The 144179-nt window shown below is 47.4% G+C and overlaps 1 protein-coding gene across 3 annotated transcripts; it reads left to right on the top strand.

Annotated features, from left to right (window-relative positions):
* The first annotated feature begins 25993 nt into the window (after positions 1-25993).
* OLFM1 (olfactomedin 1) lies at positions 25994-135515 on the top strand. Of its 3 annotated transcripts, XM_088453036.1 has the most exons (7): positions 25994-26060; positions 55600-55671; positions 103704-103853; positions 104867-105022; positions 111923-112142; positions 129691-129797; positions 133693-135515. In XM_088453036.1, the coding sequence occupies exons 2-7, from the start codon at positions 55609-55611 to the stop codon at positions 134365-134367; spliced, it is 1371 nt and encodes a 456-aa protein (XP_088309162.1). In that variant the 5' UTR covers positions 25994-26060; positions 55600-55608; the 3' UTR covers positions 134368-135515. The 3 variants fall into 3 exon arrangements, with proteins under 3 accessions (XP_088309162.1, XP_088309161.1, XP_088309160.1); XM_088453035.1 differs by lacking the exons at positions 25994-26060; positions 55600-55671 and adding an exon at positions 56826-57441; XM_088453034.1 differs by lacking the exons at positions 25994-26060; positions 55600-55671 and adding an exon at positions 100573-101317.
* Positions 135516-144179: the final 8664 nt, after the last annotated feature.

Raw genomic sequence — 144179 nt, 5'->3', positions numbered from 1 at the left:
TTCCAGGGCACACGATTTACAGGCTCTCCAGACGCGGTGTGCCTGTGTATCCTATTTGCCTGCAGGCCGTATATCTCCTGGGCTGGGCACTCCTATTAACATGCTTGTAAATTTCACCTTTCTAAATCATTCCAGCATTGCCTTTAAATGAATCTCTTCCTGTGCAATTGGATACAAGACATGGAGTTATTTTTCTAGATTGAAGCTGCCCCCCGCCATTCATCCCTACAGAGCAGGATCCGCCATCTAATTATCTCCTCCATGCTGTTCTAAGCTACGAGAAACCATACAGAGTATCACCTTGCAGGATTGAAGTTCAGCTGATGGTACAAGATAGAGCTAGGATGGATTATTAGAGGACACAGAGTCTGCTCCTGACTGAAGCCATTCTCCATCTGCAAAGGGATTTAAAGCAGCAGGAAAACATATTATGTGCAATAATTGTGTATGGAATAAAATTGAAGTGAAGTGTGAGGTTTTGATTCCGATCAGGTTTTCATCGCAGAGGCTAAAAGCTGCAAATCAGAGTGTTTATAGCGCTTCTCTCCAGGACAGCAGCTGCTCCAGAATAATCACAGTGATGAATGCAGCCTGTCCTTCAGGCACTATGCAAAAATACACCATTTTAATAATGTGTTCTAAATCAAGATACAGTAAAATAACACATTGACAGGCTATAGAGGAACAGTGCTGATATTTACTCCGGCATTTGGACAGTACATTTCTGATCAGGATACCTCAGGAGTTTCTGTGCTTCAGTGGGCGCTGCCATAGTTCTAGGAAAAGTCCATAATCTCGAAAATATCCAAACTGATTTTACACAAGACATCTGATCCATGTCAGGAGCAGGCAACTGGGAAAAGGGAACAGTCAGGAGCAGGCTCCCGGGAAAAGGGAACAGTCAGGAGCAGGCTCCCGGGAAAAGGGAACAGTCAGGAGCAGGCTCCCGGGAAAAGGGAATAACCCGGAGCAGGCACCCGGCAAAAGGGAATAACCCGGAGCAGGCACCCGGAAAAAGGGAATAACCCGGAGCAGGCACCCGGAAAAAGGGAATAACCCGGAGCAGGCACCCGGAAAAAGGGAACAGTCAGGAGCAGGCTCCCGGGAAAAGGGAACAGTCAGGAGCAGGCTCCCGGGAAAAGGGAACAGTCAGGAGCAGGCTCCCGGGAAAAGGGAACAGTCAGGAGCAGGCTCCCGGGAAAAGGGAACAGTCAGGAGCAGGCTCCCTGGAAACGGGAACAGTCGGGAGAAGGCCCCCAGGAAACGTGGGACAGTCGGGAGAAGGCCCCCAGGAAACGTGGGACAGTCGGGAGCCGCAGGGCAGGATTTAGGGCCACATAGGAGGTGTCAGCAGTGCTGTGTGGGTGTGGCTAATGTCATGTGGGCGTGTACCCCCCTTCTCTCATACACTATCAGTCCCAGGATCTCATTCAGAGCCGCTCGCAAAATGCGAGCGCTCTGAATGAGGGTGGCCACTTCCATGTTTTGAGCCGGCCTCCTGGTCACCCACAGCTTTAGCGAGCAGCCAGGTTGATGGTCGCGATGGTCAAGACCATCGGGGCTTGCGACGAGACCCTTGTGGTAGGGTCTCGTCTACCGCAAGCCCCAGTGAGCTTTTGGCTCTATTAGAGCTGGAAGCTCACCACTGACATCACGAGTGATGTCAGTGGGGCCGCCCACAAACGGTAGGCGTTCTGTCGGGAACGCCTCCGTTTGTGTGGCCACCCCCCCGCCCCGCCTACAAAATGGGGCAAGCTGTCGATCACCATCGACAGCCGCCCCTTTTATAGTGAGTCCCGGAGAGACTTTCTCTCTCGCTCCAGGGCTTGCACATGCGCAGGGCCTGAACATCGACCCGCTTGCGATCGGGTCTGAATGAGACCCCCCAATGTCTCCCTACATAAATATATAACAATAGAAAAACAAATGTAAAACTTGTGATTTATGGTGGTCTATGTGGCCAGCGAGACAGCTGGTCATCATTATGTGAGCCTGCCTAGACCCATTATAGTCCAGTACAGCAGTGTGTGCTAGGCTGGGGAGAGAGGCTGCAGCAGGTAAGGGGGGGTGGTGACTTCAACAAGCCCGGGCCGGAGTAATTAGCACCCAGTTCTTCCCCCCCCCTCTCTGCACCCATGGGAGGAGGCACTTAGGAAACGAGAATTGTTAGGAAGAGGTACCTGTGAAAATTCCGGATCAGGCACCTGGGAAAAGGTAACTGAAAAGCAGTTCTCATTGCTCCATCAGTCCTCATGCTTATTATTTATAAATTGTTAATTACATAACTCTGTACAGTTGAGGGCAATCTCTGCAGAAACACGGCCGGCATCCCAGACTTTTTGTGCATTCTCTTTTTCAGGTAGAAAATCACTGAATATTAATATCCAAAAGCCACACAGGAGAAACCATTTAAATGTCCTTTTAAATATTTATAGCTTTACTCCGGCTAAGGAAACTGGTTAAGAGGAAAAAAAAAAATAATGTATCAGCAGAGTATTTGTAAGGCAGCGACAGAGGATTCCTGTGCACTACACAGACATTACAGCTGCTAATGGGCGTCCTGCAGAAAATGAATAGGACCACGGGCCTCTTTACGGGAGCCACGTGGGACGGAGGACTGATATAGAAGTGTATTATGCCCCGCATCACCTCAGATGAAAGTGCTCTCTACCTCGTATTCCACTAATAGGACATACTCAAAAGCGACAAGTTACCCCGCTGTGACATAGGATTTATTGCGGCTACATCGACCCTTTCTAGTGCATCACGTTAGCCCGGCAATGGCACACGGAGAATAAAGCTTCTTTTTTTTTTTACTTTTTAGAAAAACATTTACATTTTCCATAATAGGGTACAAAAATAACAAGCAAGACAGAAAATGCAGAATATAACTAACAATGTACAGGGATTTTCAAGGGTTTTTTCTTTTTAATATTTTTAATAAATTCAAATTTAAAAAAAAAACATCATTAAAAAGGGACTGAAGCCCAAATGTCATTGTGTGTGTGAGCCAGCAAAGGAAACTCTCATATTTACTCGGTGCTCCATGCCGGTATAGCAAGTTTCTTTCAGAGATGCCGGCAACAGCTGACCAGATGGATATCTTCACTTAGGGCCTGATTCAGAGGTGCTCGCAAAAAGAGAGCGCTCGCTCTGAATCAGGGCAGGCGCTTGCTTTTTAAGTTGCGGCCTCTTGGCCGCTCGCATAGCTGTGGGTTACCACCCACAGCTTATGCGAGCGGCCACGATGATGGTTGCGATGGTGCTTGCGACGATACCCTTGTGGTAGGGTCTCGTGGCCGCAAGCCCCAGAGAGCTTTCAGCTCTAACAGAGCCAGAAGCTCTCTCACTGACATCGCTGGTGATGTCAGTGAGGCCGCCCACAAACGGCAGGCGTTTGCTTGGGAACGCCCCCGTTTGTGAAGCCACTCCCCGGCCACACCTACATAAGGGGTCGAGCCGTCGATCAACATCGACAGCCGCCCCTTTTGTAGTGAGTCCGGGAGCGAGCGCTTTTTGCGCTCGCTCCGGGGCTCGCGCGTGCACACTGGCCCACCATCAACCCGGTTGCGAGCACACTGCGCTTGCGACCGGGTCTGAATCAGGCCCTTATTCCTCTCCCTAGACTGATAGGTGATCCAGCTCTTCTCAGCCTCCCTGGGGTTGGTAGATAAAATTCTAGGACACCTGGAGTCAATGGAGTGTGTGTATATGGGTGCAGGGGTGTGCCATGCCCCATATATAGTTATACTGACCTCTCCACAGTCTCCAGAGTGATGTTCTGCAGCCCCAGGCAGGCGCTGCAGAGCAGCAAAAAATCACAGGAAAAATGGTGGTGGACATTTTCCCGTGAAATTGCGCATGCGCAGTACAGATGTCTCCGGGAATAGGGCGCGGCCGTCATTTTTACGGGAGACCCACGCATGTGCAGTAGTTCTGGCATCAAGCCAGAATCCAGTGCGTGGCCACAGAGGATAGGGCCCACACCTCTCTTAAAACGCCCCTGACTGGAGTGGTAACTTGACCACCTTAGTGCATACTTGCCAACTCTCCCTGATTGTCAGAGAGACTCCCTGAAATAGCAGCAATCTCCCCGACTCCCTGAAGAGTCCAGTAATCTCCCTGATTGCACCTTACCGACATTGTGTAGCCTTGTAGGTAGTTGGGAAAAAAAAAAGGAGATCAGAGATATATACAATCAAATGGTATAATCAGAGCCATTTCCCTGCATTAGCTATAAGGCACACTGATCCCTATGGCTACATGCATCTTCAAATAAGGTTTATTGTGGCCACTTATATGGAATCACACATAGGTGCCGCTTTCACAATATCCCTGAAATGGTTTTTCAAAAGTAGGCAAGTATGGCTTCATAGTCACATCATAATGGTCCCTAAGTCTCCCGTTATTTAACTGAACTCAATTATTTTCGCCCGCACCCCATAGACCCGAGCGCCTCACAGACAAGTCGGGAGTTGGGGTGCCCAAAGTAGGACATTTTAGGCAGGTTTGGCTGTTTTACACGGCTAAACGCTGTCTATTTGGGCAATAAAAACAATTGAATATCGCACCCTGATCTCCAGTCACTTTAGATGGGAGATAGACTGCGATAAAACTATAGAATTCTCCCCAAAGCGCATAAAATGAAAATAAACACAAACAAGAAAAAAAAAAAATTATATATACTGTATATATAAAAACTATTTTCGTCTTCTGTTCCATTAGCCATTTTGCCAATCACAAGCTTTTCCCCACATTGGCTTCCTGTTATTGGCTGGGGACAAAGGGAAGATCCGGTCTATGCCGTAGACGTTCAGCAGCGAGCAGTCGCGTCGACCACCTTAAATTAGAATTTATTATAAATGTAATGGGTGACACGCATTCGTCACTTGTGCGCCACTCACAGCAATCTGTGTTTGCGGGTTCTGGCGACATGGCTTCATGAAATGGAATGAAATTAGAACGGTCGCAGACAATGGGGCAGATCAGTCAGTGGGCGAAGAGACCTTTGTCGTTGAAAACATAAATTTTGCGGATGAAAACATTCTGGGAGTGGCTCCGATTTGCACGAAGCAGCGTCTGTCGGTGGTCGTCCCGTCTGTAATTTTATGCAAATGGACTGCAATCTCCGTACACGCTGTAATACTAATTAGTGCTTCCTTATACACCACCATTGGTCGCACCTTCAAAAATTGCGTCAGCCCTGGTGCAGGTGCAGTGTCCCCGCTAACCGCCGTCTGCTAACACAGATACGCCCACAAACTTCCACTGAACAGATCGTAATTTGCGTGTACTATTCGCCATCTCCCAGAAACGCCCACCACACTTCTCATACCATCTGTTCTGATCGCAATAGCAGCTTTGTGCGTACTCTCAGGGTAACGCCTGCGCCGTAGATTTTTAATACATATACAGTTGCAAATAATCCTCGCATCTTGTTATGAAGCGGATCTGTCCCAGATCGCAGAGAACAAAACCCCGCAATACTCAGAAAGTCTCGGTTGAGATATCAGAACTGCAATCCTATTAGAAACGGTTCTAATTTTATCATATGGACAGAGCGCAACTAATATATATATATATTTTGTCAGCTGTATGAATGATATATCGTCCAATGGTACAAGGCAGTTTTAAAATATGCCCAGCAAGATGTAATATGAGCAGGCTACTAGTAACATGTAATATATGCTCATGGCCCCTTGTTAGGTACGCCTGCTCATTAATGCAAATATCTAATCAGCCAATCGTGTGGCAGCAACTGAAAGCTAGAAGCGGAGGAGGTTAGAGGTAATGGGGACAAGACAAGAGGCTGGTGGAGGGAGGAGAGGGGAATGCGCACGTCATCCTCGGTGGTGGGGGAGAAGGCATGACTGTAGGGAAGGCCGGTGTGGGTGCTGGTGGTGGGTAAGGAGGCTGCTGAGGGGAGTGGAGGCCGTTGTGGATGGAATCGGTATGATTTTACCGCCAGACGCATGTCCGGCGGTTGGAATCCCGACACCAGCATCCCGGTAGCAGTGGAAATCCCGATCGTCCTCAGGTAAGTATTAGCCAACCTAATTCTACCCCCTAACCCTCCCTTAGGGGTGCCTAACCCTAACCTCCACCCCCCCCAGTACCCAACTCTAATCCCCCATCTAAGTGCCCAACCCTAACCCCCCCTTCCCCGCTGCCTAAACCTAACCTCTCGGGGGGGTGCCTAACCCTAAGTGCCCCCCGGGAACCCTAAACCTAACCCTCCTCCCCCCAGCGGCTATCTGCGCTCGGCGTCCCTCTGATCGGGATGCCGGGCGTTGGGCTCCCGGTGTATGTCTAATGACAGGCGTCGGCATATCGACGCTTGTCTTTAGACCCTTGCCGGGATATGACAGTTGGGAAGCCGACTGTCGGAATTAGGTCTGCCGGCTTCCCACCTGCATACCGTTGTGGATGGCTCTGGTTTGGTAGTAAAGTGGGGGGCAAAGCCAGAGAGGCAGGAGGGAGCTGAAGGTAGCTGGGGGGCAGCATGGGTTGCCAAATTGGGAGAAGACATTTGAATGTTATACAATGTTTCTTTCCCGGCTTTACTTCACTTGCTACATTTCAGAAGACACAATATAGATAGAGTCACTTCCCTACTAGCTGCAGAAGAGACTCTGGTGCCGCCGGTTAGGACTTGGAGAAGATACATTGGCTTCCTCAGAGTTATACTAATGTTAGCATTGGGACACGTTGCTAGAGGTCACCAGCAGCTCCCACAAATCACACACTCATGCACTCCTCACAGTCCTCAGACTAATAACAAGGTGTAAATCTGCTGGCCTGGAAATTACGGCATTTTATAACTGACCTTTATTTCATTTCAAAACATTTTATTAACAATAAAGTCGCAATGAATGAGGCAGTGACAAAATATAGAAGCAGAAAGCCAGCGGCTAGTGGCATAAGGAGGAAATACACACGAGGACTGCAGAGAGCGATGGAGTAAAGTGACGGCAAAAGACAGAGTATGTGTGTGCGTGCAGAGGGGGATGGCGGGGTAGCGCTGCGCATGCCACAAATATATATTCATGAGAAAGATGAGTGTCAGCCGCCGTACTGACCAGTGGGTCTATTCTCTAAAGGCCGCTACACATTATTAGACAATCTCTGGTGTGTACCGACCTCGTCAGTGACAGGACACGGCGGGGTGCCGGCATCGCCAAGAGCGTACACACTTGCCAATGCCAGGAGCGATGGATGGACAGTGTAGCCCCCTGCTGACGTTATCGTCCATCGGACCTGTATGCATTGTCACGTGGGAGTGCGCATAGTCAGCAACACAGCGAGTACACACTAGACCATGTGCCCGACATGTCACTCTGATCCGCCGGATTGGACGACATATTGTCTAGTGCAGAGGTTCCCAAACTCCGCCATTACAGTCCAGGTTTTAAGGATATCCCTGCTTGAGTCCGGATGGTTAAATGAAATTTACTGAAGCACTAATTAAGTCACCTGTGCTCAAGCATGGATATCCTTAAAACGTGAATTGTAATGATGGAGTTTGGGAACCTCTGGTCTAGTGTGTATCCGGCATTAGCCCTGGAGAGAGATAAAGTACCAGCCAATCAGCTCCTAACAGTCATTTTTCAAACACAGGGCCTGATTCAGACCCGCTCGTGAGCGCATAGCACTCGCAAGCAGGTCGATGGTGAGCCACTGCGTACCGCACGTGCCCCTGAGCGAGAGAGAAATCTCTCGCTCTGGGGCTCGCTATAAGACAGGGCGGCTGTCGATATTGATCAACAGCTCGCCCCGTTTTGTCGGCGGGGTGGCTGCACAAACGGAGGCGTTCCCGAAGGAACACCTGCCGTTTGTGGGCGGCCCTACTGACATCACTGGTGATGTCAGTAGTGGACTTCCGGCTCTATTAGAGCAGGAAGTCCACTCGGGCATGCAAGACCTGAGACCCTACCAATGGGTCAGCTCGCAATGCCGATGGTCGCGATAATCACGACCATCATCAGTCCGCACACACAGGCTGTGGGTGGACACCCACAACTGTGTGAGTGGCCTGGAGGCCGTTCAAATAAAAAAAATAGGGACGCCCTGATTCAGAGTGAGTGCACGCAAATAGCGTGCGCCTCTCAATCAGGCCCACAGCCTGTAACATGATATTTAGGACCTGATTGGTTGGTACTTTATCTCTCTCAAAGGCTTAGTTAACAGAACCCCAGTAGCGGTAACCATTACCTTAGCACTTTGCTGCAAATTAAAAAAGGACGTGTGCACAAACTAACAAACAACGTTATATAAAATGTGGTTTGGTTGTTTTTTTTGAAAAATGTAGCAATATATGAATTTATGTTAAAAGAAACAACAACAACAACAACATTACTACATAAACATAATATTTGTTCAAACAACACACAAAAAAAATATAGTTAAAGAGATAAACGGAAGCTACAGCCAGAAGGAAACGTTTGATGCCTTTTACAAAAATGACCCTTTTACAAATACAGTAGGGGTCTTGGTGTTTCCCAAATTAGCAATGAATATATAAGATACAGATGTGTCCTCACTTACTGGTTGTCCATACACCATATGGCGCAATACCACCACCGGGACTGATGCGCTCCGAGAGGACTACCATATTTTTCTTTCAATTTTGCATCTTAGTGGTATCGCAGACGCAGGAAAAGTCGCTCGTAGACGCAGGAAAAGTCGCTCACAGTGCACTAGAGACGCAGGGCTGCAACTTTAATGCAAGGGAATTAGTTTTACACACGTAGATGAAGCACAACAGAACCTGCTGTAGGGAATAGCAGCAGCATCGGGGGCTCTTCTTACACAGATTCACCCGTAGTCACACACAGATATGCAAATGTTACACACCAAGGGGGTCATTCAGACCCGCTCGCGAGCGCAGGACGCTCGCAAGTGGGTCGATGTTGCCCCACTGCGCATGCGCACGATGGAGGGAGCTCCGTTGTGCGCATGCGCGAGACCCGGATAGCGACGGGCTCTCCGTCGCTCCGGGTCTCGCACCAAAGGGGGCGTGTTGTCGATGTTTTGACAGCACGCCCCCTTTGGTGGGCGTGCCGGGGGGCGTGGCTGCCAGACGGAGGCGTTCCCATGGGAACGCCTACCGTCTGAAGCCGGCCCCACTGACATCACTAGTGATGTCAGTGGGAGTGATTTTGGCTCTGATAGAGCCAAAATCACTCCAGGGCTTGCGGCAGCGAGACCCTACCGCAGGGTCTCCGTCGCAAGCCCGATGGTCGCGATGGTCTTGACCATCGCGACCATCATCATGGATGCTCGCATAAGCTGTGGGTGGTCACCCACAGCTATGCGAGCGTCCAGGAGGACGCTCCATTTTCATGGAGGAGGGCCCTGATTCAGAGCGAGCTCTGGTCAGAGCGTTCGGCTCTGAATCAGGCCCCAAGTTCATCGATGTAAACTCGCAATGTAGTTTTGTCACTAGTATTTTAATTATGCAAATAAGATGCACACTTGGAGCGAAAAGGGCACTTTGGTGCACCCGAGTCGCCCAGGATCTGGCACACCGAGACAGGCTACTTGGTGAGACTGAAGCAGCAGTAAGCGTTTGTAGTGCCCAGGTTTGCTAACAAGCCAAGTCATTGGGCAGAGTCAGGCCCGAAGTTCCTGAGTCACAATAAAGTCATCATCTCTCAATATCCACAGCTACAGAGGCTGATGGGAGACAAAAAGGTGGCACGGAGCAGACATCACTCCCTTTCAGTTGGATCACCTACAGAACGAGGGAGACAGGAGAGATAGGAGGGTGAGGCCAGCTGTGGGAGAAGACCCTGTGTGAGACCCCCCCTCATTGAGCATTATCCTAGGGGTACGTCTATCAATTCCCTGATAGCGATAATATCGTTTGCCTCCTCCGACTGGGGCACAAGCACTGGAGTATGGGAGCTGTAGGGTGAATGCTATTTACTGCAGTGTTACTTGGCACAGGCCTAATGGACTCTAAGTGGCCAACGACTGACCCAACTTGGCCAGCGGCTTGAAATAGGCCTAGGTTATGCCAATACCCCCTATACATGAAGGGGTCACCGCCGGCAATATCTCCCACTGGTGAAAATATTTGCAGGAGATAAGTTTCCTCTATTTAACAAGCACCGTGACAGAACCCTTTCTCTGTTCGCCATCTCAGAGAGAGAATAAAGGCACATACGGTAGAATCACTAAGTTAACCCTTACAATTTCGGGTCAGTATACAAATCACCGTCATTGCAGCATGTTCTTACATAGGCCCCCGCGTGCAATGCCACTCAGGCGACGAAAACGCTAATAACCTATAAAAATAATGGCTGATCATGGCGCATTGTGACTTGATTTAACGTCTGACCTTGAAATGTTTGTTGTGCTAGTTAGTAGGTTTCCTGGTCCGGAAATCACATGTGGCAGACATCTTGTGAGAACAGATGGATAGGTAAATATAGACCCTCTACAACAATTATAGCACTTCCCACTCTCCGCACTGCGCACAGCGTGTCACCGTTATTCTGTCAGCAGCCGTGACGCTCACACCTATAATTATGCCCATTAGCATTACCTCTCATGTACAGAACATTTGGATGAGAACTGTACTTAAAAATCTTGGCAGCTAAAAAAGTCCTTTCAACATTTAACTAAAAAGATTGGAAGGAGTTCCGGGGATGCGAAAAGGGAACAGAGTGATCCCTCCAATGCCTCCTCGCTATCTCCCTGGCGGCTTTGCGTATGCGTGGCCCGAGGTCACTCATGTGTACCCGGGACGAAGGGGAGCAGGTAAGTAACGCAGCTAGAGAAGTAGCTGTGATACTAACTACGGGGACAAATGCTTTTTGGAGCAGTTGTCCCCCGGGCGGAGCAATGATGAATTGCTCCGGTGTCATGTTTCCCCCGCTGCGAGTATTCCTTGCAGTGAGTTCAATCCTCCAGCATCTGAGGCCATATGGCCTTCGATGATGAATAGGCCCCTAAGTCATACTTGCATGCTTTGCACACACACGGCTCATTACTGGGCCGGCTGCGTTCTCTTACTCCACTGCGCACTTCCTGCTGACACTGGCGGGATGAGTTGTGATGAGAACATACTTATCTACTCGCCCGCAACGTGCAGGAGACACCCACAATTTTTGGGGACTCCCAGAAGAATAGGTCACTCTTCCGCTTCTAAACGGGCAGGACAGGGAGCATAATGCCGCCAATCGTGGGTCTGTGAGGAGGGGTTTCAATTCAAGGCATTATGCTGCCAGGGGGTTGGACCTAATGATGAGAAGCACTCGGCCCCGCCCACAAACTGCGATCGGCTGCGCAACTCCGGGAAGTTGTCCAGTTTGAACTGTGGTGTTGATTGACAATAGACTAAGACCCTGATTCATTATGGATCACTATTGCGATCGCAACTGCGATGACGCACGTCTCACTGCGAATATATGCTAATGATTGCAATCGCAGCTAAACATAAGGACGCCCACTTTACCTTACACACATCCGTATACTTTGCAAGTCTGCAAAACCATCGGTAACAGTGAGTACCATCACAGCCTCACACATACTTGCACAAGGCCTGACCTTACTCAAAAATTGCTAACCTCATCGCACGCAGTGAGAGCCCAAGCTGCGTACGGCATCGCAGAAACGACGTTCAAATGCACTGGCACACCTGAGTTTCACCAACACCCCCCCCCCCCAAAGGTCACTTCCTGTCACTGTATGATGGGTCTGTGTAGTCACTGCGATTGCAGTCCGATCACAGTATAGTCTTCGCACACTGCGATGCATACGCAGAACATAATCGCAGTTGCGAGCGGAAATGAATCAGGTCCTGAATGAGCAGAATAGATATTTTTAAATCAAGTGAAGGAAATTAAAAAATCCCAGCATGTAAGTGGCAGAAAAATGGTGCAGGGTCTGGATTATCGGAGGCATAGTTACTAAAGTCAGGGTTGCCAACCGCCCCGATTTGGTCGGGAGCATCCCGATAATCGGGTGCAGCTCCAGGTCCCCGGAAAGGCAGGCAATTTACTCCCCCCCCCCCGCAATTTACTGTTAAAGCCTCGCTGCGAGGGTGGCAAGTGACGCGATTCAGCGTGAATTGCGTCATTTTGGCCCCACCCCCTTCACAATGCCCGTATTATCGCCATTGTGTAGCGGCATCGGGGCTAAAATTATGCGATCGTGTGACCCCGCCCCCATCACGCCTACAAACGTCAGGCACCCACCCGGCCACGCCCCCTTGTCTGGCCACGCCCCCCCTGCAGCTCTGCTGATCTGGCTGCTCCCTCCCTTGAAGGAGCAGCCAGAAAGTCGGCAACTATGACTAAAGTGCAGGTTTTTAGAAGTGGAGATGTTGCCCATAGAGCCATAACTACACTTTCTAGTGCCCTGTGCCAAATAGAGCATTGGCGCCCCCGCCCCCCCTATTTTTTAAATAGGGACATAAGATTGTGCACCTGAAAAAGGTGGGGAAGATGCTGGGGATAAAAGAAGAGGAAGCTACAAGTGAGAATGATAATAAACAGGTAAAGTGACAGGCCCAAACAGCGCCCCCTGCCCTGCGGTGCCCTGTGCCATGGCACAGGTCGCACTACCCTAGTTACGGCCCTGGTTTCCCATAGCAACCAATTAGATTCAAGTTATTATCTTGTAGAAGGTGCTATATGAATGTTAAGTAGAATCTAATTGGTTGCTATGGGCAACATCTCCACTTCTATATACCTGCACTTTAGTAAATATACCCCTTGATCTCCATAAATCCGGTGAGATCTTACCCTTCTTTCGCTTACTGTACACACTCACACACACACACACAAGTTGTGTTGCCGCAGAATGAGCCGCTGAGATCATCGTTAGGAAAAGAACTCCGCTGGCTTTTTTGCTCGGAACAAAATGCTGTGATTAAAACATGTCTGCTGGGGACTGAAAGCTGATTGATATCATTCAGACATCGCGGACAATGAGGTGCGAATGCAATCTGGGCGAGGAATAAAAAACACCCCGTTACCAGAGCTGGAATCAGCTACCAATTAAGAAGCGTTTCTGTAGGCCGGCTGACGTCAAGCGCGTCTCCAGATGCAGATGAATAGAGGTTATTGACAAAAACACAGAACAAAATAGTAATTTCACATCTGAAGCCTATTATAGTGTTCCCAGCAAGGTTCCTCTGCCGCAGCTGCAGCCAGTCTTCCACCAATACTGCACTTTGGCTTTCACAAAGGAAAAATACGCCTTATTGTGATTGCCGAATGATGTAGAAAACGCCAAGACTCGTGGTTACCTCTAAGAAGAAAAATGAGCTTCTTTGCTATACGTTGAATATCATTATAAACTAGAAGAGTAATATTAAGAGGAAGAAGCTTTTTGTCGCTAGCTAAATAGCGCCATACCTTAGTCCGCTGTGTTAACCATTTGTTAAGAGTAGACACAAAACCTTTCTCCGTGAAAACACCACGAAAGTGTTTTTTTCAACTTAATAATTAGTTTTCTGTTAGAAATAATGGGGCCTATTCATCATAACTAAAATAAATCGAAGGAGGTAATTAGGTTTAGGACTCGCATGGAGCTCTACCTAATTACCGGAGGATTCATCATTCCTCCTCCCCATCACTATCTATTCCGAAAAGCTGTCATTTTTGTAATAGATACTTTTCCCTGCCTATACCTACCTTACCCCAGCTGTAATCAGTGCTCTACCTTACCCCAGCTGTAATCAGTGCCCTACCTTACCGCAGCTGTAATCAGTGCTCTACCTTACCCCAGCTGTAATCAGAGCCCTACCTTACCGCAGCTGTAATCCGTGCTCTACCTTACCCCAGCTGTAATCAGTGCTCTACCTTACCCCAGCTGTAATCAGTGCTCTACCTTACCCCAGCTGTAATCAGTGCTCTACCTTACCCCAGCTGTAATCAGTGCTCTACCTTACAGCAGCTGTAATCAGTGCTCTACCTTACAGCAGCTGTAATCAGTGCTCTACCTTACCCCAGCTGTAATCAGTGCTCTACCTTACCCCAGCTGTAATCAGTGCTCTACCTTACCGCAGCTGTAATCAGTGCTCTACCTTACCGCAGCTGTAATCAGTGCTCTACCTTACCCCAGCTGTAATCAGTGCTCTACCTTACCGCAGCTGTAATCAGTGCCCTACCTTACCGCAGCTGTAATCAGTGCTCTACCTTACCGCAGCTGTAATCAGTGCTCTACCTTACCGCAGCTGTAATCAGTGCTCTACCTTACCGCAGCTGTAATCAGTGCTCTACCTTACCGCAGCTGTAATCAGTGCTCTACCTTACAGCAGCTGTAATCAGTGCTCTACCTTACCCCAGCTGTAATCAGTGCCCTACCTTACCCCAGCTGTAATCAGTGCTCTACCTTACCCCAGCTGTAATCAGTGCTCTACCTTACCCCAGCTGTAATCAGTGCTCTATCTTACCCCAGCTGTAATCAGTGCTCTACCTTACCCCAGCAGTAATCAGTGCCCTACCTTACCCCAGCTGTAATCAGTGCCCTACCTTACCGCAGCTGTAATCAGTGCTCTACCTTACCCCAGCTGTAATCAGTGCTCGACCTTACCGCAGCTGTAATCAGTGCTCGACCTTAGCCCAGCAGTAATCAGTGCCCTACCTTACCCCAGCAGTAATCAGTGCCCTACCTTACCCCAGCTGTAATCAGTGCTCTACCTTACCCCAGCTGTAATCAGTGCTCTACCTTACCCCAGCTGTAATCAGTGCTCTACCTTACCGCAGCTGTAATCAGTGCTCTACCTTACCCCAGCTGTAATCAGTGCTCTACCTTACCGCAGCTGTAATCAGTGCCGTTCATGTGCAGTTACGTTCACAAAATCGGTATGCGCCTGCCTCCCACCTACCTGGCCGCTGCAGCCCCGACCTCCCGTCTGATGAGGAGAGAACAGTAAAGTAAAAAAAAAAAAAAAAATTCTATATATATAAAATTATTTTTTTTTTTTATAAACTTTACTGTGTTCTACCGGGAGAACACAGTCAGAGCAGCAGCCAGAGGAGGGACGAGGGAGCGACGGAGGGAGCTGAGGAGGACCTGCCCAGCTGAAAGCAGGTAAGCATCACCCGCTATACACCACCTGAGAGTGGCGTATAGTACCACCATCAAATTCCGAAAATACATATTTGGGGAATTTGATGAATAGCCTAATTTCTACATCCCCATGCTAATGTACCCATACTAATGTACCCTTAGTAATGTACCCATACTAATGTACCCTTACTAATGTACCCATACTAATGTACTAATGTACCCATACTAAGGTACTAATGTACTAATGTACCCATACTAATGTACCCTTACTAATGTACCCATACTAATGTACCCATACTGATGTACTAATGAATGGTCAGTGTGGAAATTAACGCAAACGGACTTAACCAGGAGTTATCAGTGATATCTCCTGTGCTAAGTGTCATCATGAATACTAAAATAACGGTAATTAAGGAAAATATCCGTTATTTTAGTGTTGATGAATAGGCCCCATATGGCCTGCAAGCAAACGGAACTGCAAAACGCATCCTCAAAAAAAGTTGCATTGCTGCGATCTATGTAAAATGGGTGATTTGCAAGTCTGCTCCCTCCACTTCATGTACTGGTGTGTGACTGGGGGCAAGTTCTGCGCCCAGTACAGCTGATGGTTGGACAAATAGGCAGAAGCTATTGATGTTGCTATAGGAGTCGGTGGTGTACAATGGCTGTCAGTACACATATTAAATAGCTTATCCAGGTGTAGGTTTATTAACCAGCAGGAACAGGCTGCAGTGTAACAGGGTTAATGCAGGTACAGCAGTATTAGGTGTACACAGTACCAGATGGAGCCAGGCATATAGAGGGTTAATTGCAGTCTTTACAAATGCAGGAATAGAATGTAGCCAGTGGCACTGATTATATACCAGGGGTGGCCAACCCGCGGCTCCTTTGTTTCTAAAATGCGGCTCCCCCCTCCCCACTGGGACTGGGATCGCTGGTCTCTGAGACTAAAGAAGCCTCTGATCGTTCCCAGTGATGCATTGCGCGGGTGACATGACCCGCGAATCGCGATGTGGGGCGCCTGCCCTGCGCGCCTGCTGGATCTACTTAGATCCAATCAGAGCGAGGCAGCGTCAGCCAGAGCCAGCGTGGTCAGGTAAGTACTGGGCTGGGGGGCACTGCTTAAGGGGGCACTGCTTAAGGGGCACTATTTTTGGGTGCACAAAGACAAGGGGCATTGCATATGGGGCACAAATACAGGGGGCACTGCATAAGGGGCACAAATACAGGGGGCACTGCATAAGGGGCACAAATACAGGGGGCACTGCATATGAGGCACAAATACAGGGGGCACTGCATATGAGGCACAAATACAGGGGGCACTGCATATGGGGCACAAATACAGAGGGCACTGCATAAGGGGCACAAATACAGGGGGCACTGCATATGGGGCACAAATACAGGGGGCACTGCATATGGGGCACAAATACAGGGGGCACTGCATATGGGGCACAACTACAGGGGGCACTGCATAAGGGGCACAACTACAGGGGGCACTGCATATGGGGCACAACTACAGGGGGCACTGCATAAGGGGCACAAATACAGGGGGCACTGCATATGGGGCACAACTACAGGGGGCACTGCATATGGGGCACAACTACAGGGGGCACTGCATAAGGGGCACAAATACAGGGGGCACTGCATAAGGGGCACAAATACAGGGGGGCATTGCATATGGGGCACAATGGGACACAACTACAGGGGGCACTGCATAAGGGGCACAAATACAGGGGGCATTGCATAAGGGGCACAAATATAGAGGGCACTGCATATGGGGCACAAATACAGAGGGCACTGCATATGGGACACAACTACAGAGGGCATTGCATAATGGGCACAGCTACAGGGGGGCATTGCATAATGGGCACAACTACAGAGGGGCATTGCATAAGGGCCACAACTACTGTGGGCATTGCTTAATGGGCACAACTACAGGGGGCACTGCATATGGAGCACAACTACAGAGGGGCATTGCCTAATGGACACTGGCATTCTCAATGTATATTATGTGGTTCTGGGTTTCAATATGTATTTTTTGTGGATGTGGCTTGTTTCTGTGTATTGTATGTGGATGTGGCTTGTTTCTGTGTATTATATGTGGATGTGGCTTGTTTCTGTGTATTATATGTGGATGTGGCTTGTTTCTGTGTATTGTATGTGGATGTGGCTTGTTTCTGTGTATTGTATGTGGATGTGGCTTGTTTCTGTGTATTGTATGTGGATGTGGCTTGTTTCTGTGTATTGTATGTGGATGTGGCTTGTTTCTGTGTATTGTATCTCTATTTCTACGAAGTCCATAGGGTTCCACAGGATACCTTGGGGTATAGGTGTGATGTCAGTCGCAGGGCACCAAAGAGTTAAGCTTTCAGCCTCCCAGGATGCACTAGGTCCCCCTCCTATACCCCGCCCCCGAGCCAAGGCACCTCAGTTAGTTACCAAGCCATAGGCCGGAGGAGGAGAAGGAAGAGAGAGAACAAAGATCTGGACACATACAAAAATCACATTCTCACCAGAGGGAGACGGAAAACCGGTGACCAGAGAAAAGCTCATCTGCAGCACAGGTGCGACAGGGCGGGAGTCCTGTGGAACCCTATGGACTTCGTAGAATAGAGATAACAAGGGTAAGTTCTTACCATATCTCATATTTTCTACTTCAGGGTCCATAGGGTATCCACAGGATACCTTGGGGATGTCCCAAAGCAGTATCCTTTAAGGGTGGGGACGCTCCTGTGCAGAAAGGAGAATCCGCTGCCCGAAGGAAGCATCCTGAGAGGCGAAGGTGTCAAACCTGTAATACCTCACGAAGGTATCGACAGAGGACCACGTAGCAGCCTTGCAGATCTGGACTGCAGAGGCACCACGTCGAGCTGCCCACGAAGGACCCACCGACCTAGTGGAATGAGCCTTCAGAGAAGGAGGAACCGGTAGGCCTTCATGAAGATAAGCTTCAGAAATAGCCATACGGATCCAGGCTGCCAAAGTTTGCTTTGAAGCAGGCCAACCCTTTTTACGGAAGCCATAGAGGACAAACAAAGCGTCCGACTTCCTAAACGAAGAAGTGCGGTCAACATAAGTCCTTAAGGCCCGCACAACATCCAAAGAGGCCTCACCCACGGAAAGACCCGGTGAGTTAAAGGCCGGAACAACGATTTCCTCGTTAACATGAAACTGGGAGACAACTTTGGGAAGAAACTCGGGCCGAGTGCGGAGTACTGCCCTGTTCCCATGAAAAACCAAGAAAGGGGGTCTACAAGAAAGAGCCCCTAACTCAGAAACACGTCTGGCCGAAGCAATAGCCAGAAGGAAAACAGTCTTAGCTGTTAGCCATTTAAGATCCACTGATCCCAGTGGTTCAAACGGCAGTCCTTGGAGAGCCCTCAGGACCACAGACAAATCCCAAGGCGCCACAGGTGGAACAAAGGGCGGCTGAATGCGGACAACACCTTGCATAAAGGTGCGCACATCCGGGATTGTAGCAATCCTACGGTGAAACCAGACAGACAGGGCCGAAACCTGTACCTTCAAAGAAGCAAGGCGAAGCCCATGATCTAGTCCCGCTTGCAGGAAGGCGAGAATCCGAGACAGACGAAACTCCCGCGGTGCATAACCTCTCGGTCAACACCACTGGAAGAACGTATGCCACACGCGATGGTATATCCTCGCGGAAGACGGTTTCCGAGCTCGCAACATGGTACGCACCACAGAGCTGGAAAACCCCCGGGACCTCAGCATGGCCGTCTCAACAGCCACGCCGTCAAAGACAGCCGAGTCAGGTCCGGGTGACGACAAGGACCCTGAGACAGGAGGTCCGGTCGTAGCGGCAACCGCAGAGGACTGTCCACGGACAGACCCTGAAGGTCTGAGAACCAGTGCCGTCTGGGCCACGCGGGAGCTATCAACAGGAGCGTCCCCTCCTTCCTGTTTGAATTTCCGGATTACCCGTGGAAGAAGGGAGACCGGAGGGAACAGGTATGCGAACCGGAACGTCCACCGGACGGACAGAGCATCCACCAGAGACGCCCCTTCATCTCTTGTGCGAGACCCGTACACCAGCAACTTGTTGTTGTGCCGGGACGCCATGAGGTCGATCTCTGGAAGACCCCATCTGTCCACCAGTAGTTGAAAAACGTCCGGGTGCAGGGACCATTCCCCCGGATGAACGTCCTGGCGACTTAGAAAGTCCGCCTCCCAATTGAGCACTCCCGGGATGAAGACCGCTGATATGGCCGGAAGATTGCGCTCCGCCCAAACCAGGATCCGAGACACCTCTACGAGAGCCGCCCGGCTTCGGGTTCCTCCTTGCCTGTTTATGTAGGCCACGGTGGTAGCATTGTCCGACTGGACCTGTACCGGGTGACCCTGGAGAAACCGATGTGCCTGCTGGAGAGCATTGAAGACCGCACAGAGTTCCAAAATATTGATTGGAAGCTCCGCTTCTGTCGGCGTCCACCTGCCCTGGAACAGATGTGGACCCGAAACTGCTCCCCAGCCCCGAAGACTGGCGTCCGTTGTCAACAGGACCCAATTTGGAACCCAGAACGGACGTCCCTCGCTGAGGTGGGTCGTCTGTAACCACCAAGCAAGGGACAGGCGAACCTCCGGGGTGAACACAATCGTCTGGGACTTCAGAGACTGAGGCAGCCCGTTCCACTTTGACAGGATCAGGTGCTGCAGAGGTCTGGAGTGAAACTGGGCATATTCCACCATGTCGAACACCGACACCATGGAGCCCAGTAACCTCATCGCCGAGTGTAGAGACACCCGGCGGCTGTGCAGACAACTGCGCACCCTTGACTGCAAAGCAGAGATCTTTTCCTCCGTCACGAAGATCTTTTGCTGTCCCGAGTCCAATAAGGCTCCAAGATGCAGAATCCTCCGAGACGGGATTAGAGTGGACTTCTGCCAGTTGATTAGCCAGCCGTGCCGTTGCAGCAGGGCAATGGTCAGGTCCAAGTGGCGTAACAGGAGCTCTGGAGATCCTGCCACCAATAACAGGTCGTCCAAGTACGGCAACATGCGGACTCCCTGCAGCCGCAGAGAAGCCGCCATGACCGCCATCACCTTGGTGAAAACACGTGGTGCTGTCGCCAGGCCAAAGGGTAACGCCCGAAACTGGAAGTGGTCGCCGCGGATTGCAAACCTGAGGAACTGTTGATGGCGCAAAAGAATAGGGACATGCAGGTAAGCGTCCTGTATGTCCAATGACACCATGTAGTCCCCAGGTTCCAGCGCCAGAATGATGGACCGTAGGGTCTCCATCCGAAACTTCGGTACCGGCAAAGACTTGTTGAGTGCTTTGAGGTTGAGAATCGGACGATACGACCCATTGGGTTTCTGTACCAAAAAAAGATTTGAATAGAAACCCTGGCCCCTCTGGGAGAATGGAACAGGCACTATAACTCCAGCCTGGAGCATAGTGTGCAATACCTTCCGCAGCTCCGTAGCCTTGTTCCGGTCTGATGGTAGACCCGTGGTGAAGAATCGAGCCGGGGGTCTGTGCCGAAAGGAGAGGGCGTACCCGTGGGAGACCACCTCCAGAACCCAAGTGTCTGTCGTAGTGACCGACCAACACTGGGCGAACTGCAGCAGGCGGCCTCCCACCCTGGGATCCCCCAAAGGGAGGCCCGGACCGTCAGGCCGCAGGCTTGTCATCTGGCTTGGGAGCCGGACGTCTGGTACTCCATGCCTGCTTCCGGGGCTTGACCGATTTCCTAGGGCCAGCCTGACGAGGAAACGACTGTGGTTTGGGCCTGCCCTGGGCCCTAGATGACCGAAAGGACGATGGTCCAGAACCAGAAGGAGCAGCGGCCGACGGGAGACAAGCCGATTTGGCTGCCGCCAGCGTGGCCACAATCTTATCCAGATCCGGACCGAAGAGAACTTCTCCGGTAAACGGCAACGCTTCCAGACCCTTCTTGGAATCTGCGTCCGCCTTCCAGGATCGCAGCCACAAGGTGCGACGAGCAGCTCCCGCTGCTGAAGAAATTCTAGACACCAGAGTACTAATGTCTAGAGCTGCCTCGTTGATGTAGGTGGCCGAATCACGGAGATTGCCAATCAACTCCGCCTGTTCGGCCGGACAGTCGGAATCAAAAGAAGCCTCTAATGAATCCGCCCAGCGCTCCATCGCTCTGGCAACCCAGCAAATGGCCATAGCCAGCCGTGCTGCCCCCCCCCCGCAAGGGAATAAGCGGACTTCAGGCAGATTTCCACCTTGCGGTCCGTAGCATCCTTAAGGGAGGACATGGATGGCATCGGCAATGTGGCACTACGGACAAGACGGGTCACGTGAGAATCCACCTGTGGAGGAGATTCCCACTTAGCAAAATAATTATCCGCGAACGGATAAGCCACCGCCAGGCGTCTCTGCGGCTGGTATCTTTTGCCAGGCTGTTTCCACGCCTCCTCTAAATGGTCCACCAACTGACCCGAAAGAGGAAAGACTGTGGCATCGCCCTTCACGTCTTTGATAAAGGCATCCTTAGACTTAGCCGCTGGGGGAACTTCGTCCTCAATCACCAAGGTTGTGCGGACCGCCCGAATAAGTCCAGGAATATATACTTTGGACTTAGCATCAGCATCCTTAGTATGGAGAGGTTCCTGATCGTAAGGATCCAGAATCTCCCCATCATCAGACGTCCCTTCGTCATCCTCATAAGGAGCGGACAGAGACGCCACCGGCCGTTTATGAGGCCGCATCACAGACTCCCCTTGCAACACATCCGACAAGTGCTGTACAGAACTCGTCAGGGAGTTAACCCACGCTGGCTCCTGAGAAAACGGGAGCGGGGAAATAGGGAGACTGTGGAGTACCACCAATTGTCGTGGGAAACCCTGCATGGGTGACGACACCACAGACTGCTGGGACAAACCCATCGGAGTAAACGCGTGCTGCGGAGCTAACTGGCCCACTAAAGCTGTTAGCGCCTGAGCGAAACAAGCCCAGGGCGGCTCCTGTACCGGTGCTGTAACCGTAAGAGGCCGCGCCATGGACAAACACTGCCGGCAAAGGCCCTCCGCGCTACCCTCCCCCTCCGCTAACGGTACTTTACACGTGGTACACTGTAGCCGGAGGGGAAAATCACTTTCAGACATGATGGCACCACGTATGTGACCCCTCTCACCAATTATATATTAAATAGGCGAGAGACCACCCTGCAGCACCGCACCGCAAGGGCTTTAGCAGAAAGAACAGGGACAGTAATAAATCTGACAGTCTTGAGGAGAAAAGTTACAGGCAGCAGCGCTAGCACAGTCACATACAATGCAAAGAAAATCAATTCCTGCACTAACAGCGCTGATCACTCAACTACACAGACACAGGGCCTGGTAGGACACAGCGCTGCATACACAGACCTGATCACAGCGGAGGAGAGGTATGCGGGGGGACCCAGACCACGATGCTTCCAATGCAGGCTTCCAGCAGCGTTCACCATGCTTCTGAAAAGATGGCCGCCGAGGAGCAGAGAGAAGGCTGGGCTGGGGGAGGAGCGCTGACACAGGGCCAGTCAGCACAGTGCAGAGAGGGCTGTGTGCAGCGGGGGAGGCGCCAGCTGTGAGACAGGGAAGGCGCGCTCCCCTGGCATGCATTTAACCCGCTGTTCCAGGGGGTGGTGGAAGCGCAGGTTGGTCGCCTGGCTCCACGCTGCAGCCAGTCCCCAGGGAGCCCCCTGCCTGGGGACTTAGGACCATGTGATCAGCGGGGACCCACCACGGGACCCCGCTGCTTACCTCTGTCCCCCTTGAATCCGGCCATGGTCCGGAACATCTGGGGTCACCGCTAGCTGTGACCCCAGATGCCCACCAGCATCCCCGGATCAGTACCGGCGTTCTGGTACCAGCGGGGTGTAGGGAAGACAGCATGGACGTCAGGACTGACTGTCCATGCTGTTCATCCAGATGTGCAGCCACAGCTGCATGAAGAAAAAGCTTCAGGGGCTCTTCTAGCCCCCACTCCAACAGGTGCACCCGACTCCGGCCGGGCACCAAACTAAACTGAGGTGCCTTGGCTCGGGGGCGGGGTATAGGAGGGGGACCTAGTGCATCCTGGGAGGCTGAAAGCTTAACTCTTTGGTGCCCTGCGACTGACGTCACACCTATACCCCAAGGTATCCTGTGGATACCCTATGGACCCTGAAGTAGAAATATGTGGATGTGGCTTGTTTCTGTGTAATATATGTGGATGTGGCTTGTTTCTGTGTATTATATGTGGATGTGGCTTGTTTCTGTGTATTATATGTGGATGTGGCTTGTTTCTGTGTATTATATGTGGATGTGGCTTGTTTCTGTGTATTATATGTGGATGTGGCTTGTTTCTGTGTAATATATGTGGATGTGGCTTGTTTCTGTGTATTATATGTGGATGTGGCTTGTTTCTGTGTATTATATGTGGATGTGGCTTGTTTCTGTGAATTATATGTGGATGTGGCTTGTTTCTGTGTATTATATGTGGATGTGGTTTGTTTCTGTGTATTATATGTGGATGTGGCTTGTTTCTGTGTATTATATGTGGATGTGGCTTGTATGTGGATGTGGCTTGTTTCTGTGTATTGTATGTGGATGTGGCTTGTTTCTGTGTAATATATGTGGATGTGGCTTGTTTCTGTGTATTATATGTGGATGTGGCTTGTTTCTGTGTATTGTATGTGGATGTGGCTTGTTTCTGTGTACTATATGTGGATGTGGCTTGTTTCTGTGTATTGTATGTGGATGTGGCTTGTTTCTGTGTATTGTATGTGGATGTGGCTTGTTTCTGTGTACTATATGTGGATATGGCTTGTTTCTGTGTACTATATGTGGATCTGGCTTGTTTCTGTGTATTTTATGTGAACGTGGCTTTGTCAATGTTTTCTATATTGCTCTAACGTTCTCTTTCACTTCAACAGTGAGAAAATTATATTGGGAACTTTATGTAAGTTGTGTATTTTCAATGTGCTAGGCTCGCCGCCAGTGTGACACAAGGTCATGCTCCTGCGAATATCATACCAAAGGCGTGCGCACAAAAATGGGGCATGGCCTTGTGACAGCTAGGCCACGCCCCATTTTTGCACACGTGCCTTCGTCGCGCGCATGCGATCGGCTCTTTAACTTGACCGCAGATATTTTTTGGCTCTTTGACTGGTTGGCCACCCCTGATATATACCCTGCAGTGGTGCTATAGCTTGCCAGCCAGGAGTCTAATATTATATAAGCAGTCTCTGTTATATCGTAGAGGCTGGCTGCAGGGCACCTCCGTATATAATGGAGGTCACACATGCGCAGTAGCGAAGTGAGACAGGAGCAATATATATATTTATATTATTTTATTTTATCAATGACAACACTTAAAATGATATATGAAGGCTTCCCCCACCCCAAATATTTATGCAGCATCCCAAGCTCTCAGCCAATCAGCACTTGCTCGTTCATTTCTATGGCGTGACCGGCAGTAACCTGTCACACTGTGCGCAGAGCCAGGCCGTCTGGATTTTGTTTTGTTTTGCCAAGAGTCGTGATGCTACATGGAACGAAGAGGAGGAGATCCCTACATTTTGTAATAAATTGGTAGAAAGGGATGTGTGGGGGAGGTTTTTTTTTTAAATAAATAAATCTATCTATCCCATATTAGGGGTGTGTCATGTCTTTTAATATTTGTATTTACAGGTGGACTACAGGTGTCAGGGGTCCTTAATGTCTGGGAATGCTGGTACTTTTTGTTCTACAAGCTGCTCATACGTTGCTGTGTGCTGGGCTACGGTGGGTTCAGGGAGGCTGCTGCTGTGCGGAGGGGAGAAATTGCAATGATCACCCACCCCCCCTTTTTCAGTGATTTGTAGATCAATTTCAGCAAACACAGATCTGCCAATTGTGAAAGGCTCCATCATTTTACTAGTAACGGTCTGCAAATCTGCTGATCCTCTCCATACACTAGCAATCTACAGCCCCAATCCATCTGTGACAGCCAACATGTTGGACAATCTGATTTACCAAATCCAATCACTGTTTGGTTGCAATCTGCGATCTGTGAAGCCCCATACATTGCAGATTATATTATACACAATCAGCTGCAAATTGCAGAATTGCCACAATCGATTGCTGACGTATGGGGGCCTTTACTCACCCCAAAGTGTTCCCCTCCTGGCCAGACCGGCTCTATACATAAACAGGGAAGCAATCTGAGATTCAGCATGATCAGTGCTATGTGCTAGGCTGAGTCTTACCTGCACACTGCCCCGGCGGCAGCAGCCACTACACACCTGGGGAAGCACCTGAGACACGTTACATAGGCAATAAGGCAGTGGTTCTCAAACTCGGTCCTCAGGACCCCGTACAGGTCACGTTTTCCAGGTCATCCAGCAGGAGCACAGGTGTACTCATTACTCACTGACACAGTTTAAAAGATTCACAGGTGGAGCTAATTATTTTCACTTATGATTCTGTGAGGCTCCCAAACGCGGTCCTCAAAGCTCCCCAGCAGTTCAGGTGTAAAGCTGCATACACACACGACGATTTAGTTAATGAACGATTTTAGTAAACGATTTTCTCCCTTGAAAAAATGAACTAAAATCATTTACTAAAGTTGTTCATTTACTATGTTCATTTAAATGTAATGAACGATTTTTTAGCACTACAAACGATTTTTGCATCTTCCCTTACTGAAAATCGTTGAGTTGACAAGTCTGACTGAACTACAAACGTGAACGCGCATGAACGATAATCGTTCATCGTTTGACTCAGAAAGTGAATGATTTTTACAAACGATTATCGTTAAATAATATCGTTTAACGATAATCGTTCAAAAAATCGTTGTGTGTGTATGCAGCTCTAGAGATATCCATGGTTGAGCACAGGGGGTTAAATAACTGACTGAGATACTAATTAAGTCACCTGTGCTCAACCATGGCTATCTCTAAACCCTGAACTGTTGGGGAGCTTCTGGACTAGGTGAAGAACGACCAGAATAAATATAGCGGCATGGTGGGAGTGGGCATGCTGATTTCCATGTCTCTTACACCCCTCGTGTTTGCTATGTAACAATCCTCTACACACAGGTGAGTAAATCTATTTTGCTGCAACAGTAATTATCCCACCTGCTTCCTTAGACAGATATCCTGAAAACATGACATGTTGGGGGCACTTGAGGGTTGAACTTGAGAACCATTGCACTACAGCGCAGCCTATAACTAAATGCCCCCCTGCATACCTCCTAACATTGCAGGCGAGTATTTCGGGACAGGAGGAATAATCGCATAAGGAGGGACTGTGGGGCTGATTCAGCAGTGTGCGCAGATTCCTGATTATCAGGAAATATCAAAATCATCCACAGAAACCACGGAGTAACTCGTACCCGGCATCTACGTCCCCAATGACCCTTTCACACAGGAAATCAAATTCCGGGTAACGCACTTTTACCCAGTAATTTGCAGATCACACGGGTTTTTTCTGTGTGAAAGGGTCAACTCGGGTCGAAATTGCCGGGTCTCCACCCTGGTAAAAAAGCAGCAAATATCCCTATTGCATGCTAATACAGCAATAACATTAGTGATGGGACTTTATTGTGCATTAAAGAGTTAAACCTGGCAGTAACACTGCTCACCACAGAGAGAACAGATGAAAATCCCAATATAAATGTTTTGTTGTTTGCATGAAGTATTTTTAAAAGAGAGAACTTTTTTTAACTAACATATTTTTTTCGCAAATTAAATTTTTTTTTTTCGTTACATGATTGGAATTTATTAGCTGTGTAATCTGTAAAAAAAAAAATGCAAAATCCCTATTTTTGGCTAAAAATGTGGGGATTTCTTTCAGAACCCTTTGGACACTCCCCCCTAATGATAAATGACCCCCAAAATATTTTGTAAGTTGCGCACTTTGGCAAAAAAATGACAACGCAAATTATGGGTAAAAAAAAAAAAATTGAAAATGGTTTAATGTACTGGGTCTGTTTTTTCAGGGGACGGTATGGATGTGTGAAGTGTTTTCAACATCGCACGCGGTCGCATCAGGTGGTTTTTTACGGTTTTTAAAACTGCATTTGTACGACACGTAAAATATGCTTGCACCCATTTTAACGTACCCCCAATTTACGTGGAACAGTAATTTCCTGGGAAAAAAATTGCTTCCTATCATTTTCAACCGTTTTTTTTTTTTTTTCACCCAAAATGTCACTAAAGTGCGCAACTTACAATTTTTTGGGGGGGTAATTTATCATTAGGGGGGGTGTCTGAAAGAAATCCCCAAATTTTCAGCCAAAAATAGGGAATTTGCTAATTTTTTCATCAGGGATGGAGAAAAATTATCTCCAGTTTTTTTTTCGCCAATTGCGTATTCGTCTGTTTTTTTTTGGTGAAAATATCAAATTTTTTTTTGGGAAAAATGTCCGTTTTCGACTATATTGAAATAAAACTGCAGTTTAGGCCGCTAATTGAATACGGCCCTTAGATTGTTGCTGGGCAGTGTCCAGTATACAGTAGAGTGTGTATAACTCTGCGGCTGGTAAAACATCTGGGTCTGTCCGTTGTCATGGAACGCCAGGGAGGAAAGGCACATGCGCAGTTGCACATATCAGAGGTCTGGGCTGTCTGGCTGAGCTCCGGCCGGTCCTAGCGACCGCTACGTCAGCTCTCCTTGCAGATGGGCCCAGTTGCTGGGCTGTGTGGCCAGTTGATGGGGTGGTGGCTCCGCCCCCTCATGCAGATTCCTATACATAACACTATGGTGACAGGTGCTGCTTGCTCGCTAAGGGGCACAGTCATGGCATTCGCAGAGGGCGTAGTTACACCTCCCCTGTACTCCTGGGCCTCTGAAGGGTAATTTGTACCCGCCGCACTTTCTGCATCCCTGGTCAGAACCACCGAGTATCACACCGCTGCCTCCGCAATGCTATTATGGTAAATTGTGGCAATAAGCGTTTTTTTAGACTCTGATGGAATCTCACTCTGTCTCCGGCAGGTGCTAAAGTGCCGTCCTTCTATGAGATGTATAAATGAAATACAGCCACATTGTTGTGTATTACTGACGAGGATTAAGGATGATACAGTATATCATCTACATTAATTGACAGCTTCAGCCCAGTAAAAACCGGAGAGAAAAGTCCTGGTAACTGATTACTGCAGAACTCATTTACTTTGTATTCTGAGCAGCAGAGGCTGCAAACCCTCCACAGACGGGAAAGTGCCTCCTGCAAGTGGATTATATGGAGGAAATAATGAATGGAAAGTTTCTGAGACATTAGTGCATTAGGAATAAGTGCTGAATACAGAAGGGCGACGGGCAACTCTGATGCCAGTGGGACTCCTATGTTGATGATGGGCACAAGAGCAATGAGGGGTTTGGTATAAATATCTGGCCCACATAGAGTTATATATAGAGGAAAGACTAGGGATGGACATCAGGAACTGCTTCCTGGCAACCCACCAATGTGTTATTCATTCAATGCCGGGATTGCAATGGTCGCCAAACTCTGCATATTGCCCTCATTTAGATTGTGAGCCTGTAGGTCCAGGTGTGACTATTGCTCATGTTAAGCCCGGGTTCCAGTGGTTACTTGCTGTTAGCCAGTTAAGATTGTGAGTCTGTAGGTCCAGGTGTGACTATTGCCCTCATTACCCCCACCCTTGGGTTCCACTTCCAGTGGTTACTTGCTGTTAGCCAGTTAAGATTGTGAGCCTGTAGGTCCAGGTGTGACTATTGCCCTCATTACCCCCACCCTTGGGTTCCACTTCCAGTGGTTACTTGCTGTTAGCCAGTTAAGATTGTGAGTCTGTAGGTCCAGGTGTGACTATTGCCCTCATTACCCCCACCCTTGGGTTCCACTTCCAGTAGTTACTTAGGGGCAGACTAGATGGGCCAAGTGGTTCTTATCTGCCATCAAATTCTATGTTTCTATGTTACTTGCTGTTAGCCAGTTTAGAGTGTGAGCTTGTAGGTCCAGGTGTGCCTATTGCCCTCATTACGCCCACCCTTGGGTTCCACTTCCAGTGGTTACTTGCTGTTAGCCAGTTAAGATTGTGAGCCTGTAGGTCCAGGTGTGACTATTGCCCTCATTACCCCCACCCTTGGGTTCCACTTCCAGTAGTTACTTAGGGGCAGACTAGATGGGCCAAGTGGTTCTTATCTGCCATCAAATTCTATGTTTCTATGTTACTTGCTGTTAGCCAGTTTAGAGTGTGAGCTTGTAGGTCCAGGTGTGCCTATTGCCCTCATTACGCCCACCCTTGGGTTCCACTTCCAGTGATTATTTGCTGTTAGCCAGGTAAGAGTGTGAGCCTGTAGGTCCAGATGGAACGATTGCCCATGTTAGGCCCCCCCTCGAGTACGAGTGGTTACATGCTAAGAGGGAGGTCTTTAATACCTTATTGCTACCAGTTAGCTGTGGAACCCTTGTTATCTTTGTTATTGGGATCAGATACCATGGTCATTATTAGTGTTTTTTACGCTGATCCCTGCGCTACGTAATTGGCGGATGCCCTGCCGTTGAGTTTACACTGATCTTTATACTGTTGTCTCTCCCTGTGCAACTTGTATTTCATGTTTAGATTGAAGCCAGTCCGTGTCCTGTGAGGACAGTGAGACGTTCCGCTTACTATTTCTTGTGCATTGATTTGCCGGCTTTCCAGCTGTCAGACCATTTCATAAACTCTCCAAGTGTTTTGTTTTGTTCCTTCTTACCCAGTGTGAGTATGTTTTAGTCGCCCCAAGTCATTTTCAGAGAATATAGTGTCAATACGGATCGCAAGGCTGCTCGCTGCAAAAATATGCTAATGAATGCGATCGCACGGCAACCGTAGCACTATACCAAGACGCCAACCAATGTATAAAGCCGCCTACTTCCCATTACATATATAGTCAGCGAAAACATCGGTAACATCGGACCCATACGCAGAGTTGTGGTTGAGCCTGACATGACTCACAACCTGCGAAGCTTCCTGTCGCCATGTAGACCACTGGCTGCGTATGCCGTCGCTGGGGCTTAATTATGCGCGCCTGCATTCCGCCGACCACCCCGCCGTCACCACCCTCGAATGGACACTTCCTGTCAATCACTGTGCGATGGCACTGCGTGCTCTCTGCGAACGCTTCCCGATCGCAGCGGCCGGTTCATGCACGCGCACTGCTATCTGTGCGGAATCAGGCCCATAGATCGTAAGCGCAACTGTTTCAAGAACTCATCTGAATCATTAAATATCACTTCATCTTATGTAGGTGCTCTATACATAAACACATTTAGGAGCGAGTCTGTCTGGAGATTTCTGGTAGAACTTGCCACGAGCTACAACCCCAGCTGGGCACCGTGTTTGGGAAGACGTGAGATTTATGTATCCAGCAAATTATCCTCCCTCCCCCCCCCCCTGGAACGGTGGAGGTACCTGGCGGGCCAGGGACTACAGGGGAGAAATATAAATTACAAGCTCAACTGGGCAGGAAAACTGGGCCTGATGTATGCTGCATGAAAATCGATCAGTAAATAAATATCCGTACACGAAGCTGCTCACGTAACAGAAAATATATATATATATATATATTCTTTTTAACCTACGCCAGGCACACAAGGCCAAGTGGTATAAAGCGAGGACTGTATGCACACATTTGCAAACATATGAGATCTGTGCATTGCTATTATTATTATTACATTTTATTGATAGGGCGCCATAAGTGGTCCGCAGCGCCGTACATACAGTACAGGGTAGACAGAACATTACATTACAATACAGTAACCAACTTATAGACAGAGCACAAGTAACAATTAGCAACACAATTCTCCATACACAATACAGCTGGGAAGGTGAAGGCTGTCATAGAAGTGCTAGAGAAGAAGGCTGTGAGACAGTGGGGAGGAGGACCCTGCTCCTAGGAGCTTACAATCTACGATAAGCATCTCATGTGCTAGCCCTTTGCCGTGTGCTGGGGGGATTGTGTGCTTTGTCTTGTCTAGATTAGTCCTTACAAGCACCTGTGATGAACCAATAAGTTGATTTGAGCAACTGCCATCCTGTGTATTACAGACAGGACCTCTCCGTCTGGTGGCACTAGGGGATTCAGAAGATGCCGCCTCTGATACCTGGAGGCCTCCAGGCAGGCCGCTCAGTATAAACTGATTTCATGAGCAGCCAGAGCAGCGTCCCGGTGCTGTCAGGTAGCGAGCGTTGTGTGCTGGAGCGGAGGACCCCTCTAGCAAAGAGACAGCAGCGCAATCAGGCAGCTGACCTCTTTACCCGTCGCAGAGAGCAGTATCTGCAATGTGACCGGCTTATCAAACAGCAGCGTACTGATGAGCTGAGACCCGCCAGTATCGCTGCACATTTACAGGGCTGAAAGTGACACTTTTCTCACAATGGCACCTCTGACAATGATTGATGCTCGGCAATTACTATCGTACGTCCTCCAACCATGCGTATGTCTGCTCAGGGTGTATTCGTACTTATTGCAAGGGCGAAACAGCCATGGAAGTGCCCAGCTACCCGCCTGGGGGTATGACGTAAGCAGGGGCTGGGGTGGCAGCTTTACAGCAGGGGCAGAGGACAGGATATTCGCCCGCGACCCCCAGGATCGATGCAGCAAGACTTACCATCCTTCATACTGTACGCTGCATAATGTTAAGCATACCCTTCAGCTAGTCACAGTGCTGGCTGCTTTTTGTATGGCCTGAACCAATGCTTGGAATGCAGTTATCGATTGACCAATGACATACATACCCCAAGGCATGAGGTACGTTGTGCCTCACGTCTCAGTGTTGTCACTAGTTCCTTTTGGACTGAAAGATTAATTATTGGTTCAACATGCAAAATGGCTGCCTCCCCTGTGTGTGTTTAGGTGACAGGACAACTTTAACATGTATTAAGTGAAGCTGGATTTTAGTTGGGCCTTGCCAAGTTTAGAACCAGTTAATATTGGCCTTATATAGAATAGAACATGGATAACAAAGTCTTTGCTTCATGAAAGTATCAGGCATCAGGGCACTGCTTTATTAATGGACTAAAAGCTCTATTGCCGGCAGAAAAGGGGCCTTTTATAACCTTTTCAGCCCTGTACAGCAGAAGAAAAAGTTTTGTATGGGGAAGCCTATTATACAAGTATGTCAGTGGTACGTTTATCGCGCTGTGACACTGGCTCGGTTATCACCTCAGGCGGATGGTGGGTAAAATTACTTTAGTCTGGGAATAAAGCATTTTTAGAGCATTTTTCACTAACCTTTATCTGGTTAGTTCTCTCTCTATTTCTGGGCTTTCCGTGTCACTGCTCGCACATACAGCTGCCAACAGCGGCCAGCCACGCCAAGCAGTAAGTCAACCTTTTTATTTATTAGCAGTTCTTTGTATTGTGCAACACATATTGCGAAGCACTTCACATAGATGATGGGAACATACAAACTCTACACAGAATGGGCCCTGGCTGCAATTGAACCCATGACCTCTGTGCTTTGAAGAATCGATGCTAACCACCGTGCCACTGTGCTGTACCAATATTTACCACTCCAGGCCAGTACAATAAGAATCTATGTTTAAATTTAAGTTGAATGATTCTTGCCTCTTCTACCCGAACGTTTGGGAAGCTCCCTACTCCCGAGGGCGTTTGGGAGGCTCCCTACTCCTGGTTGCGTTTGGGAGGCTCCCTACTCCTGGTTGCGTTTGGGAGGCTCCCTACTCCTGGTTGCGTTTGGGAGGCGCCCTACTCCCGGGCGCATTTGGGAGGCTCCCTACTCCTGGGTGCGTTTGGGAGGCTCCCTACTCCTGGCTGGTGCTCGCGGATTTCTGGAAAAGTAGAGAGGTCTGCAAGGCTAGCGCTAACCGTGGCACTGCCCTTGGTGGCGACCCATCCTCCTTTCAAAAGTTGCGCTCTCCCCTCTTCACTCAGCACCCTCAATTCACCGTGATTTAGTTAGTAAGAGGAAGATGGGGCCTCTGCTCCTGGGACTATAAGTGTCAGGGTAACACAGGTGTTGGGGAGCGGAGGACAGAAACCACCGTGAGAATCTGCTGGACGTTTCTCCTTCATGTCATCGGCCGGAGCTCCTTATGGGGGCACTGCGAGGACATTAAAGTAAACCACCGGATGGATCATCCAATGCTTTAGGTGCCCCCTAATTATTAGCACACTAAGTAACTGCGAACTTTGCATAGTGGTAGCGCCGGAAAGGTCTGACCCAATTAATCTACCAGCTGCCCTAATGTGGGCGTCAGTGGAATACACACAAAATGTGACTGTATTTTCCATCAGTGCCACATAGAGCTTAATGCTGGCAGAAAATATCATAGGTTATAACATGAAAGGTTACTGTACAACTACCGCCAGGTTAGGCGTGCATCGAACGTCGGACAAGGAGGACGCTGGCGCAGACCTTGGCACCTCGTCAACTCCAATATACAGCGGTGATTGATAAATTAACAAATATGCCCTGGAATGAGAAAATACAAATTTTCCTGAAAATCCAGAGTTAAGCAGCCATGAAAGAAAGGACAGAAAATCCCGGCCAAGATATATCTGCGTTTGTCGTTTGTTAGGATTAATGCAACATTGTTCTGGCACAGACAAGAGATTTGATTTCCAAGAGCTAAAATTGGATCCTGAGAGTCAGAAATATTTTACCCAAATACGTCCTCAGTGTATTCACACATTCTTGAAAGCATCTGCCAGCTGAAATGAAATTGGTGGCAACACGAGCTGCCGGCGTAATGAGGAACTCTGGCGAGTCAGTGGAATAAAACTGCGCAGCTAATATTCTGAATGGATATGGTTAAATCATGTAACCGTGAACCCTAAACTCCTGGTTCTGTATTTCTTCCCAACGTCTGACTGGTAAAAGGTCCGCCCCGCCTGTAGCTCGGGAACATACGGCTGTGCGACATCTCTCGGCCCTACGATGGCGTTAACCTTTAGACCCATGATAAAATAACTCGCTGCGAATAGAGAGATTGTTTCTGTCCTTTGCCCGCCAGCTATATATTTTTTTTTCCTTTAATACATTGTAGCACAAATATCCAGCATTTCAATACGGTGACACCTGTCAGATCTTTGACTGAGCAATTTATTTATTTTTTTTACACGTTTCAAGCGAGGAATATTGGAGAGAAGACAACATTGGAGAAATGACGGCGCTGTGCTGGGTAACTGGCATTACAGACGCAGAGAGGCGCCAGGCGCATAAATCACCGGGGAAAATAAGCTTAGTACAAAACCTATAACTCCATTTACATTATATTATAGCACAGCAGACTGTGTCCCCTCAGGCTAATGGGAGGAATGTCTCATATTCCTACGGTAATGATACATAAGTTATTCCTGCAATGAGCTAGTGTAACATTTGGGGGTCTATTCATCTTCGGGGGCCGCGGGGGACACGCCTCACCGGAGCAATTCAGCTTTGTTCCGGAGCGGAGACAGCTGCCCCCCTGCAGAAGTAGCAGCGTTACTTACCTCCCCCGTGGTGAAAGGTCATGTATGCACAAAGCCGCTGGGGAAGCAATATGGAGGTATAGAGGGATCCCTTTCGCATCCCTGGAACTTCTTCCCGTAGGAAGGAGCGCGGCTTCGACAACAAGCTCCATCTGAAGATGACATTTGTTCTTGCCGGCAAACTCAGAAAACTTTAAGTTTTTGGAGTTTGCAGAATATCAGGTGGTCCCATCGGAATATCAGGTGGTCCCATCGGAATATCAGGTGGTCCCATTGGAATATCAGGTGGTCCTATTGGACCCCTGATGATGAATGGCCCGTTACCAGTTTCCGCACCTGTAACGGGCCATTTAGTGATGATGTGTGGGCGTATGTCAGCGTAGTTTGCCGACTGGATGCCTGACATATGAATGCAGTGTAATAAATGCTCTAGATGAGAGGTGCGCAAACTAAATGATGGGTACCCAAGTCCCATTATTTGAGGAACCGCCTCTCTTTGGCCCCAGAAAAATGACACACTGACAATTAAACAAAGGCAAAATAAAATGCAGGTGCACACTCTCAGCACTAATGCCCTCATTCAGAGGCGGTCGCAAGAAGCCAGCGTTCGTTCTGAATGATGGCGGCCGCATCTATTTTTTTAGTGCGGCCTCCTGGTCGCTAGCTAAGCTGTGGGTTACCACCCACAGCTTAGCGACCGACCAGGGTGATGGTCGCGATGGTCAAGACCATCGGGGCTTGCGACGAGACCCTAAGGTTGGGTCTCGGCAGCCGCAAGCCCCAGGGAGCTTCCCGCTGATGTCAGTGCGGCCGCCCACAAAACGGTAGGCGTTCCTCAAGGAACGCCTCCGTTTGTGAAACCACCCCCTGCAACGCCTACAAAATGGGCCGAGCTATCGATCAACATCGACAGCCGCCCCTTTTGTAGTGAGCTCTGGAGTGAGAGTTTCTCTCTCGCTCCGGGGCTTGCGCACACGCAGTGCGGCCGCTGCGCGTGCGCAGGACCAAAACATCTACCCAGTTGCGAGCGCGCAGTGCTTGCGACCGGGTCTGAATGAGGTCCTAACAATACTTATCAATCATTTTGATAAACTATACAATTAACATGAAATATATAAGGTAAGGTTTTTAGTACGTTTGGCCAAAAATTTTTCCCCCATCCAGCATGTCAAGGTGCACCCCATCAGATGGGTCCCTAACAACCCTAATACTAACACATTATGGGGCCTATTCATCATGATTGAGTATTGATTTCGCTACGAGGGATACTTAAATATCCAACTCAGTGGGAGAAAGATTATAGTGGAGCAATTAATTATTGGTGCCGAGACAGCTGCTCCGAAACGCAGCTGTCCCCACGGTTAGTATCACAACAATAGTAGCTGCGTGTACTTACCTCCTCCCCGTCGGCACGGCTACGCATGCGTGACCCGAAGTCACACATACGCAAAGCCGCCGAGGAGTCCGTGAGAAGGCGGCGGTGGGATCCGCTCGGATACTTCTTCGCATCCCCGGAAATCCTTCCCATAGGAAGGATCGGGGCTACGAGAGAAAGCGCCGTCTGGAGATGGAACTTGTTCTCGGAAGCTAACTCCGAAAATGTTCAGTTTTCGGAGTTTGCTGAATATCAAGGGGTCCTATCGGACCCCTGATGATGAATGGCCCAGTAACTAAAACATGCAATGTTTCTGCTTGCTTACCGGGCCTATGCTGAATAAGCCCCCTATGTCAATTAACAGTATCTAGGACTTGCCTATAATAGTGCCCATTGTAATATGTAGACCGCAATGTAGGAGCCTGGGCTGATTATAAGCACCTACGGGTAGATAGTAAGTGTGCACTAAGCCTCCGACTTGTCACTGCCCAGGATCCCCACTACACTGTCACCACAATTCTCCTGTGTGCCTCAATCTGTAGCGTGCGGAGGGCGACATATAGACGCCGAAGGAAAAAAATCTCTCCTTCTGCAGGTAATGACCCCTGGGCCGGATTCAGAGATGGACGCTAATGCTGGCACTGTTGTGTCTGCGTACTCAGCGGTACAAAGACGCAGCACAGGTCACAGATCCGCCAATGATTGTCTTTGTGAGTAACCCTATGGTCGCACAGAATGGCTGCGTGTTCTGAGACAGACGCAGGCTGCGACGCACCCTGAAAACGGTAGAGAACTGCTACGTTTTCCCCCCCGATACCTCACCCAAACACTATCGAACACGCTGTGGGTAAATAGTGGCTGCGAGAGCCTATGGCACAGGTTTTCAAACTCAGTCCTCAGGACCCCAAACAGTGCATGTTTTCCAGGTCTCCTTACAGAATCACAAGTGAAATAATTAGCTCCACCTGCGGATTTTTTACAATGTGTCAGTGAGTAATGACTACACCTGTGCTCCTGCTGGGTGAAAACGTGACCTGTGTGTGATCCTGAGGACCGAGTTCGAGAACCACTGGCCTATGGTAATGTACCTTGACACATGTGCAGTTTACCAATAATAGCTCAACTGCGTAAATATCGGCATTGCGTACAGCGCTAACTCAGATAGGCAGAACTCACTGAAGAATACAATTCTGTGGCGAAACGCGTTTCAGATTTACAGCTTGGCAGTACATCCATGCCGTAACAATGCACATCACCTCAATCATTTCTGCATCCGCCATTATTATACTCTTCTCGTCAACATCCTTTACCTTGTTTACTAATTGCGGCTTAATCGGGTCTTTTCAGGAGTTAATCGGGTGTTTTCGGGGGTTAACCGCAAATATTACATTTCCCCCCAGATGTATGAAGGAGGGACCGCGGCAGATATCTCCGATACCAGCTGTGATCCCTCCATTCCCGCTGACAGCCGCAACCTCCATAGGTTTCTATGGGGGATGTGATGCTGCTGGATTTGCCAACATCCGGAATGCGATACATTCCCCATATTGGCCGCCGCAGCTAATTAGCTACACATCGCAAAACTTACCGGGAGTGGGTTCTATAGGAAGCCTCCCCTGGCAGTGGCGGGCATGCATGTTTAGCCAGCTGGACTGCGCATGCGCGGCAGCCCCTGCCAGCACTCTGGGCACATTGCAGGGATGTCCCTGTCCCTGCGGGTGCCGGATGATACATTCCAGCGGTATGATCGCATCTTGCAATGCAATTATGGGCGGAAATGTCATGTGATCATTCACAAATGGGCCCCATAGTCACCTTCCTAAGGGTGGATTTCCACATCGAGCCTTACTAGGTTCACCCTCACACACTCTTTGGTCGGGATACAATCAGTATCCTGGCGGCTGAAATGCCGTCGCTGTTATTACCGGCGCCGGAATCCCGACGCCTCTCACAATATCTCCTGTGTCAATGAATACAAAAAAAAATGGTAATTCAGAAAAATGTCCTTTAAAACCGTTATTTTAGTGTTGATGAATAGGCCCCATTTATTTTATTTTGCTTATTTGAAATTGATCCTATTTAGCCGTTGTTGCTTTTTTGCTACTGTAAATTTTATGTCAATATATATTATTTTTTTTCCACTTTGTTTTATTTTATTTACCATTGTATTAGTAATTGATATTTTATCCTTAACATCCTACCCCACAGTCATTCACCAGCCCCTGATTTCCTACTCCACAAAGTTATGCTGTACCGGGTGGGGACTGCTAGATGCAAGTTACTCCAAATGCTATTAAAAACTCATATAAAAGAACTAAGCAAAACACCAGTGAGAACGAGGCAATAAGCCGAGAGATTTCCCCAGACATAGCCGTGTTTAGCTGACTGTGCCCTTGAAAGTGACAGAGAGGATAAGCCACAAAATAGTAATTATGTCCCAGAAATACACACACACATATCTATATATATATATATATATATATATATATAATATATATATTCAAATTCCCTCGCTCCAGCCAGACACAAACACTTTCTGTTGCAGAACATTGCATTATAAGTGTTATACACTCCTGCAGTTTGTTTGGATGAAGAGCTTTTAAGTTGGGTCGCATTCAAATATCAGCCAATCCACAGGAGGCACAGAAACTGTACAACAAATACTCTGGCGATTTTACCAGACACAAAGGGATGAATTGTGCAGAATTATTCCCAGGCATTAAATGTAATCTTCAGCCTAATGCGAGATGCTGAAACAGGAAACTCTAGCGCAGACCCTCCTCATTGTAGGCAATTAGGAAGAATATTCTCATGGGGTAGGCAGTTGGGAAGCCGGCGGACCTAATCCCGACAGCCGGCTTTCCGACTGTCATATCCCGGCAAGGATCTAAAGACAGGCGTCGATATGCCGACGCTTTTCATTAGACATACGCCGGGAGCCTGACGCCCGGCATCCCGATCGAAGGGACGCCGAGTGCGGATAGCCGCGCAGGGGGGTGTAGGTTTAGGGTTCCCGGGGGGGACTTAGGGTTAGGCACCCACCCCGGGAGGTTAGGTTTAGGCTAGGGGAAGGGGGGTTAGGGTTAGGCACCCCTAAGGGAGGGTTAGGGGGTAGAAATAGGTTACTATATACTTACCTTTGACAATCGGGATTTCCTCCTCTGCCGGGATGCCGCTGTCGGGCGGTAAATCATACCGATTCCTTCTCTCTCGCGTTTGTGTCTCTCCTGCGCCGGTCTGAGCATATCCTCGCATGGTGGGTTGTATTTTACCTGCCTATTCTTTCTACCTATTGCCAGGTATGCTATTGCCATCGCTGATGCGATTTTGTACGCACAGGATATGTGAAAACATTCTCCAGACGCCGGGATTTGTACGGAGATGGCCACAGGCGTCACCGCAAATCCAAGCAACTCTGTACTAATACGCAGATCTTTTATAATCGGTCTCCTGAGTCACGGAGAACGGCTGCCTGAACGGAGACGCCAGAGCCAGGTAACGCGTGTACGGGATCACAGGCAACAGCACGCCCCGAAATCGCTCACAACACACCTGCGTTTTTGGCAGCACATCCCGTTACTTCCACCAAACGGCGCTTATTCTGCGAGTACAAAGTGGCTGCTTGCTGGCTTTGATGCACGCACAGTGCAACTGACGACACATGCGCAGATAGCCGATAATCGCTCAACTGCGAAAACATCAGTATAACGTAACTCTTAGAAAAAGGTCCATTATTATTTGCCACCGATGGCAGGTAACGATTGCCAGACAAGCAATGATGGTTTGGAACATTGATGGAAATCCCTGATAATAATAATAATAATAATTCAGGGACACCAGGGTTACAACTGCTATATCCAGACTATAAACATGAGGGGTGTCATCGCTGTATACAGAGATACAACCTCTGTATAGTAACCAGAGGAGAACTGTTGGATAGTTCAGATATCTCCAAGATCTGCTGTCCTGGAAGCAGTAGAGTCACTGGCCTCCGGGCCCCTGCTGTCTGGGGGGCACACAGATATATCCATCTATAACCGCTGCCAGCGTTGTGCAGGTGGCAGTTGTAGATGGATCTATTTGTGGGGTTAAGGGAGTTTCAGGCACCACAAGTCACAATGAACAAAAAAACTTTATTGAACCAACCGCCGGCAGAGCCTGAAAATAGGCGACGAATCATTCAGAGGAGCCATGGCATTGCAGAGAAGCCAGCAGGCACAGCCAGAAGACCCAGGAGAAGGTAAGTGGAGATGTAGGGATGCAGGAGCAGGAGGTGGAGAGACACTGCAAGGCTAGCAGGAGAGAGAGTGGGGGCTGCCAGGAGAAACAGTAGGGGCCAGCAGGAGAGACAGAGAGGCTGGTTGAGGAAAACAGTGGGGGCTGGCAGGAGAGACGGGTGGAGGCTGACTGGAGAGACAGTGAGGGCTGACTGGAGAGACAGAGGGTGGCTGGCAGGAGAGATGGAGAGGGCTGTCTGGAGCTACAAAGGAGGGCTGGCAGTAGAAGCAGTGGGGGCTGGCACGATAGACACAGGAGGCTTGCTGGAGTGACAGAGGGGGTCTGGCAGTAGAAACAGTGGGAACTGGCTGGAGAGACAGATGTGGGCTGGCTGGAGATACACTGGGGGTACTGGCTGGAGAGACAGGAGGGGGCTGACTAGAGCTAGAGAGACACTGGGGGCTGGAGCAAGCAGGAGCCACCAGGGGCACAACCATCTATTTTGCCTCCGGGAACCAACAGCTGCAACCCCCATAGATTTCTATGGGGGATGCGATGCTGCCAGGTTTACCATGCGAGCTTGGCCCCTGCAGCTAACGCCATCTGTAGATGGCGTTGTTTTGCTGTAGCCTATGGACTACACTTCGCAAAATTTACTGGGAGAGTGTGCCGGAGGCCGCTGCACATGCGTGGTCTGCAGACTGTGCGTCATGCCCAAGTCCCGAGTAAGAAATGAAGAGATGGCTGATGTGGTCACTTCACTCCGAGCACATTGCAGGGACCGGATCCTTTCAGAACCCCTGTAACTGCGCCTGCTTATTAATACACTCCAGCATTATGGCATACTGCAATGCGGTCATGGGGGCTAATATCACGTCCGGATCGCAATGAGTATGTGACTCTTGACGAATGGACCCCTTAGTAAAAACAGAACATTAATTCATAGACACTATTATATATATATATATATATATATATATATTAGTGTCTATTTATTATAAATATAGCCTATTTGTGTGTGTGTGTGTGTGTGTGTGTGTGTGTATGTATGTGTGTGTATATATATATATATATATATATATATATACACACTTTTAAACAATGAAGTCATACTATATTCAAAGAATAAAATATTTTATAAATGATTTCCATCTGAGATGGAGGTGACAGCATTGCAGCTGTACGAGAGTTGTACTATTGCTGGCGGGGACCCTTTGATGTATAGGACGATGGGAGGAAAATACTTTTTAGCAAGATTTCAGTTCCTTAGTATTCAGTCAACATAATCCAGATCTCTGTGTGATTTTAATGGGCAGGACACGGAGTCATCGCTTACAGCATCACAGTAATAGTATCCCACGGATGTGCCGGATTCTGGATTTGCGTTACAGCTGAATCCAGCAATATAACAAAGGGCTGTAAATGGAGGGCTGGAGTGGGGCTCCTAACGTAATGTGGGAGCAGGGAGTATTCGTTTATTAGTGAGGGTGGGGGCTAATCATTTATTTTATAGAGGCAGTCATTTCATAGTGACATCATAGTAGCCGCTGTCGGTGTACGGAGGGGCGGCTTGGTAACCATTAATTGAATGTGGACGGTGTTGGGAATTGGGTTCTTTCTAACTGAATATGACTTCTAAAATGCCATGGGTGTTTGTGGGTAATAGATTCATTTATTAAATCTGTATAGCTTGAATTTAGGTTGGAAACTTATTCATGAACTCGGAATGCTATTAATTTAATGTTATCGTTAGGACCGGTTGAAGGTAATATATAGATTATCATTGCCGTTAATGTAACGTTGGTGCTAGTTGTGGGTAGGAAGTCCGAATTATTAACCTAGGTGCTGTTGATTTACTATTAGGGATGGCTGGCCAGTGTACTGCAATAATGCAATGTGGATTCTCTGTAGTAAATATGGGGACTAAAACGGTGACTGCGGGGCAATATGAGGGGGTTCTATACATACATTGTTGGGGGGTGGAAGAGGGCTGGAGAATTCCCTTGTTACTCAGCTTTCTACAATGTGAATAACACTTATAACATTTCCAAGAAGATTCCATCATTCCAGCGTACAGCCAAGTTATTAACTCCATTTACACAAAGAGGGACTACGTCTAACTCCCCTAAGCCACAGGTAACGAGGCTGCCGGCACATCCATTTACAGCGCCTACCCAGAGATATAAAGCACATATAGTAAGAGAATAAAAAAACGCAGTATTGCGCGAATAATAGCAGCTCATATAAAAGCGCTGTACTATAAATGTAAAAAGAGCGCTTGAAAATGTGAATATGTCTATACCACGATTTAATAAAACAATTAACTCCTCATACTCACTTGTTGTCTATAGCGCTTTTGCTGAATAAGTGGTATGGAGTGGAATGTCTTTAGGTGGTCCGGTGAATACGGGAGAATAGATCTCATAGAACACTGTCCCTATTCTTACCCTAAGGTTGCCGTCCCTCCGGTATTACTTTATAGTGCGGTGTGCTACGTTTTCTCCCTCTTCTAATTGTTTTATTAAATCGTGGTAAAGACATATTCACATTTTCAAGCGCTCTTTTTAAATTTATAGTACATTTAATAAGAGGGTTGGGTATGGAATCTCGGCGGTCAAGACGCCAACAGTCAGAATCCCAACAGATTTCTGTACGTATTATAACCCTTACCCTAACCTTTCCGATAACCCTATCCCACCCCTCCTGCCTTTCTAACCCTCCCAGCCCTGCCGCCTTTCTAACCCTCCCGTCCCACAGCCTAACCCTAACCGTCCCAGTCCTGCCGCCTTTCTAACCCTACCGTCCCGCACCCTAACCCTCCCATCCCTCAGCCTAACCCTAAACCCTCCTCTCCCTCAGCCTATCCCTAACCCTCCCATCCCTCAGCCTAACCCTAAACCCTCCTCTCCCTCAGCCTATCCCTAACCCTCCCACAGCCTAACAGTAACCATCCTCTCCCTCAGCCTAACCCTCCCATCCTGAAGCCTAACCCTAAACCCACCCCTCCCTCAGCCTAACCCTCCCATCTCGCAGCCTAACCCTAACCCACTCCTCAGAGCCTAACCCTAACTCTCCCCTCCCACAGCATTACCCTAACCCTCCTCTTCCTCAGCCTAACCGTCCCCTTCCTCAGCCTAACCCTAACCCTCCTCCTAGTGCCTAACCCTGACCCTCCTCCTAGTGCTTAACCCCTAGCCCTCCCCCTAGTGCCTAACCCTCCTCCTAGTGCCTAACCCTAACCGTCCCAGTCCTGCCGCCTTTCTAACCCTACCGTCCCGCACCCTAACCCTCCCATCCCTCAGCATAACCCTAAACCCTCCTCTCCCTCAGCCTATCCCTAACCCTCCCACAGCCTAACAGTAACCCTCCTCTCCCTCAGCCTAACCCTCCCATCCTGAAGCCTAACCCTAAACCCACCCCTCCCTCAGCCTAACCCTCCCATCTCGCAGCCTAACCCTAACCCACTCCTCACAGAGCCTAACCCTAACTCTCCCCTCCCACAGCATTACCCTAACCCTCCTCTTCCTCAGCCTAACCCTCCCCTCCCGCACCCTAACCCTCCCGTCCCGCAGACTAACCCTAACCCTCCCGTCACGCAGCCTAACCCTAACCCACTCCTAACACAGCCTCACCTTTCCCCTAGAGCCTATCCCTAATGGGATGTAGTTAGAATACCGATGCCCGGGAAGCCGCCTGACGGAAACCCGGCGTTGAAAGTTAGTACTAAAGATAGGCGTCTAAATACCGACGCCTATCTTTAGCCCGACGATGGAATCCCGACAAAAGGCTTCATGACAGACGGGGTAAGCGTTAGCCGTGGGGGGGGTTGTGGGGGACGGATAGGTTTAGGCACCCCCGTGGGGACTTAGGGTTAGGTAACCCCCAGGAAGGGTTTGGCTAGGGGAAGGGTGGGTTAGGCACCACTGGGGGGAGGTTAGGTTAAGGGGGCGGGAATGGGGGGGGTTAGGTTTAGACACCCCCGGGGGACTTAAAGTTAGGCACTACCCTGGGAGTTTTAGGGTTAGGCACCCCTCAGGGAGGGTTAGGGTCGGGGTGGTGAAGGGTAGGGTTAGTATACTCACCTGCCCTGTACGGATTCTGGTATTTCGGGCTTCCGGCGTCGGCCTTTCATTCGCCAGCCGAACAGCCACCGGGATTTCATACCCAACCCTCCCTGATAACCCTAATACTTACCTCCACAATCTATTCCGACAGTCGGGATGGCGCTGTCGGTATTCTGCCCGTCGGCGTCCAGACTGTCAGGATTCTGACTACATCCTGTAATAAGACTGCCAGCAGCATTTACCTACCCTGATATATATAATGTACAGGTTTGTTGCACATGCTGGTTATGGGGGCTACTGTATAACTGCTCTGCCAGCCAGAGATTTATCTCAGTAGTGCTGCCCCCATCTCTATACCCGCATTTCACACTCATGGAGACCTTTGGTCCTGGAGAGAATGGGCACGAGAACTGGCGGCTTGGCGCGCTCTTTGCTGGTCTAAAACTACAGGTCTAGGGAAGCTGGACCGAAACAGATCTGCCTAGCTGAAGAAAGTCCTGTAAATACTGTAAGCGAAGGGGGAATATAAATATTTTTTCACGCTTTATTGAATTAGTTAGCAGTTTATGACCATTATGTTCCGTAAGGAGACCAGTTGGCTCTGTGTGATCTATAGACTGGAGTAAAACCTTCTTTTATAATGAAGCTCTCGGCCCGCTGCTGGGAATAGAGCGGATTTGGCCAGAAATAGGAGCTGTGACACCGCATCACTCAGCCAGCCCTCGCTGGAGAACAAACTATTACATTGAAGAGTAGTGATTTCACGCAAGTCACATAAGCAACATCTCTGAAGCCGGCTATTCTGGGGTTATTCATAAAAATGTGTAAATTGCCGACATCGCCATGACAACTGGAAACTAGCTTGTAATGGATCAACACGGGAAACGAGGAAGATCTATTGTTTTGACCTAAAAAAGATGGGCAATATCTCCTAGGAATGGAGTGTGGTGATTGGCCAGAATTGTTTCATGTGTCCTGCTAGTGGGGATTATTATCACACACAATGGTGGGAGCAGAGCGAGCTGGCCAGGGTTTTATGGATGCACTTGGCACAAGCCAGCACAATTTAATGACGGTTATTAGCTTCCTCCGATGCTGAAATCCAGACATACCTACAAATAGGTGTATGTTTCTAATTGTATGTGACCCCTTTGTGCAAAATAGTGATAGTGCTTTATATAATATATCCTAGGGCTGGTGCAGAGGTGGACACTATTATGCCCCATATCGCACTCGCAAACATTAATTTGCAAAAAAAATTGCTGTGCATGCGCAAATCTGCAACTAAAGCATTCGCAATATACGTGCGGGTCGACTGGAGTTGTGTTGCACGATAGGAAATTAACTACATGTAAGTGAATAAGATGGACCACACCTCAGGGCAGAAACTGCACTGCACATTTATCAACAGTTTTTTAATAAAGTGGGGCGGGTTGGGTACGGGATGCCGGCGGTCATAATCCCCATGCCGGCATCCTGACAGGGTTAAGATACCGACACCTTTCGGTAAGTATCCTCACCCTACCACTAACCCTCTCTCCCTGCACCCTAAACCTCCCTCCCTGCACCCTAAACCTAACCCTCCCCCCTAGTGCCTAACCCTAACCCTCCCCCTAGTGCCTAACCCTAACGCTCCTCCTAGTGCCTAACCCTGACCCTCCTCCTAGTGCTTAACCCCTAGCCCCCCCCTAGTGCCTAACCCTCCTCCTAGTGCCTAACCCCTAGCCCTCCCCCTAGTGCCTAACCCTAACCCTCCTCCTAGTGCCTACCCCGAACCCTCCCCCTGGTGCCTAACCCCTAACCCTCCCCATGGTGCCTAACCCGATCCCTCCTCCTAGTGCCTAACCCTCCTCCTAGTGCCTAACCCCTAGCCCTCCCCCTAGTGCCTAACCCTAACCCTCCTCCTAGTGCCTAACCCGAACCCTCCCCCTGGTGCCTAACCCCTAACCCTCCCCTTAGTGCCTAACCCGATCCCTCCTCCTAGTGCTTAACCCTAACCCTCCTCCTAGTGCCTAACCCTAACCCTCCTTCTAGCCCCACTACTTACCATCAGGATGCCGGTGTCGGGTTTTGACAGGTGTCAGGATTCTGGTGCCAGCATTCTGAGCACAACAGCCAGTATTCCTACTGCATCACAGTGGGACTTCTGGCCCGGTAACCATGTGGACCACCTGATAATCTGCAAACTCAGAAAATAGAATGTTTGGAGTTTGCTTGTGAGAACGAGTGCCAGTTCAACAAGAGCTTGTTCTCGGATGCCTGCTCCTTCCTATGGGAAGGAGTTCCGGGGATGCGAAGAGGGATTAGAGCGGATCCCTCCGCCGTCTCCTCACTACCTCCCCAGCGGCTTTGCACATGCGTGACCTCTGGTCACGCATGAGTAGCCACGCAGACGGGGAAGAGTAAGTAACCGAGGGGACAGCTGCTTTTCGGAGCAGCTGTCCCCGCACCGGAGCAATGATGAATTGCTCCGGTGCAAAGTTTCCCCTGATGCGAGTTGGATACTTAAGTATCCCTTGCAACGAGATCAATACTTAATCATCGGGGGCCATACGGCCTCCAATGATGAATAGGCCCCCTTGATCACTATCTTTCTGAATAAATGGAGGAAGAGTCTTTGGCTTGTTAGAATGTTAGTAGTGAGCGCAGACTGCGCTGGGACGCACTGATAGTGACATCACCGACGTTGCGCCCTTTTAAGGGATTCGCAGACAGTGATGTCTGGAGGAATGCCATTTCCAGCCAGCGGCATTGCCGGCTTGTTCCTTCAGGCAGGTAGGCTGAAGGCTTCAGGAGGCTCTCCTATGGGGAGATTGGGGGCTGAGCTCCCTCCGTATCAGTGGCACGGCTCGCCCGCTCCTAAAAACGGCACTGACTGCAGGTGTAGTTATTGTGATGTCATGAGCAAGGAAGAGGCTGCAGAGAGACAAGGTGGCGCAATGTCCTTCTATGGACTGCTAAGGAGCTTCAATAACATCACCTCTCGCACTTCTCCTCAGAGACGGGCGCGCTCTCCTTCTACTGGGGCTCCGGGCAGGATTTATTTATAGTTTTGACTTTTCAAAGTCTCCTTTGTTGTTAGGTTTTCTTCCTATCAAGGGAGGATGAGAAGGTAAAGTGCGGCCTATTTTGTTCTGCATCAATTGAACATCAGCTGAAATAAAGATGTTTCTGAGATGATTGTCTGGACTATGGGCCTGATTCAGATTTGGGAATAGAGAGAGATCTCTATCAACTGATCATCTTGATGACACCATGCTGCACTGCAGGGGGGGCAGATATAAAAATGTGCAGAGAGATTTAGATCTAATTTGTAGAGTAATAATAAAGCTGTGCAGTATTTGTGGGCTACATGTAAAAGCAGCCAGTATTTACACTACATGCAAAAATATTTATGTACTTACACCCCTTGCATTGCAATATGGTTTGTCCAGGTTCACAGTTAAGTGCTATCTCTCTCTCTATTCCCAACTCTGAATCAGGCCCTATGTGTGGCTCTCCGTGCCCTGTAATTCTGATAATATACCTGTATATGTGTGTCCATGGAAATGACAGTAAGTTAATTCTCACCACAGTCTGAATCTGTCAGGTCTACAAGGTGGGGACATTGCATATAGGGATGGTCTGGCCACTCACGATGCTTCCCTTACGACAGGGCTTGACAATTTTTTTCTAAAATCTAGGAGCCAGGATGAAATTGTAGGAGCCAGACCCCCCCCCCAAAAAAAATAAAAAATTACAGGAGTGAGTGAGGAGCACAGGTTATACACACTATACTAGTCCACAAAACGGCCACAGTAGAATGAATACAGTAAAATGGAGGCCCCCTCATTGCTCTGCACAGCTGCCTGCTCCACCCTCCAGTAATAACGGACCACCTTTCACATAAAACTATAGTGCCAGAAAGTGCAACAAAACCCCCCCTCCCCTCATAGTCACACCACTATCCCTGGCCACACATAGGACCTCATTCAGAGGCGGTCGTTAGTTGCAAGCGGTCGCACTGAATCATGGCGGCCGCTTGCATCCTGAACGACCGCCTCCTTGTCGATCGCTAAGCTGTGGGTTAAAACCCACAGCTCTAGCGACCGACATGCGTGATGGTCGCGATGGTCTTGACCATCGCGACCATCGGGGCTTACGACCAGACCCTAAGGTTGGGTCTGGGCACTCGTAAGCCCCAGGGAGCTTCCTGCTCTGATCGAGCAGGAAGCTGCCCACTGACATCAGCAATGATGTCAGTGGGGCCGCCCCCAAACAGTAAGTGTTCCGGCGGGAACGCCTCCGTTTGGGCAGGCACGCCCCCTGCCCGCCTCCCAAACGGGGCGAGCTGTCACTCACCATCGACAGCTCGCCCCGCCTGCTGCGAGACCCTTAGCGACGGAGCGTCCGTCGCAAGCCAGGTCTCACGCATGCGCACAACGGAGGCGGCTCCGTCGTGCGCATGCCCAGTGGGGCAACATCGAGTCGGTTGCGAGCGCTCAGCGCTTGCGACCGACTCTGAATGACCCCCATAGACCCTACTACCGGAGAGCTCTATGCAGCCAGAGATAGGAGACAGTAGACAGCCAGGGCGTACACGAGGATCAGCGTAGACTGAGACAGACAGGAGGGATCAAAGCAGGCCAGGATGGAGAGGAGTCGTCAGCGCAGGCCGCGATGGACACAGGCACACCAGTCACCGCAGGCGATACTCAGCACATGCACTGCTGTGCATGATCTGAATACCGCAATAAGGCACGAATCTCCGCTATAGCTGATGAGGATCTGCTTCCTCCCTCACTGCAAAATCTGCTAGCCAGGCCACAAAATTTGGTAGCCATGGCGACCTGGCCCCTTTGATTTGTTGAGCCCTGCCTTAAGAGTTATACAATCATTTATGTCAACAGGGACAGGATGGAGTTTAGAGTCGTATGAGCAATTTAGTGCGGATGCACAGTTCGCGTAGTGGATAGCATCACAGCTCTGAAGTGAGCTTAATTCCTGACCAAGGAACTATCTGGGTGGAGTTTCTAATAGAGATGTGCGCGGACCCCAGTGTATTGGTGAAACCACCATCAAAGACCTAATGATCCACACCCATGGGGACAAGAACCTATTAGTGTTGGTAGTGTCAGTGTACAGGAACCAGAACGTATTAGTGTTGGTAGTGTCAGTGTATGGGGAGCAGAACCTATTAGTGTTGGTAGTGTCGGTGTATGGGGACCAGGACCTATTAGTGTTTGTAGTGTCAGTGTACGGGGACCAGGACCTATTAGTGTTGGTAGTGTCAGTGTATGGGAACCAGAACCTATTAGTGTTGGTAGTGTCAGTGTATCGGGAGCATAACTTATTAGTGTTGGTAGTGTCAGTGTATGGGGAGCAGAACCTATTAGTGTTGGTAGTGTCAGTGTATGGGAACCTATTAGTGTTGGTAGTGTCAGTGTATGGGGACCAGGACCTATTAGTGTTGGTAGTGTCAGTGTATGGGGAGCTGAACCTATTAGTGTTGGTAGTGTCAGTGTACGGGAACCAGAACCTATTAGTGTTGGTAGTGTCAGTGTATGGGGAGCAGAACCTATTAGTGTTGGTAGTGTCAGTGTACGGGGACCAGGACCTATTCGTGTTGGTAGTGTTAGTGTACGGGAACCAGAACCTATCAGTGTTGGTAGTGTCAGTGTACGGGGACCAGGACCTATTAGTGTTGGTAGTGTCAGTGTACGGGAACCAGGACCTATTAGTGTTGGTAGTGTCAGTGTATCGGGAGCAGAACTTATTAGTGTTGGTAGTGTCAGTGTACGGGAACCAGAACCTATTAGTGTTGGTAGTGTCAGTGTATGGGGACAAGGACCTATTAGTGTTGGTAGTGTCAATGTACGGGGACAAGGACCTATTAGTGTTGGTAGTGTCAGTGTCCGGGAACCAGAACCTATTAGTGTTGGTAGTGTCAGTGTATGGGGACCAGGACCTATTAGTGTTGGTAGTGTCAGTGTCCGGGAACCAGGACCTATTAGTGTTGGTAGTGTCAGTGTCCGGGAACCAGGACCTATTAGTGTTGGTAGTGTCAGTGTACAGGAACCAGAACCTATTAATGTTGGTAGTGTCAGTGTACGGGAACCAGAGCCTATTAGTGTTGGTAGTGTCAGTGTACGGGGAGCAGAACCTATTAGTGTTGGTAATGTCAGTGTACGGGAACCAGAACTTATTAGTGTTGGTAGTGTCAGTGTATGGGAACCAGAACCTATTAGTGTTGGTAGTGTCAGTGTATGGGGAGCAGAACCTATTAGTGTTGGTAGTGTCAGTATATGGGGATCAGTACCTATTAGTGTTGGTAGTGTCAGTGTACGGTTACGAGAACCTATTAGTGTTGGTAGTGTCAGTGTATGGGGAGCAGAACCTATTAGTGTTGGTAGTGTCAGTGTATGGGGAGCAGAACCTATTAGTGTTGGTAGTGTCAGTGTACGGGAACCTATTAGTGTTGGTAGTGTCAGTGTATGGGGACCAGGACCTATTAGTGTTGGTAGTGTCGGTGTATGGGGACCAGGACCTATTAGTGTTGGTAGTGTCGGTGTACGGGGACCAGGACCTATTAGTGTTGGTAGTGTCAGTGTACGGGAACCAGAACCTATTAGTGTTGGTAGTGTCAGTGTACGGGGACCAGGACCTATTAGTGTTGGTAGTGTCAGTGTACGGGAACCAGAACCTATTAGTGTTGGTAGTGTCAGTGTATGGGGACCAGAACCTATTAGTGTTGGTAGTGTCAGTGTATCGGGAGCAGAACCTATTAGTGTTGGTAGTGTCAGTGTACGGGAACCAGGACCTATTAGTGTTGGTAGTGTCAGTGTATGGGGACCAGGACCTATTAGTGTTGGTAGTGTCAGTGTACGGGGACAAGGACCTATTAGTGTTGGTAGTGTCAGTGTCCAGGGACAAGGACCTATTAGAGTTGGTATTGTCAGTGTCCGGGAACCAGAACCTATTAGTGTTGGTAGTGTCAGTGTATGGGGACCAGGACCTATTAGTGTTGGTAGTGTCAGTGTCCGGGAACCAGAACCTATTAGTGTTGGTAGTGTCAGTGTACGGGGACCAGGACCTATTAGTGTTGGTAGTGTCAGTGTCCGGGAACCAGAACCTTAGTGTTGGTAGTGTCAGTGTATGGGGACCAGGACCTTAGTGTTGGTAGTGTCAGTGTATGGGGACCAGGACCTATTAGTGTTGGTAGTGTCAGTGTATGGGGAGCAGAACCTCCTATTAGTGTTGATAGTGTCAGTGTACGGGAACCATTAGTGTTGGTAGTGTCAGTGTATCGGGAGCAGAACCTATTAGTGTTGGTAGTGTCAGTGTATGGGGATCAGAACCTCCTATTAGTGTTGATAGTGTCAGTGTACGGGAACCATTAGTGTTGGTAGTATCAGTGTATGGGGATCAGAACCTCCTATTAGTGTTGGTAGTATCAGTGTATGGGGATCAGAACCTCCTATTAGTGTTGGTAGTGTCAGTGTATGGGGAGCAGAACCTATTAGTGTTGGTAGTGTCAGTGTATGGGGATCACAACCTCCTATTAGTGTTGGTAGTGTCAGTGTACAGGAACCAGAACCTATTAGCGTTGGTAGTGTCAGTGTATGGGGACCACAGTGTTCACTCTAACTCCTGCGGCAGGCAGGGCGCCGGAGCTAGAGAGGGCAACCTTATGAGCGCGCCCGAAAAGGGGGCGTGGTCATGAAAAGGGGGCGTGTCTATAAGACGCGTCCCCTTTTCGTCATACTTGGGGGCGTGCCCGGCGCTTATGGACATGCCGGGCAGCCCCCAAGCGCTGCAGAAAGGGAGAATATTCTGCGGCGGTGACCGGGACACCGCATGTGTCTCCACCCACGGGACACTGCATCCCGCGGGTGAGAACGGCACCCGCAGGCTGTGAGGGCAGGGCGCTTTTTGCCCTTCTCCTGGAGGGCAGGGTGCTTTTTGCCCTCCAGAAGGAGGGCAGGGCGCCGCACCCCGCTAAAACAGCCTAGCGGGAACGCTAGGACCAGAACCTATTAGTGTTGGTAGTGTCGTTGTATGGGGAGCAGAACCTATTAGTGTTGGTAGTGTCAGTGTATCGGGAGCAGAACCTATTAGTGTTGGTAGTGTCAGTGTATCGGGAGCAGAACCTATTAGTGTTGGTAGTGTCAGTGTATCGGGAGCAGTACCTATTAGTGTTGGTAGTGTCAGTGTATGGGGAGCAGAACCTATTAGTGTTGGTAGTGTCAGTGTATGGGGACCAGGACCTATTAGTGCTGGTAGTGTCAGTGTATCGGTAGCAGAACCTATTAGTGTTGGTAGTGTCAGTGTATGGGGATCACAACCTCCTATTAGTGTTGGTAGTGTCAGTGTACGGGAACCAGAACCTATTAGTGTTGGTAGTGTCAGTGTACGGGAACCAGAACCTATTAGTGTTGGTAGTGTCAGTGTACGGGAACCAGAACCTATTAGTGTTGGTAGTGTCAGTGTACGGGTACGAGAACCTATTAGTGTTGGTAGTGTCAGTGTATGGGGATCAGAACCTATTAGTGTTGGTAGTGTCAGTGTATGGGGAGTAGAACCTATTAGTGTTGGTAGTGTCAGTGTATTGGGAGCAGAACCTATTAGTGTTGGTAGTGTCAGTGTATGGGGGCCAGAACCTATTACTCACTAGCGGCTCCAGGCACGGGTAAGCTGGTCAGTCGCCCGAAGCGCCATGGGATCCGGAGGGAGAAGGAAAAGCCCTTCCTGCCACCCGGCGCTATGTTGATGATAAATGCACAGGGGTAGGGAGTGGAGGGAAGGGGCGGCAACACAGGACGGCGCTGGGCGCTGCAAACCCTAGCGCTGGCCCTGCTACTAGTGTTGGTTATGTCAGTGTATGGGGATCAGAACCTATTAGTGTTGGAAGTGCTAGTGTATGGGGACCAGGACCTATTAGTGTTGCTAGTGTCAGTGTATGTGGAGCAGAACCTATTAGTGTTGGTAGTGTCAGTGTATGGGGAGCAGAACCTATCAGTGTTGGTAGTGTCAGTGTATGGGGAGCAGAACCTATTAGTGTTGGAAGTGCTAGTGTATGGGGACTGGAACCTATTAGTGTTGGAAGTGCTAGTGTATGGGGACTGGAACCTCTTAGTGTTGGTAGTGCTAGTGTATGGGGGCTGGAACCTATTAGTGTTGGTTGCACCCCACATTATACCACAATATAGTGCCCCCACATTATACCACACTGTAGTACCCCCACATTATGCCACAATATAGTGCCCCCACATTATGCCACAATATAGTTCCCCATATTATGCCACAATATAGTGCCCCCACATTATACCACAATATAGTGCCCCCACATTATACGATACTGTAGTACCCCCACATTATGCCACAATACAGTGCCCCCACATTATACCACATTGTAGCACCCCCACATTATGCCACAATATAGTGCCCCCACATTATACCACAATATAGTGCCCCCAAATTATACTATACTGTAGTACCCCCACATTATGCCACAATATACTGTCCCCACATTAAACCACAATATAGTGCCCCAACATTATACCACAATATAGTGCCCCCAAATTATACCACAATATAATGCCCCCACATTAAACCACAATATAGTGCCCCAACATTATACCACAATATAGTGCCCCCAAATTATACCGCAATATAGTGCCCCCAAATTATACCGCAATATAGTGCCCCCACATTATATCGCAATATAGTGCCCCCACATTATACCACAATATAGTACCCCCACATTATACCACAATATAGTGCCCCCACATTATACCACAATATAGTGCCCCAACATTATACCACAATATAGTGCCCCCAAATTATACCACAATATAGTGCCCCCACATTATACCACAATATAGTGCCTCCACAATATAATGCCCCCACATTATACCACAATATAATGCCCCCACATTATACCACAATATAGTGCCCCCACATTATACCACAATATAGTGCCCCCAAATTATACCTCAATATAATGCCCCAACATTATACCACAGTATATTACCCCCACATGAAACCACAACATAGTGCCCCCAAATTATACCACAATATAGTGCCCCCACATTATACCACAATATAGTGCCCCCACATTATACCACAATACAGTGCCCCCACATGAAACCAGTGTACTCACCAGAAGCCTCAGGCAACCCTCACAGCCTCAGTCACAGCCTCAGTCACAGCCTCAGTCACAGCCTCACAATGAGTCACTCCCATGAGGCTGCGCTGCTGCTGATCTACAGACCAGAGGAGCATGTGATGGGCTCCTCCAATCAGAGCTCACCACATGCTCCTCTGACCCCTTTGCAGGGTCTCATGGGGTTTATTACCCAGTAGTGCACTGCTGCCTGCACTGTGCCCCGGTCCCTTGCGTGTAGCTGCCTTGGTGACTGCCCGGCAATTAGCTGCACCTTAGGGCCCCACCCAAGATCTGCGGAGTCTCAGAGGTGCGTCCATTCACGGGGAAAGACGCATGGGTATGCCGCGCAGGCGCAGTAGCGCGTTTCAGAGGTCATTCCTCCTGCTGTGCTCCTGCAGATCCTAGAGACCGCCGGCTCAGTCCCCTGTTTTGCAGGGTTGCTGCTATTTCCTAGTTGGAGAAAGGACCTCTGTGACGTATCCACCACGTGACCGCTGCAGGAGGGCTGGACCACTCCTGTGTTACCATCCACTAGGGCATAGAGGGGGAATAAATATTTGTGGCGAGCGCAGCGACTGTTGGTCCCCCGTTAGCATCCCCGCCCCTCCCCCTTCCAGGCCGGGTCACGTGGGTGTGACGTCACAGGTCTATCAGCGCTGTATAGTCTAGACCTAACCATTACAACAGTGAGGATGGAGGCAGCGCAGGAGCTCTCCTCATCCAACACAAATAATACATGTATTATGTTTGCATACAGGGTACTAAATACTGGTGGCTTCTGTGTATGGCCCACCAATGCTGGACAGCTATATTATTACACTGCAGGTTAGATTTCAGCTTATGAAGACCGCATATGTTCAGGCCCGCCGATAGCCGCGCCGGGCCCAGGTAAAAAGGGGCATGACCTAATTGTGCCGGCGTGGCCACGCCCAAAAAAGAAAGTAAAGAAAAGTTTTGCGTGGCGCTGGGGAGGGTGGTGCAGTGAGCCCCCTCAGCCCAGCGCATAACCAGTGGGGGGAGCAATCGGCTCGATCGCTCCCCCCACAGGCATAGGAGACAGCCGCGAGCAGTCTCTCAGTGCGGCCCAGCACACAGCAACATGTGCTGGGCTGCTGTGATGTTGGAGGGGGGGGAGCGGTGCCGGGCCCCTCCAGCAAGCCCGGGCCTGGGTAATTAGTACCCGCTTCCTCCCCTCTCTCGGCGCCCCTGCATATGTTACATCTGCCCCCCCTCCCCCCTCGGCAGTGCAACAAACATGGTTATACCAGTGTGCAAAGTTCCATGTATTTTATTTTTCTTTGCTTCGCTCCCTCCCCTGAATCAGCCCCTATGTTTGCAATATATAAATAATCATAATTAATTTGTTGGACTCATACCTTTCTGTGATTTTACAGATTCCTGCGATGACTGCGGATCCATGTGACGCGCATAAAACAACAATGGCTGCAGACCCATACACGAATCAGGTGAGGCACTTGTTTAATCAGCAGGGGTATCAGGTCATAAAGATGCACCAGCAGGATATAGCGCCCCCTGCAGTTCTCTAAATAATCGGCCAGGTCAGACCATGGCTGAATAGGATGCTGGCAGCACGAGGCAGATGATGAATCGCAGGGAATCTGAGCCAAGGATGGTTCCTGGTGTCACTGCGGTGACGCTGTCATGCATATTACACATAGATCCCCCACACATAACCACACATGGGACACTTCATAATCCCATTACCACCATGCAGGCAGAGGTTTGGCTGAAGGGCGCTCTTTCCAGTCTCTAGGATCTCACACAGATTATATTATTCACTAGTCGGTATATACTTCACATCTCACCCCTGAGTCTGTATCTACCCAGCTATTGTCTCATGCACCCGAGTAATGACCAGCCCTGGATGGTAGAGTTGGAGTTTGGCAACTGGGAGCGGGGAGACTGCAGAACCCTGGTGTTTGATGCTACCTCTCCAGTACACGTAGGCTACATGCACCTGCTGTGTAACTAAAAGTCCCAGCATGACCTGACAACCAGTTGTGGGTTGTAGAGCCCCAGGCTGCCCACCTCTGCTCTGTAAGGGTCTCTAGTAACCCAAACAAAAGGCCAAATGCCACATGTTGTACCAGCATGGCAGGAAAGCAGCATACGATGAGCCTGTCCAGTTTTACAACCGAGCCTGGCCCGCTGCCCCCTATACATTTCCCAGAGACTGATACAGTATGTGAGGATTAATTTCTGTATAGCACAAGCACTGAGACCTACATGTACTAAGCAGTTATGTCCTTGCTCCCTGGCACCCTGGCACCCTGACCCCCTCTTCACAAGAACAATGCTTTCATTTAGGCTTTGTGCAGCCAGGGGAGCAGCCACCTGGCTTTGTCACAGTGTAATGGGAGACTAATTCGGAAGGGCAGCCTGATACGCACCCAGCCATTTACTTCAGCAATTGTACTGTATTATTATTGCTGGAGGAGAGAGAGGAACAAAAGACAAGCGGCAGAGGGATGAAACCACCTCCAATCACAGGAACACTAGTGCACGCCAAGTGACAGGTCCAGCAAGCAGGCTGGGCAAGCACATGCTTACGGCCAATCTGAGCAGAGGGTACAGCGGCCAATCAGGCGGCGGCTTCTATCTGCCGCTTCCCTGGCAGAAATTCAGTCCTCTGAGGGAAAATTGTGGTACCTTTCACTAGCTGCATCGCTGCTAACGCCGCTTCTCTGGTTTTTTTATTTGTCCTCCCTTTATCCCTGCCCTCCCTTTCAAAGGCAAACTTTTGGCAAAAGAAAAAAAAAAAAAAAAGAAAACATCACCATTATTTTGCGCTCCATTGAGTTTCCTCCTTTTGCAAATGCCTTTCAATCAAGGAAGCCATTAGGAAAAAAAAAAAAAAAAAGAGACTCTATCGCCCACAGCCTCATCCATACACACAATACAATACATGCAGACGCCGGGAGAGAGGAGAGGATCTGGGATATAGAACAAATATGCAAAGTGGGCGCTTTGCACAGCAGACTCCTCGCCTCGTCTCCTAGGGCTGCGCTCCAGAAGGACGGGAGAACGGACCGCTCTGGAACAAAAGCACAGTGAACGGAGGAGGAGGAAGAAAAAAAAAAAAAACAACCCAGAGAGAGAGAGAGAGAGAGAGGAGGAAACCGTATCACGACTGAACCTGGCACCGAGAAATGCAACCGACAAGCAAGCTTATGAGCCTGTTCTTTCTCATCCTGATGGGCACCGACCTCACCCAAGTAGGTCATTCCCAAACCTTTCCTTTCCTTACCCCCCCCCCTCCCCCTGCGAAAGTGATTTAATAGCGCTTGGCGTGTCCTATCCCAAGCTGGCGTGTTTATGTTGCCCCTCGCCTCTGCTACCATGCCGCTTACATCTACAGGAACCTTTGGGGCAGTTTGGAATTTCTCATTGTCCAAACTGCCCCCTGCCCGGGTCCTTGATCTCCAGTTTGCTGCCACCAGCACTTGCTGGGCTAATGTCAGGGCATTGTAAGTACATTGCTGGCTGGTTGGAGTGGAGGACGAGGCTAGTGAGAGGTTTCCTCAGCATGAAGGAGGAGGATTACTAGCAGGGATTGCTGTTGTAGCCGGCCCAGTGCATGCTTGCAGACTAGGGACATTATTATACTGTGTCCCCGGCAGGATGCGATGAGCAGCTCTGGATACACTGTAACAGTGTCCCGAATAGAAATCCTGGTGGACAAAGGCATGGGGTCTCCCTCCGTTCCTCCCTTGTCCATGTACAGCATTCACTGCCCAGGCAGCTGCTGACTTTCTTTACAATGCTATTCTTTTGATTGACAGTGACATTTAAATGTCCTTTCTAGGTCTCTGGTGGATATATCCAGGGGGTAATTAGTTTCCTGGCTGCGGGAGAAGTTCACCTCTGTGTCGCTGGGGATCAGCCCGGGGACTTTACAGATTTGTTTGATTAGCGGAATAGGAGTCAAGTGAAAGGAGATTTGTGCTTTATATAATGAGATTAGGGAGAGAAAGTGCTCGGAGAGGCCGGGGCGCTGATCCCAATTAGACCCGGTGTTGTGGAGAGAGCGGCGTAAACCCGTCGCTAAGTTTCAGAGAGCGCCGGCGAATTTCCTAACTTGTCCTCCTGCACAAGTCACCGACACAGATTGTCTTCCCAGGCTGCAGGGCGCATAAATGCTTCCTGAGATGTCAGGGTTCTGTCGCACAGCGTTCAGTGGGGGGATGCTTCTAAAATCACCGGTAATAAAACCTGTGGCTGGCGCTGCATGTAAAGTAGCACTTAGGTAATTAACAATAATAATAATAAAAAAAATTCCACAGTGTGTGAATGAGGTAATAGGAGATGATGCAGAGGAAAGTGAAGGAGACTGGCGGAACATGTTAGCTATCCGTGCTTTGTACCTGGTTACAGTGATTGTCTGAGCTATGTACATGAGTCACATACGTGTAAATAACAGTGGTTCTTGCATTGTCAGAGAAGAGCTGGCTTAATTAGAGACTCGTATACAGTAAGCAGGACGGTGAGATGGCACATTATTTCCCTGGGCACAATTACATACAGCACTCTCTCCCCCTGTATTACACAAATCACATACAGCACTCTCTCCCCCGTAATACACAATTACATACAGCACTATCTCCCCCTGTATTACACAATCATATACAGCACTCTCTCCCCCTGTATTACACAATCACATACAGCACTCTCTCCCCCGTAATACACAATTACATACAGCACCCTCCCCCTGTACAGCACAATTACATACAGCACTCTCTCCCCCTGTACAGCACAATCACATACAGCACTCTCTCCCCCCTGTAATATACAATCACATACAGCACTCTCTCCCCCATAATACACAATTACATACAGCACTCTCTCCCCCTGTAATAGACAATCATATACAACACTCTCTCCCCCTGTATTACACAATCACATACAGCACTCTCTCCCCCGTAATACACAATTACTTACAGCACTCTCTCCCCCTGTATTACACAATCACATACAACACTCTCTCCTCCGTAATACACAATTACATACAGCACTATCTCCCCCTGTATTACACAATCACATACAGCACTCTCTCCCCCGTAATACACAATCACATACAGCACTCTCTCCCCGTGTAATATACAATCAAATACAGCACTCTCCCCCCCTGTATTACACAATCACATACAGCACTCTCTCCCTCTGTAATAGACAATCACATACAGCACTCTCTCCCCCTGTAATATACAATCACATACAGCACTCTCTCCCCCTGTATTACACAATTACATACAGCACTCTCTCCCCCGTAATACACAATTATATATAGCACTATCTCCCCCTGTATTACACAATCACATACAGCACTCTCTCCCCCGTATTACACAATTACATACAGCACTCTCTCCCCTGTAATATACAATCACATACAGCACTCTCTCCCCCGTATTACACAATCACATACAGCACTCTCTCCCCTGTATTACACAATCACATATAGCACTATCTCCCCCTGTATTACACAATCACATACAGCACTATCTCCCCCTGTATTACACAATTACATACAGCAGTCTCTCCCCCGTATTACACAATCACATACAGCACTCTCGCCCCCGTATTACACAATTACATAAAGCACTCTCTCCCCCTGTAATATACAATCACATACAGCACTCTCCCCCCCTGTAATATACAATCACATAGAGCACTCTCTCCCCCGTATTACACAATTACATACAGCACTCTCTCCCCCTGTAATATACAATCACATACAGCACTATCTCCCCCTGTATTACACAATCACATACAGCACTCTCTCCCCCATAATACACAATCACATACAGCACTCTCTCCCCTGTAATACACAATCACATACAGCACTCTAACCCTGTATTACACAATCACATACAGCAGTCTCTTGCCCCTGTATTACACAACTACATATAGCACTCTCTCCCCCTGTATTACACAATCACATACAGCACTATCTCCCTCTGTATTACACAATCACATAGAGCACTCTCTCCCTCTGTAATATACAATCACATACAGCACTCTCTCCCCCGTATTACATAATCACATACAGCACTCTCTCCCCCGTAATACACAATCACATACAGCACTCTCTCCCTCTGTAATATACAATCACATACAGCACTCTCTCCCCCGTATTACATAATCACATACAGCACTCTCTCCCCCGTGTAATATACAATCACATACAGCACTCTCTCCCCCTTTAATATACAATCACATACAGCACTCTCTCCCCCTATAATAGACAATCATATACAGCACTCTCTCCCCCTGTAATATACAATCACATACAGCACTCTCTCCCCCTGTATTACACAATTACATACAGCACTCTCTCCCCCGTATTACACAATCACATACAGCACTCTCTCCCTCTGTAATATACAATCACATACAGCACTCTCTCCCCCGTATTACATAATCACATACAGCACTCTCTCCCCCGTGTAATATGCAATCACATACAACACTCTCTCCCCCTTTAATATACAATCACATACAGCACTCTCTCCACCTGTAATATACAATCACATACATTACTCTCTCCCCCCTGTATTACACAATCACATACAGCACTCTCTCTCCCCCCTGTATTACACAATCACATACAGCACTCTCTCTCCCCCCTGTATTACACAATCACATACAGCACTCTCTCCCCCCTGTATTACACATTCATGTACATCACCCTCTTCCCCCTATATTACACAATCACATACAGCACTCACTCTCCCCCCTGTATTACACAATCACATACAGCAGTCTCTCCCCCCTGTATTACACATTCATGTACATCACCCTCTTTCCCCTATATTACACAATCACGTACAGCACTCTCTCCCCCTGTAATATACAATCACATACAGCACTCTCTCCCCCTGTAATATACAATCACATACAGCACTCTCTCACCCTGTAATATACAATCACATACAGCACTATCTCTCTCTGCAATATACGATCACATACAGCACCCTCCCCCCTGTACAATACAATCACAAACAGCACTAGCTCTCCTTATACAGTACAATTACATACATCACCCTCCCCCCTGTACAGCACAATTACATACAGCACCCTCCCCCCTGTACAACACAATTACATACAGCACCCTCCCCCCTGTACAGCACAATTACATACAGCACCCTCCCCCCTGTACAGTACAATTACATACAGCACCCTCCCCCTGTACAGTACAATTACATACAGCACCCTCCCCCTGTACAGTACAATTACATACAGCAACCTCCCCCCTGTACAGTACAATTACATACAGCAACCTCCCCCCTGTACAGTACAATTACATACAGCACCCTCCCCCTGTACAGCACAATTACATACAGCACTCTCTCCCCCTATAATAGACAATCATATACAGCACTCTCTCCCCCTGTAATATACAATCACATACAGCACTCTCTCCCCCTGTATTACACAATTACATACAGCACTCTCTCCCCCGTATTACACAATCACATACAGCACTCTCTCCCTCTGTAATATACAATCACATACAGCACTCTCTCCCCCGTATTACATAATCACATACAGCACTCTCTCCCCCGTGTAATATGCAATCACATACAACACTCTCTCCCCCTTTAATATACAATCACATACAGCACTCTCTCCACCTGTAATATACAATCACATACATTACTCTCTCCCCCCTGTATTACACAATCACATACAGCACTCTCTCTCCCCCCTGTATTACACAATCACATACAGCACTCTCTCTCCCCCCTGTATTACACAATCACATACAGCACTCTCTCCCCCCTGTATTACACATTCATGTACATCACCCTCTTCCCCCTATATTACACAATCACATACAGCACTCACTCTCCCCCCTGTATTACACAATCACATACAGCAGTCTCTCCCCCCTGTATTACACATTCATGTACATCACCCTCTTTCCCCTATATTACACAATCACGTACAGCACTCTCTCCCCCTGTAATATACAATCACATACAGCACTCTCTCCCCCTGTAATATACAATCACATACAGCACTCTCTCACCCTGTAATATACAATCACATACAGCACTATCTCTCTCTGCAATATACGATCACATACAGCACCCTCCCCCCTGTACAATACAATCACAAACAGCACTAGCTCTCCTTATACAGTACAATTACATACATCACCCTCCCCCCTGTACAGCACAATTACATACAGCACCCTCCCCCCTGTACAACACAATTACATACAGCACCCTCCCCCCTGTACAGCACAATTACATACAGCACCCTCCCCCCTGTACAGTACAATTACATACAGCACCCTCCCCCTGTACAGTACAATTACATACAGCACCCTCCCCCTGTACAGTACAATTACATACAGCAACCTCCCCCCTGTACAGTACAATTACATACAGCAACCTCCCCCCTGTACAGTACAATTACATACAGCACCCTCCCCCTGTACAGCACAATTACATACAGCACTCTCTCCCCCTGTACAGCACAATCACATACAGCACTCTCTCCCCCCTGTAATATACAATCACATACAGCACTCTCTCCCCCCTGTAATATACAATCACATACAGCACTCTCTCCCCCCTGTAATATACAATCACATACAGCACTCTCTCTTCAATACAGCACATTCACATACAACACCCTCCCCCCAATACAGCACAATCACATACAGCACCCTCCCCCCTGTACAGTTCAATCACATACAGCATTAGCTCCCCTTATACAGCACAATCACATACAGCACCCTCCCCCCTGTACAGCACAATCATATAAATCACCCTCCCCCTGTACAGTACAATTACATACAGCACCCTCCCCCTGTACAGTACAATTACATACAGCACCCTCCCCCTGTACAGTACAATTACATAAAGCACCCTCCCCCTGTACAGTACAATTACATACAGCACCCTCCCCCTGTACAGTACAATTACATACAGCACCCTCCCCCTGTACAGCACAATTACATACAGCACCCCCCCTGTACAGTACAATTACATACAGCACCCTCCCCCTGTACAGCACAATTACATACAGCACCCTCCCCCCTGTACAGTACAATTACATACAGCACCCTCCCCCTGTACAAACACATACAGAATTAGCTCCCCTTATACAGCACAAACACATACAGCACCCTCCCCCCTGTACAGCACAATCATATAAATCACCCTCCCCCTGTACAGCACAATTACATACAGCACCCTCCCCCCTGTACAGTACAATTACATACAGCACCCTCCCCCCTGTACAGTACAATCACGTACAGTATCCGCCCCCCTGTACAGTACAATTACATACAGCACCCTCCCCCCTGTACAGTACAATTACATACAGCACCCTCCCCCCTGTACAGTACAATTACATACAGCACCCTCCCCCCTGTACAGTGTAATTACATACAGCACCCTCCCCCCTGTACAGTGTAATTACATACAGCACCCTCCCCCCTGTACAGTGTAATTACATACAGCACCCTCCCCCCTGTACAGCACAATTACATACAACACCCTCCCCCCTGTACAACACAATTACATACAGCACCCTCCCTCCTGTACAGTACAATTACATACAACACCCTCCCCCCTGTACAGCACAATTACATACAGCACCCGCCCCCCTGTACAGTACAATTACATACAGCATTAGCTCCCCCTAACCAGCACAATTACATACAACACCCTCCCCCCTGTACAGCACAATTACATACAGCACCCTCCCTCCTGTACAGTACAATCACGTACAGTACCCGCCCCCCTGTACAGTACAATTACATACAGCATTAGCTCCCCCTAAACAGCACAGTGTAACAATCAGTGCCGCAGCCAGCACACACGCAGTAACGCCAATGATGAGGGGATCCGGTGCAGCAGGTATATTGGTACCTGAGTGGGGGGCTCCTGTGGTGAGGAACATTGCAGAGAAAACCTTTCAAAAACCTCCGGAAGTTCCGGTTAGATAGCGGAAAGGAAACTAACTTCATACATTGTAAAATAAAGTGCAACAGCAATTGTACATCATTAGCGCATTACCTAAATATCTCCCCCAATACTGCCCTGTCTGCTCCCTACAGCCATATACTGTAGCAGCTGTACCAGCACCCGCCGTGGCTGCTGTCGGCATGTGCATAGGGCGGGACGGGGGAACAATGTTTCATGGTTGTGTAAGCACTGGGTGCAATGTGCGAGATTAGTGTGTGGTACCATAGACAGCAACAGCCGCAGTGCCACTAAACGCCTCAGGAAGTGGAGAGTGCAAGTGGAAATTGCTTCCCCCTTTGTACAGCAGATTACATTTGCAGCTTTTGAAATTACAGCTGGCAGCAGGCAGGGTATATATTATGTATTTTTATTATAGTCTATTTATACAGAGCCAGCATAACCCATTGCGCATTACAATTGGGAACAAAACCGTAATAATAACAGACAGAAAGGTAGGAGGGCCCTGCTCGCAGGCTTACACTCTATACAGCTGAAGATTAGATTTTAAAAATAGACCAAAACCATTTATAGACAATAACGATGATAATAATAATGATGATAATAATATTAATTAAAAAAGTTGGTGTGGGAATAATGTACGAGCTCTTCCAATCTACAGAGTTATTTTATAAATGTGACACAAGCGATTTACAATGATTAGTTATATTTAAATAAAAATAAAAATGTTTTTCCTATCAGTAACATTATACCCAATGAGCTAAAAATAAAAACATTTGCATGCCAGCCAACGTGATGGTTACTTACACCCACGCAGTGCTTCGCTTTGGCACCTGGTAAGCAGGTGGAGCGGGATTTGTGATATCTCCCTGTACAGCCCTGAGAGATTTATGGCAAAAGCAAATGACGGCTGGAAGGAGGTAGCAGGTGGGGGCTGGGTGTAAATCATGCTACCTGCATACACTTAATATTCATGTGCCTCTATGTAGAAGAAGAACATCTTTAACCCGGCGTATTCCTGTAATGGGCGTCACGCTGAAGTTTGACTCAGTAAGAGAATTACTGCTATAGAACGTAATAACACAGGTGAAGGCGACTGGTACAGTGCTTGCATATTACTTATCTAATCTCCAGCAGCGGCACAGATGATATCTCTCTATGGGGCCTATTCATCATCATCACTTCATTTTCACAAAAGCAGGGGAAAAATGCACATTCTCACCTGCAATTGTAAGAATTAAGTTATCAGGCCATTCATCAAGAAGGTAAATCAGAAGATATCACAGATATATACCTCATACACTAGTATCACAGATATCTCCTGCTTACCTTCCTCTCCCGGAATGGCCCGCTGTCCCCATACACTAGTATCACAGATATCTCCTACTTACCTTCCTCTCCCGGAATGGCCCGCTGTCCCCATACACTAGTATCACTGATATGTCCTGCTTACCTTCCTCTCCCGGAATGGCCCGCTGTCCTCATACACTAGTATCACAGATATCTCGTGCTTACCTTCCTCTCCCGGAATGGCCCGCTGTCCCCATACACTAGTATCACAGATATCTCCTACTTACCTTCCTCTCCCGGAATGGCCCGCTGTCCCCATACACTAGTATCACAGATATCTCCTGCTTACCTTCCTCTCCCGGAATGGCCCGCTGTCCCCATACACTAGTATCACAGATATCTCCTGCTTACCTTCCTCTCCCGGAATGGCCCGCTGTCCTCATACACTAGTATCACATATATCTCCTGCTTACCTTCCTCTCCCGGAATGGCCCGCTGTCCTCATACACTAGTATCACAGATATCTCCTGCTTACCTTCCTCTCCCGGAATGGCCCGCTGTCCTCATACACTAGTATCACAGATATCTCCTGCTTACCTTCCTCTCCCGGAATGGCCCGCTGTCCCCATACACTAGTATCACAGATATCTCCTGCTTACCTTCCTCTCCCGGAATGGCCCGCTGTCCTCATACACTAGTATCACATATATCTCCTGCTTACCTTCCTCTCCCGGAATGGCCCGCTGTCCCCATACACTAGTATCACTGATATCTCCTGCTTACCTTCCTCTCCCGGAATGGCCCGCTGTCCTCATACACTAGTATCACATATATCTCCTGCTTACCTTCCTCTCCCGGAATGGCCCGCTGTCCCCATACACTAGTATCACAGATATCTCCTGCTTACCTTCCTCTCCCGGAATGGCCCGCTGTCCTCATACACTAGTATCACATATATCTCCTGCTTACCTTCCTCTCCCGGAATGGCCCGCTGTCCCCATACACTAGTATCACTGATATCTCCTGCTTACCTTCCTCTCCCGGAATGGCCCGCTGTCCTCATACACTAGTATCACATATATCTCCTGCTTACCTTCCTCTCCCGGAATGGCCCGCTGTCCCCATACACTAGTATCACTGATATCTCCTGCTTACCTTCCTCTCCCGGAATGGCCCGCTATCCCTATACACTAGTATCACAGATATCTCCTGCTTACCTTTCTCTCCTGGAATGGCCGCTGTCCCCATACACTAGTATCAAAGATATCTCCTGCTTACCTTCCTCTCCCGGAATGGCCCGCTGTCCTCATACACTAGTATCACAGATATCTCCTGCTTACCTTCCTCTCCCGGAATGGCCCGCTGTCCCCATACACTAGTATCACATATATCTCCTGCTTACCTTCCTCTCCCGGAATGGCCCGCTGTCCCCATACACTAGTATCACTGATATCTCCTGCTTACCTTCCTCTCCCGGAATGGCCCGCTGTCCCCACACACTAGTATCACAGATATCTCCTGCTTACCTTCCTCTCCCGGAATGTCCCGCTGTCCCCATACACTAGAATCACAGATATCTCCTGCTTACCTTTCTCTCCCGGAATGGCCCGCTGTCCCCATACACTAGTATCACATATATCTCCTGCTTACCTTCCTCTCCCGGAATGGCCCGCTGTCCCCATACACTAGTACGGGGACAGAATTTATCAAGCTCCGAAAATATAATATATCTATCTATCTATCTATCTATCTATCTATCTATCTATCTATCTATCTATCTGTCAGACCTCACCACAATTGCCAACATGTTTCATCATGAATTCTCTTATGTTTGCCACCATCATGACTAAGGGGCCTATTTAGCATTAAATATTTGCGGCATAATCTCTGAAAACACCCATTTTTGGGGGATACCCAGAAATATTAAGTGTCTGCCGAATATCTGCTGCGGTCCCTCCTTTTCCGATAGCCGCAACCCCCAGAGGTTTCTATCAGATTTGCCATCTGAAGACGCTGATGCCTATAGGCTGCACTTTGCAAAATGTACCCTCCTGGGCAATGGCCGCCGTCAGTAGACCGCGCATGTGCAGGAATCCCGAAAGAGGAGGCTTATGCGGGCACTTTACTCCGAGCATATCGCAGGGACGGGATCCTCTCAGAGCCCCTGTTCCTGCACGTTGTATTTGATACATTCCGCCAGTACTATAAAATACTGTGATGCTATTTTGGGCGCTGATATTGTACCCAGATTGCATCGGAAATGTGATTATTGATAAATGAGCCCCTTAGGATCTTTTATATATAATATTTGCTGGTTTTTTTTTTAATTTACAGCTGTAATAAATTCTCCCTGCAATAGACCTATGTCCTTCTTTATCCAGGGGGTCCGGCTGCCTCCCGTGAGGTCTGCAGTCAGGCGGAATGGCTTCTCCAGGCAAAGACCCATTATTCTAACATGATTAACCCTAATTTGTTTTATCCTCACTTACAGGTCATCACAGTGACTCCCGGCGCTCGTCACACAGTAATGTCATCTCATTTATAGATATTTTATTGGGGCTTTTATTCAGTTAGAAAGGGAGCTTGAAACCCACCCACCTTAGCATATATTTATATCTACTATTATATGCACATAAAACACAGAACACATAACAAAGCAGTGTTCTCCCCAGGCTGTTTTCTGCGGGCGCATCACCCAGCAGAAACAGCTTACCACCCGGCACTTTCCCCCGCCGACCCCCCGACCCCTGCTGTGTGCTAATGAAGCCTCCAATCGCTTCAGAGGCAAGCGTTCCCAGTGATGCACTGCGCGGGTGATGTCATGACGTCACCTGCGACGTGAGGGCCTGCCCCGCGCGCCTGCTGGATCTAGTTGGATCTAGTCAGAGCGAGGCAACGGGAGTGGGAGCGCGAGTGGCGAGCAAGTAAAGGTAAGTTCAGGGCTGGGACCAGGGCCAGGACCAGTCTGGGGGCACTGCCTAAGGGGCACTATTTAAGCCTGGGGGCACTGCATAAGGGGCCAGCCTGGGGGCACTGCATAAGGGACACTATTTAAGCCTGGGGGTACTGCATAAGGGGCCAGTCTGGGGGCACTATTTAAGCCTGGGGGCACTACATAAGGGACCAGTCTGGGGGCACTACATAGGGGCACTACTTCAGCCTGGGGGCACTGCATAAGGGCAAAGCTAAACTACAGGGGGCACTGTATAAAGGGCACAAATACAGGGGGCACTGCATAATGGGCACTTTTGACAGCCAGTGGGGGAGCAGCCTGAGACCTGTCGGGCTGGATTGGTAAGGGAGATGCCCCTTTTCCCGGCGCACGCATAATAGCGAAGGCCCCCGTCCGGCTACTTTTTGATGCCACCCGGCTGGAAAACTTTCTGGGGAGAACACTGCAAAGGGAGGGTAATACGGCGGTAATGTTACTAATTACCCGGGCCCAGGGTTCTGGAGGGGCCCGGCGGGGGGCACGGGTCTGGCACCGCCCCCCCTCCCTCCTAAATCACAGCAGCCCAGCACATGCTGCTGAAACTGCTCGCTGAGTAACATTCGCAGCAGTCTCCTATGGCTGTGGAGGGGAGCGATCACGCTGATCGCGCCCCCTCTCGGCTTTGCGCCGGGCTGAGGGGCTCACAGCGCCCCCCTACCAGCGCGTAGAGCTGCTGCAAGTTTTATTTTTATATAAAAAAAAAACCCTAAGGGGGCGTGACCACGCCTCCAACGATTAGACCACACCCCCTTCACCCGGGCCCGACCGTCCTCTCTACGCCCCTGGCTATGTGTATGTGAAATGTAGACACAGTGCATTATGGACTGCAGCAATGTTCTATCATCACCCCTCATGTCTGCTTTCTGGTGCATTGAACTGGTTCCTGCATTCTAATATTGGTTTAGTGGATGAAAAATGTCTGCATCTACGGTGTGGAAGAAACGTGTCATAGAGATGAGCGGTTCAGATTTGGTGAAAAAAGAACAAACCCGAACCTTGGTGTTCCGAGTAGAGCCGAGTCTCGGCTCGGGTCTTCTCACTAAGTACCTCATTCAGAGCCGCTCGCAAAAAGTGAGCGCTCGCTCTGAATGAGGGCGGCCGCTTTTTTTTCTCTTAGCCAGCCACCCACAGCTTTTGCGAGCGGCCAGGCGATGGTCGCGACCATCGGGCTTGCGACGAGACCCTTGTGGTAGGGTCTCGTCTGCCGCAAGCCCCAGTGAGCTTCCTGCTCTAATAGAGCAGGAAGCTCACTACTTACATCACGAGTGATGTCAGTAGGGTCGCCCACAAACGGCAGGCGTTCCTTCAGGAACGTCTCCGTTTGTCCAGCTTCCCCGCCTACAAAACGGGGCGAGCTGTCGATCAACATCGACAGCCGCCCCGTTTATAGCGAGCCCCAGAGCGGATGAATTTCTCACTCGCTCCGGGGCTTGCGCGCGGCTTGTGCGCAGTGCCCCACCATCGACCCGCTTGCGAGCGGGTCTGAATAAGGGCCTGATTCAGACCCACTCGCGAGCGGCTGTCCGCTCGCAAGTGGGTCGATGGTCTGCACTGCGCATGCGCACGACGGAGGGAGCTCTGTCGTGCGCATGCGCGAGACGCGACGAGCGAAGGACTTTCCTTCGCTCGTTGTGTCTGATCAAAGGGGGCGTGCTGTCGATGTTGATTGACAGCACGCCCCCTTTGGTGGGCGTGCCGGGGGTGTGCCTCCCAGACGGGGGCGTTTCCAAGGGAACGCCTACCGTCAGAAGCCGGCCCCACTGACATCACTAGTGATGTCAGTGGGAGTGATTTTGGCTCTGATAGAGCCAAAATCACTCCGGGCCTTGCGGTTGAGAAACTCAACCGCAGGCTTCGGCTTGCAGTGGCGATGGTCGCGATGGTCAAGACCATCGCGACCATCATCCTGCACGCTCGTATATGCTGTGGGTGGTGACCCACAGCTATACGAGCGTCCAGGAGGACGCTCCATATTTATGGAGATGGGCCCTGATTCAGAGCGAGCGCTCTGGTCAGAGCGTCCGGCTCTGAATCAGGGCCCAAGTTCGGAACTGATCTAGACCGTATGTTGCATATATATTGGATTAATTTAATTCCCTCGTAATTTCAGGCAGGTGCTGTGAGGTGGTGAAAATCAACTGTAAATTAATGTTATTGGTGTTAATAATACTATAGGAATAAAAACAAGTCCAAGTTACACGATTTTAGCTGTTTTCATTCATTTTTAAAGAAATCCAAAACCTAAACACTTGAGGATGGTTTTATCTAAACCAAAACACGGGGGTCAGAGCACATCTCTATTTAAAAGTGATAATAAAAATAAATAAAAACCCCTCGCCAGGGTGCCGCCCTGCCACGAGAACAAACCTGGCTGCTTTCTCCATTTTCCGGTTGCATAATCTTGTTCCAGGCTGAGGATGTCGGCTGCTGTCCTGAGATAAGGCCTCTGGTTTATGGAGACTGACTTGTGACTTAGGGCCTGATTCAGAGCCGGACGCTATTTGCGCTCGCTCGTTCAGAAAAAGGGGCCGGCTATTCAAATGAACCGTTCGCTCTTTGCGGTCTGTTCACGCCTCTAGGTCTGAACGAGCGAACAAAACTTGCGGTCGTTTTTTGGAAAACTACGCCCCCTGGCCGCTCGCATCCTACGTCATGTCCGCTATTTATTAGATTAATTGAGTACATCGACCAGCGTATGAACTGCTCGCTATTCTTGTGGTTTATTTTTCCTACCGCAATCTTGCGAGCAGTTCTGACTATAAAATAACCCAGTGACGTGGTCAATGACGCTGCTGTATTAATTATGCACACCCATAATACGCCCGTTTTGACCTTTAAGCACGCCTGCGTTCGGATCTCCACTCCCCGTTTTCAAGCACCTTCCCCTGTTACCACCCACATACGCCTCCTCCTGTCACTCAAAATAGCAGGCATTCGCTATTTAGCGAACAAACGATTTTCGGCCGCACTGACTGGTTCGCGCATGCGTATTACAATCCGTACGCATGCGCAGTTGTGCAAACATCGCTCGGAACGAACGAGCGGCCGCTTACGAGCGGCTCTGAATCAGGCCCTAAGTTTTATAGGTAATGATCCCTCTGTCACATAGTAAAACTCTCTACCTGCTCCTGGCTGAGATGAGTGACGCTTCTCACGGATTCTGACTGATCACCTGCAACATTCCCATCCATCTCCTAAATGGCAGAGATGAGCCTGAACCCACGTGCGCCCTTCCTGTCAGCGCTTACTTATCACCCGACGTACACATTGGGGTGAGTATGTATACTGTGGGGTAACTAGGAGTCCATAGTAATGTACATACATGCAATCATACACGTGGCAATCATACACGTGGCAGAAGCACTGTGGGGTCAATTCAATTAGGAGCAAGTGTGATAAAGACTGTTTGTATCATGAAATTTGCGCACATGGCATTAAAATCAATCAGAAATGCCAATTTGCCCCTATAACTGGGGAAACAAATATTAAGGGGCCTACAGTATTTATCAAAGTTCCCGGCCCCAATAGTCGCACGCTTTCTGCATGATGAATGCAATTCTAAGTATCAGCTGCTCTAGTTTTATTAAGGCAGTGACACAGGAGATGTTGCAGATATCTCCTGTGTTATTAGAAGTATCAGAGCACAACGTATTCTCTATACAATGTATGGGGACGTTGGGATTGCCCTAATTATCAAGATGAGTAAACAAAACATTTTTGGAGTCTGACTCTGATAAATAACATTAGCCTGCTCCTGCCTATTGGCAAATGGCCCAAGGTGCGGGGAGGGATCTGTTTGGACCCCTCCGCCTCCCCCAGGCCTCACAGTGCGCACCTAAAGTGGAATCCGCCACGGCAAAACTGTATCTCTCAGGCTTTGCTACTTATCGGAGCAGCTGTCATGATAAATTGCCCCGAAACATGTTCCAAACTTGCCACTAATAGATGGTGAAGAGGAAGGAACAAAAGGTTTGGGGTATTTATTACTATTTTGATAAATAGGCCCCTTAATATGAAAACAATGGAGCATTTCCTTATTATTATCATCGATGTTGGAAGGGACATGATAGACCTCTCCTATGAGGTGCTTCCTATTTCTGCCTCAGGTATTGCCAAACCGGGATGCTTGGAATTTGCATGTTGTCCCCATATTCTTTTGCTTTTTTCCATGTGTTACAATTTTCCCCATGGTCCAGATGCACGCTACGCGTTCCGCCACTCTGTAACATCATTGGGAAGTGTGCGTCTCATTAAAGGATTCTTTGCCGATGTCCTGAGATCTCCAGTAGTGACTTGTTTTTCTGTTTTAGTTGGAGTTTATGTGTGACTATTTTACACCATTATACGAGTCCACTCACAAACGACACTAACGGACTATAGACCGGAAATCCCACTTGATATTCCATTATTCGGCGTAACTTCTCAAGATTTAGGAAACTCAAAGATCTAGGAAAAACATGAGACTGCACCTTCAAACATTTTCGCTTGCTTTTTTTGTTCTGGGAAATTTATAGAGTAGATCCAGTTTTATATAATCTCTCTGTGCAGGCTACGAGATAACGTAAGGGTTGCGCCGCTGTCCACAGTCTCCTACGTCCTTATGGACCTTCCCACACCTACAATGGTGTCAGACACTGTCCATAATGATGGCACACAGTCATCTATTCTTATGTAAGAGGATGATCCACTGGACTGTCAGCGAGCGCTCCGACGGGAGATAAGTCCCACAACGTCAGCTGTTCTAAATTATGACCGTTGCTGGCAGGCTGACGCTCTGACGCCATTACACAATATAGGTCAAGTTGAAGAATATTTTGATTCTTTTTTTCCCCTAAAAATTTACATTGGACAAAAATAGCAAGAAAATAAAAAATATCCCTTCTATTACCATGTAAATGTTCAGCTAAGCCTGCCTACTGTTGGGTTCTCCTACCTGCTCTCTGCAGCCTAAAGCTGGGTACACACTTAACGATGTGTGTACCCAGCGATGCAATGGACGACCGCACCACCGACGAGCTGACATATCGGGCGGCCGGTACACATTACACGATCCGGTGCCCGACCTCTCGATATGTCAGCACCAGCCGCGTCCCGCTGCATGGTGTCGTCACTCGCATTGTCAGATTGAGCTGCCTGTAGGGCCGACCTGACGATGCGACTGACGACCAAACGGGAGCGTGCATGGTCGTTAGTAGTGCGTATACTCTGGCCGATGTTGACGATTTGTCGGCCGATCCGCCGGATCGGACGGCATATTGTCTGCATATTGGCTACTGTGTACCCAGCTTAAGTGGCAATCACCAGTTTTTAGCTATACCCCCCACCACACACACACACGCCCTTGTGGTAAATGTGTTGGCGTGACGGAGGGTAACCCACGGGGGTCGTTATACCAGCTCCTGGGAAATAATGTAACTGTTTTGCTTTTACTCACTTTCATTTCCTTTGATATGACTCTGAAGCATCTCCGTGCAGCTACAAATGACGGACAGCCTGCAATGCGCCTTACGCTTGTAACGCTATGCTCCATTGTATGTGGTAAAAGCGTTTGCAAATAAAGAGCTTGGAGATGAAAACCGTTCCACCCAAAGGTGAGTTATCACTTTCTGATTATACCTTAGGGCTCTAATCAGCAAGCAAAGTGTCATTTAAATCATGTGGAAATGAACGTTTAAGTATCCCAGCTATTCAGGAACGGGTTAATGCAAGACAACTACAACATCACACTGTAGAGATGATTGCTCCCCATAGCGCTCAACGTTTTCTGTTATTCAGGTAACTGGAAAACATTTTTAAAATATCCTTAAACCCTTACCTTATATAACGTCATCTGAGAATGGCGATAAATGAGGAAAATCTTTATTTCTGCTGAAATCCGCAGGGACAGAGGGATCTCGTCCAATCAATTGCTGGAGCCGGCTGATGCTCCTCCCACTCGCCACCACTCGTTCTCGGCAGTATAATTACAGAGCTTTGCAAAAATGCAGAATAGTAGGAAAACTATGGGCCTGATTCAGACCCGGACGCTATTTGCGTCCGCTCGCTGGCTAAAAGGGGCCGGCTATTTAAATCATGTGCTCGCACTGCGTCGAGTAAAGCCGCCCATAAGTAATAGCGAGAGGCCGCACTATGCGCTCGCACCTGTATAAAGACGCCCCTTTGCCACTCGCAACACACGTCATCTCCGGCAGTTGTAGGATTAATCGGGAACATCGAGAGCCATCGGAGCTGCCCGCAGCGCTTGTGGTAGCCTTTTCCCACCACAACATTGCGAGCAGTTCAGGCTAAAATACAACCCAGTCACGTGTGTAATGACGCTACTTTACTAATTATGCACACCCATTAAACGCCGTTCTGACGGTCGGGCACGCCTGCGTTCGCACATCCACACCCCCATTTACAAGCACCATCCCCTGTTACCACCCACAAACGGCACTATCTGTCACTCAAAATAGCGGGCTACAGGCGAGCACTTTCCCATCGCAATGACTGGTTCGCGCACGCGCATTGCGATGCGCAGGTTGCGAAAAATTGCTCAATACGAACGAGCGCAGCATAGCGTCAGGGTCTGAATCAGGCCCTATGTTTTAAAAATTATAATATTCCTGAAGACATTGAGTCAATGTTGCGATTATTGCATTCGTCTGGTAGCCAGTTGTGATCATGCTGTTTGCCCTTCCACAAGGAATGCGCCGTGATGCTTTGCAGTGAGTTTAAAACATAATTAGCACCTGTGATAATTATGTAATGATGAATAGGCCCCTAAGAGTCTTATTTATCAAGATCCTAAATCATGTGGAAATGGCTGTTCCTGTATGAGCAAGGAAATACTAAGTATAATTACTATGTAGCATCAGCCGTACGCAGGAAATACGGTATGATGATTGTCTCCCCACATTCAGCAAAGGAACGCTGAAGACCGCAGAACCCTTCTTCTCCGTAGGGACTGCGATCTGGAGATGTTCTGTCAAGCTCTGAAAAGTTTAACTTTCCGGAGCGTATTCCGACAGCTGACACTCTCTGCCGATGGCGTCAGCATGTTATCACGGGAGAGGTGGGATAATTGGATCCCTTCCTGGCAAGCAGCGCCGTGCACATGTGCGGGCCGCGTTTGTACACAGCAGACACCGGGTCAGAACCTTTTTGTCCCTGTGATATAAGTAAGTGGCGAGAGAACTTCTGCATGGCGTTCAGTCACTCTTATCGCATGCGCTGTCCCAGCACGACTGTCATGGTAAATAGCGCGCTGTCCCGACACGACTGTCATGGTAAATAGTGCGCTGTCCCGGCACGACTGTCGTGGTAAATAGTGCGCTGTCCCAGCACGACTGTCGTGGTAAATAGGGCGCTGTCCCGGCACAACTGTCATGGTAAATAGCGCGCTATCCCAGCACGACTGTCATGGTAAATAGCGCTCTACCCCGGCACGATTGTCATGGTAAATAGTGCGCTGTCCCGGCACGACTGTCGTGGTAAATAGTGCGCTGTCCCAGCATGACTGTCGTGGTAAATAGGGCGCTGTCCCGGCACGACTGTCATGGTAAGTAGCGCGCTATTCCAGCACGACTGTCGTGGTAAATAGGGCGCTATCCCGGCACGACTGTCATGGTAAATAGTGCGCTGTCCCAGCACGACAGTCATGGTAAATAGCGTGCTATCCCAGCACGACTGTTGTGGTAATTAGGGCGCTATCCCAGCACGACTGTCGTGGTAAATAGGGCGCTGTCCAGGCACGACTGTTGTGGTAATTAGGGCGCTATCCAAGCATGACTGTTGTGGTAAATAGGGCGCTATCCCAGCACGACTGTCGTGGTAAATAGTGCGTTCTCAACTGTCATGGTAAATAGTGCGCTGTCCCGGCACGACTGTCATGGTAAATAGCGCGCTGTCCCGGCACGACTGTCATGGTAAATAGCGCGCTGTCCCGGCACGACTGTCATGGTAAATAGCGCGCTGTCCTGGCACGACTGTCATGGTAAATAGCGCGCTGTCCCGGCACGACTGTCATGGTAAATAGCGCGCTGTCCCGGCATGACTGTCATGGTAAATAGCGCGCTGTCCCGGCACGACTGTCATGGTAAATAGTGCGCTGTCCCGGCACGACTATCATGGTAAATAGTGCGCTGTCCAGGCACGACTGTCGTAAATAGGTCCGAAAATCTCTCATTGCTGCGAATAGCGGCAATAAGAAATGAACCCTTATTTTTCTCTTGTAACCCACAAATAAGCCCCTTGGGGTCCACGTGAGAAAGGCGGAGGAGACCACTCATCGGCAGCACTTCCCGGTTCTCAGCCAATTCTTATGCTGGCCGGTGTAGCAGCTTATGGACCCGATTCAGCGCAGCACGCAATTCACACGCAATTCCAATGGTCACGTCGTTAAGTATTTTGCTTTTGTAACTGCACATGCGTTACACAGAGTGTGCGGCGCAGGATCAGGGCGGACGTATCAGGAATGTTGTGTAAAAGTGACGGATGCTCTAAGGTGGTGACTGGGAGGTAGCTAGAAATGCACACAAATGGACCGTTATGGGCGTGTCACTGCTAGCGGCTGCGTTCCCAGGCGCACAGCCGCAGACGAACGGACAGAACTGCATCTGTCATAGGGCTGGCGCAAGTTTCCATGGTGCGACTGATGGACGCACTAATCGGTATTACAGTGTGCACAGTCGACCGCAAACAGACGCTGCTGCGTGCGCTTTTGCGTCCATCTCTGAAACAGGTTCTATATGTGCTGGTAACATTGGGGCAGAAATGGGGTGTATAACTTATTAGTGATGTCAGATGGATTCAGCATTAGGGCCACTGCTGGTGTCCACGTATGTGATTTAAAATCTAGATTTGCAAGCTGCAGGTGGAACAGAGCAATGCTCTGCAGAGCGTCAGGGAGTTGGGTGACAGACAGCACTGTGACAGGCCCTGGAGGGGGGCACACGCTCACATGTCAGTACACCCTGTGACTAGGAATGAGGGTCTTACATCGCTGACAGGGAATAATCCCAATATAGTGCATAGGAGATGGGGAGGGGGATATATCACCAGCCGCTGGGAGCAGGAGGATGTTTTCATTATGAGAATAGCGTCGCAGAGGGATAGTAAGATAGACGGCTATATACACACTGTGGGGTCTGACAATGAACGGTAAAGCTGCACACACACACAACGATTTTCTATCAGATTATCTGTCAGATTTTTGAAAGTGTAATGAACGATTTTTCTGAACTGCAAACGATTTTTGCATATTCCCTTAATGAAAATCGTTGAGTTGACAAGTCTGACTGAACTACAAACGTGAATGCGCATGAACGATTATCATTCATCGTTTGACTGAGAAAGTGAATGATTTTTTCAAACGATTATCGTTAAACGTTAATCGTTCAAAAAATCGTGTGTGTATGCTGCTTTAGGGACCAAGGTAAAGAGATGGAAGTAATGAGAAGTATCGTCCGACGCAGTGAGATGGCGATCGCAGGTTCTGGTAGATGGAGATTGATGCTGGTCATCATAAGACACTGGTCAAAGAAGAATTCTGATGCTAATATTAGTGTGTGTGTGTGTGTGTGTGTGTGTGTGTGTGTGTGTGTGTGTGTGTGTGTGTGTGTGTGTGTGTGTGTGTGTGTGTGTGTACATATACACACAGGATGGGTTGGTGTAGTGGTTAGCATTACTGCCTCACACCACTGATGTCTTGGGTTTGATTCCCACCAAGGCCCTATCTGTGTGCAGTTTGTATGTTCTCCCTGTGTTTGCATGGGTTTGCTCCAGGTACTCTTCTTCCCTCTCTGACTCCAATAACATGCTGATAGGTTTATTGTATTCTGATTAGTGAAACAAATAAATAATTAACCCTAGTGTGTATGTGTGTGTGTGGTAGGGAATATAGATTGTGGTAGGGAATATAGGCCCTGATTCAGAGACGGACGCTCTGACAGAGCGCTCGCTCTGAATCAGGGTGTCTTTTTTTTTTTAATGGAGCGGCCTCCTTGGCCGGTCGCATAGCTGTGGGTTGCCACCCACAGCTAATGCGAGCGGCCAGGATGATGGTCGCGACCATCGGGCTTGCGACGAGACCCTTGTGGTAGGGTCTCGTGGCTGCAAGCCCCAGAGAGCTTTCAGCTTTCCCATGGGTACGCCTCCGTCTGGGCAGCCACCTCCCCGACCCGCCCACCAAAGGGGGCGTGCTGTCACTCAACATCGACAGCACGCCCCCTTTGGTGCGAGACCCGGAGCGACGGATTGCCCGTCGCTATCCGGGTCTCGCGCATGCGCACGACGGAGCCGGCTCTGTCGTGCGCATGTGCTCTGTGCCACCATCAACCCGGTTGCGAGCGTTCAGCGCTTGCGACCGGGTCTGAATCAGGCCCATAGATCGACATCAGTCCGTCACTGAGGGCTTGATTCAGAGCCACTCGTAAGCGGCTGTTCGTTCATTCCGAGCGATGTTTGCCCAACTGCGCGCGCGTACGGATCGTAATACGCATGCGTGAACCAGTCAGTGCGGCCGAAAATCGTTTGTTCGCTAAATAGCGAATGTCTGCTATTTTGAGTGACAGGAGGAGGCGTATGTGGGTGGTAACAGGGGAAGGTGCTTGAAAACGGGGAGTGGAGATCCGAACGCAGGTGTGCTTAAAGGTCAAAACGGGCGTTTTAAGGGTGTGCATAATTAATACAGCAGCGTCATTGACCACGTCACTGGGTTATTTTATCGCCAGAACTGCTCGCAAGATTGTGGTAGGAAAAACCAACCACAAGAATAGCGAGCAGTTCTTACGCTGGTCGATGTACTCGATTAATCTAATAAATAGCGGACATGACGTAGGATGCGAGCGGCCAGGGGGCGTAGTTATCCAAAAAACAAATGCAAGTTTTGTTCGCTCGTTCAGACCTAGAGGCATGAACAGACCGCAAAGAGCGAACGGTTCATTTGAATAGCCACCCCTATTTTCTGAACGAGCGAGCGCAAATAGCGTCCGGCTCTGAATCAGGCACTGAGGCAGGGACTGATGTGAATGGGCAAATATTCTCTGTAAAGCACTGCAGAATATGTGTGCTATATAAATAACCTGTGATAATTTTATATATAAATATATAGTTAAATAGATCATTAAAGAAACCTATTTTCACTTACTAAGAAGATTTGCAGTGCCACCCTAATTGTGTGGGGTATCGATCTATATATATATGTGTGTGTATAATGTGTATATATAGAAGTAAAAGGTGAATTATGGTAATATTGAAATCTCATGTGCATATCATCTAGTCCTCTGAGGTTACAGGACCTGGGGATGTCACATTTAATAAGAGTTATTGGCCCTCATTCAGAGCCGTTCGCTATTTGCGGTCGTTCGTTCAAAAACAAGGGGTGGCTATTTAAATGATCCGTTCGCAAATTGCAGTCTGTTCACACCTCTAAGTCTGAACGAGCGAGCAAAACATACGCTCGTTTATTTGTTAAAAACGCCCCCTGGCCGCTCGCACCATACGTCATGTCCGCTATTTATTAGATTAATCGAGTACATCGAGCAGCGTATGAACTGCTCGCTATTCTTGTGGTTGGTGTTTGCTACCACAAATTTGCGAGCAGTTCTGGCTATAAAATAACCCAGTGACGTGGTCAATGACGCTGCTGTATTAATTATGCACACCCATAATACGCCCGTTTTGACCTTTAAGCACGCCTGCGTTCTGATCTCCACTCCCCGTTTTCAAGCACCTTCCCCTGTTACCACCCACATACGCCTCATTCTGTCACTCAAAATAGCAGGCACTCGCTATATAGCGTACAAACGATTTTTGGCCGCACTGACTGGTTCGCGCATGCGTACTAAAAACCGTACGCATGCGCAGATGTGCAAACATCGCTCGGAACGAGCGTACTGCCGCTAACGAGCGGCTCTGAATGAGGGCCATTGTTCCCTATTGCAGAGCATGAATAGTATTATAACACTGCCCACCATTGACAAATGACATGAGCTGCAGAGGGCATACAGCTGTATGTGTTATAAATCAGCATGACCAATCTTTTGGCAATACTTAAAGAATTGCATAAAAATAATAACACACAGAGTATAATTGTCCTCCACTTCCAAGGTCAGACACAGCTACAAATGAGTTTTTGTTGCTGTATAGGTTTGATGCTCTGCCTTCTGTAGTAATTGTTATCATCTGTTCTTATTCGGTATCATTCGAGGCTACGTGTAACCCTTGCGTTTACCTCTGGGATGACGCTATGGACGGAGGTAACGCTGGTTCTTGTTTCCTGCGCTGTTTGTGTTTCTTGATATAAAAATCCAGTAGAGCGGAACTGCGGTCCTGACACGTTGGGGGTTGTAGTGCCTTATGTCAGCCTTGAGAGCAGCACTGTGTGTATACATCCGCCGCGGCATCTAAGATGAACGATGCAGATGGAGCGTTATTCAGATTCCCAAGGAGTATGCGCACATTTATCCTCTGTGAGCGTCAGCGATGAAACGGCGCGGATGGAGATGGACCTGGGTGGGTTCCGTAATACAGGCAGCTGTGTCGGAGTGTAAACTAATTTTCCTCCCATTTCTGGTGGAATTGCTCAGTCACAGGGGACGAGTCTGTGTTACACCCAGTTTGTATGTAAAGTGACCTCTCTGTCCTTGTACCAGTAACTAACATTACAGGAGGCGAGTCTCTCCCAGGATTCTGCACCATCATGTCAGATTGTACCATGTAAGGGAGGGAGATCGCTTCCCTGGTGTCCGTGCAATAAACGGCTTCATTTCAATTAGGCCATAGGAATGTGAGATACTGCAGTAACTCTGTACTCAGTCACCTCCGCTCAGCAACGGGCTATTGTCAGACGGAGAGTTACAGACATGGTGTAAGTAATGAAGACAGGGGCCTGGTTCCGAGTCGTACACCAGGGTCCCAAAGTAGAAATGTGCGGGGCAGGATTTCTGAAATCCGAACACAACCGTATTTAGGACATCATAGTAGAACCGGGTCAAAGTTCGGATTCACTTTTGTGACCTGGTTCGGAACTGGGATTTTAAAAAACAAACTTGGATTTTGGATTCGGACATTTTAGCTGTTTCTATTGATTTTTACAGATTTTTCAAAACCTAGGGGCCTATTCATCAACACTATAATACCGTTATTTTAGTATTCATGAACACACTTAGCACAGGAGACATCACTGATATCTCCTGGGTAATTCCGTCTGCGTTAATTTCCACACTCCCCATACATTAGTACATTAGTACATTAGTATGGGTACATTAGTATATTAGTACATTAGTATGGGTACTTTAATATGGGTACATTAGTATGGGTACATTAGTACGGGTACATTAGTATATTAGTACTTTAGTATAGGTACATTAGTACATTAGTATGGGTACATTAGTATGGGTACATTAGTAGATTAGTATATTAGTACTTTAGTATGGGTACATTAGTATGGGTACATTAGTAGATTAGTATATTAGTATGGGTACATTAGTACATTAGTATGGGTACATTAGTAGATTAGTACATTAGTATGGGTACATTAGTAGATTAGTACATTAGTATGGGTACAGTAGTATGGGTACATTAGTACATTAGTATGGGTACATTAGTATATTAGTACTTTAGTATGGGTACATTAGTATGGGTACATTAGTAGATTAGTATATTAGTATGGGTACATTAGTACATTAGTATGGGTACATTAGTAGATTAGTACATTAGTATGGGTACATTAGTATGGGTACATTAGTAGATTAGTACATTAGTATGGGTACATTAGTACATTAGTATGGCTACATTAGTACATTAGTATGGGTACATTAGTACGGGTACATTAGGATGGGTACATTAGTATATTAGTACATTAGTATGGGTACATTAGTACATTAGTATGGGTACATTAGTATATTAGTACATTAGTATGGGTACATTAGGATGGGTACATTAGTACATTAGTATGGGTACATTAGTATGGGTACATTAGTATATTAGTACTTTAGTATGGGTACATTAGTATGGGTACATTAGTACGGGTACATTAGTATGGGTACATTAGGATGGGTACATTAGTATATTAGTAGATTAGTATGGGTACATTAGTATGGGTACATTAGTACATTAGTATGGGCACATTAGTACATTAGCATGGGTACATTAATATGGGTACATTAGTATGGGCACATGGGTACATTAGTAGATTAGTATATTAGTACATTAGTATGGGTACATTAGTACATTAGTATGGGTATATTAGTACATTAGTATATTAGTACATTAGTATGGGTACATTAGTACATTAGTATGGGTACATTAGTAGATTAGTATATTAGTACTTTAGTATGGGTACATTAGTAGATTAGTATATTAGTACTTTAGTATGGGTACATTAGTATGGGCACATTAGTACATTAGTATGGGTACATTAGTACATTAGTATTTGTACATTAGTATGGGTACATTAGTACATTAGTATGGGTACATTAGTACATTAGTATGGGTACATTAGTAGATTAGTATATTAGTACTTTAGTATGGGTACATTAGTAGATTAGTATATTAGTACTTTAGTATGGGTACATTAGTATGGGCACATTAGTACATTAGTATGGGTAATTAGTACATTAGTATTTGTACATTAGTATGGGCACATTAGTACATTAGTATGGGTACATTAGTATGTTAGTACATTAGTATGGGTACATTAGTAGATTAGTATATTAGTACTTTAGTATGGGTACATTACTATGGGTACATTAGTATATTAGTATGGGTACATTAGTACAGGTACATTAGTATGGGTACATTAGTACATTAGAATGGGCACATTAGTACATTAGTATGGGTACATTAGTACATTAGTATGGGCACATTAGTACATTAGTATGGGTACATTAGTACATTAGTATGGGGATATTAGTACATTAGTATGGGTACATTAGTATGGGTACATTAGTACATTAGTATATTAGTACATTAGTATGGGTACATTAGTAGATTCGTATATTAGTACATTAGTATGGGTACATTAGTATGGGCACATTAGTATGGGTACATTAGTAGATTAGTATATTAGTACATTAGTATGGGCACATTAGTACATTAGTATGGGTACATTAGTAGATTAGTATATTAGTACATTAGTATGGGTACATTAGTACATTAGTATGGGTACATTAGTATGGGTACATTAGTACATTAGTATGGGCACATTAGTATATTAGTATGGGTACATTAGTACATTAGTATGGGTACATTAGTATAGGTACATTAGTATGGGTACATTAGTACATTAGGATGGGTACATTAGTACATTAGTACATTAGTATGGGTACATTAGTATGGGCACATTAGTATGGGTACATTAGTAGATTAGTATATTAGTACATTAGTATGGGTACATTAGTACATTAGTATGGGTACATTAGTACATTAGTATGGGTACATTAGTATGGGTACATTAGTAGATTAGTATATTAGTACATTAGTATGGGTACATTAGTACATTAGTATGGGTACATTAGTATGGGTACATTAGTATGGGCACATTAGTACATTAGTATGGGTACATTAGTATGGGCACATTAGTATATTAGTATGGGTACATTAGTACAGGTGCATTAGTATGGGTACATTAGTACATTAGTATGGGCACATTAGTACATTAGTATGGGTACATTAGTACATTAGTATGGGGATATTAGTACATTAGTATGGGTACATTAGTATGGGTACATTAGTATGGGTACATTAGTACATTAGTATGGGTACATTAGTACATTAGTATATTAGTACATTAGTATGGGCACATTAGTACATTAGTATGGGTACATTAGTACATTAGTATGGGTACATTAGTATGGGTACATTAGTACGGGCACATTAGTATGGGCACATTAGTATGGGTACATTAGTATATTAGTACATTAGTATGGGTACATTAGTACATTAGTATGGGCACATTAGTACATTAGTATGGGTACATTAGTATGGGTACATTAGTAGATTAGTATATTAGTACATTAGTATGGGTACATTAGTACATTAGTATGGGTACATTAGTATGTGTACATTAGTACATTAGTATGGGTACATTAGTACATTAGTATAGGTACATTAGTATGGGTACATTAGTAGATTAGTATATTAGTACTTTAGTATGGGTACATTAGTACATTAGTATGGGCACATTAGTACATTAGTATGGGTACATTAGTACATTAGGATGGGTACATTAGTACATTAGTATGGGCACATTAGTACATTAGTATGGGTACATTAGGATGGGTACATTAGTATGGGCACATTAGTACATTAGTATGGGTACATTAGTACATTAGTATGGGTACATTAGTACATTAGTATGGGTACATTAGTACATTAGGATGGGTACATTAGTACATTAGTATGGGTACATTAGTACATTAGTATGGGTACATTAGTATGGGTACATTAGTATGGGTACATTAGTATGGGCACATTAGTACATTAGTATGGGTACATTAGTATGGGTACATTAGTACATTAGTATATTAGTACATTAGTATGGGTACATTAGTAGATTAGTATATTAGTACATTAGTATGGGTACATTAGTACATTAGTATGGGTACATTAGTATGGGTACATTAGTACATTAGTATGGGTACATTAGTAGATTAGTACATTAGTACATTAGTATGGGTACATTAGTAGATTAGTACATTAGTATGGGTACATTAGTATGGGCACATTAGTACATTAGTATATTAGTACATTAGTATGGGTACATTAGTACGGGCACATTAGTACATTAGTATGGGTACATTAGTACATTAGTATGGGTACATTAGTATATTAGTATGGGTACATTAGTATATTAGTACATTAGTATGGGTACATTAGTATGGGTACATTAGTATGGGGCTATGGAAATTAGGCTATTCATCAAATTCCAGAAATTATGTATTTTTGGAATTTGATGGAGTTACTGTCTGCCACTGTGAGGTGTCGTATAGCGGATTACACTTACCTGCTTTCAGCTGGGCATGTCCCCCGCGTCTCCCTGGTCTCTCCTCCGGCTGCGGTGGCTGTTCTGACACGTAGTTTAGAGAACCTTACTGTGTTCTGCCTGGAGAACACAGTGTCAGCACAGCAGAGGGATCCGGAGGCGGCTGCAGCGGGCAGGTAAGTCAGGGGGAGGTGAGCAGTGGGTGGTTGGGGGGGGCACACACAGAATTACCGCAGCTGTAGGCAGTGCTGCGTACGCGCTGGTTTTACAGTTGTAACAACGCATGTGCAGCACTGATTACAGCTGGGGTAAGGTAGAGCACCGATTACAGCTGCGGTAAGGTAGAGCACCGATTACAGCTGCGGTGAGGTAGAGCACCGATTACAGCTGGGGTAAGGTAGAGCACCGATTACAGCTGGGGTAAGGTAGAGCACCGATTACAGCTGCGGTAAGGTAGAGCACCGATTACAGCTGGGGTAAGGTAGAGCACCGATTACAGCTGCGGTAAGGTAGAGCACCGATTACAGCTGCGGTGAGGTAGAGCACGGATTACAGCTGGGGTGAGGTAGAGCACGGATTACAGCTGGGGTGAGGTAGAGCACCGATTACAGCTGGGGTGAGGTAGAGCACCGATTACAGCTGCTGTGAGGTAGAGCACCGATTACAGCTGGGGTAAGGTAGAGCACTGATTACAGCTGCGGTAAAATAGAGCACTGATTACAGCTGGGGTAAGGTAGAGCACTGATTACAGCTGGGGTAAGGTAGAGCACTGATTACAGCTGCGGTAAGGTAGATCACGGATTACAGCTGCGGTAATTTAGTCTAGAGAGAAAAAATAATCTATTTCCTGAAAAGCTGTCATCGCAAAAATGACAGCTTTTCGGAATAGATAGTTATGGGGAGGAGGAATGATGAATCCTCCGGTAATTAGGTAGAGCTCCATGCCAGTCCTAAACCTAATTACCTACAGATAAATTTTAGTTATGGTGAATAGGCCCCCAAAACACTTGAGGGTGATTTTGCAAAACCAAAACATGAAGATGAATCCAGACCCAAAACCAAATCACGAGGGTCCGCGGAAATCTCTATTCCAAAGCGGACACATCTAGCTTTTTTGTAATCAAACTGCGCATGCGCGGCACCTTGATGAAGGGCTCCGTGCTGTGGCGGTTCTCTGTGAAATGGGTGTTCGTGGGTGTCAACTGGGCGACTACTTTGCGAACGCGTGCAAGAGACCTTTCTCGTGGGCGTGTGGTCAGACTTCTGTGCTGCTATGAGACATGTACGAGGTTCTGTGCTGCTATGAGACATGCATGAGGTTCTGTGTTGCTATGAGACATGTATGAGGTTCTGTGCTGCTATGAGACATGCATGAGGTTCTGTGCTGCTATGAGACATGCATGAGGTTCTGTGCTGCTATGAGACATGTATGAGGTTCTGTGTTGCTATGAGACATGTATGAGGTTCTGTGCTGCTATGAGACATGTATGAGGTTCTGTGTTGCTATGAGACATGTATGAGGTTCTGTGCTGCTATGAGACATGTATGAGGTTCTGTGTTGCTATGAGACATGTATGAGGTTCTGTGCTGCTATGAGACATGTATGAGGTTCTGTGCTGCTATGAGACATGTATGAGGTTCTGTGCTGCTATGAGACATGCATGAGGTTCTGTGCTGCTATGAGACATGCATGAGGTTCTGTGTTGCTATGAGACATGCATGAGGTTCTGTGTTGCTATGAGACATGTATGAGGTTCTGTGTTGCTATGAGACATGTATGAGGTTCTGTGTTGCTATGAGACATGTATGAGGTTCTGTGCTGCTATGAGACATGTATGAGGTTCTGTGCTGCTATGAGACATGTATGAGGTTCTGTGCTGCTATGAGACATGTATGAGGTTCTGTGCTGCTATGAGACATGTATGAGGTTCTGTGTTGCTATGAGACATGTATGAGGTTCTGTGTTGTTATGAGACATGTATGAGGAAGAGACCCCTGCTTCAGAGTCTGCACAGGCAAATACTTCTGCGCCACTCCCATAACACGCCCGTAACACGCCCCATCCCGTGCATCTGTTTAGTCACCTCCCAGTCACCGTCCAGCACTTTTACACGATATCTCTGAATCCGTTAGTCTCAATGGCAACACCGCCTTTGTATGTACACACTGTGTAACGCATGCGCCGTACCAGGTTTTAGGGATCTTCGCGCACGCACAGTAGCAAAATATCGCTGAACATCGGTATTGAGAGCGGCTGTCAATCAGGCCCATTATATGAAGAAATCCTGACCTCTCATTGCATATAGGGGAACAGGCCATCATATGCTCTCCTTATCGCCTTGTCGTTACCAGGTAACCGTTACAGGAACCAGTATCATCTGAACTGGGCTCCTGTGGGAATAGTAGTCATTGATAGTTTTGGGTGGAAAAATAGGAATTGTCCCGGGAAAACAGGACATGATTGGTATCTATAGACATATTAAAGTGTCAATAAAGAACGGGGGGCCAGATTCAGAGATGGATCCTAACGCGATCGCAGCTGCGATTGCGCACGGAACGCTGCTGCGAAAATATGCTAATAGTTCCTAGGTTTACCCAAGCGCAGGGACGCCATTATGCGTACAACGTCACGTACCAGCTTAAATATCGGTAGCACTGACACACATAGAGCAAACGTGCAGCCCTTGCGGCAGGTCTGACCTGTCTCAAATACAGCGGCTCTCCCAGCCCTCAGAGCTCTCTCATGCTGCGTAGGCGATCGCCGTTATCTAATTTACGCACGCCCGTGTAATGTTTATCCGGTGAGACACACCTGCGTTTTTCTAAACCCCCCCCTTTACCTCCCCCAAACATCGACTACCTGTCACTCACTTTGCGAATGGAACCGCAACACAATCGCAGCGCGTGCACAGTGCGGCTTATACGCAGGCGCAATAGCGAGAAATGTCTTGCTCTGCACTAAAATCAGCATCGCGTCCATCTATGAATCAGCCCCGGGGTCATCTAAGTGAGCGGACGCCATTTATTGTGAGAGGTCAGGTGAGGCGGAGAAATGGTTCTATGTAGTGTAAGTGGTAATGGATACTCTGTTACGTTCCTGGCCTACGGGTGAGTGTAAGATCGCTACACTGTATCATCCCCCTGTGATTTTCAAACCCATTTAGGTTTTAGTGGAGATACAGTGCCAGACCCTACAAATATTTAATGATAAGTGCAGAGTGCTGAAATATTCATAGTTCCTGTACTATTCACCAGTACACCCCGGGCAGATGGAACCACTTACAGCACGTACCCTACGAGACCAGGTGCCACCATCGCTAATGGCAGAATTACGTCTTTTATAAAGCTGCATTACCACCTAATAGCGAAGTTTTATGCTCGCGCGCCTTCCCCTCCCTCAAGCGATAGGTTATGCACTGCGCAGCCTCCATTTCTGTAATATACGACCATATCCAGCCCTAGGCAAGATTTTAGCCGGTGCCACGCCCGTCTCCTTGCTGGCAGTTGGTCACCCTGCTGGGAGAGGTCATGTGGTCTGCTGGCGGCTCCTCCCTCCGTTTCCTCACTGGCGTCGACGTGGCAGTGACGGGCACGGAGGAACGTCCAGCAGACGTGGCCTCTCCCAGCAGTGTGACCACGTCAGCTCCAGCCGCCACTGCCGGACAAGCATGACTGTAGCGCTGCCGCTGAGAGGTCGCGTCTGCTGGCGGCTCCTCCTGTCCATTTGGGCTGGGGGACATGAGGGCAGGCCCTGGAGCAATGGCACTCCTCTGCGGCTGCAACTTCTGACTGGTTCTCCCACTCCAACCATCCTGGTTTTGCCTTTTAAATGATTGCCACTTTAAAAATACGTGCCCTGTCGGTGACACATAGGGCCTGACTCAGAGCTGAACGCTCTGACCAGAGCGCTCGCTCTGAATCAGGGCCCTCCTACCTTTTTTTGGAGCGTCCTCATGGACGCTCGCATAGCTGTGGGTTACCAGCCACAGCTATAGCGAGCGTCCATGATGATGGTCGCGATGGTCTTGACTATCGCAACCATCGGGCTTGCGACGGAGACCCTGCGGTAGGGTCTCGCTGCCGCAAGCCCTGGAGTGATTTTGGCTCTAACAGCCAAAATCACTCCCACTGACATCACTAGTGATGTCAGTGGGGCCGGCTTCAGACGGTAGGCGTTCCCATGGGAACACCTCCGTCTGGCAGGCACGCCCACCAAAGGGGGAGTGCTGTCAATCAACATCGACAGCACACCCCCTTTGGTGCGAGACCCGGAGCGATGGAGAGCCCGTCGCTCGCCGGGTCTCGCGCATGCGCACGACGGAGCTCCCTCCGTCGTGCGGATGCGCAGTGGGGGAACATCGACCCGCTTGCGAGCGTACTGCTGCTCACAAGCGGGTCTGAGTGACCCCCATAGCCTTGAGTTTGTTCTCAATTGTAAAGCACCATGGAATATGCTCGTGCTACATAAATACTGTAAATGTTAATAATGACAAAAGTCCGTAGTGCCCTGTACCTCTCGGCTGCGGAAGTACATCAGCCCGGACAACGCTGTCAGTGCCTAGTCCCAGCATCTTGCATCGGCTTTATAATGCTGCCCTCTACAGTAAGCACGTGGATTCTCAGACAGATTCTCAGGCTGAAGCTCTCACTAGCCCAGTGCTATGGCAGCTGGCAGACTAGGCCATTCCGCCCTGTACTGTTATATTCCGCCATCAATGTGAGGTCAGGCGGAGGCCGATACGTGATGCGGGAATCTGACGTTACAGCTCCTCTGTCAGCCAGTTTCATACACTAACCTAGAGCGTGCGCCTACAGTGCAGAGAGCAGACTCGCAGACCACGAGGGCGGTTCAGTAAATAAGGTAACAAGACCTCTCATTGCTAAAATGTGTTCAACTCGTACATATACGTATAATCAATAGTATGGCCTTAGTGGAGATTATTTTTCCACGTAGTCCCCATACTTGTCTAAGCATTCTTTTCAGTGGTACACCAAGGCATCTATCCCCGCATAAGATAAATCAGTGTCAAGCACCTGAAGCCAGGACATGGCGGCTTGCTGAACTTCACCGTCGGTTGCGAATTGCCTTCTACCCAGGTCAAAGAGATGGAAATCACCTGGTGCCAGGTCAGGGCTGTATGGTGAATGGACCAGTACCTCCCACCAGTGGTAGCGCTGTAACAACTCACACGTACGGTTGGATGAGCGTGGCCTGGCGTTATCGTGCAGCAATATGACGCCTGTTCGCAACCCAGGTCTTTTTCTGACAATTTGTCACAATAGCGGACAGCATTAACAGTATCTCTCTAACGGGAGAAAATCAACAAGCAGCCGGTGTCACATGATGCACCCGCGTTTCATCGCCTGTAACAAAACGCTGCAGGAACTGCGCTCCCTCCTCATGGTACCTCGTTAAGTGCACGAGAGACAATCCCATCCTATTGGCTTGGTGAACTTCTGTAAGTGGCTCCGGTACCCGGCGTGATCACTTTTTCCTGTACCCCAGTTGCTCATGAACGATGTTGTGCACTGTACCCACTGAGATGGTCAGTTCCATAGCAACATCACTAACGGGAATCCGTCCGTCCTCCTGAATCAGACCTTCAGTGCGGCACAAATTGCCATCTGTGGTGGACGTGCTTGGCCGGACGGATCGCTGCTCATCTTGAACCTCTGTCCTGTCGTTATCAAAGGCAGTGACCAAACCCAAACCTGGTTCCGAGACCTGACGCTATCACCGTACACCTCGACAAGTTGGTGTTGAATTGCAGCTGATGAGCCCTTAGACACAGTTTCCGCCAGCACCGCCATCATTACAGCTGATGAGGCCGTGAGGGGAAGCAGTACCTCAGGGGCGTATCTATAATGGGTGCAGGGTGTGCGGGGAACACAGGCCCCTGGGTCCAGGGGGGCCCCGCACTGCACACCCTGCACCCATAATATTATTTACCTTTCCGGAGTCCCACATCGGCGGAGGGTCTGGCGCTGTAAAACGACTGGAGAATGGCTGCAGCAGCCATTTTCCCGTCGTTTGCGCATGCGCAGTACGGAAAAATGGCCGCCGCGGCCATTTTCCCGGTGACCTGTGCAGACGCTATAGACTCTGGGGACACTCTAGTGCCCACAGTGTATAACTCCGGCACTGGCCGCGCACATCTCAGTGCGCTGCCGGACGGAGAGGAGGGGGCCCGTGTCGGAGACTGCACACGAGCCCCCTCCTCTCTAGAAACGCCCCTGCAGTACCTGCTCTGGCCTGGCGGGAAATTAGAATGAAATAGAGAACATTACACACGTGAGAGGTCTTGTTACCTTACTTAGTGAACCACCCTCGTATAATGCACTTTGGGTCTCAAGCGGGTCGATGTTGAAGCCCTGCGCACGCGCATGCCCCGGAGCGAGAGAGAAATTCTCTCGCTCCGGGGCTCATTACAAAAGGGGCGGCTGTCGATGGTGATCGACAGCTCGCACCATTTTGTAGGCGGGGTGGCTTCACAAACGGAGGCGTTCCCAAAGGAACGCCTACCGTTTGGGGGCGGCCCCACTGACATAACTCGTGATGTCAGTGGTGAGCTTCCAATGAGCCAAAAGCTCATTGGGGCTTGCGGCAGACGAGACCCTACTACAAGGGTCTCGTTGCAAGCCCCGATGGTCGCGATGGTCTTGACCATCGCGACCATCAACCTGGCCGCTTGCTAAACCTGTGGGAGGTCACCCACAGCTTAGCGAGCGGCCAGGAGGCCGGATTTTAAAAAGGAAGCGGCCGCCCTTAATCAGAGCGAGTGCTCGCATTTTGCGAGCGGCTCTGAATGAGGTCCTTTGTGTGCCTCCTGCCTCAGTAATGTGACTATTCCTCAGTAGCCTGTATATAGATTTCTTTCTTGTAAGGTCATCCCAACTGTCTGATCTTGTCAGGACAGTCCCAATTCGTGGGGGTTTAACTTTTTGGATGGACAGGGGCGGGGCTTAGGTGGATCTGAATGGAGGTTTGTGTGTTTAGTACAGGGGCGTATTTATAATGGGTGCAAGGTGTGCGCGTAGGACCCTGGCTCTAGGGGGGCCTGCACAGCACACCCTGCCCCCATACTTTTTTTTTGTATACTTACCTCTCTGATGTCCCATGGAGTAGCGCTAGAGAAAACACCGGAAAATGGTCGCCGCAACCATTTTCCCGCCGTTTCGCGCATGCGCAGTAGGAAATCACTGGGAAAATGGCTGCCGTACCCCTTGGCGTTGCGGATCAGCGTCGTTCGGCTGCCCAGGTGACTTTGTATAGTTAATGATGAAAAATAAGTTGTGTGAAAGCAGCGAGCAGGGATCGGAAATCTACACTTGGGTGGTGGTGTGGTGGGGTCTTAACATACAAGCCCCTAAATGCAGAGTCGTCATGATTGTAGCAAAAAACACATTGTTCATGATGTATAATATCTATAGCTGTCTGTGACTCTCCAGCTGCGGTGAAACTACAAGTTTCAGCATGCCCTTCCTGCTAGAGCAATGCTAACACTTTGCCTCGCCTTATTACCCCTGCCTGTGCAGTGTTGTTCTCAACACTTTGCCATACTGATAAAAATGCATCTGTAATGTAAAAAAATCTATTCTCCCTAATTGCCTGTTCTGTGCTCTGATGACTTCTAAGCTGAGGACGTATATGGGCTTATAAACCTCAAATCAGGCGTGAGCTTTGCCTTTAGTCTGTCTCCGCCTCCTGATGTACACATAATTGGACCTAAGAGTATTAGAATTGTCTCCAAGAAATGTAAGTAATCCGGGATTTGAATGTGTATATTCCAGCAGATCCTGCACCCCTTAATTAAAGGAATAATACACTTTTAATTGGCATGTTCATGAAATGCTCTACTGATCTCACCAAGGTGCAGTAAAGGACGGCAGCAGCAGATGGCGCCATCCCACCACATTTCAGAGGCCTGTTGTGTTCTGGAAACTATTGTTCATTAATTAAAGACGAACATGAGATGAGATAAACAGACTCTTCTGAATATAATCACGTCCCCCACCCCCGGCATCAGCAGCTTGTGTAGTGCCGGAGAGTGTGTAAGCACTTTCACAGGACATACTCATTTAAATACATTATGTTAATGGTTCTCATACCTGTACTTCTGTCAGGAACTGCAGCTTCCTAATGTATTCCCTGATGGGGATTTACCAAGTGCATTTACATCGATCAGTGTCACACATTAACCCCCTCACTGCCGAGTGTGAAGGCGGCTGGGCATATACATTACTCTCTGAGCATCTGTAACAATGCAAAGCAGAGATAATATTAGCAATCATACTTATTCCCCATTAGTGTACATATTACTATAGAGATGTGCTGGTTACTGTAACAGTCATCTGCTCTGAGATATTGTGTGTAAGACTCCTATCTATCTATCTATCTATCTATCTATCTATCTATCTATCTATCTATCGATAGGTGTGTATCCACTTGCCGATAGTGGAACGACAGTAGGATTACAACATTGTAATGGTACAGTCATTCCTCATCCTGTAAGTGCCTACACTGAACGATATGTCATTCAGTGCAGCCTCCCTCATCCCTAAACATGGTCTATCTGTCGTTAGCAGCAGATTGACCGGCATGTTCAGGTGATTCATGTCGAAAACGACCAGCAGGAGCGTGCATCTCTGGTCGTTTTCGACATTTTACCGCACGATTTGTGAACAATTAATGAGCGATTGAACGATAACGATGTTATTGTTCAATCGCAAATTTTTAATCACGTAGTGGATACGCACCTTAATATCTCTCTATTTCTCTATCTATCTATCTATCTATCTATCTATCTATTTATCACATACTGCCTACTTTTGAAAATGTATTTCAGGGATATTGTGAAAGCAACACTTATGTGCGGGGCGGTAAAGTGGGCGTGTACTGCTACACCTGAGAGGCGTGTCATACATGTGAGGGGCGTATACTGCTACACCTGAGAGGCGTGTCATACATGTGATGGGCGTGTACTGCTACATCTGAGAGGCGTGTCATACATGTGAGGGGCGTATACTGCTACATCTGAGAGGCGTGTCATACATGTGAGTGGCGTGTACTGCTACACCTGAGAGGCGTGTCATACATGTGAGGGGCGTATACTGCTACACCTGAGAGGCGTGTCATACATGTGATGGGCGTATACTGCTACATCTGAGAGGCGTGTCATACATGTGAGGGGCGTATACTGCTACATCTGAGAGGCGTGTCATACATGTGAGGGGCGTATACTGCTACATCTGAGAGGCGTGTCATACATGTGAGGGGCGTATACTGCTACATCTGAGAGGCGTGTCATACATGTGAGTGGCGTATACTGCTACATCTGAGAGGCGTGTCATACATGTGAGGGGCGTATACTGCTACATCTGAGAGGCGTGTCATACATGTGAGGGGCGTATACTGCTACATCTGAGAGGCGTGTCATACATGTGAGGGGCGTATACTGCTACATCTGAGAGGCGTGTCATACATGTGAGGAGCGTATACTGCTACATCTGAGAGGCGTGTCATACATGTGAGGGGCGTATACTGCTACATCTGAGAGGCGTGTCATACATGTGAGTGGCGTATACTGCTACATCTGAGAGGCGTGTCATACATGTGAGGGGCGTATACTGCTACATCTGAGAGGCGTGTCATACATGTGAGTGGCGTATACTGCTACATCTGAGAGGCGTGTCATACATGTGAGAGGCGTGTCATAAAATTGATTTACATCCAAATGTAAATGAGCCCCAAAGCCGTTAGTAAGATCTACTTGTTGATGAAAACACAGAGATACTTCTCAGACAATACATGTAGCCATAGGGATCATTGTGCCTTATACCCAATGCAGGGAAATTACACTAATGATCTTATTTGAATGTATATATCTGTGTTTTGTTTTGTTTTTCAAATATATATAACAGATTCATAATGGTGGTAAGGTGCAATCAGGGAGATTACTGGACTCTTCAGGGAGTCAGGGTGATTGCTACTATTTCAGGGAGTCTCTCTGACAATCAGGGAGAGTTGGCAAGTATGGTCTATCTATCTAGCTCATATCTATCTATCTCTATTTATCTCATATATATGTATCTATTTATATATCTATCTAATATCTTACGATCTATCTATCTATTTATCTATCTCTCTCATATCTCTCTATCTATCTATCTATCTATCTAATATATCTCTATCTCATCTATCTCATATCTATATATCTTTCTCATATCTCTCTCTATCTCATATCTATCTCATATCTAATATCTCTCTATTTATCTCATATCTATCTAGCTCATAGCTATATATCTATCTATATCATATCTATCTAATGTCTATCTCTATTTATCTCATATCTCTATCTATCTCATATCTCTCTCTCTATTGATCTCATATCTATCTATCTAATATCTCTCTATCTCATATCTATCTCATATCTAATATCTCTCTATTTATCTCATATCTATCTAGCTCATTTCTATATATCTATCTATCTATTTCATATCTATCTAATATCTATCTCTACTTATCTCATATCTCTATCTATCTTTCTCATATCTTTAACTCATATCTATCTATCTATCTCATATCTATCTATCTCATATCTATCTATCTCATATCTATCTATCTATCTATCTATCTATCTATCTATCTATCTATCTATCTATCTCATATCTATCTATCTATCTATCTATCTATCTCATATCAATCGATCTATCTCATATCTATCTATCTCATATCTATCTATCTCATATCTAACTATCTCATATCTATTGATCTATCTCATATCTATCTATCTCATATCTATCGATATATCTCTCTATCTCATATCTATTGATCTATCTATCTCATATCTATCGATCTATCTCATATCTATCTCATATCTATCTATCTCATATCTAATTATCGCATATCTATCGCTCTATCGATCTCATATCTATCTATCTCATATCTAACTATCTCATATCTATCGATCTATCTCATATCTAACTATCTCATATCTATCTCATATCTATCTATCTCATATCTATCGATCTATCTCATATCTATCTATCTCATATCTATTGATCTATCTATCTCATATCTATCGATCTATCTCATATCTATCTCATATCTATCTATCTCATATCTAACTATCGCATATCTATCGATCTATCTCATATCTAACTCTCATATCTATCGATCTATCTCATATCTATCTCATATCTATCTATCTCATAGCTATCTATCTATCTATCTATCTATCTATCTCATATCTCTCTCTCTCTATCTATCTCATATCTGTCTATCTCATAGCTATCTATCTATCTATCTATCTATCTATCTATCGATCTATCTCATATCTATCTTTCTCATATCTCTATCTCATTCCTTTCCATATGCACCTTAACCCCAGTAGTGCCCAGTATGTAATGTCCCCAGTTGTGGTCCCTCTTATGCAGGCCCATAGTAGTGCCCCTTATACAGCACCCCCAGTAGTGGTCCCCCTTATGCAGCCCCCCATTAATGCCCCTTATACAGTACCCCCAGTAGTGGTCCCCCTTATGCAGCCCCTCATTAGTTCACCTTATTCAGTGGCCCCAGTAGTGGTCTCCATTATGCAGTCCCCCATGTAGTGGTCCTCCCTATGAAGTGCCCCCAGTAGTGGTCCCCTTATATAGTGCCCCCAGTAGCAGTCCCCCCAATGCAGTGCCCCTTGTAGTAAGCCCCCACCCTATGCCGGGCACTGTAAGTAATATAGTGCCCCCAGCAGTAGTCCCCACCCTATGCCGGGACCCCAGTAGTGGTCCCCCTTATTCAGGCCCTCAGTAGTGATCTCCCCTATACAGTACCCTTATACAGTGCCCCCTGTAGTGGCCCTCCCTATTTAGTGCCCCCAGTAGTGGTCCCCTAGTAGTAAGCCCTTTATATAGTGCCCCCAGTAGTAGATTCCCCCCCCAGTAGTAGTCCCCAGTAGAGGTTCCCCCTCCCGATGCAGTGCCCCCAGTAGTAACCCCCCCCAGTTGTGGTCCCCAGTAGTGCCCCACCCCCAATAGAGGTCCCCCCAGTAATGGTGCCACCACCCCCAGTGCAGAAACACAAGTAAAAATTAAAAAAAAGATACACTTACCTTAATCCACGCACGGGCTCAGGCCACTGCTCCCGCCGCTGCACGTCAGTCCTCCCGGGCTGGCGCGCTCTGCATTATGGGAGATTACCCACTGCAAGAGCCGGAAGGCGGAGCTCATGAGTGAGCTCCAGCCCGGCTCTTGCAGTGGGCGCTGCGGCAGCCAATGAGAGTCTGTCTGACTCTCATTGGCTGCTGGTTAACACTATTGGGTAAGCGCTCAGGGGGAGGGAAGGGGCTTGGCTGTGCAGCACAGGACCGGCGCTGGGTGCAGGGAAGCCTAGCACCGGTCCTGTGTAAATGTGTAACGCTGACCGCTACACCCTAACTCGACCCCCCTTAGTTACGCCACTGCTCTTATCTTTCTCATATCTTTCTATTTATCTCATATCTATCTACGGTATCTATCTAATATCTCTTTATCTCATATCTATCTATCTACGGTATCTATCTAATATCTCTCTATCTCATATCTATCCATCCATCTATATCATATCTATCTATAATATATATTTATATAAAACTAGCTGTTGCCCGCGATGAAATCGTTGCTGCCAACATTTATTTATGTGAGGTGTTCTAGTTGTATTGCTTTGCATAGGGGCCCCGGTGCGGGGTGTGCAGGTCGCCCTCGGAGGCACCCCCCCAGTGACGTCACTGATTTGCCCCACTTATACAGCAGCATTTATTGTCCAGGTGCAAAGTTACTGGTTATTTTCTTTTCTCCCAACTCAGAATTGGCCCATTTGTTGCTATAATTGTAGATGTGAATGTGTTGAAGGGGAGCAGGGGAGAGGTTGTGCAGGGAGAGGAAGGGATGAGTGCAGGGAGAGGGGGGGGTGAGTGCAGGGAGAGGGGGGTGAGTGCAGGGAGAGAGGAGGTGTGAGTGCAGGGAGAGGAAGGGATGAGTGCAGGGAGAGGGGGGGGTGAGTGCAGGGAGAGGGGGGGGGTGTGCAGGGAGAGGGGAGTGAGTGCAGGGAGAGAGGAGGTGTGAGTGCAGGGAGAGGGGGGTGAGTGCAGGGAAGGGGGTGTGCAGGGAGAGGAAGGGATGAGTGCAGGGAGAGGGGGGGGTGAGTGCAGGGAAGGGGGTGTGCAGGGAGAGGGGGTGAGTGCAGGGAGAAAGGAGGTGTGCAGGGAGAGGGGGTGAGTGCAGGGAGAGGGGGGGGTGAGTGCAGGGAAGGGGGTGTGCAGGGAGAGAGGAGGTGTGAGTGCAGGGAGAGGGGGGTGAGTGCAGGGAAGGGGGTGTGCAGGGAGAGGAAGGGATGAGTGCAGGGAGAGGGGGGGGTGAGTGCAGGGAAGGGGGTGTGCAGGGAGAGGGGGTGAGTGCAGGGAGAGGGGGTGTGCAGGGAGAGGGGGTGAGTGCAGGGAGAGGGGGGGTGAGTGCAGGGAAGGGGGTGTGCAGGGAGAGAGGAGGTGTGAGTGCTGGGAGAGGGGGTGTGCAGGGAGTGGGGGTGAGTGCAGGGAGAGAGGAGGTGTGAGTGCAGGGAGAGGGGGTGAGTGCAGGGAGAGGGGGTGAGTGCAGGGAGAGGGGGGGTGAGTGCAGGGAAGGGGGTGTGCAGGGAGAGGGGATGAGTGCAGGGAGAGGTGTGAGTGCAGGGAGAGGGGGTGTGCAGGGAGAGGGGGAGAGTGCAGGGAGAGAGGAGGTGTGAGTGCAGGGAGAGGGGGTGTGCAGGGAGAGGGGGTGAGTGCAGGGAGAGGGGGGGTAAGTGCAGGGAAGGGGGTGTGCAGGGAGAGGGGATGAGTGCAGGGAGAGATTAGGTGTGAGTGCTGGGAGAAAGGGGGTGGTGAGTGCAGGAAGAGGGGGGTAATGAGTGCATGGAAGGGGGTGTGCAGGAGAGGGGGGGGTGAGTGCAGGGAAGGGGGTGTGCAGGGAGAGGGGGTGAGTGCAGGGAGAGAGGAGGTGTGAGTGCAGGGAGAGGGGGTGTGCAGGGAGAGGGGGTGAGTGCAGGGAGAGGGGGTGTGCAGGGAGAGGGGGTGAGTGCAGGGAGAGGGGGGGTGAGTGCAGGGAAGGGGGTGTGCAGGGAGAGAGGAGGTGTGAGTGCTGGGAGAGGGGGTGTGCAGGGAGTGGGGGTGAGTGCAGGGAGAGAGGAGGTGTGAGTACAGGGAGAGGGGGTGAGTGCAGGGAGAGGGGGGGTGAGTGCAGGGAAGGGGGTGTGCAGGGAGAGGGGATGAGTGCAGGGAGAGGTGTGAGTGCAGGGAGAGGGGGTGTGCAGGGAGAGGGGGAGAGTGCAGGGAGAGAGGAGGTGTGAGTGCAGGGAGAGGGGGTGTGCAGGGAGAGGGGGTGAGTGCAGGGAGAGGGGGGGTAAGTGCAGGGAAGGGGGTGTGCAGGGAGAGGGGATGAGTGCAGGGAGAGATTAGGTGTGAGTGCTGGGAGAAAGGGGGTGGTGAGTGCAGGAAGAAGGGGGTAATGAGTGCATGGAAGGGTGTGTGCAGGAGATGGGGTGGTGAGTGCAGGGAGAGGAGGTGTGAGTGCATGGAAAGGGAGTGTGAGTGCAGGGAAGGGAGAGGGGGTGATGAGTGTATGGAAGGGGGTGTGAGTGCAAGGATGGGGGGTGCAGGGAAAGGGAACGGTAAACAGTATTTCAGGTGTCATTTCCCTAAAATCCTCCTGTGCTGTGAGAGCCTGATGGCAATAAGGGGGTGGGTAGGAGGATTTGGGCAGGAGGGTGTAGAGGGAGGGAGAAGTAGGAAAATTTTGGCAGGGGAATATGGGCAGGAGGATATTGCCAGGGGAATATGGGCAGTAGGATATTGTCAGGGGAATATGGGCAGGAGGATTTTGTCAGGGGAATATGGGCAGGAGGATTTTGTCAGGGGAATATGGGCAGGAGGATTTTGTCAGGGGAATATGGGCAGGAGGATATTGTCAGGGGAATATGGGCAGGAGGATTTTTGGGCAGAGTGAGATTGGCAAAGAGATATGGGATGGAGGAGATGGGCAGAGGGATATGAGATGGGCAGAGGGATATGGGATGGAGGAGATGGGCAGAGGGATATGGGATGGAGGAGATGGGCAGAGGGATAAGGGCTGGAGGAGGATTTGGGCAGGGGGTGGGCAGGAGAATGGGATGGGAAGAGAGAGTGACATCAGCGGCCCCTCCCCCGGCACTATCCAGCCCGAGCATCCTCCGATCAGTCACTTACGCGGCAGCCGCACAGCTCGGCGGGGATCTGGGGCTCGGTCCGTGCAGCAGCAGCAGGAACAGCCGCTCTGTGCCCCGGAGCAGGAGGCAGAGCGCCGGGCACCAGGAGGAGGGCACCAGGCAGCAGAGCGCCGGGCACCAGGCAGCAGAGCGCCGGGCACCAGGAGGAGGGCACCAGGCAGCAGAGCGCCGGGCACCAGGAGGAGGGCACCAGGCAGCAGAGCGCCGGGCACCAGGAGGAGGGCACCAGGCAGCAGAGCGCCGGGCACCAGGAGGAGGGCACCAGGCAGCAGAGCGCCGGGCACCAGGAGGAGGGCACCAGGCAGCAGAGCGCCGGGCATTGGGAGACAGACCCCGGGCTCCTCCGCACCCAGCCGGAGGATGTGTAGGAAGCGCTGCGCAGCGCTGGATCCCCGGGCGCCCCCGATGGCCGCTGCCCGCTCCCTGCAGAGCAGAGCCCCCCGCCCGGCCGGCACAGCATGAGGCGTCGCTGGAGGAGCCCGGAGCAGACATGTCGGTGCCTTTGCTGAAGATCGGGGTTGTGCTGAGCACCATGGCGATGATCACCAACTGGATGTCGCAGACGCTGCCCTCCCTGGTGGGACTCAACACCACCCGGCTAACGGCGGCCAGTGCGGGCACCCTGGACAGGAGCACCGGGGTGAGTCACCTGGCGGGGTCCCGGGGTCACTGTCCTGAGAGAGGGGGGTTTCTCTGATCTTTTCTGGGGGGGGTCTCTTTGATTCAATTCCGTGTGGGGGGGGGTCTCTCATTCTGCTCTGGGGGTCTCTTTGATTTTTGTTCTGGGGGGGAGGGGTCTCTCATTCTGCTCTGGGGGTCTCTTTGATTTTTGTTCTGGGGGGGTCTCTGATTCTGTTCTGGGGGGGTCTCTTTGATTCTGTTCTTGGGGGGGAGGGGTCTCTGATTCTGTTCTGGGGGGGTCTCTTTGATTCTGTTCTGGGGGGGGTCTCTTTGATTCTGTTCTGGGGGGGTCTCTTTGATTCTGTTCTGGGGGGGTCTCTTTGATTCTGTTCTGGGGGGGGTCTCTTTGATTCTGTTCTGGGGGGGGTCTCTTTGATTCTGTTCTGGGGGGGTCTCTTTGATTCTGTTCTGGGGGGGGTCTCTTTGATTCTGTTCTGGGGGGGGGTCTCTTTGATTCTGTTCTGGGGGGGGTCTCTTTGATTCTGTTCTGGGGGGGTCTCTTTGATTCTGTTCTGGGGGGGGTCTCTTTGATTCTGTTCTGGGGGGTCTCTTTGATTCTGTTCTGGGGGGGTCTCTTTGATTCTGTTCTGGGGGGGGTCTCTTTGATTCTGTTCTGGGGGGGTCTCTTTGATTCTGTTCTGGGGGGGGTCTTTGTGTCCTGGGGATCTCTAGTCTGTCATAAGGGGCTTTGAGTCTGTCCTGGGGGTCTGTGTACTGGTGGACTCTCTGATTCCGTCATGAGGGGTCTCTATCACTGCCCTGTGGGGTCTCTGTGTCCTAGGGTCTGTCTTGATTTTGACCTGGAGGTCTGTCACTGTCCGGGGTCTCTCTGACTGTCTTGGGGGGGTCACACTTACGCTGTCTATATAAACCCTATAGTGCTACAGCCAGGTATTACTTTGCTCCCTACAGCACTTGAAGAGTTAACCTTTTTCCCAGATATCTGTATGCCCCCCCCCCCCCCCCCATGACCCAGAGAGGGGACTGGGGGGCTGTGATGAGGGGACGTGTTGTGTGTATGTATGATCTCCCTGGGTGAGGACCCTGGTTCTGTTGGAGACACTGAGGCAGAACAGGGGCGACATTTCATTGCTCATTATCTGGGCTGTTAGGAGAGTCTTCATTAGCTAAGCAGGGAGACAGGAGGAATGTGGGCGGACAGGACCCCCATGCCTTACAGCAGCTCACCTCACTGCTCCTTAATACCCTCTGTGTGGGTCATTCCATTCACAGCTCTGATGGGTAGAATATAGGTGCTGTGACCGGATTATATTCCAGGGTCGGGTCCTTTCTATATGGACTAAACACACCTGGTAGTCTCTGAATTCTGGAGATCCTGGGGAATCAGTCTATTACAGGGTGCTTATAGCAATATGCAGTACAGCCCTAAATACATCAGATATCCTGTTACCTCCTGCACCTCAGCAGGCCTTACATTACACGACGCGGCTGGGATCTGTTATCCGGAATCCCACTATCCAGAAAGAATGAATATGTGTGGCAGTCCATCACCCACACTGACATGATCACCATGTACCCCTTTCTGTAGTCACTGTGAGGAGCACTGATATCTCAGAAGAGGGCCAGGGGCACTGTGCGGACAGACAGGGGTGACTCTTCAATGATCTTGATTTGTTCTCAAAATGACAGAAAAACGCTTTTTATCCAGTGGATAATAAACTCCGTTCCACATCTGCAGTATCTGACTGTATAATACATGCACAGTAGGTGCAGTCTGTGTTACAATTGTGTCTCTATAGAGAGACCTGGGAATAATTACTGTAACTCGGTAACATCTGAAAGTGCCTCTAAGTCTGTTCTATTTCCGATGCTCTTAGCCTCGTGCCCCGTGCCAGCATCGCGCCGACTTGGCCGTGAGCCGGCAAGATTGGGTAACAAAGCTTCTCTTGCCGAGTCCTAAGTGTTATTACATGGAGGCGTTTAACCCTTTTGCAGCTGGGCACCTCCTCTGAAGCACGGAACAGGTCTATGATTAAACCATTGCTCTTACAAAAAAAATAAAAAATTCATAGGGAACCAAGAACGTTATACTGTTTTAGTGGTTATATTAGATTAAACAGAATTATTTCTGCTTGCTACGCCACATTCTGCGATTTTTATATGTTTTATATTCCTCGTTTTCCGGCATTGCGGCATTCCGCAACAATAATAATGTCTGGCATTTAACACGAAGATACATGGGACTGAGGAGTATGACTGCGCGGCGGTTTTGCTCTCGGCGTTTTGTCTCCATGTAAATAGCATCTTCATATACAAGCGTTATCCAGGCTAAAGGAAGGTCCCACCTTAACATGTATATTTCTCTCCTTTTACTCCTATTCTAGGTGTTGCCAACCAACCCAGAGGAAAGCTGGCAGGTGTACAGTTCCGCGCAGGACAGCGAGGGCCGATGTATATGTACGGTGGTGGCACCCCAACAGACCATGTGTTCTCGGGACGCTAGGACGAAGCAACTCAGGCAACTATTAGAGAAGGTGAGAGGCGGCTGCCTGTCGTGTCTCTCCAGCAACCGGCTGTCGCGGCGAGGAATGCATTATCCGGGCCCTTTTGTCTGGCTGTAATGGAACACTTGTAAATTGTGTTTTGAAATGATGTAACGATTTGACTGAGTGGAAATCTCTGAGGCGAGGAAATGAAACCATTACAGCTCTCGCCGTGCAGAGAGGGCCCATGTAGAAAGCAATTAGATCAGTAATGAAAGGGGTTAATGCTCAGAGGAACCGCTGGGCTGACTATAGGACGTGGAAAATGATATGTAGTAGGGGGTCTGTCCCTCAAACACTACTACGTTCTCTAGAGGACCTGGTGTTAACCATCACCAGCTCACGTGAACGCACCAGGCTAGAACTCCATGGCTCCTGTGACAGCTGACGTGTGGGGAGCCCGGGGGATTGGTTGCCAGGATTAGATGGCGCACAGGCCGCCTGTCACCTGTTCTCACAAAGTGCACCAGCGTTATAACAGGTTAAAGGGACAGTTAGCTCAGTGAAGTACATCACTGCCGACCATGTCCCATTCTCAAGGCCAGACTGCGCTGTCGCTGGGATCTGTTGGGTACTGATGGGAGTTTAGAGAGACTTTCTCCATCTGTATGCGATTTCATGATAAAGACTCAACTATGACAGAAAACGGGGTAGGGGACATATCTAGCAGTTTACACATGAAGGGAAGCAGGCCTGCTCAGAACACGCCAGTCTCCTTGTACTAAACGTCACCGTGCTACAGTTAGACCACTTCTGATGTTTTTGGTCAGTGTGTGCACCAGTGAAAAGAACAATATCCTCGTTTTTAGTGCAGCTCCCTACAGAAAGCAAATGCACCTTATGCCAGTGTCAGACCATTATATGCAGATAACGGAACGTTCCTGAAATAGGAGGATTATTATAGGGATGAGCTGAGTCTGATGCTCTAGGGGACGTCTAACATTTATTTATTAACACCTGGTAAATTCTCTCTTCCTCCTTCTTTTTTTTTTTTTTTTCTATAGGTGCAAAATATGTCCCAGTCAATAGAGGTACTGGACAGGCGGACTCAGAGGGACCTCCAGTATGTAGAGAGGATGGAGAATCAAATGAAGGGCCTGGAATCCAAATTTAAACAAGTGGAAGAGACACACAGACAGCACCAGGCGAGACAGTTTAAGGTGGGTTCTCGTCCTCTAATGCAAGCTCGAGCAACCTGTGGGGGGGCTCCAGCTGTTGGACTACAATTCCCAGCTGGGCCTGAAAGCCTGTGGCGCTCCGGCTGATGTTGGCCTATACAACCAGCAGGCCTGCTGAGACTTGTAGTACCACAATAGCTGAATCCCCACAGGTTGGCCCACCTTTGCTATAATGCAGTAAGTTCCCATTTTGTTTGAACTATGATTTAATTTGATGAAATGATGTCTAGAGGTTCTCAACTGTAGCTGATCACCGCACGGGGCTTATTCTCCTAGAAAATGATCTAGATATGAACCAGAATATTAGTCTGTACCAATTCTCACTGAGATTCTTCCAGAGACCAGGTATAAGGAGTATAACATGGATAGAGCTCTCTCATCCCAAATATTAGCCACGAGCCTAGTACTGTGTGTAGTCACCATAAAATAATCTGCATTTAATCAGTAAACTCAAACAGTCCCCATCCGTCTTATGGAACAATACCTGGCAGTCAGTGTGCGCTGTGCTCGACTGTTCTGATGAATGGCTGATGCCGTATTGATCATTTACAGTTAATGAACTCAATAATTACGAAAATTAGAGTTAAAAAAAAAGAACATGGAGCATCTAGAGAGGCAGAACATGTAAAGGAGCCATTACTTCCATCTGTTGGGGTAATAACCCATAGACCCCTTACATCCACCAGGCTCCATGTCATTTATCCAGATATTCATGCAGGGATATCCGCAAGTCACTGACTGTCAGGAGCTCATCCCAGCGTTACTGGAGCCGCCTCCCAGGAGTCCATGCTTTGATGTAGAGTTTCACCTTCTAGATAGATAGATAGATAGATGTATCTATCGATGAGCTTTGCCAAGCCTAATGCTGGGTACACACATAAAGATTTTCTGTCCAACCATCCGACTAGTTATTTGGTTGGAATGAAAATCTGGTAACGTATGGGAGTAACTGATGATCAGCAATTTGCTCCTAAATGCCAGAAAACAGATGAAAATTGTCGGTCAGACAAGTTTGTTAAATGTTTGAGCTAAACAATTTGTTCAAACAACAGTTTTTGTCCATTTTCCGGCGTTTGGGAGCAAATTGCTGATTGTCATTTACTATCATACGTTACTAGATTTTCATTCCAACCAATCAACTAGTTGGATGGTTGGACAGATAATCTTTACGTGTGTACCCAGCTTAACTGATCAAACCTCGTAGAGAGGAAAAACACCAACTGTTATCTTTAGAGTTTACACCAGAAGATAATACAGGATAAATATCGGTGCAGAGAGAAGGGACCTTCACGTTTTAGTGTCAGATGATACGACGTAGTCACCAGTGGGAAGAGACGGTGTGTAGCCACGTTCCGGGTCCCCAGGCGCGCTGTGTACTGCAGAGAGACATGAATTAAATAGGACAACACTCAGACAGACGTAGCAGGGAGGATTACACAACAGCCACATGAATGTACACTATTATTCAGCAGCGGATCACTCACAGGGTCAAGTATCTATGTTTGCTCCCTTGTTCCCCTCTAAGGTAACCCTCCAAAATGCTCCCACGACAAGTGTAAGGGAATAATCCTAATGAGACCCTACTGATTTGCCCCTTACCACAATTATTGCTCATTCTCATACAATTTGCACACTTATAATAGGGCTAAAGGACATTTCCATTTTCAAATTAATTTATTGTGTGTTTGTACATGATCTCCAGCTGCTGCGGCCCTAGACGTTGCCTTTTTCTTCTTTCTGTGTTTTTCAGCCATGTGTTTAAATCATGGTAAATTTAGCATTAATATTTCTTTAATATAAAGAGTAATCATTGAGAATACTAGAAGAGTTTTGGGGGTGGAATACAGTGTAGTTGTAAAGATAACAGAGTGATATGGGTTGTGTACGGGATTGCGGCAGTCTGGATGCCGGTGATCAGAATAGTACCGACAGCGGCATCGCGACACAGGTAAGTACCCTAACGCTAACCCCTAATCCTGGCCCCCCTAACCCTCCCCTCCTGCAGCCTAATCCTAACCCCTAATACTTTCCTTCGGGATGTCAGCGGTCGGGATTCTGAAGCCGGGATACTAACTGCATCCCAGTAATAAATGGGAAAAGCACAAATCAGTCAGTACATAAGGCAGGATTGTTCTGCTGTCCTGAGATATGGCATAGGTCAGTACATAAGGCAGGATTGTTCTGCTGTCCTGAGATACGGCATAGGTCAGCACATAAGGCAGGATTGTTCTGCTGTCCTGAGATACGGCATAGGTCAGCACATAAGGCAGGATTGTTCTGCTGTCCTGAGATACGGCATAGGTCAGTACATAAGGCAGGATTGTTCTGCTGTCCTGAGATACGGCATAGGTCAGCACATAAGGCAGGATTGTTCTGCTGTCCTGAGATACGGCATAGGTCATTACATAAGGCAGGATTGTTCTGCTGTCCTGAGATACGGCATAGGTCAGTACATAAGGCAGGTTTATATTGCTGTCCTGAGATACGGCATAGGTCAGTACATAAGGCAGGATTGTTTTGCTGTCCTGAGATACGGCATAGGTCAGTACATAAGGCAGGATTGTTTTGCTGTCCTGAGATACGGCATAGGTCAGTACATAAGGCAGGTTTATATTGCTGTCCTGAGATACGGCAGAGGTCAGTACATAAGGCAGGATTGTTTTGCTGTCCTGAGATACGGCATAGGTCAGTACATAAGGCAGGATTGTTCTGCTGTCCTGAGATACGGCATAGGTCAGTACATAAGGCAGGATTGTTCTGCTGTCCTGAGATACGGCATAGGTCAGTACATAAGGCAGGTTTATATTGCTGTTCTGAGATATGGCATAGGTCAGTACATAAGGCAGGTTTATATTGCTGTCCTGAGATACGGCAGAGGTCAGTACATAAGGCAGGATTGTTTTGCTGTCCTGAGATACGGCATAGGTCAGTACATAAGGCAGGATTGTTCTACTGTCCTGAGATACGGCATAGGTCAGTACATAAGGCAGGATTGTTCTGCTGTCCTGAGATACGGCATAGGTTAGTACATAAGGCAGGATTGTTTTGCTGTCCTGAGATACGGCATAGGTCAGTACAAAAGGCAGGATTGTTTTGCTGTCCTGAGATACGGCATAGGTCAGTACATAAGGCAGGATTGTTTTGCTGTCCTGAGATACGGCATAGGTCAGTACATAAGGCAGGATTGTTCTGCTGTCCTGAGATACGGCATAGGTCAGTACATAAGGCAGGATTGTTCTGCTGTCCTGAGATACGGCATAGGTCAGCACTCTGATGCTGAGAGTGCAGGAGAACTGTGATCCTGTCAATACAAGGCTGAGGAACACAGAAAGAAAAGTTGCAGGAGGGTATGCACTTTAATGAACATGGCTCCCAACATCTAAACCGAGAGCAGTAATTCCGCCCTAAGTATTGATTCTATAAACGTCCTCTCCATTGACAAAGTGACATTTTTGGTAAATGGCGTCTCGGCTCATTGTGATGGCGCACGTCCGGTGATGAGGTCATAGTGCAGCAGAAATGAGGCGCGTCACTTGTTAATTAGAGACCAATTGATGTAAGACTGCTCGTATGTTAATCATGCTGCCATTTCCCCAAGCCCCAAGGTCAAACAGGAGACACCTGAAATATATTCTAGTTTATTTTGCAGCATTTATTAATAACAATCCCACCATCCTCTACTAGGCCATTATTATACATACATACATACATACATACGTACATACATACAACATTGAAATCTACACCATATGTTTGTATAATCATAGTCAGGGCTGGGGCTGGTCTCCGTGTAACTGCTGGTTTTGTAAATCTGCTAAAGAACAATGGCTGCAGTTTTCTTGTACATAATTATGTATGTGAATTGCAATGCCCAGCTTTTTTAGCTGTAGTCAAACTGCGCCCACAGAAGAGGCATCGATCCTGCCTTTAGAACCCTTTTATAGCTACCAGCACAATCCCGCGAACAGGCCCCATCGTCCTGATTTAACCTCCAAACATCATTGCAAATCGTTACCACCAGTTCTCTCAAATGGCACCTTAAAGACTCTGCTGTGCTGTGGCCATTAAGTTCTGTATAGTCATAAAAAGAATGAAATGCCAGTCACTCCCACGTGCCAGTATATAAAACGCACACGCTATAGTTCCAAGTACCGATGCTCTCGGCGGCAGCTAATCAGCCAGATCGGGAGAACAGCGGTTATTAGGGGGAAGAGTAGAGCTATGACCGTGGGATCATGTCGTTGGCTCAACACATCTATAATTCAGGGCGAGTGTTAGACAGATTTCTAAGACTGGCTGATTTACGAGTCAAAGACTTGGGGAGTAGTTGGAGCAATCTTCTTTTTAATTATGGGCAGTAAATGAGCATTAATTGTGTTTGCATGGAATTGACCCTCCTGCAAATTTGTATTCAGATCAAATAATTGGAATTAAATGATTATCGGATAAGTGAGCAGACTTTAGCTGCACACGTTGCAGCAGAAATGAGCAACTAGTAGAACTACAAATCCCAGCATAGCTGCCTAGGGATCCACCCCAACTACAGGTTGTCATGTGTTCTCTGTAGTACACTGAAAGCCGGGCAGTTATTAAATGTCATTAAAGCGGACACGATATTATGGGAACTCGTGTTTCATTCATGTGCTGGCGCAGGAGAGCAGCGGCAGAGCGGTGTAACCAGCCAAGGGCACCTCTGTCGGAGCCATCGCTGTCACCTGCTCCCGTCTAATTGCTCCCGCTGGGAGAGTGGCAGCGACTGCAGGAGAATCCAGGTGTTCTAAGCTCCATCACACACCATAGTGCTCCCATGTCCCTCACACCGCACACGGATACTGGGGGTGGAACTGTGATCGTGCACAGACTCTGCATAATCCAGTCTTACTTTCTGTTTTAATATACTGTATTTTTATTTAATCTTTAGAAACCTCACTTATACATCATATACAATAGTTTTCATATAGTTTAACGTATACATTTATAGTCAAGAATAAACGTGTAAAGTTAAAAAAAAAAACTCCGTCACTACCCACAAACGGCTCTTCCTGTCAATCACTCTCCGCTGGGTCTCCGTAGCCTCTGCGATCGCGGTGGCTGGTTCGTGCACGCTCCCCGCGATGCATGCGCTGAACGCAACAATCTGCGGATTGCGTGCGTATTCACAGTTGCGATCGGTAGCGAATCAGGCCTCCTATCCACAAAGGTCTTCACTTGGTACATCCCCAAAATATATGCATTATATCTCCAATCCAATCTTTCTGTATATTACAGCTTACAGCTTTGTATTCTCTAGTTGGGTATAAAATAAATATATAAACCAGGTGTGCAAAATAGTAGTGTTCCGCTAATGCCACTTAATTTACACTGACCCATTTCTATATTCTGCAGACTATTATATTTCTGATTTCTCAGGAGATCTGCAGAACATTGCTCTGCCCCATATACCCCCTGACAGATACACAGTGATATATTCTGCAGATGATTACATTACCCATCTCTCTAGTGATATGCAGAACATTGCTCTGTTCCATCTACCCCCTGACCGGTATATAGTGATATTTGCTGCAGATTATTACATCTATATACACACATATTAGCAGGAGGTAATGTACAAGCTTATAAAGTGATATCACACACAGTCAGCAGCTCTTTGATACTTTGAGTCACCGTCTGTTCACACTCAGTGGTGACGGCTCCTCCTTTGGCGCTACCACGTAACACCTGCTATTAAAAGCCGTTCAATGCTGGGAATAAGGTACTTTTTGGTTTTCTTCCTCCGGTACTCTCACAGTTTGGGAGTACTTGCTATAGCTTACAATGGGGTAACATTCCTTGGAGGAGGGGGGTAGAATTTTTAGAAAATGTTTCAGTTTTTTAATATTGTTTCCATATTACCAAAGGCTAGTACCATATCCTAGGCGTAACCGTCTGCTAAGGAACGCTACATAGATACAACTGATAGTAATGACAAAAAAATGGGGGGCAGAGAAAGCATCCCCTCCTGAGACGTGACGGACTAGACCACAGGGAGAGAGAGCTATGGGCCCCTGAGCAGACCGACGGTTATTGGGGGTCTCCTCCCCTGTCTGTAACCAGGGGAATGCAGAGATGAGCAAGTAAATAGGCCTCACCGGGTGACCAGCGCCCCAATAGTCCGCATGGTGTGTTTAATAACCTCAGCTAGCTTCCACCTCTATCTGTTTGTGAATGACGGATCTGTTATAAAGCAGATTAGTGCACAAACACTTAAACAGTATTTCATTTTCTTGCTTACAGGGCTAACTTAACTTGCAGAGACTGAAGAGGCAGTTTACGCCTATGTTACCATGAAAGAGACACACAGCAGTTTGGCACCAATCAGACTTTTTTTTTATTTTTTTTTATTTTTATTATTTATTTTTATTTTTTATTCTTTATCCTCCCCATTAGAGCTATTTCACTAAGGAGCGTTGAACACGTTGAACTCAAATCTTCCTTTGCATGCGAATGTAGCTGCATTTCATGAAGACTTTTTAACCCTTTGTCAATGCATTCTATATATATTTTTATTTTATTTATTTTTTAAGAAAAAAAAAAGAAATCTTTGTGTATGTGTTTTACAAAGCATGTAACCATAAGATGTTGCATTTGAAAAAAAACAAAACAAAATGACTAATAAAGGCCTTTCCCAAAGAAGTTGTATTGAAGATTTTTTAATATGGTATTTTCCAACACGCTCTCTGCACACGAATCGCCATTTTTGTCAGGAATTTATAGCACAACTCAACCCACGTAGGGAGCAGGCAGGCACAGGGCAGGGCAGGCATTAGGGTAGCCATGAGGCAGAGCAGGGTGTTGCCACGTTTTGCATGCAGAGCACTGAACCAGCTTATTTTAACCTTGCAGGCAATAAAAGCGAAAATGGAGGAACTTAGGCCTCTGATACCAGTGTTGGAAGAGTACAAAGCCGATGCCAAATTGGTATTGCAGTTTAAGGAGGAGGTCCAGAATCTGACGTCAGTTCTAAACGAGCTTCAGGAGGAGATTGGCGCCTATGACTACGAAGAACTGCAGAGCAGAGTGTCAAATCTTGAAGAAAGGCTTCGTGCATGCATGCAAAAATTAGGTAGGATCAGACATGTCTTGGTGGCAACAGCCTGCTACCTCCATCTGCAAACACACATAACAGTAGCCAGCGGTACTGAGCAGGCACCTCCCCCCCCTAGGCCCAGACGCCTCAGTCACAGAACAGCATTGGAGACCATTGCTTTCTGTGACCCCTGCAATGCCTCAGCCTATGCCATCCAGCCTGGGAAGGTTAGTTAGCCAAACGCAAAGGATTATGGGTCAAACACATGTAGTGTATTACTAAATTGACTGTTTGCCATTGTGTTGTGGAATGGTGAGGTAACGCTAGATGGGGGGAGATGTATCATCGGCGACATCGCCGATGCTGTACTCCCCCCCCCTGACTTCGCTTACATACCGCGGTTAGTTACCGCGGTATGTACCAAGAATATCGCAAATAACAGCTCTCTCGATGAGAGCTGTCCTTTGCGATGCTGTCGGGCAGAGGGACTTCCGGGTTTAACACCCAGAAGGACGCGGGCCGCGGGGGCTCATGGGAGAGATCTGTCCGGATCCCTCCCAGCCCCGAGCGTCGCGCTAAGAAGCCCATAGGCTTCTATTGGGTAACGCCACCTGAAGGTGGCGTTACCTAGCAACGCAAAGCAGCAGAATGCATATGTATTAAGCGCATTCTGCTGCTTAATACATATGGGGAATGCGGTAAAACCCCCGAAAACTGCATTTTCGGGGGTTTTGCCGTTAATACATCTCCCCTGGTATGTCTTATTTGGGGTTTGTTACGTAGCCTAGCCACAGGCCAGTTTATGGACTGAACCAATATTTAACCCCTATATTTACCTCAACCGAGTCGCACCGATGTCAGCATTCCTGTTGTATTATTAACAAGGGGCATGCTAATGAATGTTGGCCCAATGGCTGCTCCCATCTTAGGTAGGTTAGCGGCCATTTTACATCACTAGCACTGAGGCTGCATAATGCACATATAGAAGCGTTGACCTTTGATGAAGGTCTTTGTGGTTTTCCAATGAGCAACATTTATTATTATTATTATTATTATTATTATTATTATCAGTTATCTATATAGTGCCAGCATATTCCATTGTGCTTTACTATTGGGAACAAAACAGTAATAAAACCAGGCTGGGTAATAACAGGCAGACAGTAAGGTAAGAGGGCCCTGCTCGCAAGCTAACAATCTATAGATTAAATATGATGAAATGGCTGTTCTTGCTGACAAGCGCTTGTGGCCATTTTCCACAGGGCACCTCTACTGAAAACCACCGCGTTTGCCAAAAAACGACCAGTTCAGCAGAGAGAGCGCTGTCTGCAGATCTGTGTATTTGTTTTTTGGGGATTTACTGAGTAAACATAGACCCATCCGAGGAGGGTAATGCCCGAGTATTCCCTGTGCAGGGCACAGTACCCAGCCTGGGCGCATTATGTCTGTAGTAATGGGATTACAGTGTGAACTACAAATATGTTGTATATTACAGCCTGTTACAAATGTTTTTTTTTTGCCTACATTACAGCTACTTCCATAATAATTGCGTATATTTGACATTCATATTTACGAAGGAAAGTTTGGTTGTTTCTACGCCGCAAAATGATAAATGACTTTATTGCTCCTAAAGGCACACATCCACTAGACCAGAGGTCTTCAAACTTGGCCCTCCAGCTGCTGTGGAACTACACATCCCAGCATGCACTGCCACCTTTTTGATATAACAGCATGCTAAAACTATGTGCAGTGCATGCTGGGATGTGTAGTTCCACAGCATCTGGAGGGCCAAGTTTGAAGACCCCTGCACTAGACTATTAAATTGAGCGATATCGTTATTATTCAATAATTGTTTGAAAATCGTATGCAGATCGTTAAAAAAAAAAATTCTAAAACGACCAGCGATGTGCGCTCCCGCTGGCCGTTTAGACATCTATCATCGTACAAATATGTTGTACAACCTGACGATAACGTCAGTTCAGCATGTTTGCAGATGATTGATGAGCCTGCACTGAATGATCGTTCAGTGCAGGCTCATCCGACTGACCAACGACTGCACCATTACAATGTCGTATTCATGTCTTTTAGTGGATGTGGGCCTTAAGTATGGCTTGTAGATCTGTAACAGGAGACTGACTGATGTGAAGGACTCCTATGGATACACAATGAGTAAAACCCCTTCTTATGTAAAGTGTTGCTATGAATGTCAGCTCTCGCATTGTAAAAACGCCGTCAGTCAGGTGACGAGTACAAAGCTGCGGCAGCTGCAGCTTCCATCTTTCAGGCCCTAACTTCAATCCATCCCTTGGGAAAAAAAAATGCACAAATCTGAATATTATTATTATTATATATTCAGTAGAACTATTGATCTATAATGCACCTGCTGTCTATGACTAATATAAATCCTTTATGCCGCGCACCTATTTATATATAAACATGCAATATATTAATCTCATAAAAGACAGAACTGCTGCACCCACTACTCCGCCACCACACGGATCCAGTTCCTGGTTTTCCCTGTGCGTGGTACGTTACTGGCGCGGCCAAGCAGAGAGGAGGAGAGCGGCGCGCACACAATCTGTCTTGCAGGAGTGTTATGTGCTGAGCACAGTTACCATATAGCACTGGGATTGGAACAAGCGCCTCAGTTTCACAAGCCCAGGACAGTCCATATCTCTCCTGCACACACATCAGGCTACAGCTCCCTGGTCTTATTACACCGCGCCAGGGCGAGCAAACCAGGCGCAGAACAAGGCGACCATCCCTCCTTTCTCCTCGCTGGGAAGCGTCCCCACGTTGATCATCTCCATTTAAATTCAATGCAGGTGCTGAAAGATTTAATCAATGTCAGTGCACATTATCGGGTTTGTATTAGGGCAGTGTTGGCTAACTTTGACACTCCAGCTGTTGTGGAACTATATATCCCAGCATACCCTGCCACAGTTTTAGCATACCCTAATAGCAAAATTGTAGCAGTGCATGCTGGGTTATGTAGTTCCATAACAGCTGGAGTGTCAAGGTTAGCCAACACTGTATTAGGGGGTAGGAGCAAAGGAGGCGCTTTACTTCTATAGAGAGATAGAGAGGGGGATATATACATACATACATACATACATACCTGTGTGTGTGTATGCACAGTTCTCATTGTGCACTAAATAAAACAAATTGTTCTGTGATGATTAATTACAAGAGAGAACGTGAAAGCGTATTATATCAGGTGCCGGCAGATGTCCCGCGTATCCTAACACTAGGACATGTGTATTATTATCGCTAACTACTAATTATATAGCGCCAGCATTCTCCGCAGCGCGGGAACAAACACTGTGATAAAATGGTTTATTGTGTCTTTATGTTTGTCTCTCTCTCTGCTCTTCTCTCTTCCCCCCCTGATTCTGCATCCGATGGATCAACGAGCCTGATTCAGCACAGATCGCAATTGCAGCTGCGTAATCACACGCAAAGAAGCTGCGACAATAAGCTAACGTCAGCCACAGCTCAGCCAGTATAGAGACACCCACTACTGCTATCTCACATCTGTAATACCTCAGTCCTGTGTATACATCTGTAACATCAGCCACAGCACAGCCAGCATAGAGACACCCACTGCTATCTCACATCTGTAATACCTCACAGTCCTGTGTATACATCTGTAACATCAGCCACAGCACAGCCAGCATAGAGACACCCACTACTGCTATCTCACATCTGTAATACCTCACAGTCCTGTGTATACATCTGTAACATCAGCCACAGCTCAGCCAGCATAGAGACACCCACTGCTGCTATCTCACATCTGTAATACCTCACAGTCCTGTGTATACATCTGTAACATCAGCCAAAGCACAGCCAGAATAGACACCCACTACTGCTATCTCACATCTGTAATACCTCACAGTCCTGTGTATACATCTGTAACATCAGTCACAGCTCAGCCAGCATAGAGACACCCACTACTGCATTCTCACATCTGTAATACCTCACAGTCCTGTGTATACATCTGTAACATCAGCCACAGCACAGCCAGCATAGAGACACCCACTACTGCTATCTCACATCTGTAATACCTCACAGTCCTGTGTATACATCTGTAACATCAGCCACAGCTCAGCCAGCATAGAGACACCCACTGCTGCTATCTCACATCTGTAATACCTCACAGTCCTGTGTATACATCTGTAACATCAGCCAAAGCACAGCCAGAATAGACACCCACTACTGCTATCTCACATCTGTAATACCTAAAAGTCCTGTGTATACATCTGTAACATCAGCCACAGCACAGCCAGCATAGAGACACCCACTACTGTTATCTCACATCTGTAATACCTCACAGTCCTGTGTATACATCTGTAATACCTCTCAGTCCTGTGTATACATCTGTAACATCAGCCACAGCATAGAGACGCCCACTACTGCTATCTCACATCTGTAATACCTCAGTCCTGTGTATACATCTGTAACATCAGCCACAGCACAGCCAGCATACAGACACACACTACTGCTATCTCACATCTGTAATACCTCACAGTCCTGTGTATACATCTGTAACATCAGCCACAGCACAGCCAGCATAGAGACACCCACTACTGCTATCTCACATCTGTAATACCTCACAGTCCTGTATATACATCTGTAACATCAGCCACAGCACAGCCAGCATAGAGACACCCACTACTGCTATCTCACATCTGTAATACCTCACAGTCCTGTATATACATCTGTAACATCAGTCACAGCACAGCCAGCATAGACACCCACTACTGCTATCTCACATCTGTAATACCTCACAGTCCTGTGTATACATCTGTAACATCAGCCACAGCTCAGCCAGCATAGAGACGCCCACTACTGCTATCTCACATCTGTAATACCTCAGTCCTGTGTATAGATCTGTAACATCAGCCACATCACAGACAGCATAGAGACGCCCACTACTGCTATCTCACATCTGTAATACCTCACAGTCCTGTGTATACATCTGTAATACCTCTCAGTCCTGTGTATACATCTGTAACATCAGCCACAGCATAGAGACGCCCACTACTGCTATCTCACATCTGTAATACCTCAGTCCTATGTATACATCTGTAACATCAGCCACAGCACAGCCAGCATAGAGACACACACTACTGCTATCTCACATCTGTAATACCTCACAGTCCTGTGTATACATCTGTAACATCAGCCACAGCTCAGCCAGCATAGAGACACCCACTACTGCTATCTCACATCTGTAATACCTCACAGTCCTGTGTATACATCTGTAACATCAGCCACAGCTCAGCCAGCATAGAGACACCCACTGCTGCTATCTCACATCTGTAATACCTCACAGTCCTGTGTATACATCTGTAACATCAGCCAAAGCACAGCCAGAATAGACACCCACTACTGCTATCTCACATCTGTAATACCTAAAAGTCCTGTGTATACATCTGTAACATCAGCCACAGCACAGCCAGCATAGAGACACCCACTACTGCTATCTCACATCTGTAATACCTCACAGTCCTGTGTATACATCTGTAACATCAGCCACAGCACAGCCAGCATAGAGACACCCACTACTCTTATCTCACATCTGTAATACCTCACAGTCCTGTGTATACATCTGTAACATCAGCCACAGCACAGCCAGCATAGAGACACCCACTACTGCTATCTCACATCTGTAATACCTCACAGTCCTGTATATACATCTGTAACATCAGTCACAGCACAGCCAGCATAGACACCCACTACTGCTATCTCACATCTGTAATACCTCACAGTCATGTGTATACATCTGTAACATCAGCCACAGCACAGCCAGCATAGACACCCACTACTGCTATCTCACATCTGTAATACCTTACAGTCCTGTGTATACATCTGTAACATCAGCCACAGCACAGCCAGCATAGAGACACCCACTACTGCTATCTCACATCTGTAATACCTCAGTCCTGTGTATACATCTGTAACATCAGCCACAGCACAGTCAGCATAGAGACACCCACTACTGCTATCTCACATCTGTAATACCTCAGTCCTGTGTATACATCTGTAACATCAGCCACAGCTCAGCCAGCATAGAGACACCCACTACTGCTATCTCACATCTGTAATACCTCACAGTCCTGTGTATACATCTGTAACATCAGCCACAGCTCAGCCAGCATAGAGACGCCCACTACTGCTCTCACACATCTGTAATACCTCACAGTCCTGTGTATACATCTGTAACATGAGCCACAGCACAGCCAGCATAGAGACACCCACTAGTGCTATCTCACATCTGTAATACCTCACAGTCCTGTGTATACATCTGTAACATCAGCCACAGCTCAGCCAGCATAGACGCCCACTACTGCTATCTCACATCTGTAATACCTCACAGTCCTGTGTATACATCTGCAACATCAGCCACAGCACAGCCAGCATAGAGACGCCCACTACTGCTATCTCACATCTGTAATACCTCACAGTCCTGTGTATACATCTGTAACATGAGCCACAGCACAGCCAGCATAGAGACACCCACTAGTGCTATCTCACATCTGTAATACCTCACAGTCCTGTGTATACATCTGTAACATCAGCCACAGCACTGCCAGCATAGAGACGCCCACTACTGCTATCTCACATCTGTAATACCTCAGTCCTGTGTATACATCTGTAACATCAGCCACAGCACAGCCAGCATAGAGACACCCACTACTGCTATCTCACATCTGTAATACCTCACAGTCCTGCGTATATATCGGTAACATCAGCCACAGCACAGCCAGCATAGAGACACCACTACTGCTATCTCACATCTGTAATACCTCACAGTCCTGTGTATACATCTGTAACATCAGCCACAGCTCAGCCAGCATAGAGACGCCCACTACTGCTATCTCACATCTGTAATACCTCACAGTCCTGTGTATACATCTGTAACATCAGCCACAGCACAGACAGCATAGAGACATCCACTACTGCTATCTCACATCTGTAATACCTCACAGTCCTCTGTATACATCTGTAACATCAGCCACAGCTCAGCCAGCATAGAGACACCCACTACTGCTATCTCACATCTGTAATACCTCACAGTCCTCTGTATACATCTGTAACATCAGCCACAGCTCAGCCAGCATAGAGACACCCACTACTGCTATCTCACATCTGTAATACCTCAGTCCTGTGTATACATCGGTTACATCAACCACAGCACAGCCAGCATAGAGACACCCACTACTGCTATCTCACATCTGTAATACCTCACAGTCCTGTGTATACATCTGTAATACCTCTCAGTCCTGTGTATACATCTGTAACATCAGCCACAGCATAGAGACGCCCACTACTGCTATCTCACATCTGTAATACCTCAGTCCTGTGTATACATCTGTAACATCAGCCACAGCACAGCCAGCATAGAGACACACACTACTGCTATCTCACATCTGTAATACCTCACAGTCCTGTGTATACATCTGTAACATCAGCCACAGCTCAGCCAGCATAGAGACACCCACTACTGCTATCTCACATCTGTAATACCTCACAGTCCTGTGTATACATCTGTAACATCAGCCACAGCTCAGCCAGCATAGAGACACCCACTGCTGCTATCTCACATCTGTAATACCTCACAGTCCTGTGTATACATCTGTAACATCAGCCAAAGCACAGCCAGAATAGACACCCACTACTGCTATCTCACATCTGTAATACCTAAAAGTCCTGTGTATACATCTGTAACATCAGCCACAGCACAGCCAGCATAGAGACACCCACTACTGCTATCTCACATCTGTAATACCTCACAGTCCTGTGTATACATCTGTAACATCAGCCACAGCACAGCCAGCATAGAGACACCCACTACTGTTATCTCACATCTGTAATACCTCACAGTCCTGTGTATACATCTGTAACATCAGCCACAGCACAGCCAGCATAGAGACACCCACTACTGCTATCTCACATCTGTAATACCTCACAGTCCTGTATATACATCTGTAACATCAGTCACAGCACAGCCAGCATAGACACCCACTACTGCTATCTCACATCTGTAATACCTCACAGTCCTGTGTATACATCTGTAACATCAGCCACAGCACAGCCAGCATAGACACCCACTACTGCTATCTCACATCTGTAATACCTTACAGTCCTGTGTATACATCTGTAACATCAGCCACAGCACAGCCAGCATAGAGACACCCACTACTGCTATCTCACATCTGTAATACCTCAGTCCTGTGTATACATCTGTAACATCAGCCACAGCACTGCCAGCATAGAGACGCCCACTACTGCTCTCACACATCTGTAATACCTCACAGTCCTGTGTATACATCTGTAACATGAGCCACAGCACAGCCAGCATAGAGACACCCACTAGTGCTATCTCACATCTGTAATACCTCACAGTCCTGTGTATACATCTGTAACATCAGCCACAGCTCAGCCAGCATAGACGCCCACTACTGCTATCTCACATCTGTAATACCTCACAGTCCTGTGTATACATCTGCAACATCAGCCACAGCACAGCCAGCATAGAGACGCCCACTACTGCTATCTCACATCTGTAATACCTCACAGTCCTGTGTATACATCTGTAACATGAGCCACAGCACAGCCAGCATAGAGACACCCACTAGTGCTATCTCACATCTGTAATACCTCACAGTCCTGTGTATACATCTGTAACATCAGCCACAGCACTGCCAGCATAGAGACGCCCACTACTGCTATCTCACATCTGTAATACCTCAGTCCTGTGTATACATCTGTAACATCAGCCACAGCACAGCCAGCATAGAGACACCCACTACTGCTATCTCACATCTGTAATACCTCACAGTCCTGCGTATATATCGGTAACATCAGCCACAGCACAGCCAGCATAGAGACACCACTACTGCTATCTCACATCTGTAATACCTCACAGTCCTGTGTATACATCTGTAACATCAGCCACAGCTCAGCCAGCATAGAGACGCCCACTACTGCTATCTCACATCTGTAATACCTCACAGTCCTGTGTATACATCTGTAACATCAGCCACAGCACAGACAGCATAGAGACATCCACTACTGCTATCTCACATCTGTAATACCTCACAGTCCTCTGTATACATCTGTAACATCAGCCACAGCTCAGCCAGCATAGAGACACCCACTACTGCTATCTCACATCTGTAATACCTCACAGTCCTCTGTATACATCTGTAACATCAGCCACAGCTCAGCCAGCATAGAGACACCCACTACTGCTATCTCACATCTGTAATACCTCAGTCCTGTGTATACATCGGTTACATCAACCACAGCACAGCCAGCATAGAGACACCTACACCTAATACCACAGTCCTGTGTATACATCTGTAACATCAGCCACAGCTCAGCCAGCATAGAGACACCCACTACTGCTATCTCACATCTGTAATACCTCACAGTCCTGTGTATACATCTGTAACATCAGCCTCAGCACAGCCAGCATAGAGACACCCACTACTGCTATCTCCCATCTGTAATACCTCACAGTCCTGTGTATACATCTGTAACATCAGCCACAGCTCAGCCAGCATAGACACCCACTACTGCTATCTCACATCTGTAATACCTCACAGTCCTGTGTATACATCTGTAACATCAGCCACAGCTCAGCCAGCATAGAGACACCCACTACTGCTATCTCACATCTGTAATACCTCACAGTCCTGTGTATACATCTGTAACATCAGCCACAGCACAGTCAGCATAGAGACACCACTACTGCTATCTCACATCTGTAATACCTCACAGTCCTGTGTATACATCTGTAACATCAGCCACAGCACAGCCAGCATAGAGACACCACTACTGTTATCTCACATCTGTAATACCTCACAGTCCTGTGTATATATCAGTAACATCAGCCACAGCTCAGCCAGCATAAAGACGCCCACTAGTGCTATCTCACATCTGTAATACCTCACAGTCCTGCGTATATATCGGTAACATCGGCCCCTCACGTAGAATTACAGCAGCTCTGACCTGCCGCAGAAACTGCAAGTGACTAATTTATGCACGCACAAAAAACAGCGTTCAAACGGACAGACACGCCTGCGTGTCTCAGACCACTCCCCCGTCACATCCCCTAATGCCGTCAGCCTGTCACTCACTCTGCGATGGCTTTCATTCTATTTGTGATCGCAATACTAAGTTACGCACGTGCGCTGCACTGCATGCGCAGTACGCACCATCGCCCGATCTGTGTACGCTGTTGCAATAGCAATCCATGGTGAATCAGGCCCTTAATTCAGAAGCCGCTTAGCTTCAAGCCTAAATTTGCATTATTAGCCCTGTAGGCTCCTTAACCTGACTCGCCCTCCATAACCTGCTGCAGAATATAAATTAATTTCTACATTAACACAAAGCCTCACGGTGGATGCTGGCTCCTGGCGGATTTCTACATGTCTGAGTAGAAATAATCGCTGGGAGTTTGTGAGCTATTGATCAGTACAGCAGAACGTGCTTTATACCTGCGCCTTGTGTGTGAGCAGTGTACAGATGTCTGTGTGTTTAGCACAAGTTACATTGGTTTATAACCTATAAATAGCATTTATCCCCTGCAGTGTCAGACACGTCCCAGCCAGGGTCGCAAGTCAGCCCCGATCAGTCAGTCACAGGGCTTTGCAGAATAGTGCAATACCATACGGCGGGATTGATGTATCGGGTCTGACTACTGCTTGTGCTTAACTAGCCTGGTGGAAAAAAAAGTGAGCACTGACACCGCCCTGGCATCCATGTCGTCCTAGTCCCTCCGGCCTGCGAAGTGCCTCACAAATCCGAGAAAACTTCATCGGATTCTGGAATTGTTGATCCAGTAGGGGCTGGGGGTTTATTAAACACTCTGCCCTGATTATCTCCCCTCAGTATATCGCCACTCTTACCATTACTGTTAAATAAACTGCACAAGAGGATTACATCCCAATGCAGGCCTCATGCCCACTGGTGCCCATTTCATGTGTTGCATGGTACCAGCCTTTTTAACATCAGAACAATCATACTTTTATACCTGACCAGTTATCAGCATATATGAAAAAAAAATTTTTTACCTCAAAAATATCCTCAGCTATATGGCTTCGCTGGGCCCCCTCTGGGGATATGTACATACGTGAGCCGGCTACCTGTAAGAATTGCTTTGTTGTACAGGGCGAAAGGTGAAAAAAAAAAGCTTTTGATGCTTTTAATTGGTCATGAATCTGTTATTATTATTATTATTATCCTTTAAGTATAAGGCGCCACAAGGGTTCCGCAGCGCCTTACAAAGTACAGAAACAAATGAGCACACAAGACAACAGTTATTAACAGTACAGACAATGCAGGACAAGTACATGATTTATAAACAATGCTGCATAACACCTAAATAAGCAGCAGGGTGTCAGTAATCAGTTTTAGGTGCCATTGTAAATGAAAGTAAAAGTAAGGCAAGAAGAAGCACGTGAGGAAAGAGGGCCCTGCTCGTGAGAGCTTACATTCTGAGGGGAGGGTCAGACAAACAGGGGTGACACAGATGGGGAGCATAGAGTAGTGGGTTAGGATGAGCGCTGGAAAGCATTGGGGAAGAAATGGGTCTTGAGGGCCCATTTGAAGATTAAGAGCTAGGAAGCCAAGTGATGGAGGAATTTTGCAGGAGCAGAGGGGTATAGCCAGGGTTTGGTGATGGCAAGGAAAATCAAGGCAATAGACAAAACTGGCTTTCCAGAGGGAACAGGAGAGAGGGGCAGAGGGCCTGATTCAGAGCCGGACGCTATTTGCGCTCGCTCGTTCAGAAAAAAGGGGTGGCTATTCAAATGAACCGTTCGCTCTTTGCGGTCTGTTCACGCCTCTAGGTCTGAATGAGCGTACAAAACATGCGGTCGTTTTTTGGAAAAATACGCCCCCTGGCCTGCTCGCATCCTACTTCATGTCTGCTATTTATTAGATTAATCGAGTACATCAACCAGCGTATGAACTGCTCGCTATTCTTGTGGTTGGATTTTCCTACCGCAACCTTGCGAGCAGTTCTGACTATAAAATAACCCAGTGACGTGGTCAATGACGCTGCTGTATTAATTATGCACACCTTTAAAACGCCCGTTTTGACCTTTAAGCACACCTGCGTTCTGATCTCCACTCCCCGTTTTCAAGCACCTTCCCCTGTTACCACCCACATACGCCTCCTCCTGTCACTCAAAATAGCAGGCATTCGCTATTTAGCGAGCAAACGATTTTCGGCCGCACTGACTGGTTCACGCATGCGTATTACGATCCGTACGCATGCGCAGTTGTGCAAACATCGCTCGGAACGAACGAGCGGCCGCTTACGAGCGGCTCTGAATCAGGCCCAGAGTTAAGAGGCGAGAGGAGAATGAGATTATTAGGGTTGATGTAGTGTGGAGGTGATATTGATCTAGAGAAGGGGGATAAGGAGTGTGGGGTTATGTTGCTGGCTTCTGAATGAGGAAGGGTGACAGCAAGTGGTGGGTAAGGTGGAGGTTTAGTGTGGGGGGGGGGGGAGAGGATAGGTAACTTGGAGAAAAGAGAGGGTGCAGGGTTTAGTGGTGGAGCAGCAGGACCATGGTGGAAGAGAAGTTAATAATACTGGAGTTGTGGGAGACTTATATGTGATGAAGAGACAGAGGAGGGGGAGAACATAGAGGGGACTATGGATGGAGAAATGAGGTGAAAACTGGTGGTAGAGGACAAAATAATGTAGTAGCTGAGTGAGGGAGGAGTAGAAGAAAAGAGACATTGGGCCTGATTCAGAGCCGGTCGTTCGTTCGTTCCGAGCGATGTTTGCCGAACTGGCTGGTTCGCGCATGCGTATTAAAATCCGTACGCATGCGCGAACCAGCCAGTGCGGCCAAAAATCGTTTGCTCGCTAAATAGCGAATGCCTGCTATTTTGAGTGACAGGAGGAGGCGTATGTGGGTGGTAACAGGGGAAGGTGCTTGAAAACGGGGAGTGGAGATCAGAACGCAGGCGTGCTTAAAGGTCAAAACGGGCGTTTTATGGGTGTGCATAATTAATACAGCAGCGTCATTGACCACGTCACTGGGTTATTTTATAGTCAGAACTGCTCGCAAGATTGCGGTAGGAAAAACTAACCACAAGAATAGCGAGCAGTTCATACGCTGGTCGATGTACTAGATTAATCTAATAAATAGCGGACATGACGTAGGATGCGAGTGGCCAGTTTGCGTAGTTATCCAAAAAACTACCACAAGTTTTGTTCGCTCGTTCAGACCTAGAGGCATGAACAGACCGCAAAGAGCGAACGGTTCATTTGAATAGCCACCCCTTTTTTCTGAACGAGCGAGCGCAAATAGCGTCCGGCTCTGAATCAGGCCCATTGTGTAGATGAGGCAGTTGGGGGGGAAGTCAGTAGTAGTAATGAGTGTGAGATGAGGGAGCAGTACAGGTCAAAGGTCAAAATCAGATAAAAGGAAGAACAGTGCTGGAAGATGTAAAGGCACAACTACAATAGTAAATTATAACCAAAAAAGGAGTATAGAGGTGGTAAAGTAGCAAGACTTGAGAATTAGTATAAATTATGAATATATAAAAAATAAAAATAAAAAAGGTATAGGTGTGAAACAATGGTAGATACTACAGTGGTATAAAGATAAATTGACAGTGGTATTGGAATGATTTAAACAATGTAGAGAAGAAACACAAACATACAAGTATTAAATGTTCAGTGAGCAGGTAGGTGCTTGCAATGCTGAAGCAGGGTGTTGGCAGAAGGTGGGTCCAGGTTATAATGGAAGCTGGTGGCTGAGTAGCAGGGTTTCCAGAAGCTCAGAAGATCCTTTGTTTTTTTTTCCAAGTTATAGAGAGTTCTTTTAAAATGTCGTCCTCCTGTCTTCCTCCTGCTTAACTCCTGACTAACTCTTTAAGTTATGCTGTACATGTAGTCCCACTTTGAAATAAAACCTAGCAGCCTTGTACAAGCCTAAAGCCTTGTGACCTACTGATTATATAGTTAAGCATAACATGTGTAGTCACTGATTACACCCACCCTCAATACTCTCACCCACACCAGATACAAGTCATAAAATTGTAATACAAACAAGCAGAGCCAAAACAGCATCCCATGAGGTTAGGAGATAAGATCTGACTATATAATTACATTTAAAGTTACTCTGGTGTTTACAGATATTAATTAAAGACAGTATACCTAGCAAATCAGAGAATTCCAGACAGCATTGGTTTTTCTATAATAGATGCCTGGTGCAAATATATGATTATGTTATCACTGGGCCTCTTATTTACGGAGGGCGAAATGGCCTTTGGTAGAGCGCAAATCCCTCTTTGGCGGCTGTAGGCACTGTAGATTTTCGCGGGTGTTCCCATTAAGACATTAATCAGGTTCAGCGCCACTACAAGCTGATGCAGGTGCTGTGATTACAGAATAAGGGGCATATTTATCACAATCTGCATTTTTTTATTTATTTTTTTGCGTAAATTATTTTTACACAAATTTACCATTGTGCTCATGCCGGGAGACTGTCACCAATAAGAGACCTTCCTGGCATGGAGCTGAAAGCAGTGTGACAGTACACAGCTTCCTGGTTCGGGTGATCGCTGCACATACGTGGGCATCAGCTGGCGCATGTTTCGCCTGGGGCCAAGAGAGGATTCCTTGCTGTAAAAAATTGCTATATAGAAGCCATTGGCATAGGTTAACGCCATCTGCAGATATCTGCTGCGATCCTGCCATGGTACATCTGGGAGATCCTTAATTTTTGCAGGTACCCCTCCCCCCTGCTGTTTTCAGGGGATATCCCGCAAATATTGACTGATCAATAGGCCTCAAAGGGGTAGAGCAAAATCCTAGGTGCTGGTGTAATGTACCCTCCGGTGGGCCTTGGAGGAACGGCCGTGCCAATGGCCTATTTTTCCTCGTAATAAACATCTGAGCCAAATTGATTTGGCAGCGAAATTACCACTTTAATGCACCAGGCCGAACAGCATAAGGGTTTTTTATAATAGGTTTTGTGACCATGTTAAATGGAGCATAAAACGCTCATCTTTACTAATCGCCATGTCTCACCCTTCCTTTCTATTAATTACAGTCACAACATTTCACGGATAAGGATGAGGGGGGTATAGGGGGATATAATCTTGTAGACTATGGCAGTGCTGCCTCTAAGCCATACGGGAAGGAACCTGATACTGTGCCCTCACTGGCAGAGATTAGATGCCCCCAGGCTGCAATGCGCACAGTCAGCTATTAATTAAATATCTATGGTGACATTTCAATCAACCTTAAAGCAGCGAGCGGTGACAGGCGAGAGGCGCCGAGCGTTCACAAGAAATTAGTGACTACACAATGCAGGTGTTCCTGCACGTTACGCCAAAGGAGACGTCTTAATAAATTTGTGATGCTTCCTGCTCTGCGTTCAAGTCCATCACAATCATATTACTGGCCTGACCTTGCCTATACATCCATGGTGAAATAAAAAGGTACAGGTGTTCCATGAATGTCATTTTAAAGATTGTAACTGTAACACACAACACAGAGATCACCGTATTCTTTGGCGGCAAAGACTGTGACACAACACAGAGATCACCGTATTCTTTGGCGGCAAAGACTGATTTGCTTGAACATAGAGAAATACATCTAAGTCAATACATCTTTAAGATCTAAGCTTGTAAAGCGTATTTAGTGGTATAATCCATAAGAGTGAGGTTATAGCCCAGTATGCCGGTTATTTCACAATCGTGTATCTTTATTTCTCAGCAGTAATAAAAGCTGAATGCAGAGGCTAGCCCTAACAAATGCATCCAGTAGATACTCTCTGTATTAGACCTCATTTATTTATCCATCCCTGTTTGCTAAGAAGCACTGACCAGATAGATTGCTTTTAAAGGGGTCCAGTCACGATACACAGTGGTTATACTGACTCGTGGTTCTGTGAATTGACAAGTTCCTTCTCAATCAATAGGATGACTATAGCTCCACCCACAAAATGGCTGCCTCCACTGTATGTACTATAGGGTCCACTCAATCCTTGCCTACTTTTTGGACCTGCGAGTGCAGGAGGAGGGTGTGATGAGACGACATTCCGCCGCATCATTAGGACCCGCCCTCCACTGCGCAATTACACAACCCGTGTCATCGCTCAGTGGGGTGGAGTCATGAAGATACAGTTCGCATCATAGGGCCCCATGTACAGCGTCACGATGACTTGATGTGCGTCCTCGCACAACGGGGGCAGGGCTGGATGAATGTAGATTACGTCCACTTCACCAGACAGAGGAGAAATGATGGAGTCTTCCTGACATTCCGGGAGATTAGGCAAATACTGTCCATTTTAAGATATATGTGTTTTACGAAAAGCCTGTGAGACAGTGGGCCTGATTCAGAGCCGCTCGCTCGCACTGTGCGTTCGCAAGCGGGCCGATGTTCTGCGTACGCGCACTTTCATTCTGCGCTTACGCCAGCTGCACACTGCGATCGCAACCCTCCCGCTCGCCTAGCAAAGGCAGCCCAGGGTAATGAGTGAAAGGAGAGGCCGTTTGTGGGTGGTAACAGGGGCAGGACATTAATAACAGGGGGTTGGAGATGCGAACGCAGGCGTGCCTGGGTGTTTCAACGCCGTTTTAGAGACATGCATAATTAACAGGCAGCGTCATAGGACACGCCACTTGCCTTTTTTTTACACCGATTTCCTCACAATGCTTGCGGTAGGGTAAAGCTACCTCAAGCACTGCGTTCACATCCGATGGTGCTCGATGTACCAATGTTTTAATACACTTCCTGGAGATGACGTGTGATGGTGGGCGGCTCTGCCTGTGAGATTGGGCGTACGCTCAGACAAAGTGGCCGTACGCTCAGACAAAGTGGACGCTTGCTTAGACATGGTTGGCGTGCTTATGCCTTGACGAGCGATCGCTTCCCGTGGCGTCACTTTGACAAATTTGCATACGCATCTAGTGAGTGTACGCAGATAGCGAACGGGTCTGAATCAGGCCCTATGTCCACGTTACCGATAACCATTTCCTGTATTCCCTCTGGTCACCACACAGAGATCTCTGCTGGCACCTGTGTCCTCCACGTCCTGTCAGTCGTCATTAATCACTGATAGACTCTTAATTTAATACTGGAGGGGTCAGCAGAGTAATGGAACATCCTGCTGATGTGAACAAATTGCTTTAAATGCGACAAACCAAATTAAGCCATTGAAGACCCAGTGGCAGATCAGCGGAATGTCATTCATCTGGACGCCGTTCGCTGGTCACCCCTCAGCGGTTTGTTTATTTTTTAGCTTTTGATGCCAACCAAAGATTTGCATTTTGTATTCCCTGCTGGCGTGAGAACCCTTATAAAGCAATGAGCAAGAATATTCCGCCTCCGTATTAACCCCCTTGACCTTAAATCATTAACGCTGCTCGAGAGCCATAATAAACACCCCAGTTATATCTTTCTTACACGTGTACTGTACTAGCTGCCTGTAACTGATGCCTCTATCTTTCTTGATGATCCTGTAGAACACATTGTGCATTAGTAGGATCTAATAGTTACAATTACACAGAGAAATAATTCACTTCTATCCACCATATCTTGCAGCCTGTGGCAAGCTAACGGGTATCAGCGAGCCAGTGACAATCAAGGCATCCGGATCCAGGTTTGGCTCGTGGATGACCGACCCACTGGCACCAGAAGGCGATAACAGGGTGAGTAGCTCCTTGGGATAAAATCATGTGGCTTTAATTAATGCATCCATGATTCATCAAATTGTGTACAAACAGCAGATAACTTTCATTATATATAAATATATATATATATATATATTCACCCAAGAGCTACTTTTGCATGGGTTCCTTTTTAACCTACCAAATGTCCTGCTCAGTCTGCCTTCTCGATTTCCTCTGCATATAATGCAACTGGCAGTGGGAGAGTTGGGATAAAAAGGAGGGTGAATATATTTTTTATATGTCTATGGCCAATAAATATTTTAAATGAATTTGGTAATTGTATGTGAATGCCGGTTATTTGGAGGTAGAACGCTTGCAGAGCATGGATGTGTGGCCATCTCACAGACCAGGCAGGGCTTCCGCAGTGCATGTGTTAATTAGGCAGTTGTTGGCCTGGGCTCTGTCAGTGTGTTAACGTTCCCGGGCTGTGATAAAGGTACTGTGGGGAAATCCTTTCTTGACATTTCAAATTTAAATGTCATATGTTAATGTTTCAGGAGGGTGGGTGCTTTATCCTCACAGGCCATCGCGGCAGGGGTGCACGCTCGCGTCTCCAACCGGAATTGTAAGAAAAGAACACAAGGACATTTAAAGTACTTTCATTATTTTTTTTTCTGAAGCTCATTGTCAAATGTCACAGTCCCTCCCCCTCCCCATTCATCTCCTACTGTTATTTGCATGGCCATCGGATTATGGAAATTTCCACAAAACAGGAACATGAATTCTCATTAAAAACCCTCTGTCAGAAGCCATTGGATATTGTTATTTTTTAAGTATTTGTCTGGCTCGGCTGCTGCATGACATCATTTCACACGTGAATGTGCGCCCGTCATTAACAATCCCTAGCTCTTCTTTATTTGTTATAGTTCAACTTGGTTGATTTGGGCTGCACCCCCATAACACTGTACAACAAATTAATACTTTTAATTTGTTTCCTTTCTAAAAATAGTCATACATTACTAATAGTCATACATCACTAATAGTCATACATCACTAATAGTCATACATTACTAATAGTCATACATCACTAATAGTCATCCATTACTAATAGTCATACATTACTAAGTCATACATTACTAATAGTCATACATCACTAATAGTCATACATTACTAATAGTCATACATCACTAATAGTCATCCATTACTAATAGTCATACATCACTAATAGTCATACATCACTAATAGTCATACATCACTAATAGTCATCCATCACTAATAGTCATCCATCACTAATAGTCATACATCACTAACAGTCATACATCACTAACAGTCATACATTACTAATAGTCATACATCACTAATAGTCATACATCACTAATAGTCATACATTACTAATAGTCATACATTACTAATAGTCATCCATCACTAATAGTCATACATTACTAATAGTCATACATTACTAATAGTCATACATTACTAATAGTCATACATTACTAATAGTCATACATCACTAATAGTCATACATCACTAATAGTCATACATCACTAATAATCATACATCACTAATAGTCACACATTACTAATAGTCACACATCACTAATAGTCACACATCACTAATAGTCATACATTACTAATAGTCATACATCACTAATAGTCATACATCACTAATAGTCATACATCACTAATAGTCATACATTACTAATAGTCATACATCACTAATAGTCATACATCACTAATAGTCATACATCACTAATAGTCATACGTCACTAATAGTCATACGTCACTAATAGTCATACATTACTAATAGTCACACATCACTAATAGTCATACATCACTAATAGTCATACATCACTAATAGTCATACATCACTAATAGTCATACATCACTAATAGTCATACATCACTAATAGTCATACATTACCAATTTGAGGTCAAGAAAAACTAAAATGATTTCAGAATGTTTTTACTAGCTCTAATTTTTTGAGCTACACTACTTGCACTATACTGTATGTACATTAGTAATATAGTCATAGTGAAAAGCTATTTTAAAATAATCTGATATTTTATTGATAGAACATAAATAACAGTTGTTTTAATTCAATCACAAATAAGAACACAAAACAAACATACAGCATAGGAAACACACATACAGCATAGGAAACACACATACAGCATAGGAAACACACATACAGCATAGGAAACACACATACAGCATAGGAAACAGACATACAGCATAGGAAACACACATACAGCATAGAAAACACACATACAGCATAGAAAACACACATACAGCATAGGAAACAAACATACAGCATAGGAAACAAACATACAGCATAGGAAACACACATACAGCATAGGAAACACACATACAGCATAGGAAACACACATACAGCACAGGAAACACACATACAGCACAGGAAACACACATACAGCACAGGAAACAAACATACAGCACAGGAAACAGACATACAGCACAGGAAACAGACATACAGCACAGGAAACAGACATACAGCATAGGAAACAGACATACAGCATAGGAAACACACATACAGCATAGGAAACACACATACAGCATAGGAAACACACATACAGCATAGGAAACACACATACAGCATAGAAAACACACATACAGCATAGGAAACAAACATACAGCATAGGAAACAAACATACAGCATAGGAAACACACATACAGCATAGGAAACACACATACAGCATAGGAAACACACATACAGCATAGGAAACACACATACAGCACAGGAAACACACATACAGCACAGGAAACACACATACAGCACAGGAAACACACATACAGCATAGGAAACACACATACAGCATAGGAAACATACATACAGCATAGGAAACATACATACAGCATAGGAAACACACATACAGCATAGGAAACAGACATACAGCATAGGAAAGTACTATGTAATATAGTAGCCTATACATGGGGGGGCTTTCTCTTTGCTTGTCGCTTGTACTCCTCCTCTGGGGCATCTCTTGTCACTGTCACCTTCCCTGATATCTTTGTGCCATTGCTGAGATGTCTTGGTGGAATCGCTCCCTATGCTGTCACTCAGTGCACCACAGTTATCTTGTGTGGGTAATCCCGTGAAGCGCATATATTTGAATAGGGGAGGGGACAAATAACTGATTCATTTAATTGGGTCATTAGGCTCCGCCCCCTCTGCGCAGAACGCAGATTGCTGGTAAGATTCTCTCCATTCTGCCCACGTCACTAGGAATACCCCTACATCGTCATAAATGGGCTATATCTCCAAACTCAGAGCTAACTGAGAGTTTTACATGTCATATTCATTCTTTGCATGCTGACATCAATTAGAAGTAACTATTGTAACATCGGAAACATTTTCATTGTTCTGCAGTGTAATGGAACATCATGGATTGATGATTAATATGGGGTAACACTAATATATATATATATATATATATATATATCACAGGTTCTCAAACTCGGTCCTCAGGACCCCAAACAGTGCATGTTTTCCAGGTCTCCTCACAGAATCATAAGTGAAACAATTGGCTTCATCTGTGGAACTTTTAAAATGTGTCAGTGAGTAATGAGTACACCTGTGCACCTGCTGGGTGACCTGGAAAACATGACCTGTGTGGGGTCCTGAGGACCGAGTTTGAGAACCACTGCTTTAGATCATTTCACACTTGCCTACTGTGGGGGACAGGGTTGAAACGCCTCATTAATGCCCAACCGCAAATTGTGGCATCACACACAGAGGGAGGGGTCTGACGCAATTCGATGATCTTCGATAAATGTACCCACCGGAAACACAATTTGATCATCATCTCTGTTCCCTGAATCCTTGCTCCTCTCACTAAACGATTATCTCCCAGGTAAGGATTGTACAGACAGACGCTTTTAATTTAATAAGAGACTCAATCTGCCGATTTGTTCCGCAGGTCTGGTACATGGACGGCTACCACAATAACCGCTTCGTCAGGGAGTACAAATCTATAGAGGACTTTATGAACAGCGACAACTTTACCTCTCACCGCCTCCCTCATCCCTGGTCCGGCACCGGCCAGGTTGTCTATAACGGATCCATATATTTCAATAAATTCCAAAGCCACATCATCATCCGCTTTGACTTGAAGTCTGAGGCGATCCTGAAAACCCGCAGCTTGGACCCAGCTGGCCACAGCAACGTTTATCACTACGCCTGGGGGGGCCAGTCGGACATAGACATTATGGTAGATGAAAATGGATTGTGGGTGGTTTATGCCACCAACCAAAACGCTGGTAACATAGTTATCAGCAAACTCGATCCCAACACTCTCCAGATACTGAAGACCTGGTATACAGGTTACCCCAAGAGAAGTGCCGGAGAGGCCTTCATGATCTGTGGGACCCTCTACGTCACCAACGGCTATTCCGGTGGAACCAAAGTGCACTACGCTTACCAGACCAACACGTCTAACTATGAGTACATTGACATCCCTTTCCAAAACAGGTATTCACACATTTCAATGTTGGACTACAATCCCAAGGACCGGGCCCTGTACGCTTGGAACAACGGACACCAGGTCCTCTATAACGTCACCCTGTTCCACGTCATCAGGTCTGATGAGTTGTAGCTCCGCCCGTCTCCTACAAACTGACCACAACCGGTAGGGTTGGGCGCAACTCAAGAACAGAATGGCTGCCAAAAAAAAAAAAAACCTAACCGTCCATCTCAAAGATCTGACCGAATGAAATCGATTCCCGCGCCCTCTCGGAACGTGACGTGTACACCGGCAGATCAACGAGAACTTTTACATCTGTTAACACTTCAGCAAAACAAAGCAAAGAAAACAAAAAAATTTAAATCTGCTGCACTTATGATCCAAGAAAAACAAAAACAAAATACTCCTGTCTTTTAAATGAAACAAAAACATTATGTACAAGGCAATGACTGTTTGCTACGACGAACAATACCCGACATTAAAACTGTAGGTCTTTAATTGACGGGAAGCTGTTATTATTAGGACAAGGAGACTACGTTATAATTCCAGAAAGACCGCGATCTTAGGAGCTGATTCCAGAGCAGGTTGTTACAGAATCTGGAGACCTAATGCCTCTTGGTATTGTAAAGAAAGGAGAATTACTGTTGTTTTTTTCTAGATTTAAAATGAAATAAATACATGAATAAAGGTCCGGAGACTGGAAAAGTGTTGTTAGTACCGAAGCTCTCTCCTAATCACGATGAAGTCTGTATTCTGGCTATAATGGTAGTTTGTCCATATTGTTTAAACTTATGTATCAGAAATTATCATGTATAATGTCCGTTGTAATCTGAAGTATTCAGCTGTATTTGTCTGTTCACGCGATGAATGTTGTTCAATTTGAAGTAGTTCAGATTTATTAAGAGCAATGAATTTTATTTCTGTAAAAATTAAAGAAGGAAAAAAATATTTATTACAGATAATATATACATATGGATATATGATTATAGAGAAAACGTAATTATAGGACGCGCGAGGGGTACACTGGCTGTTGGAATAGAGAATGTATCCTGTGATAATGATATTATTAGCAATGATTGCGATCAGGAAACACTAGCTGTCTGTGGAATACGTCTAGCTTTTTCCTACCCACTCTAAGTAAATGTATGAAAGAACTAGAAAAGGTGTTTTTTTTTTTTTTTTTTTTTTAATTATTATTTAAAATAGCCATCAGGAGACACATATCCACAAGAGACATTATTTGTACTATCCACAGCTATCTGAAGAAAAATAAAAAGATATTAGAAGATTTTGTAATCGCTTATTTTTTCCTCTTTGTGGCCATTGTTTCACGCAGGATAAAAGCAAAATGTGCTCACTATGATCTCACCTAGGGGGGAGATGGATCTGGCCTCTGAGAGAGTCAAAGTGGAGAGAGCAACCAATCAACTTCTGTCATTTATCTAGCACATGTGGGGTAGATGTACTAAGCCGTGGAGAGAAAGTACCAACCAATCAGCTCCTAATTGTCCTTTCACAAACACAGCTTGTAACATGACAGGAGCTGATTGGTTGGTACCAGAGCCGTAACTAGACTTTTTGGTGCCCTGTGCCAGAAAGAGCATTGGTGCCCCCCTCATTTTTCAAAGGGACATAATGCACCCAAAAAAGGGCCACGGCCTCATAGGGAAGAGATGGGAGAGGCCAGGGGATGCTGGGGATGAAATAAGAGGAAGCTACAAGTGAGAATGGTAATAAACAAAAATTTGACAGGCCCAAACAGCGCCCCCTGACCTGTGGTGCCCTGTGCGATGGCACCGGCCACACTACCCTAGCTACGGCCCTGGTTGGTACTTTATCTCCATCCATTTTTATCTCTCTTAATGGCTTATGCTGGTTACACACTGGCCGATATATTAACCGATCAATTGATCAGCCAATATATCTGGTTCCCATCGGGCAGTGTGTACAGACGATATGTTTGTGAATGCGTCGTTCACAGACATATCGTATTGGCTGTGCAGCACAGTGGATGGACAGATGTCTGCAGACCGCGCGTACACAGCCAACTACGGGGAGGGCAGCGGCCCCACCCCGCCTCCCGGCCAGCGGGACCCGCGGCTACCTGCAAGATGATGGACGTTCAGTGTTTAAGAACGACCATCATCTGCAGATACATCTGTATAGTGTGTACCCGCGATATGTCGGTGAACGCCCCCCCCCCCCGGCCAGACACAGATGATGGTTGGTCAGTGTGTATGAACGACCATCATCTGCAGATACAGTCAGGTGCATAAATATTGGGACAGTGACAGAATTTTCATATTTTGGCCTCTATTCACCACCACAATGGCTTTGAAATTAAACAAACAAGATGTGCTTTAACTGCAGACGGTTTCTATATGTGCCTCCCACTTTTTAAGGAGCCAAAAGTAATGGGACAAACTAAACAATCCTAAATCTAACTTTCACTTTTTAATACTTTGTTGCAAATCCTTTGCAGGCAATTACAGCCTGAACTCTGGAACGCATAGACGTCACCAGACGCTGGGTTTCGTCCCTGGTGATGCTCTGCCAGGCCTCTACTGCAAATGTCTTCAGTTCCTGCTTGTTGCATTCCAAATGCAAATGTCACACCTAGAATCAACTACAAACCTTTTAGCTGCTTAATTGATAATAAAATAACGAGGGAATAGCCCACACCTGTCCATAAAATAGCTTTTGAGTTGATAGTCCCATTACTTTTGGCACATATAGAAACCGTTGTAATTCCTACACCGTTCACCTGATTTGGATGTAATTACCCTCAAATTAAATCTGAAAGTCTGCAGGTAAATCACATCTTGTTTGTTTCATTTCAAAGCCATTGTGGTGGTGAATAGAGGCCAAAATATGAAAATTCTGTCAATGTCCCAATATTTATGCACCTGACTGTATATCTGTATAGCGTGTACCCAGCATTAGTCAGTGTGTAAGAACGACCATCACCTGCAGATATATCTGTATAGTGTGTACCCAGCATTAGTCAGTGTGTAAGAACGACCATCACCTGGCAGATATATCTGTGTAGTGTGTACCCAGCATTAGTCAGTGTGTAAGAACGACCATCACCTGCAGATATATCTGTATAGTGTGTACTCAGCATTAGTCAGTGTGTAAGAACGACCATCACCTGCAGATATATCTGTATAGCGTGTACCCAGCATTAGTCAGTGTGTAAGAACGACCATCACCTGCAGATATATCTGTATAGTGTGTACCCAGCATTAGTCAGTGTGTAAGAACGACCATCACCTGCAGATATATCTGTATAGTGTGTACCCAGCATTAGTCAGTGTGTAAGAACGACCATCACCTGCAGATATATCTGTATAGTGTGTACCCAGCATTAGTCAGTGTGTAAGAACGACCATCACCTGGCAGATATATCTGTGTAGTGTGTACCCAGCATTAGTCAGTGTGTAAGAACGACCATCACCTGCAGATATATCTGTATAGTGTGTACTCAGCATTAGTCAGTGTGTAAGAACGACCATCACCTGCAGATATATCTGTATAGTGTGTACCCAGCATTAGTCAGTGTGTAAGAACGACCATCACCTGGCAGATATATCTGTGTAGTGTGTACCCAGCATTAGTCAGTGTGTAAGAACGACCATCACCTGCAGATATATCTGTATAGCGTGTACCCAGCATTAGTCAGTGTCTAAGAACGACCATCACCTGCAGATATATCTGTGTAGTGTGTACCCAGCATTAAGGCCCCCATACATCAGCAATCTGAAAACCACAATTGAACAATTTGAAGATTTATTGCCCGATTTTAGGATTTCCCAATCTAGCAATCTGCGCCCATACACTACAGATCTTTTTCAATGATTTGCAGATCGATTGCAGCAAACACAGATCTGGCAATCTTGAAAGGCCCATCATTTTGCTAGAAACGGTCTGCAAATCTGCTGATCATGTCCATACACTAGCAATCTACAGCCCCAATCAATCTGTGAAATCCAACATGTTGGACAATCTGATTAAACAATTCCAATCACTTTTTGGTTGCAATCTGCGATCTGTGAAGCCCATACATTGCAGATTTTTAGACACAATCGATTGCAAATTGCAGGATTGCCACAATCGATTGCTGATGTATGGGGGCCTTTAGTCAGTGTGTAAGAACGACCATCACCTGCAGATATATCTGTGTAGTGTGTACCCAGCATTAGTCAGTGTGTAAGAACGACCATCACCTGCAGATATATCTGTATAGCGTGTACCCAGCATTAGTCAGTGTGTAAGAACGACCATCACCTGCAGATATATCTGTATAGCGTGTACCCAGCATTAGTCAGTGTGTAAGAACGACCATCACCTGCAGATATATCTGTATAGCGTGTACCCAGCATTAGTCAGTGTGTAAGAACGACCATCACCTGCAGATATATCTGTATAGTGTGTACCCAGCTTTAGTCAGTGTGTAAGAACGACCATCACCTGCAGATATATCTGTATAGTGTGTACCCAGCATTAGTCAGTGTGTAAGAACGACCATCACCTGCAGATATATCTGTATAGTGTGTACCCAGCTTTAGTCAGTGTGTAAGAACGACCATCACCTGCAGATATATCTGTATAGCGTGTACCCAGCTTTAGTCAGCGTGTAAGAACGACCATCACCTGCAGATATATCTGTATAGCGTGTACCCAGCTTTAGTCAGTGTGTAAGAACGACCATCACCTGCAGATATATCTGTATAGCGTGTACCCAGCATTAGTCAGTGTGTAAGAACGACCATCACCTGCAGATATATCTGTATAGCGTGTACCCAGCATTAGTCAGTGTGTAAGAACGACCATCACCTGCAGATATATCTGTATAGTGTGTACCCAGCATTAGTCAGTGTGTAAGAACGACCATCACCTGCAGATATATCTGTATAGTGTGTACCCAGCATTAGTCAGTGTGTAAGAATGACCGTCACCTGCAGATATATCTGTATAGTGTGTACCCAGCATTAGTCAGTGTGTAAGAACGACCGTCACCTGCAGATATATCTGTATAGTGTGTACCCAGCATTAGTCAGTGTGTAAGAACGACCATCACCTGCAGATATATCTGTATAGTGTGTACCCAGCATTAGTCAGTGTGTAAGAACGACCATCACCTGCAGATATATCTGTATAGTGTGTACCCAGCATTAGTCAGTGTGTAAGAACGACCATCGCCTGCAGATATATCTGTATAGTGTGTACCCAGCATTAGTCAGTGTGTAAGAACGACCATCGCCTGCAGATATATCTGTATAGTGTGTACCCAGCATTAGTCAGTGTGTAAGAACGACCATCGCCTGCAGATATATCTGTATAGTGTGTACACAGCATTAGTCAGTGTGTAAGAACGACCATCACCTGCAGATATATCTGTATAGTGTGTACCCAGCATTAGTACATCTCCCCTGCAGTTTTTTGAAATGACAGAAGCTAATTACTTGCTTTTGGCAACTTCTCCACTTCCTCTCTCTCCAAGTCTTGATACATCTCCCCTTATAAGTGGGCGCCTACTTACATGATCACTGTATTTCTGTGCTTTCCAGGCCCATATTTATATCATCAGACAGTCGTTGCTCTGGTATGTGACATAGCTGTGTACAAGGCAATAACAATGTATTTGAGAGGGTTCCCCACCTTCAGATATCTTTATCCTCTGGTTTGACATTGTCACCAATTCTGGACCAAAATTAAAAAAACTCTGTAACCCAAAGTCCTAACTGCAGACTTCTCTATACCCATTGCTAGCGTGCCCCATTGCTAGTGTGCAGAGGTTTCCTATCGCCTCCAAACCCCAATTTTTCATACTATATAATTCACAGAGCTCAATGGGAACCAGCGTAAAACATCTGCATATCTGGTTGTGACGTTATCTCGTGTAAATCTGCCTCTAGCAGAGGGGCTGTGGGGTCACTAATGAAATCTGTGTACTGGGTCACTGATCTGGGAGGGGGGGGATGATCAGGGGAGCAAGTAACTCTGTACCTGGACAAACCATATTGTAATACAAGGGGTGCAAATACTGTACATACATTTTTTGTATGCAGGGTAAATACTGGCTGCTTCTGCATGTAGCCCACAGATGCTGAAAAGCTTTATTCTTACACTGCAATTTAGATCTCAGTTTGGACTCACTCCTCCCAAATCTAACTCTCCCTGCATATGTTACAGCTGCCCCCACCTGCAGTGCAGCATGCTGTTACCCAGGGGCAAAGTCACTTGTTCTGACTACTGGAGACCAACTGTCTCCAGTAGTCAGGTAATGGTGACTTCCGCCTGTGCTGGTGCGGTACCGGTATTAGTAACACTAACCCCTAACTCTCCCCTTAGAGTCTAAGCCTGACCCTCCCCTCCCCTCCCGTAGCCTAACCCTCCCTCTAGTGCCTCACTTTACCTCCCATAGCCTAACCCTCCCTTTAGTGCCTATCCGTAACCCTCCCATAGCCTCACCCTAGCCGCCCGTAGCCTAACCCTCCCTCTAGTGCCTCACCTTACCCTCCCGTAGCCTAACCCTCCCTCTAGTGCCTCACCTTACCCTCCCGTAGCCTAACCCTCCCTCTAGTGCCTCACCTTACCCTCCTGTAGCCTAACCCTCCCTCTAGTGCCTCACCTTACCCTCCCGTAGCCTAACCCTCCCTTTAGTGCCTATCCCTAACCCTCCCATAGCCTCACCCTAGCCGCCCATAGCCTAACCCTCCCTCTAGTGCCTCACCTTACCCTCCCGTAGCCTAACCCTCCCTTTAGTGCCTCACCTTACCCTCCCGTAGCCTAACCCTCCCTTTAGTGCCTATCCCTAACCCTCCGCCCCATGCAGAATGTTGCCATTTTGCAGATGTCTACATAGTGACTGCATCCCATTATCAGGGGTGGATTGGGAACAAAAAGTGGGAACGTGTAGGTGGGAACAAATCAGCTGTGGGTGGGGCCAACACAAAAGTAGGTGGGGTGAGAATGAAATTTCCCTTAGCAATGTAAATAAATAAATACATTAGCCTCTGCTTAGTGTGAGAGAGGTCAGCACTACATATTATATTATGTGGAGATGGTGCCGGAGGATATCATCTTGCTGCCTAGAATGTCCAGTTAATAAAACGCTCTGGTTAAATATCAGCTGTTACAGCCAATATGGACAGGCGGAGAGAAAAGCAAATATTGTATAATGGAATCTCTGGAGGACCCACATACAGAGCAATAAGAGAATGTACCTGGTAATGACATAGCTATGCAAAAGCTCTGCTCCAATTTGTCTATTTTTAAAAAAAAATTAGCTGTATGTAAAGAGACCGGGGAGGTGGCAGTAAAAGCTGCACGGACATTTGCAGAAATATGGCACCATGCAATGAACAACGAGCAGATAGAGTTCTATCATCTCAAAGAAAATGAATAGACCAGACCAGAGGAAATAGAGGAATATCATATGTATGAACAGAAGTGACTAAATGGCCCTGCATTCTGCTCTGACTGATCAGTCACATGACTGCCGGGACCGGGTCAGACATTTTAATCAACTTGGTTTATGCTGTTTCCTAGGCAACCATCTTGCTGGTCAGAGTTCGACAACCGGCTTGTCAGCTTAATCCTGTATGTTGTATTATTTATCCAGTATCCACATCAATTACGGTAATGAAACATATCAACAAATGCGCACAGACATAACACGATTAGCCATCTTTTTAAAACATGCCAGCCGTGAGCCAGAGCCTGGGATACTGCATCTTCTCAATAAACAAATGACGTAGCATTATCTGTCCAAAATAATTCCCAGGTGCGTTTCTGAACCAGGGTTATTGTGGTAATAAAAAGCGGACTGAGGAACATACCCCTGTATTTATGCACGTACATAAGCTGTAGTCTCCCCAGTGTTTCTAGAGCGTAGGTACTGTATGTATGATACAGTATATATTGAATTTAATGGAGGTCAAATGCATGCTCGGCTATTTTAGGGACCAAAGGGCAAGTGCAGGAGATGGGATGATGCTATTTACATCATCGACAGGACCATGCCAACTACTGCGCGAATGTCGTGATTCAGGACAATAGGGAAGTCGGCAGGATCCGGGGGAGGGCGGCATAAGCTCCTGGGGGTCAGGGAGAAATCCCAGAAATTCACGATCCTCCCGGAAATTCTAGGAGAGCAGGAAAGTACTGTGCGGTCCAACAACAGTGGTCAATAACATTGAATCAATCAAGGAATCCACAAGGAGGTGGTATTATGGTAGAGCTTATTTTCCCTTCTTGTTAGGGACCTGGAAGTGACGTGAGTGAGGGCAGAAGTGCAGTTCATGCCCATGACGGCCAGCTAAACAAGTAAGTTGTCCCCACTTAAACAACAAAGTTGGCCCCTCGCGGGCTCACTGCGCTCGCCACGCTTCGGGCTCGGTGGCTCGCTACACTCGCCACATGGTTATATTCCCCCTCTATGCCCACTTGGATGGTAGGGAATGACGCTGGACACTGGCTGATGACGTCAGGGTCCTCTCTGTGAAGGGGATTTAGACACTACCGTGGCATTAATGAAATTAATCACGATGGACTGGCAAAGATGGCTGCCACAGGATATCCTGTAAAAACAGTGTACAAGGCAGTTCCTTTCTCAGCAGCCATCTTTATCTTTCTCCAACGCCTGATACATGGCCCCTATGGAGACAGATTCATTCCACATACCCAGGGCCGGCCCTGTCCCCTAAACACGTGACGTCATGTCGTCACACCTAGGAGGCAGGGCCGCCGGCTCTAGGATATAGAGAACTGCTTGGAGCGTCCTAAGGATGCTACTGGCTGCAGGATGCCGTTCCAAGCATCAGAACGATCTGCTTATTGTATACTGGTCACTAGAATGATCTGTGTATTGTCTAGTAGTCATTAGAAGTCTATTACAATTAACTCATTGTATAGCAGTACTAGAATGCTCTCCTTATTGTACATCAGTCCCTAGAATGATGTATTGTTTAGAAGTCATTAGGATGCTGTCTGTATTGATTATCAGGTACAAAAATGATCTCTGTATTGTATTTCAGTCACTAGAATGACCTCTATATTACATTGTAATGCTCTCTGTATAGTATAGTAGCACTATAATGCTCTATAAATTGAATATTAGCACTAGAATTACATCTGTATTATACACTAGAATGTTTTCTTTCTTGTAAAGTAGCTACTAAATTGATATCTGAATTTTATATCAGTCATTATAATCAATTCTGTATTGTACGGTAGTCACTAGAACGATCTGTGTATTGTATATCAGCACTAGCATGGTCTGTTGTTTATGATCACTATAATGATATCTGTATTGCAAATCAGCATTATAATGCTATCTTTATTGTATATCAGCACTAGAATGCTCTCTGTATTGTATAGTACCACTAGAAAGATCTCTGCATTGTATTGTAGCACTAGAATGATCTCTGGATTATTGTCTATTATTGTCAATGTACGGCGTCTAATGGATCTCCCTTTCTTCACCAGGGACTGCCGCAAGGTGGTTTTGCAGGGATCCTCCAGGTTGAGACCTTCTAACTGCATATCAGGATATGGAGGTGTAGTAACTATATGGTATAGAAACTTCATCCAAGAGAGTAGTCAAAGGTCAGGGGCACAGGCGCTGGTTCTGATCCCGTATAGGGGCTCGGTGTCGGGGTCTATGGCAAAGTTTCAGGAACATTATACAAGCAAAAGTTAGAGGCACAGATTCAGGGTGAAATAAAAGGGCAATGCAGCATGTAACTCTAGTGCTAGTAAACACAACCAAGACAAGACAACAAACCAGAAGACGTTGCCAGGGTGAGCCACGGTAAGACTGTGTTAGCTGGCACTATGACAATTGACTAGCAGAATTAGAATGCTCTTTGTATTGTATAGCAGAAATAGAATGCTTTGTGCATTGTGTAGCAGCAGTAGAATGCTCTGTGTATTGCGTA

The sequence above is a fragment of the Taudactylus pleione genome, unplaced genomic scaffold, assembly GCF_031769625.1.
Source record: "Taudactylus pleione unplaced genomic scaffold, aTauple2 ptg000566l, whole genome shotgun sequence".
Classification (NCBI taxonomy): domain Eukaryota; kingdom Metazoa; phylum Chordata; class Amphibia; order Anura; family Myobatrachidae; genus Taudactylus; species Taudactylus pleione.
Note: the sequence above shows the minus strand (reverse complement) of the source record. Positions and strands in the feature narration are given on the sequence as shown.

What these genes read in the sequence shown, in the direction of transcription:
- OLFM1 (XM_088453034.1), top strand. Translation starts at nt 100,577, where the DNA reads ATGGGATGGGAAGAGAGAGTGACATCAGCGGCCCCTCCCCCGGCACTA. An exon ending in CCCTGGACAGGAGCACCGGG is followed by an intron (nt 101,318 to 103,703) that starts GTGAGTCACCTG and finishes CTCCTATTCTAG; the next exon opens with GTGTTGCCAACCAACCCAGA. An exon ending in ACCAGGCGAGACAGTTTAAG is followed by an intron (nt 105,023 to 111,922) that starts GTGGGTTCTCGT and finishes TTAACCTTGCAG; the next exon opens with GCAATAAAAGCGAAAATGGA.